This window comes from Danio aesculapii, chromosome 9, assembly GCF_903798145.1.
Source record: "Danio aesculapii chromosome 9, fDanAes4.1, whole genome shotgun sequence".
Taxonomy (NCBI): domain Eukaryota; kingdom Metazoa; phylum Chordata; class Actinopteri; order Cypriniformes; family Danionidae; genus Danio; species Danio aesculapii.
The window spans coordinates 3,349,255-3,493,433 of NC_079443.1; the positions used below are offsets into that span (position 1 = coordinate 3,349,255).

The window sequence follows — 144,179 nt, forward strand, 5'->3', positions numbered from 1 at the left end:
GTTGCTGTTTATTTATATTCAAAAGCAACACAGGCTTATTCTGAAAACATAACCCTGTATACATTTCTGGAGATTGCGAATTATGTAGCCAGAGGAACGTATGGCTGCATTTCGTCTTTCAAACGAACGCTAAGGAGCAGTTTGACGCCGTTCCTTTTCGTGCTTACCAGTTGACCGCTTACCTCCGTGTGGACGGCTTTTCTGCTGTTACCAGTTTGTCCAGTGGCTTGCTGCGTACGTCGGAAGACTTGTGATGTGGAATGGAGTTGACTGCGACAACGGGCTTCGCGTCCGGTGAAGTACGGTTCCAGAAAACAAAAACAAAAGCCAAAAAATAAAATAAAAATATCGGTCGGTGAGTCAGTCGACAGCGGCATCTGGTGGATTTACGCGAGAACAGCAGGCGTGAACAGCACTCGCAAGGGAAATATGACATCTCAAAAAGCATACACAGCGGTCTCTGGTGGATTCGCGAAAACAAAAACTGCAAAAAACGTAATTTCTGGCACTCTCCAGAAATGTATATAGGGGGACGTTTTCAGAATGAGCCTGGGTTGTTAAAAAAGCAAGTGAAACAAATAACAGAGTAGCAGGAAGAAGCAGTGAAAATAAAACTACCTATATGTTTACCTGCAGTAAACCTGCGGGAGTGGGACAAAACTTAAATACTCAGCCAGGAGCGGGAGAAAATAATACATATTATTACAGAAGCGGTAGAGAATCTTGCGAGAGCGTGACTGAAAAATCTATTTCACACCGGTCGTTATTTAGTATAGTATAGTATAGTATAGGTCTTTTTTTGTATGCTCCAAAATGTCCATACACATTGCTTATTACACACACAGGGGTGCACAGCAGCACGGAAATGTCTTTAAATCTAAATAAAACTTAAGATTAACATGTAAAAGATTGTTGTTGTTTACAAAAACGCTATCTCCTGCCATGCCTTCTTTACCTCATGGATCATTGGTGAATCTGGCTCGTTCTTTAGATGGTTTGCTTGCTTTAACCTCGCACATGAATGGATGCGTTTCCTTGCTAGAAAAGTGTTCAGTTTTTCTGCTTACAAAGCCCACGATGTAAATAGCGCCATGACGCAACCGTAACTCGCTCATAAAGGGAATGAGAGATGAGATTCTGATTGGTCTTATGCACTTTACGCCCAAAATAACTCATTAAGAGTTTAAGCACAACCCTTTGACACCATGTGTCGACTGTTTTTTTCGGTCCCTAAAATGGCAAAAGTGAATTTAGACATGCCCTAAGTACATCTGCACTGAGTGCTTTAGACCGTGCTGTTAGATTGCTAAAATAGAGCCCAATGTATCAATGCATTCTATGACACCTTTAAAATGAAAACAATAAAGATGTCTTCTTTGTGCTAAGCTGCACTCAGGGGTCAAACACACCTGTGCAAACAGTAAAATGTAGATGTGAGCAAAAGAGGCTGTTTAACAGGGACCAAAAACCCATTTACTATGCAAACAGTATTACACTTAAAACCTAAATAACACTGTCAACATGACAGACTCCTTTAAGCCAAAGGCTTTCGTCGAAAAACACTGTCAAAAGACAGATGCAAGCAATACTTCTGTAATTTCATGTGGGCATTTGTACTCAGTGTTTTGTTCATGTTTGCATTCTGGAACAACACAACACTTTTTGGTAAATAGCCTCATTTTACTGCTCATCTAGAGTTACACAGTTCAGTTTTATCATATTTTGACCCATTCGGCAGATCTCCAGGTCTGGCTGAAGCACTTTTAGCTTAGCTTAGCATAGATAATTGAATCTGATTAGACCGTTAGCATCTCACTCCAAAATTTCAGAAATGATAGATAGTATAAATATAGATAGTTCTGATTAATATAGATAGAAATATAGATAGTTTTCCTATTTAAAGCTTGCCTCTTCTGTACTCACATCGTGTACTAAGGCCCCGTTTACACTAATACGTTTTAGTTTTAAAATGCATAGGTTTTGCTATGGTTACGCCTTCCGTCCACACTACCATGGAGTTTTTGAGAACGTTTTGAAAACGCTTGAAAAGCCATTTTGGTTTTAAAACACTGCTACTCCATTTCAGTGTGGATGGGGGAAACGGAGACATCAGAAAATGGAGGCAGTAGTGCTGTCCGACGTATGCTGCTCTCACCTGGGGAGGTGTGCTCAAGGCAACCGCTGACTGCCAGGAGCTCAGACCTGCGCATACGCTGCAGCGCATGCCAGAGTGTGTGTGTGTTCACGTGATGTGCATTTTTAGCGATATAGTCTGGGGTCGCCGCAGCGGAATGAACCGCCAACTTATCCAGCATATGTTTTATGCAGCGGATGCCCTTCCAGCTGCAACCCATCACTGGAGAACACATATACACGCTCATTCACACACATACACTACGGACAATTTTAGCTTACCCAATTCACCTATGCTGCATGTCTTTAGACTGTGAGGGGAAACTGGAGCACCCGGAGGAAACCCACGCGAACGTGGGGAGAACATGCAAACTCCACACAGAAATGCCAACTGACGCTCAAACCAGGGACCTTCTTGCTGTGAGGCGACAGCACTACCCACTGCGCCACCGCGTGGCCCATAGGACAATCAACTCTTTCTTTTTTTTATTGTGATGCTAATGGTCTAACCCGATTCAATGATCTATGCTAAGCTAAGCTAAGCTAAGTTAAAAGTGCTCCCGCCAGACATGGAGATCGACTGAATGAACTCAAAAAATAGCCAAACTCAACAATTTAACTCAAGGAGAGTTGTAAAATTAGCTTCTTTACAAAAAAGGTTGAGTGTTCCTTTAAACTTTCAGCCTCAACAGTTTGAATTTATGACATTGATATAATTCAAACAGGAATCAATATGTTGTGATGGAAGTGGTAGGCCGAAACCACTGCAGTACAAATCAAACACAGCTCCAGTTGGGACATCTGGATGTTTCTGTAATGCATCCGTTGCTCCATCAAAACAATATCTGGAGATAAATCCAGGAATGGGGAGAGATTTGTGCCGCCACATTTTCACTCTGTCCATCTGTGCTAGATGTGTAAATATTGATCTACGGAGAGATGGAGCCACTGGTTGCAGGAAGAGCAGGTCGGAGCGCATTAGAGAGTGCCATAAACACATTAGGCACAAATCTCCGTCCACGTTTGATAAAGAGACTGCAATGTTTGTTAACTGCTCTATAATGTTGGATATATACTAGATGTGCTGTCTCTAGGCTATCATGGGCAGAGACTCAACGTACTGCTAGTATTTACAAAGTAAAAGTGTAAAATGCAGACTGGTAGCCAGGGGGGTTCGGGTGGTTCGAAAGACCCACCCTCTTACTAACAAGGGTCCAGAATTTGTCCCATACATCAGCTCATTTGTCCTATTGTGACTGCTATGCTATCGTAAATTGTGAAAATAACCCATAAAAGGCTTTAAGACCAAGTGGAATCTGACGTAAATGAAATCATCTTTCACTACGGGCCTACACTCACTGGCCACTTTATTAGGTACAGCCGTCCAACTGCTCGTTAACACAAATTTCTAATCAGCCAATCACATGGCAGCAACTCAATACATTTAGGCATGTAGACATGGTCAAGCCGATGGTCATGCTGATCTACTGGGATTTACAGAGAATGATCTGAAAAAGAGACAAATATTTTGAGGGCGCAAATGCCTTGCTGATGTCAGAGGTCAGAGGAGAATGGCCAGACTGGTTCCAGCTGATAGAACGGCAACAGTAACTCAAAAAAACACTCATTACAACCGAGGTCTGCAGAAGAGCATCTCTGAACACACAACACGCTACAGCAGCAGAAGACCACACTGGGTGCCACTCCTGTCAGCTAAGAACAGGAAACTGAGGCTACAATTCACACAGGCTCACCAAAACTGGACAATAGAACATTGGAGAAACCTTGCCTGGTCTGATGAGTCTCCAGTTAGGTCAGAATTTGTTGTCAGCAACATGAAAGCATGGATCCATCCTGGCTTGTATCAACGGTTCATGCTGGGGGTGGTGTAATGGTGTGGGGGATATTTTCTTGGCACACTTTGGGCCCATTAGTACCACTTGAGCATCGTGTCAACGCCACAGCCTATCTGAGTATTGTTGCTGACCATGTACATCCCTTTATGACCACATTGTACCCATCTTCTGATGGCGACTTCCAGCAGGATTACACACCATGTCATAAAGCGTGAATCATCTCAGACTGGTTTCTTGAACATGACAATGAGTTCACTGTACTCAAATGGCCTCCACAATCACCATATCTCAATCCAATAGAGAACCTTTGGGTTGTGGTAGAACAGGAATTTTGCATCATGGATGTGCAGCCGACAAATCTGCAGCAACTGCATGATGCTACCAAGTCAATATGAACCAAAATCTCTGAGGAATTTTCCAGTACCTTGTTAAATCTATGCCACGAAGGATTAAGGCAGTTCTGAAGGCAAAAGGGGGGCCAACCCGGTACAAGTAAGGTGTACCTAATAAAGTGGCCGGCCAGTGTATATTTGCACATTCTAACTTTCTCCTTAATAATATAATTTCAGAAAAGTATTCTTTGCTAATTCTATATAGGGAAGTCATATTAGCAGCCAATGAATATCAAAAAACAACATTGTTCGCAGTCAGTTAAAAAGTGCTAATGTTGTTTTTAGCCACACTTACATGCAATATTCAAAGTAGCATAAACAATAAGTGTCACTGTTTAAAAGTGAACAAATGTGCGAATATAAAACAAATTTTACCTTTGTGAGAAGTGAAAATTGAGTAATTCGTGACAGAATTTTCGCTTTTGAAGTGAACTATCCCTTTAAGTTTGGTCTCCGCTATAGTAAAGCCCTTGACAGCAGAAAGTGTCTGCAGTAACACAAGCACTGCAGCACTGGTGACCTCCTCCAGGTGACAAACAACCCTTTATAAACTACACACTGCTAATACTCACACAAATCCAACAGCTGAAGCAGAATACATATTATTGAATGCATGCATCACCAGAAACCTGTCGAGCTGACAATAAAAGCTGCGTCTGAACACAAACAGTCTCTCTGACAATCGCATATCTGACATACATGACATGAAACTTGTGCTTTATTCTTATATCTACCAACCAAATGCGCTGTTAATGTGTTTTCACCGATGTGTAGTCGGTATAACGACTCCCGAAGGTGGACAGCGTCATACAGTATGTGGAGGTGCAGAATGAAGTTTTTGAAGGGTGAATGGCGATGGTACCTCTTATCCAGACAGATGATCCAGTCAGCAGATGCAGACGGGTGGCTGGAGGTGTGTGCCGCGACCATCTTCGGTGAAATCATGGAGTTAATCACAGTTTAACATCGTCTGCAGCAGATCCTGAACAGATGTGAGTTCATTGAGAGAGAGCTGAGTTTGAGTCTGAGCTGCTGCCACACCGCGGACATGCGCATGAGAACTCTCGTTGGACAAATGTGGACCACAAAACCCAACACTTATGATTGAGGTAAAGTTTATGGGAAGCCGTGTTAACACTTGCGCGTACAAATATGGCTATATACGAAACATAGAGCGTCCTTACGTGGGACGAAATATACTAAGATATAGCCTATGTTTGCTGACGTATTTGTATCAAGCATATATAGCATCCTTAAATATGGTGTAGGAAAATTTGTTATGTGTAATAACAATGCAACGACACAAGGAGAAAGTATTGAACTACTCAAACGTATTTAATACTTTATATAAAATGTTTTTTTGGTGATGGCAGCCTAAAGACACCTCTCATATGGAGCACTGAGTTTTTCACAGACTTCAACAGAGTGTAATCTTTATGGTTCTGTGGGTTTCGTCAATCAGATCTGATCTTTATTTTGTATTCTCTATTGGATTCACATCAGGTGATTGGCTGGGCCATTCTACAGCTTGATTTTCTTTCTCTGAAAGCACTTGAGAGTTTCCTTGCCTGTGTTTTGGATCATTGTCTTGCTGAAATGTCCACCATCGTTTCATCATCCTCCTGCTAATGTAGATGTTGGACTGAAGCAGTTCATTTGCAATAATGAAGGGCAGATGGTTGCTGAAGAACTTCTAAAAGATTTCAGCTGCTGTCTGGGCTTTCACTGCCTTTCTACACCTCCCTTTCTTCGTGTGTTCAATATCTTTTCCCTGTGTCATTTCATTTTATTACACATAACTTAATTTGTAAAGTAATTTGTTTGTTTTTTTTTTGGGCTTATATGGATTGTCATCAACATCCGGTGAAAACTTCAAGTCAGCAGCACCTTTAGAAATGTTGTCTGAGAAAAATGGTGACATGTTCAATACTCATTTCCCCCACTGTAGTATTATGCCTAATAGGTTATAATTAGGCCTACTGTTGTTTAATATTGAATATTGTTCTTTATTATTGTTCTTTTTTAACTTTAACATCTGCTTGTGTAAACTTTGAAAAGAAGTACATCCATAAAAGTTCATATAATTAAACTTTACTGTTATATAGGCTACGAAGACATTAATACAATTACAAACAACATTACAAAAAGACAAAAATACTACATTTATGAATGCAATGTAAGAATATGAAATCTTTTTGTTTTTAAAGCGATGGAAGTTAACAGCATGCTGACCTTCGAAGATCTGTTTTAAAACAGAGCATGTGTGTAATGAATTACAGCGGGTCACTTCAGATGCACTTAATCAGCACACCCGCGTGTCAGAACAATTATAAAGGAAGACGCTTCAATCGCGGTTTGTGGACGTTAAATCAGGTTTATTTTGTACATTAATATAAGAGATATCCATACAGCAGTGGATTACCAGTATCATGTCACATATGCGTGCAAAACGAGTGCAACGGTGGGCGGGGAGGAGTAGCCTTAAAGGGCCAGTACATAACAGCACAAAACCTTTTTTCCAGCTATAATACAGACACTTCAAACAGCTCTAATAAATAATCTGATGGGTGTTTTGAGCTGAAACTTGACAGACACATTCTGGGGACACAAAAGACTTATATTAAATATGAAAAAAGGGGTAACCTATGTGCCCTTTAAAGATGCCATAGAGTGCATACATTTTAATAATAAATAACTTCAATAAGTTAAAATGTTCTCTGATATCTATACAGTAGGTATGTAGCTTAATATATTTAATAAACCAAAACAATCTGTAAATTAGCAGTTTTCATTTTGTGATTTATGTTTTTATTTTTCCCTGTTTATGCTTTTGAATCACATTATTTTCTGACAACTTTTGAGCTAAAAACGTTAAAAAAGTGACTTTAATGAACATTTTTAATAGTTTAAATGCTATATTGTCTGGGTTGACCATCCTTGGCTGGTTTAAGCTGGGGGTTTTTTCAGCTGAGACATTATAAAAAGACTATTTTAGGGATTTATGGTGTTCAAAACCTTAGTGGACATTCTGAAGCCCACAATGCACCTCAATAACGAGTGTACAACCCATGTACCCTTAACAGTTAAAGAACACCTAAAATGCACAGTAAAAGTTTTGCACGCCAAATTAATATCCACGCCTGACCACAAGAACTGATTACTGTTTGATTCAAATAACGTTATAACATTACAGAAATCTAAATGTATGTTTACGATTTATCATAGTTACAACATAAAAAGCAGCCCTTCAGTGCACTCGAGCTTATATAAATATATATACCTATGGTATATGTAACCCTGCCGGTCCTACACCACCCGACCCGCTCCAAGTTGGGATCGAACTGGCGACCTTCCGCGTGGGAGTCTGTTGCTCTAACAAGGAGGCTAAAGACCATGGCCTCTAGTGTCTGTTGCTAGAGCACCTTTAGAGGTCAGGGGAGTGAGGTTTACCTGCACAGCATTTACTAGCTGCGTTACATATAGGTAAGGCGATTTTGGATTACAGTGTATTGTTTTTATTTTGGGTGTAGCCTATCTCTTTATGAATAAGGAAAGCTTTTATTGAAAGTTGGTGTCGAAACTGCAGCCAAACAACAGGTTTTCCATAACCCAGATGAAGAGTTGACATTACACAGTGTAAAGCCGGCAGTAAGTGGGTGTAACTCTGTGAAAACGGGTGTTTCTCTGTTTTCTGCAGTCGGAAATTCCAGACACAAGCACACGAACGAGCTGTAGTATCATTATAAAGATGTCCAGTCAGCAGCTGAGAGGAAGCTGCCCTGCAGGGAGAGCAAACAGCGACACACTGAGCTACTGAGCAAAATATAGTCAAATAATAAACACATCAGTGCATTAACCAATAATATATACGATTTACAGCATGTGAGAGACGTTCCAGCTTATATATATGTACTGTCAGTGTTTCTATATGACAGAAGCAGTGATTTATTTACAGAAGCGTGTGTGTAAGAGGAGAAAAGATGAGCACATTCCTGTATCCTTGGAAACAGATGGACAACAGAAAACATTTGACTGAACAGGATCACATTATATTGGGTATGATTGGTAATAATTGTTGACATTTCCGTCTGTATCTTTGCAAAAGTTTAAGCAGTGTGTTCAAGATGTTATGGACACATTTTATTAGTTTATATACACCCACCGGCCACTTTATTAGGTACATGTTACTAGTACGGGGTTGGACCCCTTTTGCCTTAAAAACTGCCTTAATCCTCCGTGGCATAGATTCAAGAAGGCACTGGAAATATTCCTCAGAGAGTTCAATCCATATTAACATGATAGCATCACGCAGTTGCTGCAGATTTGTCTACTGCACATCCATGATGCGAATCTCCTGTTCCACAACATCGCAAAAGTGCTCTATTGGATTGAGATATGGTGACTGTGGAGGCCATTTGAATACAGTAGCCGCATTTCCACTATCGGGCCAGTGCGAACCAGGGCTTTAATCGGGCCAGGTCGGGCCAATAGCCCGGGAGGTTGAGAAATGAGGCTGAAATCATGTCGCGTTTCCACTGTCGGGCTAGTTGCTCGCAGCGCGTCACGCAAACACTGCCCCCAGAACGTCCCCCGAATCAAACGTCACACAACCCGTCACACAACCCGCCCACTTCAGCGGGAACAAAAAACTCAAATTTTAACCACAAACACAACCTGGCATCACTACGAGAGCTGGAAGATGGAGAACACCGAAGCGATTGCTTTTTTACTGTTTGTGGTCTGTTGGTGTAAGGCCAGACAGCAATCCCTGGATAAGGACATTCGAGTTCAGCGGCATTTACTTTGAACACAGATTTTGGCGCGATAGCAAAACAAATGTAAGGGAAGAAAGCATCTTGTCTCCTCTTTACCTGACAGGAAAACTCCGCCTTTGTACGTAACCACGCCCCGAAGCCCCAGTTGGCCCTCCTTGGCCCAAGGTATTCGGCGGGCCGAAAAAGGCCGGACGCTGGCCCCAAGGAAGCCCCGCTTTGGCCCGATTACGCCCCGGAAGTGATAGTGGAAACGCGACTGGCCTTGGCTCGCCCTGGCTCGCTCGCTTTAGGCGCGATAGTGGAAACGCGGCTAGTGAGAACAACTCATTCTCATGTTCAGGAAACCAGTCTGAGATGATTCACGCTTTATGACATGGCGTGTTATCCTGCTGGAAGTAGCCATCAGAAGATGGAGACACTGTGGTCATAAAGTGATGGACATGGTCAGCAACAATACTCAGGTTGGCTGTGGCGTTGACACGATGCTTAATTGGTACCAATGGACCCAAAGTGTGCCAAGAAAATATCCCCCACACCATTACACCACCACCATCAGCCTGAATCGTTGATACAAGGCAGATGGATCCATTCTTTCATGTTGTTGATGCCAAATTCTGACCCGACCATCCAAATGTTGCAGCAGAAATGGAGACTCATCAGACCAGGCAACGTTTCTCCAATCTTCTATTGTCCAGTTTTGGTGAGCCTGTGTGAATTGTAGCCTCAGTTTCCTGTTCTTAGCTAACAGGAGTGGCACCCGGTGTGGTCGTCTGCTGCTGTAGCCCATCCGCCTCAAGATAGGACGTGTTGTGTGTTCAGAGATGCTCTTCTGCAGACCTCGGTTGTAACGAGTGCTTATTTGAGTTACTGTTGCCTTTCTATCAGCTGGAACCAGTCTGGCCATTCTCCTCTGACCTCTGACATCAGCAAGGCATTTGCGCCCACAGAACTGCCACTCACTGGATATTTTCTCTTTTTCAACCATTCTCTTTAAACCCATAGAGAAAACTGTGCGTGAAAATCCCAGTAGATCAGCAGTTTCTGAAATACTCAGATCAGCTCGTCTGGGACCAACAACCATGCCACATTCAAAGTCAATTAAATCACCTTTCTTCTCCATTCTGATGCTCGGTTTGAACTGCAGCAGATCGTCTTGACCATGTCTACATGCCTAAATGCATTGAGTTGCTGCCAAGTGATTGGCTGATTAGAAATTTACATCAAGCAGTTAAACGGGTGTAATAAGCTGGCCTGTGGGTGTATTTACAGATGCTTTATTTTAAAAAAATGGATTGTACGTTTAAGTTTTTAAAATTTAATGTTTAATGTTTTTAATCATTTTAATTTCATATATATCGTCACCTTGGAATTATAAGGTTCTATCTGCGTTCTGAAAGATTTTGAGCTTCAAAGTTTTTGCAATCCATAGCAAACAGTATGTGTGAACATCTGTTTTTTAAATAAAAAGTCTTAACATGTAAACAACTTATAAAAAACATCCCATAATGTAAATAGGTTGTCATTTAATAGGAATGTCAGTAACTCAATTTTGACAAAAATGTCAGATAGAACCTTATAAATATAACTTATAATATTAATAATATAAGGTGACGATATGTATGTTATGGTTCTTGTGTAAAGCACTTTGAATTACAATTGTGTATAAAATGTGCTATATAAATAAACTTGCCTTACTAACAAGTATGATCAAAACTTGCAGCATTTATTAATAATCATATTCAGCATCTGCATTATTCAAATCCAACTTCAGGCTTAGTTAGCGGTAATCCACGTAAATTAACAATGAGTGTCTTTATATAAACATACAATACAATAAATGTATTGCTCCTCATTTGCTTATCTTTTATTAACTAACATAACCTAATCAAATTGATTCAAAATAGTTGCACGTAGACAATTTGCTATTAAATGTGAGTGACCCACATATGGTCTTTGCAGCACAAACGGAGAGGATGTAGTGTTACAATTTACAGATATCCCCAGTTTCCCTGTTAATGTTATGGTTGCTGTGCAATATTATTTTCATATCGAGTACTCGGCGGCACGTGGTTAGTGTGAAAGTAGGTGTGACGTCATTACGTCAATCGTCCACCAGGTGGCAACACCTCCATTTAGTTACGAGTGCTGAAATGATAGGCTTGGTTTTTACCTGCAAGTCGGTGTTTTACTGAAGAAACGAAAACCATGGTTTGTTGCTATTGTTTTGTTTTGAAAAACACAATGATTTCCAGACTTAATCAATAATTCTAACCCTATAAATCTATATTATAGATATGGAAACTTCTGAGGCACGATAAAAACTTTGCAGCCTTTTGAAGACAAACTACTACATGACTTCTGCCATCTGAGCGCCATTTTATACTTGTTTAGCAGGTAAGTATTTAAGGATAATTTTCAAAACTTTTTGGTTTACTTTATATATATATATATATATATATATATATATATATATATATATATATATATATATATATATATATATATATATATATATATATATATATATATATATAGTTATTTATCTTTATTTATTTAATAATTTTTTGTTGCTATGAAACGGTTTTATGAAGTTACAACTTTTACATTGGTAGTAATATTATAAACATGAACACTTACTGGACTAAATCAGAGTAGATGTAAGCCTAGAATATCATACTCAAAATAATACAGATATATTAATAGATAGATAGATTAATAGATATATATTAAAACTTCCATTTTAAAATTTGTTGAATTGCTCGATAAGTTTCATCAATGTTTAAAAAAAATTACAAGACAAGTAATATAAAAAAAGACTAAATTATGTGATATCACACAATGTACAAACCTAATATCACATTAATACAATATTGATAAAGAGAAGACCCCAGGTGATTATGATTATGGTCTTTTTCATATATATATATATATAAAATAAAATAAGTAATATATATATATATATATATATATATATATATATATATATATATATATATATATATATATATATATATATATATATATATATATATTCATCTAAAATATCTTGATTTGTGCTCTGAAAATGAACGAAGGTCTCAGGGGATAAGAATGACACCAGGATGAGTAATTAGTCATTTTTGGGTGAACTAACCCTTTAATACCCTCACCCTCTTATCAAACATCACTGATTTTGAGCTCATGTGTAAATCATGTTCTTCTATGTTCTTTAAAGGAAAACTCATCAAACTGTACTTTGACTCCTCCAGAATGCTGTGAGCATGTGTTGGAGAGACTCGTGTCAATGATCACATCAGCAGAACCTGACAGGGAAAATCAAAGGAGATAATGGTGTTAATATGGGAGTAAACACTCACGCCACACTATCATCAGAGCAATGTTGACACAGCACGCACACATGAACCAAATACTTCCTAGTAAATACTATAGTGTTTTCGAAGTATACTATAGTAAAGAACTTGAATTAATCTGTTGTGGTATTCCATAGTTGCAATGGTGATACGACAGCAATAGTAATGTAAACACTTTTTCTACAGCTATGTATTTTCTACAGCTATATATACACGGCAATTCGTAACTTTTTGACTTAGTGGCTAATGAGTTAATACAATTTAAATTAAGCATGTTTTTTTGATAGTTAAATTCTACTAACCTTTTTTGTCTCATTGTCTTCCATTTGTAAAAGCACAGTTTTACTACAATTACCATGGTAAAACTATAGTTAGATTTTCAAAATAGTCGACAATGGTAACACCAAACTAAACATGCTTTTGCATCATCAATTATAGTTTTACCGTAGAAATATACTGCTGTAAAGAACTTGAATTAATCTGTTGTGTTAATTCTATAGTTGCTTTGGTAACATGACAACAATAGTAATATAAACACTTTGTCTAAAGCTATATATTTTTCAATGCTATCTCACGGCAATTTGTAACTTTGAGATTTAGTAGCTAATTCGGATGAATTCGTATTTGACCAATTTAGGTTTAGGGGCGGGATTTGGTGCCACGCCTCCTTTTAAAAAATGTACATTTTCATACAATTGATCTTAAATTAGCTACTAAACTAACGAAATGAAGAAAAGGTTACGTTTCCTTATGACGGTTGGGTTTAGGGGCGGGGTTTGGTGCCACGCCTACTTTTAAAAATCGTACATTTTCGTACAACTGACTTCATATGAATTTGTATGAATTAGCCACTAAATCGACAAACGTATAATAGTTAAGTTTCCTCATGAACTACAAATTTTATATATATATATATACTATACACCACAGTTTACTTTTGTAAAAAGTAAACTACATTATTTATTGCAGTTTATCAGTTCACTATAGTTGATACTATGGTATGATGTAGCATTCATTAACAAAGATGTCTTGTTATTATTATAAAATACATTATAATACTCAACTATAGTACAGTTCGAAAACACTATAAATTACTGTAGTATTTTTTTACACTTATTATAAGTAGTTTACAGTTCCAACGAATGCTGGATAATTGTTACTGACTTAATATGTCCAACGCTATCTTGCGCCAATTCGTAACTTTCTGAATTAGTGGCTAATTCGAATGAATTTATACAGTCTTATTTGTACAATTTAGCATGATTTAGTTATTCCCCAATGAGGGTTGTGTTTTGGGGCGGGGTTTGGTGCCACGCCTCCTTTTAAAAATTGTACATTTTCATACGACTGAACTGAATTTGTACGAGTCAGCCACTAAACTGACAAAACGTAAGTAGTTAAGTTTCCACGTGAACTACAACTACATACAGGATATACTATACATCATTATACTGTAGTAAAAAGTACCACAATATTTATTGCAAAATTTATCAGTTCACTATAGTTAATACTAGTATGATGTAGAACTCATTAACAAAGACGTCTCATTAATATTATAAAATATATTATAATACTCTTAACTATAGTATGGTTCAAAAACACTATAAATTACTGTAGTACTTTTGTAGTTTACTCACTTAAAATGTCCAACACTATCTCACGACCATTCGTACCTTTTGAATTAGTGGCTAATTTGTATGAATTTATACAATCTCATTCATACGATTTAGCATGATTTGTTCATCCTCCAATGACGGTTGGGTTTAGGGGCGGGGTTTGGTGCCACGCCTCCTTTTGGAATTTTTACATTTTCCTACTGAACTGAATTTGTACGAATTAGTCACTAAACTGACAAAACGTAAAATAGTTTCCTCATGAACTACAACTATATATATATATAGAAGAACAGGAAACTGAGGCTACAATTCGCACAGGCCCATCAAAATTGGACAATAGAAGATTGGAAAAACGTTGCCTGGTCTGGTCACGATTGAGCATCGCGTCAACGGCATCATGTAAAGAACTCTGCTAGTAAGGTGTACCTAATAAAGTGGCCAGATATTACATAAGATGCTGAAGTAAACATGCAACAAATATTTCCGTAAATTTAAAATAGTTCGCAATACAGTCCTTAAAAACAAATCACTGGACCAATCACTGGAAATCGGCCATTAATTTGAAGTCACGGCTTGCAAATTGTTGTTTCTGTATCACAGATCAATTTTGTTCATGTAGGTTTCATTTTATATTGCTGTTAATTTGGGGTTATCATTGTCATCCCTGGTAGCCACTAATCAACCATAGTTTTGCTAATCCAACCATAGTTTTACCATGCTAATTGTAGTAAAACTGTAGTGACTGTACCAAAAAAAACATGGTTACTCCAATTTTACTATCAAAAAAACCATAATTACTTTCCATAATGGATTCTTTAGATGCTGTAAGCTGGAGTAATGTACTACATGCATTTGTTTTTTTGTGAAAAATGATAGAGCAGACTTTGAGTGTGATGAATGATCTAATCTGCGTTCATTCATAAACTAGCAGCGGCTGTAAACAGTCATTGTGTTGATCAGAGGAGGGTGGAGGACCTGATCTGATAACTTAGCCCAGGCCGAGAAGGAAATGCCAGTAATCCAACACACACACATCATTATTATTATCATCATCATCATCTCTGCGTTTATAAACAAACTCAAAGCCAGAAGCTCATCCACACGGCTCTTCAAAGCTCCTTAAATCACACACTGTACTGGAGAAACAAAACGTGCTTCTCTTAAAGGAACACTCTTATTTATTTTTTTTTTTTTTTGTAAATAGCCTCATTTTACTGCTCATCTAGAGTTAAACTGTTGAGTTTGACCATTTTATAATCCATTAAGCCAATCTGACTGGAGCACTTTTTAGCGTAGCTTAGCATAAATCACTGAATCGGATTAGACCATTAGCATCTCGCATAAAAAAACTTTAAGAGTTTTGATAATTCTTCTATTTAAAGCTTACTTCTGTAGTTTCATCATGTATTAAGATTAATGTAAAATGAAAAGTTGCTATTTTCTAGGTTGAAGCGGCTAGGAACTATACTCTCATTCTGGCATAATAATCCTGCTGTAGGTACCAATGGGGCAATAATATTATGCAGCGCCTGAAAAACAGTCCCCAGTTAACTATGTAACAGCGCTGCATAATATCTGATTCAATGATCTATGCTAAGCTAAGCTAAAAGTGCTCCAGTTAGACCTGAAAATCAACGAAATACACAAAAAAGATGTTTTTACGGGTGTTTTTGGTGCACAAAAGTGTTCTTGGAGCTTCGTATGATTACAATTGAACCACTGAAGACACATGAAAAGTTTTGACAATATTTTGGATTCCTTTTCTGAACATCTCGGGAGAGCTGCTGTCTATGGAGGATAAGAAAACTCTCAGATATTATTGAAAATATCATACATTGTTTTCCTAATGAAGGCATATCTAAGGGATTGGAATGACATGAGAGAGAAAAATGCAAAAATACACAGTTGAAGTCAGAATTATAAGCCCCCCTGTTTATTTTTTCCCCAATTTCTGTTTAATGGAGAGAAGATTTTCTCAACACATTTCTAATCATAATAGTTTTAATAACTCTAATAACTGATTTATTTTATCTTTGCCATGATGACAGTAAATAATATTAGACTAGATATTTTTCAAGACACTTCTATACAGCTTAAAGTGACATTTAAAGGCTTAGCTAGGTTAATTAGGCAGGTTAGGGTAATTAGGCAAGTTATTGTATAACTATGGTTTGTTCTGTAGACTATCGAAATAATATAGATTAAAGGGGCTAATAATTTTGACCTTAAAATGTTTTTTAAAAAATTAAAAACTGCTTTTATTCTAGCTGAAATAAAACAAATAAGACTTTCTCCAGAAGAAAAAATATTATCAGACATACTGTGAAAATTTCCTTGCTCTGTTAAACATCATTTGGGAAATATTTAACAAAGAAAAAGAATTTCAAAGGGAGACTAATAATTCTGACTTCAGCTGTATATATTTTTGGGTCAACTAACCCTTTAAGATGCTGATTCCACCCCAACACAATGCAATGTGACATGTATCAATATCCTGGTTCAGTGTTGGTGGACAAACTAAACAGTGCAAAGTAACTACAAATTAAAAATAATCCATTAAATGTTCATGCATGTAGTAAAAATATATCCAAAATATGTCAAAAATATGATTTGATATAACTGAATTTGATATAAATGATTTGATATAAAAATATGAAATAACTGATTTGATGTCAAAACCTTGACGTCTATTTGACATCCACACATTGATGCTTTTTTGAGCACCAAAATAATGACTCAAAACAAATTATAATATAAGAAAAGTTCAATTAAATAAATCTGAAAAATTCAATTAGCAAAAGATTTTTATGCTGTGTTCACACGAGAAGCGGTAGGCGCGGATAAATCACGATATTCATGCGTAAATAGACAAGTGAATATTTTGAGTTTACTCACTTCATTCACGCGTCAAGTTCACTGAGCAATAGATGAAGAGTTCAGATTTTCCAACTGAGCGATTCACGCGAATCGTGCGATACACATTAAACGCCAAACGCGCAAAACGCTTAACTCACATCACATATCACACGACTATCAGCCAATCAGATTGAAGAATCGTTGACATAACGAATTATACACTTTTTTCTTGGCTGCTCCATGGAGGGCGCCATAGCGACCAGCGTCTTCCGGTAGAATGCTAAGAACTTCCGTTCACAGCGTTTACAACCAGTAACTTGCGCTCCGAAAATGGGTTTCAATTGTGTTTTGAGTGGATTACGGAGTGTTTTTGTGACACACAACTTTGAAAGGTGTGTGTTAAAGCCGTTATAATCTGTCAGATGTGGTTCAAGCGCGAGAGAAAAACGTTCTCCTAGTTCACGTGTCTGCCGTTAGAAATACAGTGTGTGTGTGTGTGTTTCCCTAGCCTGTCAGCTGTTAGCTTAGCGTCTCTTCAATACACACACACACACACACACACACTCCACACACACAATACTTCACTGCAAACCAGATTACTGGCATGAAACTTAACAGGTATGTAAGTCATGCAATTTACAAAAATGACCAATAAAAGTCGTGACTGATACTCTGCTGGCTGATTTGCTGTTCATTTTAATCGTGAGCCGTTTATGTTTCATTTCGTGTGTTGTATTCACCACGTTTTGTGTTTTTCTGTCATTTCAAAATGTCCGTTTATTTTCATGTTGTAACAGTTATTAAGTCAGTGTGCTAGTGGGACAGTACAAGTGACGTTAGCGATGACGAGGCTTCATTAAAACTGCTGAAGATGCCGTCTGACAACGAGGGGAAAATGCCTCAGCAGTTGTTTTCCATCCTATACATCAGTGTTTCCCAACCCTGTTCCTGAAGGCACACCAACAGTACACATTTTCAACCTCTCCCTTCTAATAGAGACATCCAAAATATGTACTGTTGGTGTGCCTCCAGGAACAGGGTTGGGAAACACTGCTATAGATCACATTTTTAAAATGATCTGTCCATGAGGAGGCGCTGATCGACAACAGTATCTGTTTACAGATGATAAAAGCAGGTAAAACATGCCGACCAAAAGAGACTGTTCACACGCATCAGCTGCCGACCGGAAGTTCTTAGCGTTCTCCTTGCGCATACACGCAAAGCATAATGGGTAATTTTGTGTTCCAAGAAAAAGGTCTATAAATCATGGTCTGTGACAGTATATTGTTAATTTCCAACTCTAAATATACTCAAAAATACATCTTTTGATTAGTAATCTGCAGGACTTAATTTACACTGTTTTTCCCCGCAGTATTTAGATTTACCCAAAACAAACCGTGCATCATCGAAGTGAAGTTTAAAATTTTAACCTAATTTCGAGAGGAGCATATGCTCATGATTGACCCAGCTGGTCCACATTAGCTAATCATGATCCTCCAATCAAAGGATCCCAAGTCACTATATATATCCTCATTTCCTCTCTACAACTATCTTCGTCTGGAAGAATCCTCCTCCTCCCCTTCTTCCACCTTGATCCAGAATGGGCGGCACGGTGGCCCAGTGACTAGCACTGTTGCCTCACAGCAAGAATACCAATGGCGTTGGGTCTTCACTGGGCCATCTGGTGTTTCTGTGCAGAGTTTGCATGTTCTCCGCGTGAGTTTCCCCCGGGTTTCCTCCCACCATCCAAATGTGCTCTATATTATAGATAAAATAAGCCTAAATCTTTTTTCTAATGTCTTCCTCTCAGGAAGTTCACCTTGGCCTCAGCAGCGGGGGAGTTTCAGATCGACCTGAGCTCAGTCTCCCCTCGCCCTGTGAAAGGAGGGAGCCCTGGGCTCGAGGATCCCTTGAGCTCAGGGCTCTCTCCCGGGACAGCACGCCAAACAAGCTATGTATAAACCATGAGCTAAGTGTGAACTCTTGTAAAGCTTATTTATTCAGTTTTTCCTTCCAAAAATGTACACTTATGACTGGTCTTGTGGTCACGTATGGTCTTTACCTTTATGTCAGTTCAGTGTCCGTTTTTCATTGAATGCCACACAGCTTTTCTTCCCCTTTTCCTTTCATTATTTATTCTGAAACTGAAGCTGTTTGGTTAGCAGGGAACCGACTCCAGTGTCCAGACACAGCAGAGACAACACAGGCATCTGATACACTTCGTAGTGTCACTGGAAAACACACTTTTCTCTCGATATATTTAATTTAAGCTGCTACTGAATTAAAAAATTGGTTGATTTTGATGAATATGATTTGGCGTTTTATGTAATTGCATGTGTTTTCTTTAATTGCTTCTCGCTCGGCCACTGAATTTTATAATCTCAAACTCAACATGTCACTGTGGCTTTAAAGAGCCCCTATTATGCATTAAAAAAGGTCATATTTGGCTTTTAGGGGTCTCCAACGACAGGCTGATATGCGTGCAAGATCAAAAAACACTTTCATTGTCTTATAATATGCATTTATTTTTACCTAATTATCCCAGTGACGGGCGACGCAGGGGTGTAGTAGGTAGTGCTGTCGCCTCACAGCAAGAAAGTCGCTGGTTCGAGCCTTCTGTGTGGAGTTTGCATGTTCTCCCTGCGTTCGTGTGGGTTTCCTCCGGGTGCTCTGGTTTCCCCCACATTCCAAAGATATAGTGTATATGTGTGAATGAGTGTGTATGGGTGTTTCCCAGAGACTCCCTCCCCGACACGACCCCCCCCCCCCTATTATAGTCTATTGATGTTGACGCGTGCAGGCAAAACATCCGAACCCAACAGCATTCATTTATTCAACTCTAAGTCGACTATTTCATTAAAGAATCAATAGTTTTAAACAAGCACTTTCGGATTTAAACCTCAGCTGGATGTTTTCATTCACTCAGAGCTGTGTTACACACTACATGGAAGGTCATTTTCCAAAACCCATAATAGGGGCTCTTTAATGTTAGTTTGCTATGAGGGAAAGGTGTGCAAAAAAAAAAGCCCCGCCCCCCTACTCAATATTCAGGCTCAGTTGGAAGTACATCAAAATACTGATAAAACGCTTCACACACACACACACACACACTGCCAGAGAAGTGAACTGGAGGAAATATCATCCAGACACACAGCTGGGACATGAGACAGGGGTTTCCAACTGCCACATCACTGACACTGAAGTGAGATCAGGAGATGTGTGTTTATTTCAGCCCGAGTGGAGACACTGAATCACCGTGACATCAGCAAACACTCTGACCGCTGCTCTGACCCGGTCAACTTGTGCAATCACTGTAATAGACACACATATTCAGATGAGATGACAATCTATGGCAAGACTTTTACTCATTCTCAGGATTTGTATTCTTGATATCAACAATTCAGTTCTTGATATCAAAAAAGGTCATTGTTGATATCAATATTACATTTCAACTAGTAACAACGTTAATTCTTGATATCAGCAATGATGTCAGCATTCGCAGGAATACAATTGTTGATATCAAGAATTTATATCCTGTTATTAATAAAAGACAAAATGGCAATTCTGGCAAGCCGTTTTTACTTTTATTGATTAACCGGATATGAGTTGTTCATGTCAAGAATTAAATTGTTGATATCAAGAATCCGAAGTCTTGATATCAACAACTTAATTGTTAATTTACAGAATGTGAATTGTTGATATCAGGAATTGCATTTCCACTAGTACCAGTGTTATTCCTTGATATCAACAATTCAGTTTCACTAGTTAAAATGTTCATTCTTGATATCAAAAACTGAATTTCAACTAGTAAGAATTAGAGTTATTGATATCTGTAATTGTATTTCACTAGTTAAATGTCACCATAGACTGCCATTCAGATTTAATTGTTGATATCAAGAATTGATTTATTAGTTAAAAATTACATTTTACATATCAGAAGTACAATTCTCACTTGTAAAAGCTTTTATTTTTGATATCAGTTGTCATACGGATACTAGTGCAAATGTCTATTCTTGATATCAACAATTATATTGTTACTAGTAAAAATTCCTGATATCAAGAACTTAATTTCACTGGTTGAAATGTTAACTCCTGATATCTGCAATTATATTTCAACATGTTACATTTGTTATTTCTGATATCTAAAAATTTATTTCTGATATCAACAATTAGGGAGGTGATTTATGATATCTAAAATGACTAATCTCACTAGTAACAATTACATTCATGATATCAGAATTAACATTGTCACTAGTGACAAACCAATTGTTGATATCAAAAATGAACATCTTTACTAGTCGAAAAGTATTTCTTGATGTCAACAATTACATTTTTCATATCAACAATTAAATAATTGATATCAAGAATTGCATTTTAACTAGTAAGAAATCAATTCTTGATATCAACAATTCAATTTGAATGGCAGCCTATGGTGACATTTAACTAGTGAAAATTCATTTCTTGATATCAACAATGACCTTTTTGATATCTAGAACTGAATTGTTGATATCAGGAATACATATTCTGAGAATGAATAAAAGTCAAAATGGCTTGCCATACTATATGCATTTTTGATATCAACTATCTGCATTCCTGATATCAGAAACTAAACTGATGTTGTCAAAAATGATATTGTTACCAGTAAAAATGCCAATTCCTGATATCAAGAACTTAATTTCACTGGTTGAAATGTTAACTCCTGATATCTGCAATTATATTTCAACATGTTACATTTGTTATTTCTGATATCTAAAAATGTATTTCTGATATTACAATTAGGGAAGTCATTTATGATATCTAAAATGACTAATCTCACTAGTAACAATTACATTCATGATATCAGAATTAACATTGTCACAAGTGACAAACCAATTGTTGATATCAAAAATGAACATCTTTACTAGTCGAAAAGTATTTCTTGATGTCAACAATTACATTTTTCATATCAACAATTAAATAATTGATATCAAGAATTGCATTTTAACTAGTAAGAAATCAATTCTTGATATCAACAATTCAATTTGAATGGCAGTCTATGGTGACATTTAACTAGTGAAAATTCATTTCTTGATATCAACAATTACATTTATATCAAAAATTACCTTTTTGATATCAAGAACTGAATTTTTGATATCAAGAATACATATTCTGAGAATGAATAAAAGTCAAAACGGCTTGCCATACTATATATGCATTTTTGAAATCAACTATCTGCATTCCTGATATCAGAAACTAAACTGATGTTATTAAAAATTATATTGTTACTAGTAAAAATGCCAATTCCTGATATCAAGAACTTAATTTCACTGGTTGAAATGTTAATTCTTGATATCTGCAATTATATTTCAACATGTTACATTTGTTATTTCTGATATCTAAAAATGTATTTCTGATATCAACAATTAGGGAGGTAATTTATGATATCTAAAATGACTAATCTCACTAGTACCAATTACATTCATGATATCAGAATTAACATTGTCACTAGTGACAAACCAATTGTTGATATCAAAAATGAATACTGAAAATAAACTGTTTATGGCAAAAAATTATTTGAATATGAAGTAATGGTGGCGCAGTGGGTAGCACGTCCACCTCACTTGCAAGAAGGTCACTGGTTTGAGCCTCGGCTGGGCCAGTTGGCGTTTCTGTGAGGAGTTTGCATGTTCTCCCCGTGTTCAGCGTTGGTTTCCTCCGGGTGCTCAGGTGAATTGGGTAAATTGTCCGTAGTGAATAAGTGTGTAAGGGCGTTTCCCAGTGATGGGTTGCAGTTGGAAGGGCATCCGCTGCATAAAACATGTGCTGGATAACTTGGCGGTTCATTCCGCTGTGGCGACCCCAGATTAATAAAGAGACTAAGCCGAAAAGAAAATGAATGGATGAATATTAAGTAAAGATCAAGTTATATGAAGATATTTTGTACATTTCCTACCACAAATATGTCAAAACGTAATTTTTTGATAAGTAATGTGAATCGCTAAGATCTTAATTTGGATTAAAGGTCATTTTTCTCAATAATTTGATATATTTTTAAACCCACAGATTCCAGATTTTCCAGAGAACATGCAAACTCCACACAGAAATGCCAACAGACCCAGCCGAGGCTCGAACCAACGACCTTCTTGCTGTGAAGCGAAAGCGCTACCAACGTAACCAAACGCATCGCCTATAATATTATTACGTTATATGTATTTGGTATATTTTTAATCAGTCAAATGCAACACCTTGAGGAGCACATATGCCTACTTTTTGCAAAAACAGTAAGCTAATTTATTGTAGAATGACCTTAAATATAATAAGTTTATCAATATAATAGGTGAATAAGTTTAAGGAGTGTCATTGGCTAATGAATAAATATGTAGCTGCGAAAAAATATGAATAATAAATACAAAAAATAAAAAGCTCAAGGGAGATAAACCCTTAATAAGCTAAATTATAACTGAAACTTTTAATATAATTAAATATAATTTCATATAATAATAATATACATCTAAATATAATATAAATATAATTTAACATAATTTTATTTAAACTTTTATTAGTACAGTTAATTATTATAATATATTTTTATTAGTATAAACTTAATTCAAACAGTTAAATTAGTTATTTATTACGTCTTATTTTTACATATTTAACACAGGTTTGGCCAATGAATATTAATTAGGTCTTTTGTGACTGGACACTCCGTACAGGTTTGCAAGCAACGTCACTGCTGGCTAATTAATATTCATTAGCCAGAGCTTCGCTATAGTAGGATTAGCAAACTGAACTCGCAGTCGGGAAGGGGGTTGGGATTAATAGCAGCCCAGGAATGTGCTCGTGTGCTCGCTCCCGCCAGATAGAGCGGAGACGGGAGCGCGCAGCGGTGCGACAGGTCTGTGAAGTGTGTGTGAGTTCAAAAGGGAAGAGACGGCGGAGTTGCGTACGGGAGTTTGATTCATTTGGCGAATCGATTCGCTCGGACTGTTCGGTTTAGCGAGTCGCTTCTAATAACACAATTCAGCGGTTAATCGCTTTAAGCGCGCTCTTAAAGGGATAGTTCACGCAAAACGGAAAATTCTGTCGTCATTTAGGCTACTCACGCTTGTTACAAACCTGTTTGAGGACCACAAAATAAGGTATTTTTTGAAGACAATGGTAACTGGTTTCCAACTGTCTTCAAAAATACCTTAGGTAAATTTTGAGTTCAATTTCATCTTTTGGGGGTCTGTCTCACCCAAAAATTATTGTAGATTTTAAACAGGCCTAATATATGGTTAACTATATATAACTATTGTAAAAAGATTGTAATATATTCACAGTCCATGTTGTTTTGCGAAACATTACATATCTATCCCCAAAATAATATCTATTTGGTTGCCATTCTAAGATTCTAGTTCTTTATATATATAATAGTGATTATACATTTTGCTTAAAATATATAAAATTCAACTAAAGTTTTACTCCAAAGCAAAACTCTGCCTCTGCGAATCATTTAAACCGAGTCATTAAAGCGAACTGACTCAATTGAACGATTCGTTTGTGAGTCGGACAGGACTACGTTGGAGAACCATGGCGGTGCAACAAATGACATGGTTGAGGATCTAAATTACACACAGCAGAAGAACCGGCGCCCGTAGACAGCGAGATATCCGTGAAGGTAAGACAAGCCGAGGACTCGCTGGATGCAGAAGCTGTAGTAGTTTCTAACGCGATTTCCCAAACTTTATTTGGAGCATTTGTTGGGACCAATGCGGAGCTATTGTTCCACGACGAGTCCCACTGAAGCAGCTTTAGTGGTTTTGGTGGGCAGGTTTAACAGTGATCGCGCTGTTCCTTTATCATCCCAGACACATTTGTACATCTGTACAACTTATATCTCAAGTGTTTGAGCTCTGTCAGATATTCAGCCAAGGAGATCTTCCTGCAAATCACTGCTGGAAAGTTTTGATCTGAGTAAAGGAAAAGAGAGAAGCGTTTATTTGATCTTGCGAATGAATGTCGAATAGATTTTACCTCATACATGAAGGTTTTAGCGTGCTCGCGCTGTTAAATCGCGTTATAACGCAGGCGCTGGTTTCGGTGTAACATTGTTTTGTTTTTTTCTTTCCTCTCAGATGAGCGCGGGGACTCAATACAATGTATCAGGGAGACTCTGAAGGGCCATTGTCCGACTGAAGATACACGGACCTAAAAACATACAGTTTTAAAGTAGTACATTTTGAGAGTCATTGAAAATAAGATGATCAAAGCTGAGAGCAAGGGTGAACGCACCCTGCGGAGCGCGTCCCCGCATAGAAATGCCTACAAGTCGGACTTCCACGCCATTAAGTGCTCTTTTGATGGGACCAAATCCGACAGCGAGGCCAAATCGTATGCTAATGGGGCCAGCGACCCTAGGGAGGACTCCAGGGGGAGGCCGTTTGGCAACAGAGTGAACAAAATCAAGAATATCTTCCTGCAAATGGATGGCCAGCAACCTCAGGAGAGCCAGGATGCTTCTCCGGTATCCCCAGTATCTCCAGTGTCCAAGTTTGCAGTTAACACCAGCAAACCAAATAGTGCCAACAGCCAAGAATCGCAGAACACTGACAGAACTCCAAAAGCAGAGGAAGTGGAGATCGATAAAGTCGCCCTGGCGGAGAAATTCTCAGTGACCAGAAAGCTCTTTGAGAGAGGCATTAAAGATCAGCCTGCTACAGAAAGGCTGATCCCTGGAAGATCGTCGACACGACTGTCCCATGGGAAAGTTCCCGATGAGGGGGTTCGTGGGTCCAGGAGATCCTTTGGATCTTCAGAAAACATCAACACCAATAGTGCCATTAAAACCCCTCCAATATCACCTGTGAGGAGCGTCTCAGATGAAAAGGGCAATGACGAGTCCAAACAGGTCAACAGATTATCACTAAACGCCGGACCCATTTCCAGACGACTGGAGAACTTTATTGTGGATGGTGATAATAAAGAGTCAACGCAGGTGATCCCTGAGAAATCGAGCAGCCCTATAAGAGCAAGTTTCCAAAAAACAAGCTCACCTGCTACTGATTCAACACAGAAACCCCTGAACGCTGACTCTTCACCCAAACCATTCTCGCCTACATCCGACCCAATATCCAACATCAGCCCAGTTTCAGTCAAACTATCCTCCTCGTCCAGCACTGGTGAACTTAATTCGCCGTCCACCAATCATATCCCGTTTAAACGTTCATCATCATCATCTGGGAGTGATTTGGTTCAACCATCCACCACCAACGAATCCACAACAGATCCCAAATCACCTAGTAGTCCCTGTAAACCGTCCTGGAGTCCGGAGGAACCCAAAAGTGAGAACCACATAATTGGCAGTTCCTCTCGTGAGCAGTGTTTGGACCCTGCTGGAGCAGGAGTGGTGCGGGCTGAGCTGGTGGTGGTCCAGAATGAATCCTCAGAGAGCGAAGATGATGATGATGATTTATTGGAGGATGTTATGACTGAGGTGAAGCTACAAAGGGAACTTAAATCTGAGGCACCAGTAGATGATGTGAATCACACAGGAGACAAATCCCCGGAGAAAAGTGTGTGTTTATTAGAAGAGACCAAGAACAGGGAGTCGGATCAAGAAGAAGAGGTGGAGGAGAGCGTACAGAAGAGGAGGAGTAGCTGTCATGAAGATGATGATGATAATGATGAAGATGATAATGATGAAGATGAAGAAAGCGAACAGGAGGATCCTGATGAGTGTGGGAAAACGTCTCCGGTGTTTTATAGTTTTGAGAACGCAGCGTTTGTGGATGATAAGGAAGCGGAAGCGGTTGAGGATAAACAGAAGGATGAAGATGAGGAATATGATGAGGTTCCTGGTTTGTCAGAGGATGAGGAACGGCCTTCAAGAAGAACCATCAGATTCTCCACTAAGCCGATACGGGTGAGTGATGGCCGTTTTTCCTTATTCTGACATCACTGAAGGGAATTGAAACGCTCTGTGTGGGAAATGTTCTGTTATCCAGTAGGATTTTTTTGTTTGTTTTTATTTTCTGTTGTTGTTGTGATTAATTGCTTGATCAGCGTTGGGTGTAATTGGTTACAAAGTAACTAGTTGCTGTAATTAGATTACTTTTTTTGCAGTAAAGGGATTACTTTTCATTGTTATGTAATGTCATTTCAGTTACTGTGTTGGAAATGAAATTCTGCTCCTCCTTTTGATTGTTTTTAATTCATGAAGTAGGCTTCTGCTATCGTTTTTGTCGTGATTAGTTGCTGAATCTTTTAGCATGAGCAGTGTAGGGTGTAATTAGTTACAAAGTAACTAGTTACTCTAATTAAATTACTTTTCCTTAAAAAAAAAAAAAAAGTAAAGCGATTATTTTTCGTGTTTAGTTATTTACACTGACTGGCCACTTTATTAGGTACACATGTCCAACTGCTCGTTAACAGAAATTTATAATCAGCCAATCCCATGGCAGCAACTCAATGTATTGAGGCTTGTAGACATGGTCAAGACGATCTGCTGCAGTTCAAACCGAGCATCAGAATGAGGAAGAAAGGGGATTTAAGTGACTTTGAACGTGGCATGGTTGTTGGTGCCAGATGGGCTGGTCTGAGTATTTCAGAAACTGCTGATCTACTGGGATTTTCACACACAACCATCTCTAGGATTTACAGAGAATGGTCTGAAAAAAGTATTGATCCATCCTGCCTTGTATCAACAGTTCAGGCTGCTGTAATGGTGTGGGGGATATTTTCTTGGCACACTTTGGGCCCATTAGCACCAACTGAGCATTGTGTCAACCCCACAGCCTATCTGAGTATTGCTGCTGACCATGTCCATCCCTTTATGACCACAGTGTCTCCATCTTCTAGTGGCTACTTCCAGCAGGATAACACACCATGTCATAAAGCACAAATCATCTCAGACTGGTTTCTCAAAGATGACAATTAGTTCACTGAACCTAAATGTCCTCCACAGTCACCATATCTCAATCCAATAGAGCACCTTTGGGATGTGGTGGAACGGGAGATTTGCATCATGGATGTGCAGCTGACAAATCTGCAGCGACTGCGTGATGCTATCATGTCAATATGGAGCAAAATCTCTGAGGAATATTTCCAGTACCTTGTTGAATCTATGCCATAAAGGATTAAGGCAAAAGAGGGTCCAAGTCGGTACAAGTAAGGTATACCTAATAAAGTGGCCAGTGAGTGTATAATATAATTATCATGATCAGTGTTGGGTAGTAATTATTAGTGCCCTGCAAAGATTAATCGGGATTAATTGCATCCATATTAAAAGTTTGTTTGGGTATAATATATATGAGTATATGTAAGCAAGTGTTTTACACAACTTTAAAAATACTAAAAACTGTCTCTATTTGTGTTTTTTAACTATTATAATTGATTTACCAAAGTCACACTAATGGCTTATTCACATCTGTCACGTCCATAACGAAGCTTTTCCCTCATAAATGTCAAATAAAACCAAATCAGTCATTTTTGTTTAATAGTGAGCCAACTCTTAGTCTTTGATTAGTGTCGTTTCTTTTGAGTTGAGCAGTCTAATTCACAGAATTTCTACAAAGTATATTGTAGACCGTAAACTCATAACGCAGGCTTATTTTCCTAATTTAAAACATTAAAAAAAGTTTGCAGATTGATATTCTTCTGCTCGTATAACTCTTGGAATTGCTCATATATATATATATATATATGTATATATTTATGTATATATATGTATATATTTATGTATATATATGTATATATTTATGTATATATATGTATATATTTATGTATATATATGTATATATATGTGTATATATTTATGTATATATGTGTATATATTTATGTATATATGTGTATATATTTATGTGTGTATATATATATATATATATATATATATATATATATATATATATATATATATATATATATATATATATATATATATATATATATATATATATATATATATATATGTATATGTGTGTATATGTGTGTATATGTATATGTATGTATGTATATATATATATATATATATATATATATATATATATATATATATGTATATGTATATGTATGTATGTATATATATATATATATATATATATATATATATATATATATATATATGTATATGTATATATATATATATATATATATATATATATATATATATATATATGTATATGTGTATATATATATATATATATATATATATATATATATATATGTATGTATGTGTATATATTATATATATATATATATATATATATATATATATATATATATATTTATTTATTATTTATTTACATACAGTAGTCATCATTTGAAGTAGATATTCATGAAAGTTTTCCTAAAACTTTTGAACAGCAGTCCTGGGACAATTTTGATACACACAAATACATAGAAACAAACAATACAAAACAATTTTGTTATAAAATATATTTAAATCTAGCTATAATTTGTATCATATACACATATATTTCATATGCATTTTCACAAATATATGCCTGCATGTGTGTATTTACATATACATAATACATATACACAGCAGCTCACACACTTAAATTGTCAAAACAACCTTTTATTTTGGATGTTAGTCATTTTTGCTCAGCACTAATACTTATTCCTGGTATTATGAAGTACCCATGATATCATTATTGTGCATGTTCGTTATCACGATACGTTGAATAATTAAATATCATCAGCATATGTCTATTTATGAGCACCATGGTGGTTTTGGAAGGAGATTTCTGTCTGTGAGGCCTGAGGTCAAAGTTCTGACAACAGTTGGGCAACAGCAGGGCTCATTGCAGAACATTTGTTTGGGGGTTGAATATTTTTAGAAATGCTGTTTACATTGTGGTTCATCGAGAGACAGAGGGCTGTCCTGAAACGTGGAAGGTAAATATTCGAAAAGTATGTTGGCATAGATCCATGTTGTATCAGCGAAGGCTTCCTCTGAAGAAGTCATGTTGGGTGAGTCGTGATGCGGGTCTGGTAAATAAATAAATACAATGAAAGAAAGCTATGAAATGGGACTATTTAAAGGAACATTACAGGCTTATTTTACAACTTGAGTTGAAAAGTCTTGCTCTAGTAAAGGCCTACATGTGGTCTAATGTTTGATTAACATCTTTAGATCCTATTTATAAAAGGTCTTTTTATAGCATTGTAAATAAAGTAAGCTTTTTTCTATTAAGCACACTTTGTTTTCCATATTCGTTTATTCATTCATTTTCTTTCCGGCTTAGTCCCTTATTAATCAGGGGGTCGCCACAGCGGAATGAACCGCCAACTTATCCAGGACTTTGGGAGAGACTTGAGTACCCGGAGAAAACCCACAGGGAGAGAACACACAGAAACGCCAACTAACCCAGCCAGGGCTCAAACCAGTGACCTTCTTGCTGTGAGGCAATTGTGCTACCCACTGCGCCACCGTGACGCCCATATATGTTTAACCTGGTTTAAAGTAATTTGAGGTTTATTACAGTATTTACTTTCGTGTGAATTCTGAACCGTATCTATTTGAACAGGAATTTGTCACGCTGAGCAGTCGTGCATTTTCTCTGGGCGGGGAAATTAAATGATACATAAATATTTCAAATCGCAGCCCCTTGAGATTAGCTAATCGCATCGTTTCAAATCGCAATTGCAATTCAATTTCGATTAATCCAACAGTCCTACTGAAAGTTGACCAAAAGTGTAAATATATGATATTTATCATGGTTTTGCTTCTTCTTTTGAAAACAGAAGCTAGTTTGATAATGGAAGAATATTTTGAAAATAAAAGTCTTGTTTTGTTTGTCCATACAAATGGAAGTCGGTACTAATCAAAACTTTTTGATTTAATTAAAATACCTATATCTTTCATTTAGTTTTTAGAAATGGCTCAATTTTCCCCATGCAATATTTAAAGGTGTAGTTCACCCAAAAATTTTATCTTTCTTTGTGTGTTTTTTAATAATATTTTTTTTTTTGGGGTTTTCACCTTTATTTGGAAAGGACAGTGGAGGTTGCAGACAGGAAAGTATTGGGAGCAGTGAGAGGGGAAGGGTCGGCAAGGGACCTTGAGCCGGAAATCGAACTCAAGTCGCCGTGAGCACCATGGTGCTAAATGGCAGCGCACTTAACCACTAGGCTATTGGCGCTGACCCTCGTGTGGTTTTAAACCTTTGAGTTTTTTTTATTCTGTTGAACACACAAGAAGATATTTTGTAGAATGCTTACTTTTCGATACTCAAAAGTATCTAGTTCAGTACTGATTTTCTAAAAACATCCATTTGCCACTAACATTTGAGCGCTGTTGAGCATACTGGTCGTAGTATGTCATGTGACTACAGAAGAGTCAGGCTTTAAATAGGAAAATTATCAAAACTCTTAAATCTTTTTAGAGAGAGATGCTGATGGTCTAATCCGATTCAATGGTCTATGCTAAGCTAAAAGTGCTGAAATGGTCAAACTCAATTGTTAAACTCTGTAAAATGAGCCTGTTCCCCCCCAAAAAAGTGGAAGGTTTCTTCAAAATTGTGATTAAAACTGAAGGTTGACCAAAAATGTAAATATATGATAATTTATAGTTTTGCTTCTTCTCTTGAATACAGAAGTTAGTTTGAGAACGTAAGAAAAATGTTAAAATAAAAGCCTTTTTTTGTTTGTCTATACAAATGCAAGTCGGTACTAATCAAAACTTTTTGATTTCATTTAAATATCTTTATCTTTAAAACATTTCAATTAGTTGCCATAAATGGCTCAACTTGCCAACCATTTAAAGGGATAGTTCACCCAAAGCATTACCTCAACTAGGGCTGGGCGATTGTTTTGATTTATTTCGATTAATTCTAATTTACGTTTTAAGATGATTTCATTTCTTATTAAATCGAGGTATCGCGATTAAAAAAAAAAAAAAAGTATTTATTTATTTATTGATTTTTTTTATAAAAAAGATTAGACGCATTATAATCGTACCAAATGCGCTTTGGTCCACTCTCTGTATTATACTGCCTGACTGCCTGTTTCAGCCATGGTAGTAACGGACTGAACACGGAGACTGGACAGCCTAATTTAACCCAATGCATGAAGTTGTGGACGTGCATCACAGAGCTGGTGCAAATACAACAAATACAAGCATTTAAGTGTCTTAAGTTGTGTATTTTTCTTTTGTTAATACCTTTCGTTTGACGCGCTTTGGTCCACTCCCTCACTCTGCTCCAGCGCTGCCTGACGAGGATATTGACATACAGATTAATGCAACAATTAAAATTAAACATGACGTCACGCTTTACTAAGTCACGTCTGTGTGGATTGTCAAGACATATTCCCTTATTAAGTCGATAAACTCAAAACATGTATGAAGGATGTAAAAACCTGCCATGTGAAAAACCGTGCCAATCTTAGTTTGGTTTGAACACGAGCATTACGTCAGTAGCGGACCTGGTTGAAACCCTAGCAGTCAGGCAGCGTAATACAGAGAGTGGTGCAAAGCGCATCAAATGATCGCAACGAGCATCTCTAAAGACTGAAACGGTAGACAGCCTGGTCTTCCTCTCAAGAAACCTGTAAAGCCTAGTTCACACTACAGGATTATAAGCCTGATTTGAGCCCGATTTAGAAGCTCGCCGACAGATCGGGCTGTGATCGGGAAGAATTCTGCGGGTGCACGGCGCTCGCCAGTCTTTATGTGTGAACTACTGAACAACGCATCAAAGAGGCTCACTGAAGTGTCGCTGACACCTCGAAGATGGAAATCCAATATCTAGCATGCTGAATATTTCAGCGCAGTCTGCCGACTCGACCCCGCATGCGGTCAGATGTAGTGACGAGCTGCAGCCAATGAGAGCATATCAGCATAAGCTGAATGCCTGTGTGCTCAGGAGCTCAACAGAAACGTCTGTGATTGGCCAGAATGGGCATCGATGCACTCGCTTCATTCTGTGTTAACACGGACATGAGAGTCGGCTATATTAACAGGGGAACTAGAATTCTGTAACTATTAGAATTACCATACTGCTCATTCTGACCGTTCTCCTATAAAACGTCATTATGTCATATTTACATTCAATGCTTCTATTGACATATTAAAATTAAGCTCTGAATGTCTGTCATCATATTCGATGACACCATTACCCTAAAATATTATCCTTTTGGTAATACAGCCTATAAATATGTAGTTAAGATACTGGAACATGCTGTCTGGGGTTCGCTTTCATTTTCACTTTCAAACAGGAGCTATTTCGCTGCACACAATATGCTGATTTGAAAGATAAATCTGAAGTAATTTAATGTTTTTGCTATCAGAAAGTTATGGTTATGTTAGCAGGAAGTGCTAGGCATAAAATTCATGTATATTTAAAGTCACAGCACAAAGTAGCAGACATGCATGCAGTCATTTTGACCAATATGGTAATTAAAGGTAGAAATGCTAAATAAAGATAATGCTAAATAAAAAAAAATAACAATGTTAGAAAGAAATACACAGATATTTAGCAATCGTCAGGGTGTTTAGATATGTTAGTTTTATTTCAAAGAGTTATTAAATTACAAAAATTAAAAACTCTCAGACTGCCTTCGTAGTTCTAGTGTTAAAGCCACATCGATCCACTTGGACTTTGCAGATGAGTGATCGATCCGCTCAGCGGATTGACGATGTTTTTAAATGCTCCCTTGAAAGCTTGAAACACTGTGATGTCATCAGCACACAAGCAGCCAATAGTTTTCAACTGTTTCTGACGACTCCTCCCTCAACATTTCATTGGGTGTGGTTTGGTAGCTTGACTGAGCTGTTGTCAGGTCATGTAGCGTGTGGATCGTTTGCGTAGTGTCGCAGTAGTGTGAACACCACGACGATTAAAAGACACAAAATCAAGTCATGTAGTGTAAATGGCAGTGATCCGCCGATGTTTAAAGTCATGCAGTGTGAACTAGGCTTGAGTGGAATCGATAATAGTAAAATCGTTAAAACCATAACAAAACCCATCCCTAGATATCGCTGAAACACAGCTCTAACAGACACTACTGAGTGCTCAAAGTGCTGTCCTTGTATCTCACACACCAACACACTCTGGTCTGGTCCTGTGGCAGCCTGCCACGGGCATATGGTCCTGATCTGCTTTGCTGCGCTGCTCTTTTGTCCGATCAAGCCTTCGAGACATTTAACGTCTATTAATCTGTGTTCAAGTTAATAATTTCCCCCGACTGCATTCTTAAACCTCCGGAATGTCTTTCACACCTTTGCTGGTAATGATCAACGCAGTGTTTACCATTAAGACATGAGGAATAAACAGTGCTGCCATGGTGGTGGCAAGTTGCCATTGCAGCACCTGGGATGGACAGTCTCTGTACTGTCCCGCACTCAAAGCAGGTGTGCTGTAGTAGAGGACGTCAGTGAAAAACAGCATTCATTGTATCTTATCTTCATTTCGATCTCTTACAAGCTGTTTGAAGTTCTCTGCATGAAGTATTTCGCATGTTCGGTGAGATTTTAAAGGGATAGTTCACACAAAAACGTACATTCTGTTATCAATTCCTCAAATTTGCTTATTCCAAAGCTGTTTTGTCAATTTGGAAAATGTTCGAACCCTGTAACCATTGACATCCATAATATTTGCATTTTCCATTGGAGAAGTATGTTAAATGCACTGCAGAAACACAAATACACTTGTCCCAACATAAATTGATTACTTAATTGTTTTTTTTAAGTAGATTGAACATAATAAAATTAAGTTGTCCCCCACAAAGCTCAACAATTGTGTTGATTTGAGTCCCTTTAAAGGGTCACGAAACACCAAAACACCTTTATTGAGCTGCCGACAGTCATATATGTGTCTCACGCTGCTAAAAACACTATTAGGACACACATATTTCACAAAAAAAGTGAAAATTGGTTGTTTTTGCGTTACTTCGAGCAAATTCGATCTACCGGTTTGAAACTAATTTTTGAACCCGCATCACGGTAATTAAGATCCTTGCGTGAATTCCCAGCGTGGAGAGTGGACGTTTGTACCTGGGAGTGCATCGTGACGTCTCTGAGTGTGCAGCATTAATTCATGAGTAAGACTTGGTTCAAACCAATCAGCACGCTCTTATGAATGAGGTGCATCTTCATTAATATGCATGATCGCTTCGAAGACAGTTTTTACCTGAAACAGTGTTCAGACGGCAGAGAGACGCCACGTTGTGTTGCCAAAACAGTGCAGTAATTACAGCGCACGCGACACGCGGCCGAAATACGTTTGTACGGAACTTTTTTTTTTACCCGAGAGCTTTTCTCATCTGGAAATGGTGAAATCCTGATTTGCCGCTCGTCTCCTTTTAAAAAAAGACACGGCTCCAGTTGGTGTTGATTGTCCTGCCGCTATAGATTTGGTAAGTAAGCGATCAGTGGTCTTTGTTTGTTTATTCAGATGGCAAAGTTACAACCCAGGCTCATTCCGAAAACGTGCGACACCCTCTGAGTCTTTCCACGGGTGATTTTACAGGTGCGGATATATCTGCAGCAGCTCTGATACTCTACCCTTCAGTATTTTCTTGTTGCTAACTTGGTGTTTTTGTAATGGATGTTGTTTTTTCCTGTCTGATCCTGAAATTGGGTGGCACGGTGGCTCAGTGGTTAGCACCGTTGCCTCACAGCAGAAAGGTCACTGGTTCGAGTCCCGACTGGGCCAGGAGGCATTTCTGTGTGGAGTTTACATGTTCTCCCAGTGTTGGCGTGGCTTTCCCATGGGTGCTCCGGTTTGCACCTTGTGATATAGGTGAACTGAATAAACTAAGTTGTCTATAGTTTGTGAATGAGTTTGTATGGGTGTTTATCAATACTGTGTTGCGACCGGAAAGGCATCCGCTGCGTAAAACATAAGCTGGAATAGCTGGCGGTTCATTCCGCTGTGGCAACCTCTGAATTGGAAATAGAGACTAAGCCGAAGGAGAATGAATGAATGAATGGATAGCACTTTTCCTACATACACGCAACTCAAAACACTTAAGAAAAACAACAATATTAGGTAAAATATATAAAAAATAAAATAAAAATGAACAAAATAAACAACGAATATATGCACAGATAAATGTGTACAATTGTTGTGAAATTTGCACGTGGTCTAGGACTTTTCCCTTTTTTTCCCTTACCAATAAAGCTCTGGTTCAAAGGTTAATGTGAATTTTTTTTAATTTAATACAGTTACTTTTACAGCGTTGATGTTGTAATGTAATTCAAATATAATCAGTTAAATATTCTCCAGTTAAATATCCACCAGTAGCATCAGGCTAGCACAGAAACTCATTGAAAATAGTGTGTTAAGAGACATGGTGCGGAACAATGGTATTTAATGCAGTGCTTCTTGTACAGCCTTGAGACCCACTATATATTGTATATCAATCAGGCAGTGTAGATCATTGATTTTTCTAGGAAACAGACCTTAAATCCAGCCATTTTGTAATGGCATACAGTTCAATTGTAGTAAAAAAAATAAAATAAAATTGAACAAAATAAACAATGAATATATATACAGATAAATGTGTACATGTATAATAAAACAATTGTTGTGAAATTTGCACGTGGTCTAGGACTTTTATCCAGTGCATGCCATTGGCCTTTATCACGGACTGTCGAACGCACATCCGGTAGAGCGATAGTTGCGTATCCATACTTCCAGCTGGATCCAATGAAGTTGGATACGCTATAGTTTTCACTACCTCTTTACCATTTACAGCGGATGTTTATTGTCTTGTGGACTGACATTCTATCGCTCCACACTCTAAACTTAATAAAGGATATACGTTTTTCCACCAAAATTGCATTTTTAGTTACGAAGGGTGACAATCCATACGTTAGCATGGTTTAGGAGCGGCTATTTACATTTGTGCGAAATGTACCTTTATCATAGCGTATGCTCTTAGTTTTAAACTGTTAAGAGATATAAGGGAGCTAACGTAAATAATAATAAACGTTTAAATACATGTATAATATCTAAATGTATAATAAATATGCGATGTAATAAATATTTGATGAGAGGGAACCTGGAACTTTAGTATTTCTGTATGCACATGGATGAATATCTTAAGGGAGGGCAACAGGCTTCATTTGACTCATGCACTGTGTAAATGTATAACGTGTTAATGCTGCTGAAGTAAGTCAGTTTGGAATTGTTTGTACGTGTTTTTTATTCAATGTATTGTTTTATTATTCGTTTCCTAAATTACACGATATTCATTTGTTGTTCTGTATATACAATTCAATTGAATCGATGATCTGCTAGTTGGTATCTCTGAAACACACCACCTCATACTCTGCTCTCAGTTACCGTCTCTATTTCTCTGGGATTGTGAAATGAAGGTGTGTAAGTGTGTAAACAGGTCTTGTCCTGGCTTGAGGGAGGCATTTTTTTTCCACCATTGTGTTTCATCTTGGTCTTAACATGTCAAGTTGAAGACTGCTTGCATTGTTGCAGTGGATGTGGGTTCAGAACTGGGGGATTCAAGCCTTCACTATTGGTCTTTTGCTCTTTTCAATAGTTTGGAGATGTTGTGTAAATGAAACATGATAAAGTCGTGGCAGTCTGGATATCTTCCTGTCTTTACGTCAGAGCGAAAGAGGTTTAATCCTCTGGTTGTAGTCTGCGAGGCTCCTGTTGCGTGTTTTAGCATAGTATGTCAACTGTTATTACACAGGAAATCAGCAGTAAATGATTTATAGCTTTGGTTTAGGAGAACTCAACTGGTTTGCATGTTTCTACTGGTTGCTTGTCCAATGACGTTCCAAATCTGCCCAAAATATCATGCATCAACGCTGCGTACGCACAAAAACTTTGCGTATACGTCAGATTTCACGCTCGCGTTTGGATTTACTATCGATGAATGTGCGTTGGTCCAAAGCCAACTTCCTGTCTGGCGTACGTGTATTTGTTGTGCGTGTTTGTTTTATTTCCATTGGCGACTCGTAGTGGCAATCGTGTTAAATTGCACACTACAAAATATCTTTGAGCCTTGCAATGCTAGCTGTACGGTACGCGATCATCCGCATTTCTAGCTTTTGTTTTTCTAGTTTTTGACAGTAGACGACACTCTAGGCTAGTTTTTAACAGCAGACTGTGCTCTAGGCCAGTTTTGAACACCAAACATCGCTATAGGCTAGTTTTTGACAGCAGACTATGCTCTAGGCTAGTTTTGAACAGCAAACGACGCTCTAAGCTAGTTTTGAACAGCAGACTGCTCTCTAGGCTAGTTTTAAACAGCAAACATTGCTATAGGCTAGTTTTGAACAGTAGATTGTGCTCTAGGATAGTTTTGAACAGCAAACAGCGCTCTAGACTAGTTTTGAACAGCAGACGGCGCTCTAAGCTAGTTTTTGACAGTAGACTATGCTCTAGGCTAGTTTTGAACAGCAAACGACGCTATAGGCTAGTTTTGTACAGTAGATTGTGCTCTAGGATAGTTTTGAACAGCAAACGACGCTATAGGCTAGTTTTGAACAGCAGACGGCTCTCTAGGCTAGTTTTAAACAGCAAACATCGTTATATGCTAGTTTTGAACAGTAGATTGTGCTCTAGGATAGTTTTGAACAGCAAACAGCGCTCTAGGCTAGTTTTGAACAGCAGACGGCGCTCTAAGCTAGTTTTTGACAGTAGACTATGCTCTAGGCTAGTTTTGAACAGCAAACGACGCTATAGGCTAGTTTTGAACAGTAGATTGTGCTCTAGGATAGTTTTGAACAGCAAACGGCGCTCTAGGCTAGTTTTAAACAGCAAACGACGCTCTAAGCTAGTTTTGAACAGCAGACGGCTCTCTAGGCTAGTTTTAAACAGCAAACATTGCTATAGGCTAGTTTTGAACAGTAGATTGTGCTCTAGGATAGTTTTGAACAGCAAACAGCGCTCTAGGCTAGTTTTGAACAGCAGACGGCGCTCTAAGCTAGTTTTTGACAGTAGACTATGCTCTAGGCTAGTTTTGAACAGCAAACAACGCTATAGGCTAGTTTTGAACAGTAGATTGTGCTCTAGGATAGTTTTGAACAGCAAACGGCGCTCTAGACTAGTTTTGTTCAGTAGATTGTGCTCTAGGATAGTTTTGAACAGCAAACGGTGCTCTAGGCTAGTTTTGAACAGCAGACGGCTCTCTAGGCTAGTTTTGAACAGCAAATAGAGCTATAGGCTAGTTTTGAACAGTAGATTGTGCTCTAGGATAGTTTTGAACAGCAAACAGCGCTCTAGGCTAGTTTTGAACAGCAGACGGCGCTCTAAGCTAGTTTTTGACAGTAGACTATGCTCTAGGCTAGTTTTGAACAGCAAACAACGCTATAGGCTAGTTTTGAACAGTAGATTGTGCTCTAGGATAGTTTTGAACAGCAAACGGCGCTCTAGACTAGTTTTGTTCAGTAGATTGTGCTCTAGGATAGTTTTGAACAGCAAACGGTGCTCTAGGCTAGTTTTGAACAGCAGACGGCTCTCTAGGCTAGTTTTGAACAGCAAACAGAGCTATAGGCTAGTTTTGAACAGTAGATTGTGTTCTAGGCTAGTTTTGAACAGCAGACGGCGCTCTAGGCTAGTTTTGAACAGCAAACAGAGCTATAGGCTAGTTTTGAACTGTAGATTGTGCTCTAGGATAGTTTTGAACAGCAAACGGTGCTCTAGGCTAGTTTTGAACCGTAGATTGTGCTCTAGGATAGTTTTGAACAGCAAACGGCGCTCTAGGCTAGTTTTGAACAGCAGATGGCGCTCTAAGCTAGTTTTTAACACCAGATGACACCACATGATAGTTATTAACTGTACACTAATGCAAAGAAGTGTGCTTGTGTGATCGACATGCAAGTTAACTTGTAGGTCACAATATTAATATAAACACAACTTTATTAAAGATTATTTATGTAATATAATTTAAAGTGGTATATGTAAAGAATTGAATGCAAGCAGAGTACAGCTATATGCAAAGCAAACAGCACCATCTTTTAATTTTTAGACAGCTATCCTTTAAATGCTGGGACACTATCTTTCTATTTGGCTCGGTGTGCTTTTGGTCCAGATGTGAGAAAACAACACTGTTGGGCTTCATTGGTGCTAGTTGTGTGGCGTCAGATTGGTGTGTCCTAGCCTTAATAGTTAAACGCAGAGTAATCAGACATTACTGCAGCAGTTCACACGGTGCTGTGGAGCTCTGCAGCCAACATCAACACACAGCAGACGCTCTGGTCACCGCTCTTTCCACTGCTGGTAAAGTTCAGTCGTTTTTTTGGTAGGTGATCTTTTACAACCTCTGCCTTCAGATGAAGTTTGTAATGTAATTAAAATATAATCAGTTGAATATTCTCCAGTTAAATATCCACCAGTAGCATCAGGCTAGCACAGAAACTCATTGAAAATAGTGTGTTAAGAGACATGGTGCGGAACAATGGTATTTAATGCAGTGCTTCTTGTACAGTCTTGAGACCCACTATGTATTGTATATCAATCAGGCAGTGTAGATCATTGATTTTTATAGGAAACAGACCTTAAACCCAGCCATTTTGTAATGGCATACAGTTCAATTGAAGTGCTTTAACTGTGTTACTGTAACTTAAAGTCCTTCTGCATATACTCTATTAGGGCCACACAATATGACAATATATATCGTATAGGCAAAATAAAAAAGCCGTATTATTTCATGTTATGATAAAACAAAATAGTATTGGCCACTTTGTAAAAAGGGGAGTGGCTACTGTATGACCCGCCCTCTCTTCATGACATATTTTAACACTATTGTGTGTAAACCTAATTTAACCAACATCATATTAAAGGAGGCTTGAAGATTTCGTTGGGGAGGTCTAAAGAATCAAATATGCTCACATTGTGAGATTAAATGGGATAAGAGAGCAGTGTAATCTATTTCTTAGATTTAACTCATTCACTTTTTATTAGTTTTGCACTCTGTAGACCTTTTTGTGTGGTATATTAACTATTTTAGTCTCACATTTTGTCCAGATGTGACAAAACAAGTTTCATATTACCAGGAATTTTCCTGTGAACACCGATAGTGAAACTGGCAAATGACCAGATGTAATTATTAGGCCTTCTTATATTTCCAGCAGACTGAAGCACAGGATCCTGTCATAAATATGGTATTTACTACAGGGTTGGGCGACATGGCAAAACATTTATAATTATAATATTGTTTCTTTCAATAAATATTAATAATTATCATGATAAATGTCAAATCTCTCTTTCTTTAAAGTTTAAAAGAGCATTGTTGCATCTGAAAGTTGTAAAAACAAGACAGTTAATTTAAGATATTATTTTAATGTCAAAAGATTAATGAACCAAATGACCATTCCGCCAATCTGAGGTACAATATTTATAACGAAAGAAGATTAAAACTTGTATAGAGTAAATTTAAAACCTTTAATTTTGTAGTTCTTGCATGTTCTGAGTGACACCATGACACAAGTTTTTGTTCCCTGAAAGATATCAAGCCTCAGTCGGGTAAGAAAAAGTAACGCAAAAGTAACTCAAAAGTAACTAAACGGATTACTTACTATAAAAAGTAACTAAGTAACACAATTTTAAATGAAAAGTTACTTTTAAATGTAAGTTCTGACAGTGATCAAGCTTCAGCAAGGTATGAAAAAGTAACGCGAAAGTAACTTAAAAGTAACTTTATGGATTACTTGCAATAAAAAGTAACTTAAGTAGAACAACTAGTTACATTTTTAGAAGTAACCCAAGATTGTAATGCATTACTTTCAAAAATAACTTTCCCCAGCACTGTGTGTCAATGTAAGTAAAACAAAAACACCTCAAAAAAGTCATTAAATATTCTGACTTTATTTATTTATTTATTTATTTTTAAATGTCGGGTTATTTTAATCCAATGTTGCATCTTTACGAAATGATGTTTAACAGAGCAAAGAATTTTTCACAGTATTTCCTATATTTTCTTCTTCTGTAGAAAGTCTTATTTGTTTTATTTTAGCTAGAATAAAAGCAGTTTTTAATTTTTTAAAACCATTTTAAGTTCAATATTATTAGCTCCCTTAAGCTATTTTTTTCCGATTGTCTATAGAACAAACCATCGTTATACAATAACTTGCCCTAATTAACCTAGTTAAGCCTTTAAATGTCACTTTAAGCTGAAAACTAGTGTCTTGAAGAATATCTAGTCTAATATTATGTACTGTCATCATAACAAAGAGAAAATAAATCAGTTATTAGAGATGAGTTATTAAAACTATTATGTTTAGAAATGTGTTGAAGAAATCTTCTTTCTGTAACTCAGTAGGGCTAATAATTCTGACTTTAGCTATGCCTGTGCAGCTCAGAAGGTTTTGTGGTCCAGGGTAGGGGTGGGCGGTACACCGGTGTCATAGTCATCACCGGTGTGACATTGCGCCACGACATGGATTTTCTAATACCGTCAATACCATAAATCAATTATGCACCTTGAACAGCTGCATTTACATCAATAATAGCTAATTCTAAATAATAAGGCATTCAATTTTCTTCAAACGTTCAGTTGTGGTCTGAATACATGTCCTTATACTACAGGGCTCGAAATTGCAACCATTTTGGTCGCATGAGCGCCCGAAATTTAATCTATGCGCCCTCATAATATATTTGGGAGCATTTGTGTGTCTGAATATAATGGTTGTAGTGCAATCTGATTTGATTTTCTCTAAAAACTTGCTGAATCGCTCTACCCTGCTGCTGTATTGGTTCATATTAGCTGTCAGTCACTCAACGCTTCCCGCTGTCAGATAACAGGGAGCTTTTGTTACTGCAGGAAATGCAAACGGCTGAAGAGTGAAAAGTGCACAGGTTTGCAAACCTCACCTAAAGTTATAATAATAATAATGGCGCAGATGACAGCGATCATGACATGAGTTTAATGTTGATCCGCCAGCTGAGATCAATCGAGTGTTTTCGGAGAAGGTGCCTGAATCTTGATGCGTTGTATTCACCGCGTGTTCAGCGCAAATGTCCGCTAAATATAAAATCTAACACTGTACACATCATCGCCAAAGAAACTCACCTTTACTAAGTTTACACTGAAACTACGGCTCATAACAAAGAGCGGAATTGCGCTGGTGGTCATCGCGAGAATCCTGCTCTGTCTGCTCATAAATTGGTGCGGCTGACTCGCCTGCTTTATTCCACCAACACAGAGAAATGAAGATCAGCTCATAACGAGACTGAGCATTTACAATGACCCAAACCCAAACTTTTAAAGAGTGATAGAAGTGAGACTTTCTTTTGTCCGTTCTTCCTTGAGATGTATATTATTTTGCTATTGAAAGTAATACCATGATATTATACCGTCACCGTTCAAAAGATGAAAAATACCGTGATATTAATTTTAGGTCATAACGCCCACCCCTAGTCCAGGGTCACCATTTGGCTTTTATAAACATGATTTTGCACCGATGACAATTGACTTTATTTTCTACAGACATAGAAACCAACATCAGAGAAAACTCATTTCACAGTAGCAGCTGGCCAAGACAGGAACTCATTAATATGGAAAAGCGAGAGCTCGAATTATTGTTGCACACATGGTTAGGACATATTGTCAATCTCAAGACAGTGTGTTGCTTATTGGATAAAAATAGTTTTGACGGTCTGATCCTCCAGCTCTGACTGTCTTCCTGCTAGGGCTGCATGATATTACTAATATAAAACATTTCGATATCAACGCTGAACCCATATATATATTTTGCAGCACCACTTCCTGCAGTTTCCAGAAGTCTCTGCACTCCAGTGATCAGGCAGATTGAGTTTAGTTTGGTTTAGTTCTCGAGGCCGGACAGAGCAGCGGGTCTCACGGTAACCTGAGACCGTCCCGTGGAGGAACAGACACACTGTGAGAAAGAGAGACTCTTTGTTCAGCGTCTGCCTGTAGAGACGGAGCAGAAAAACTCCCTTGATCAGCGTCTCCTCTGTAGTCATTGTGATCTAGAAAGAGACACATTTTACACGCTTGTAGCATTGTTTTCTGTGAAGCCCACTTACACCCTCTTTTTGTTTTTTGGTAAGTGTTCTTAAGGTTGCTTTCACACCTGCGTTGTTTAGTTTGGTTTATACGTACTAGAAATCTTTGCGTTTTTGGTGTGTTCATTCAACTTACATCAAGCAAAATGACTATATGTTGAATTCATTTATTCATTCATTTTACTTCAGCGTAGTCCCTTTAGTCATCAGGGGTCGCCACAGTGGAATGAACCACCAACTGTTCCAGCATATGTTTTATATTAAATTAAACGTTGTATAACTTTTAGTTCAAATCTGATTATCTTACATGCGTTTAATAAACGTTTTTACAGTATAGAAAAATGTAGTCATATTAAAGATACAATATTTTGTTTTGGGATGTAGTAGGGATGCACGATATATCGGCGGCCATATCGTTATCGGCCGATAAATGCTTTTTTTTTATATATATATAATAATTTTTTAGGGGTTTTCACCTTTATTAACAGGACAGTGGAGATTTACAGACAGGAAAGTGTGGGGAGCAGAGAGAGGGGAAGGATCGGCAGAGGACCTCAAGTCGGGAATCGAACTCTGGTCGCCACGAGCACCTGTGTGCTATGTGTCGACGCACTAACCACTAGGCTATTGGCGCCGACGATAAATGCTATTTTTAATGTTATCGTTATCGGTCCGATATCAAAATTAGGCTGATATCTTTAAGCCGATATAGATTATGTAATTGTACAGAACTGTCTGCCTCGCGCATGCGTGGGTCGAACTTGTTGAGACTTGTCCAGTGCACTATAACAAAGCTTACCTCACATTATTCCTTTAAAGTCCATCCTTTGTTTGTGTGGTATTGCTCTGCGTTAAGTAACAATATTCCTTATCATTGTAGATATATTTGATAGTGTCATTGTGTATTTTGGTTTTTAAATATACAGGGGAGACGAGCGTCAGTCACTGAATCTAGCATAGAGATTGCCACATTCCTCCTTTATACTATGCTCTGTGTCTGTCATAAAGTCATCTGTGCTCAATGCTTAGTCAGATCTGAGTTTCAATAGTCATGTCAAAGCAGTTAGTAAATCAGCATACTATCATCTCAAAAACATTGCAAGAATTAGATGCTTTGTTTCCAGTGAGGACTTGTTCATGCTTTTATCAGCAGCAGGGTGGATTACTGTAACGGCCTCCTCACTGGCCTTCCCAAAAAGACATTCAAGACAGTTGCAGCTCATCCAGAACGCTTCGGGCAGAATTCTGACCAGAACCAGGAAATCAGAGCACATCACACCTGTCCTCAGGTCTTTACACTGGCTCCCAGTTACATTCAGAATAGATTTTAAAGTATTATTACTGGTCTATAAATCACTAAATGGCCTAGGACCTCAATACATTACAGATATGCTCACTGAATACAAACCCAACAGATCACTCAGATCATTAGGATCAAATAAACTAGAAATTCCAAGAGTTCAGTCAAAGCAGGGTGAATCGGCTTTCAGCTACTAACAGCGCCCCCTGCTGCTGGAATCAGCTTCCAGAAATGATCAGATGTGCTCCAACATTAGGCACATTCAAATCAAGACTGAAAACACATCTGTTTAGCTGTGCCTTTACTGAATGAGCACTGTGCTACATCCGACAGATCGCACTATTCTGTTTTTCTCTTCTTTTTCATTCTTTTATAACACATTTGATCTGTTTTTATGCTTATTTATTTTATTTTTTTAACCATTTTTATTATTTGTTTTTATTTTTCTTATACTTGTTTCTTTTATTCCTGTTTATGTAAAGCACTTTGAATTGCCACTGTGTATGAAATGTGCTATATAAATAAACCTGCCTTGCCTTTCATCAATCACTTTTTTCTGCAATTGACAACAAGAATGAACATAGAAGCGTCGTCTGACAGTTCCCTCCTCAAAATCCCTTCTCAAGCAAAGTGTGTTTCTAGCAGGTGTCTGGAGAGATCTGTGTCATCTGTCTATAATTCTAGGCCACAGTGAATAGCAGCCCGCAGCACACTGTTAGTAAGCAGGTGATGACACGTCACCGCAGTAATGACACACTGCTAGATTAGTGACTGGCTTTACTGAGCCTATGACTCTGCATAACTCATAACCGCTGGCATCTCAAATACTCACAGCACAAATAGCGCCGTGCATTCAATACGTGATGATGTTTAGACGTTTGTCGGTGGTGTGTGTATTTTTGTGATGCTGTGATTTCTGCCATGTTGACTGTGGAAGTCAGGGATCGTTTTTGTAGGCGTGTCCAATTAACGATATCTCGCGTCAATTCGTAACTTTTTGATTTGGTGACTAAATCGTATGAATTTGTACGATCTCTACATTTTAGTATGATTTGCTCGTCCCACAATTATGGTTGGGTTTAGGGGCGGGGTTTGATGCCACACCTCCTTTTAAAATTTTACTTTTTCTACGACTGAAAGTGAATAAATTTGTACGAATTGGCCAATAAACTGACAAAACTCCAAAAAGTTGCATTTCCTCTTGATTTCGGGCGTTCGTGTTTGTAATGGGTCTGAGTTTATTCTTAAAATCCTCATTTTCGCATGTAAAATTATTTTACCAATCTACAAAGTTATTATAAATCTATTTTCCAGATTAAAAAAGTTTTGTTTTTAGTGCCAGATTCAGGCAAAAATGTGTTCGAAAACAGCATTACAGGCCAGATTAAGTAATACACTCACCGGCCACTTTATTAGGTACACCTTCCAGCCTGAATTCCCAAGATGTAAATTGCCAAAGTAAATCAGCACTTTTTTTTTTTTTTTTTTGGTCGTTAATGCAAATTTCTAATCAGCCAATCACATGTCAGCAACTCAATGCATTTAGGTATGTAGACATGGTCAAGACGATCTGCTGCAGTTTAAACCGAGCATCAGAATGGGGAAGAAAGGGGATTTAGGTGACTTGGAAGGCTGCATGTTTGTTGGTGCCAGATAGGGTGGTCTGAGTATTTCAGAAACTGCTGATCTACTGGGATTTTCACGCACAACCATCTCTAGGGTTTACAGAGAATGGTCTGACGAAACAGGAAACCGAGGCTACAATTCACACAGGCTCACCAAAACTGGACATTAAAAGAATGGAAAACATTGTCTGGTCTGATGAGTCTTGATCTCTGCTGAGACATTTGGATCGTCGGGTCAGAATTTGGCGTCAATATCATGAAAGCATGGATACATCCTGCCTTGTATCAACGGTTCAGACTGCTGGTGGTGTAATGGTGTGGGGGATATTTTCTTGGCACTCTTTAGGCCCATTAGTACCAACTGAGCATCGTATCAACGCCACAGCCTACTTGAGTATTGTTGCTGACCATGTCCATCCGATTATGACCACAGTGTCTCCATCTTCTGATGGCTACTTCCAGCAGGATAACACACCATGTCATAAAGCGCGAATCATCTCAGACTGGTTTCTTGAACATGACAATGAGTTCACTGTACTCAAATGGCCTACACAGTCACCAGATTTCAATCCAATAGAGCACCTTTTGGATGTGGTGGAACGGGAGATTGGCATCATGGATGTGCAGCCGACAAATCTGCAGCGACTGCGTGATGCTATCATGTCAATATAGAGCAAAATCTCTGAGGAATATTTCCAGTACCTTGTTGAATCTATGCCACAAAGGATTAAGGCAGTTCTGAAGGCAAAAGGGGACAACCCGGTAGTAATAAGGTGTACCTGATAAAGTGTGTATATGTGTGTATTTCTGACTTTATACAAAATATATTCACCAAAGTTAAAACATATAAATTGGTCAATGTGTTATAAAATACAGCGTTGGTATTCTGTTAGTAGCGCAAACCTCTGCTGCCACATTGATATGTTTTAGTGTCGTTTCCAAAGTCACATATACACAACATATATTCTACACATTCTGCTCTCAGTAGAATAAAGGCACAAAAGCTGTCATTGGGGCAGTACACTGACACAAGGTACACTGTTGTACTTTATAACAAATGATTTTGGCTAGTTGCTATGCATTCGTTAGCTTGTTTTCGCTATGGAGATATGAGTAACTTGCTTTTTTAAAGGGACAACTCGTGTCAAAATGACAATCATTTACTCATTCACTTGTTTGACATTCTTTGTTCTAGTGTCGTCAAAACGTATCGACTTCGGTACCAATTCGCTAACATTTCAGCGCGTTCTGAAACACCCCTGATTGGCCATTGTGTTCACGTGCTCGACAGAAATGACTGTGATTGGCTGTGAAGACCATCGTTCACTCACTCCAAACGCAGATGCACAGACGCCTGAACATTTTTCAAAATATCTTCTTTTGTGTTCAACAGAAAAGAGAAGCGCATAAAGGTTTGTAACGAGTAATGAATGAGTAAATATTCTCTTTACGGTGAACTATACCTTTGAGGAGTAAATGCTTTTGATTTGGCGCTCGTGGTTTGGAACAGTCACAACAGGCCTCCATTAGAGATGTGAGTTATGGGACGGGTTGTGAGAAAATGCACCAGCACAACGTAGTATCTTGTAGTTGCCATGCACACCCTTCTGTTTGGCTCGTGTTCCTGCTCGCTCATAAGTCTCTCGGAATGGGTTTGTCCATTCAGGAGAACTCATGCGCTGCACTGAGAGCTCCCACACAGGGGATGTGGAGCGTGACAAAATAAGAGTCTTGAAAAATTAGTGATCACATGCGTTTGAAACAAGCGGCAACCTCCCGCTCTCCCTCGTGAAGCAAAAAACTCAAACTGTAATTCATGGAAATTACGCTAGTCCTGACTTCACAATAGAGCAAATTTCAATTGAGCCCACTGTTAGAATGGCCAACTTTACAGCAGAAAAAAAGGTGTTTACAACCTGGTACAAAGAACGATTTTGGTTCATATAGCTATTATTACCCTCCATGACAACTGTGAGGGGGTGAATTTTTTTATAACTCATCCGTTTCCTTTATATTAGGTTATATTAAATCTGCATAATTAAGGGCGTGGCCACTTGAGTGACAGCTAGGTCTCGCTGGTCGCCGTCACTTCAGCTGATTCCGGCTGATTAGCCGCTGAACTCAGCATATTCATCGTATTTTGGTTTTGTTTTATGTGGCTTTACACAGTCAGCTGGTTATTGGAATTATTTCCTCCAATTATCAGATGATATGGCATGCTGTGTGCACTTAATCGTGCTCACAAATCGTTCACCGGACCTCCATTTCCCAGATGAGTGAAATTATACACTTATAAATCATATACATGTATATGATATATAAGTGTATAATTTATATATCATATACATATACTATACATGTATTTGTTTTATTTAAGATCATTTATAATTATCTTCAGACCTGTAAAGCACTCCAGAATCTGACGGATCGATTAGCTGTAGACTCTAGAACAGTCATCTGAAGCGTTGTCATACAGTGTTATGCCTGGATTTCATCAATAGCCTTGCATTTACTAACTGATATGTAGCACACCGTCTATTAAACACACAGGCCAAGTTGTCGAAAAGGGGTAACAGATTTCATTCATTCATTCATTTTCTTTTCGGCTTATTAATCCGGGGTCGCCACAACGGAATGAACCTTATCCAGCACATGTTTTATGCAGCGGATGCCCTTCCAGCTGCAACCCATCTCTGGGAAACATCCATACACACTCATACACTACGGACAATTTAGCCAACGCAATTCACCTATGTGGGGGAAACCGGAGCACCCGGAGGAAACCCACGCGAACGCAGGGAGAACATGCAAACTCCACACAGAAACGCCAACTGACCCAGCCGAGGCTCGAACCAGCGACCTTCTTGATGTGAGGCGACAGATGTGAACAAAATAGTGACAGTTGGCCACGCCTACTTGTAGCTTTTTTTGCGTTCTTCAGAAGTCTATAGGTAGGCCCACACGGAATCTGCGCGTGCAGAATTCCGCAGATTTTTAGCCCATCATTGATTCTGTTTATTTACTTGTGTAAATGTGCGTAAATTCATATTTATTCAGTTTTTTTTTATTAATTACAGTAATATTATTGAATAATGTGAAAATATTTATATGATTTATTTACAATACAGTTCATATTTTCATTTAGTAGATATATTATATCAGAATCAGAATCAGAAAGAGCTTTATTGCCAGGTATGTTCACACATACTAGGAATTTGTTTTCGTGACAGAGCTTCTACAGTGCAACAGGATTACAGAGACAGGACAAAAAACAGATAATAAATATATTTAAAAAAAAAATAAAATAGAAGTAAGTAGTGAGTGCAAATATACAGATTGACAAGTGTATGTACATGTTTATTACTATATACAATGTTATATGTGCATTATATTATATGTGCACATTATGTTATATGTGCATTATATTATATATATTACATATGAGAGACTTGCTTTGTTTACCAAATTAAGTGGATCTAACTGCATTTGCATTGTAAACAATACAAAGGTATTACTTTTTAGTTCATATACTACGGTTTTAGTTATGATACTCCCAAAATCATTCCGCATAAATCCGCAGATTTTTATTTAATTTTATTATTATTTTTTTTTTAGGGGTTTTCACCTTTATTGCGATAGGACAGTTTTCATTTTCATTTTACAGACAGGAAAGTGTGGGGAGCAGTGTGGGGAACTCGGGTCGCCACGAGCACCTTGGTGCTATGTGACGACGCACTAACCACAAGGCTATTGGCGCCGACAAATCCGCAGATTTTTAACACAATTCTGCGCAGAAATAACAAAAAATGTCCGCAGATTCCGTCTGCCCTGCTTATGGGTGACGTCACGGACACTACGTCCATATATTTTACAGAGACTCGGCTCCTTAAATTCAATAAAATTGTAACTTAAGTAGTAAAAGTTGTGCAGTAAGAAAAAAAGGAAAAAATCATGCGTTTAACAAATAAAATTCAATTCACCTTGATTTGTATAGCGCTTTTACAATGTAGATCATGTTAAAGCAGCTTCACATTGAAGATCATAGTAAATTGAAACAGTGTAGTTCAGTTTTCAGTGTTTAGCTCAGTTCAGTTCAGTTTAGCTCAGTTCAGTGTGGTTTAATAATCACTACTGAGAGTCCAAACACTGAAGAGCAAATCCAACGATGCGCAGCATATATACATATATACATATATATATATATCCTTTTTGGCTTAGTCCCTTTATTAATCTGAATACATTTTCCTTTATTATACATATATATATATATATATATCATTCTCCTAGTAGTGAGATGTCACTGTATATCCACACTGGTGGGAGGCGTGCGTTGGCTCAAGTGTCCCAGCAGTGCTGATATACAACCATATTGCACTGCTACGAGTGAGCTATTGCATTTATACAACAGTTTGACGGCATGGTCATGTATATAAAAAAGAAAATCAAACATGGAGTGTCTCAAAAGTCTTTTTGTATGAGGAACTACTTTCTCCACCGCATCAACTCGTCTGTGTCTAACTGTTACCAGCAATATTCTTCATTCATTTGGCTTCTTTGGCAAAACACATCTGTAGGCGTGTGTGGTTGCATGTGTTACCGTCCCACAAGTTAACAAATATGTGCTGCACATTTATGCAGCCAAACTTTAAATAAATAACAATAATATTTATTTAATCGTTTAACTGATACCATTAGTCGGTTTAAAACGCACCCTTTTGGTTAACGGTAAATCAGTTATTATGAGCATCCCTAATATACAGTTGAAGTGAATTATTAGCCCCCCTGTTTATTTTTCCCCCAATTTCTGTTTAACCGAGAGAAGATTTTTCAATACATTTCTAAACATAATAGTTTTAATAACTCATCTCTAATAACTGACTTATTTTATCTTTGCCATGATGACAGTAAATAATATTAGACTAGATATTTTTCAAGACACTTCTATACAGCTTAAAGGGACATTTAAAGGCTTAACTAGGTTAATTAGGCAGGTTAGGGTAATTAGGTGAGTTATTGTATAACGATGGTTTGTTCTGTAGACTATCGGAAAAAAAAGAGCTTAAAGGGGCTAATAATACTGACCTTAAAATGGCTTTTAAAAAATTAAAAACTGCTTTTATTCTAGCCGAAATAAAACAAATAAGACTTTCTCCAGAAGAAAAAATATTATCAGACATACTGTGAAAATTTCCTGAATCTGTTAAACATCATTTGGGAAAAAAAGAAAAAATTATTCAAACGGAGGCTAATAATTCTGACTTCAACTGTATGTATGTATATATATATAAATATATGTGTGTATATATAATTTTTATTTTATTTTTGCTGCCAGTTTAGATGTCACTTCATCCTCTCCGAGTAGTTTTTCTGAGTCATTTAAATAAAAATAATAATAATAAAAACAGAGACCGTTTTTGTGGGGGGGAAATGCAACCCTGGCAACACTGTTTCTATATTAGTGTGTATTTATGAAGTGCACCTGCCGAGCTCCACCTCTCTCGCTCTCTCTATCTCTCTCTCTCTCTCTCTCTCTCCACTCCAGGAAGTTGATCAGCCTCTCCTCAAAGCTACACAAAAGTGAACAAACACACGGGTGTGGTGTCGACACGGGAATGCTCATGTTTCTGTGGCTCACATCAGACATCACCTGAGGAATTCTCTCTCTCTCTCTCTCTCTCTCTCTCTCTCTCTCTCTCTCTCTCTGTAGTCTGAACATGCTTTGAATGCATTCTGGGAAACACTAGTGTTAATCTTGGTTTTGGTTTTAAGCAATGGTAAAGTACTGAAGGCATTTTGGCAGAGTAATGTAAGTGGAATGGATATATCATTTTCTAGATTCGTTATTTGTACATGAAGATTAAACGAATACAGGACACAAAATTAAATTATAAGAGCTTGACGTCATCGGTTTGGTGTGTTTTCTAATTGTTATCTCAGCGCGGTTCATTTTGAAACTATTATATGGCTATTGTAAGTGCTTAGTCTTCGTTTTTTATAAACAATTCAATAAAATGGATCGTTATTGATTTTGCCAAAGTTAAAAACAATACAATCTCTTAGTTCTGAATGCTTTTAAACCCCTCACACAGTCACAGGCCTCAAAAACACGTGCAAAATAAGAATAAATTATAATCCAGACTCCACATTCCCAGTACTTGGTTGCAGCTGGAAGGGCATCCACTGTGTAAAACATAGATAAGTTGGCGGTTCATTCTGCTGTGGCGACCCCTGATTAATAAAAGGTCTAATCAGAAAAGAAAGTGAATGAATGAATCCAGATTCAACAATGCGTATATACTGTGCGATGTGACGATTGCGAATGATCACACTGCGATATCGGTGCTGAAATGATCATTTGTGCAGCCCTGGTATAAACAATATTATTGTGTGTAAACAACCGTCCTCCCCTTATGCTTTATATACTTGCCCTTGAAACGGTATTGCTGATTATAAATACCACCCCCCCCCCCATCTTATTAACGGAGACTAATAAACAGCCAATATTTTTCTGCTTAACCCAACAGAAATGTTCTATAAACAGCATTTCAAAACACTTCAAGGGATCTTTACATTTTAGAAGTATTGTTTTGTAGGGGATGTAAGATCACGGTTGATCCGTGATTCATACGAATTACATTCCACGGATCGTAATGACCCGCAGGTTATTACATTTTTTTAACTTGTAGATTAATCCTAAATTTGTAGACCGCCTCATGTCATTCAATAGTATAATGATGACTGAAGAAGTTGTGGTGGGTTATTCGGGATGTGGTGGGTTTCTTAGGTTATTAAAGGTCCATGCATTCAGTGTACGCTGCACGATTAAACACTAAAAGATCAGGATCTCAACACCCACACAACATACAGCAGATTATAAATGATGCTGATTTGCGTGTTTGTTAATCCTTCGAATCGCTGCATTCAAATCTGTGTTTGAAAACCGGAAAAGTCAAGAAAGAGATTGTCTTTAGATGTTTGAGTGAGTTATGAAGTTACAAACAGTGAAATAACACAGAAGTACTGGGAGAGCAGTTTATAATGTAGATAAAACCACAGATTTTTATGTTAAAGATTAAAATCACTGTCGAATGCGTTTAACTTTACGCTCAAAAATGAAAGTTGTAGGCTGAAATTACATTATTTAACCAATAGGTGGCGACAACCAGCCGTCAGAAATATGCCACTTAAAAATACCTCAAAAATGATCATCTAGCAATGAAACATGAAGTTTTATAAGTGAATCACTGAATCATTTATTGAAAATGAGACTAAAAATAAACATGGGTTGTACAAACGATAATGTTAGATTTCTACATTTAGCGTTAACGGCAACAGTAGTAGTAACAGTGAAATTTACAATTTATTTTTAATCAGCTGATTATTTCATGAAACCAAAAGTTTGTTGCGTTATGCCGAGTTCAGACTGCATGATTTTAGCCCCGATTTTGATTCGCCGGCAGGTTTTGAGAAATCGCCTACAAATGCCTGAAATCACTGGCAAATCGGTGCTCGTGCACGCGAGTAACAATCACACAATAGAAATTATCAAAGACACGATCTGAGAGAATCGCTGGTGAGTCACCGACGCCCGTGAGATTTTTGGCATGCTAAATATCTGGAGCTGTTGGCGATTTAAATCATGCCGTGTGAATGAGTTCTGATTTAAAATAACATCGGCGATCACCTACAGCCAATGAGACTCCCTGCGGGCCAGCGGGAGGCTGGGGGAGAAGTTAAAAGTGCTCATTATCAGTTTATTTGGAAACTAGTGGAAATTTGGCAGGAGCATTGTGTCTGTTTGACGTGTCATCTAAGCAATACCACAACCGGGTCGAAAAAGAAAAAAGTTGATTCCCTTTAACAGGTGAGCAAAATAAGTACATTTTCTGCCCTACTAAAGGCGTCTTTCACATTATGTAGTTGATAACAAAATATATACTATGTGACCTCGCGTTGTTTCCATGTCATTTCTCGCGTGTGTTTGGTTGTGAGACTTAGTTTGGACAGCGATTCTTCCTATTTTAAAGTCATGCAGTGTGAGACCTCCTGTTGCCGATCCGTCTCACAGTGTAAACACAGCACGACGGAACGCTAACCCAGATAGTCATTCATTCATTCATTCATTTTCAGCTTAATCCCTTTATTAATCTGGGGTCGTCACCGCGGAATGAACCGCCAACTTATCCAGCACACGTTTTACACAGCGGATGCCCTTCTAGCTGCAACGCATCTCTGGGAAACATCCATACACACGCATTCCCACTCATACACTACGGACAATTTAGCCTACCCAATTCACCTGTACCGCATGTCTTTGGACTGTGGGGGGAAACCGAAGCACCCTGAGGAAACATTCGTGACACGACTACTTTGAAAATCCTGCAGTCTGAACTCGGCATTACTGTTTTTGTAATAAATGGAAAGTAAATGACATTTGTCTCCTCCTCTTTCCCGGAGGAAACCCACGCCAACAAGAGGAGAACATGCAAACTCCACATAGAAATGCCAATTGACTTAGCGCGACTCGAAGCAGTTACCTTCTTGCTGTGAGGCGACAGTGCCAACTGTTGAGCCACCGTGTCACCCATATAAACAATATTGTTGCGTATAAACAACAAAAAAGTAGGACATGAGTGAGGAAGTGAGACAGGAAGGTGTGAACGGCGCAGCACAGATTCTCTCTCCGACTCTCAGCGATCGAGTTTCGCCAAAGAAAAGGAACATTGTTTGAATTGCTGCCGTCGTCCTTGGCGACAGCAGGGACGGAGGAGAGAGCGAAAGAAAGAGAAAGGAGGAAAAAGAGGCCAAGTGTAACCACAGAGCGGTGTGAGGTCAGCCGCTCGTCACACACTCGTTTATTCAGCACTTAATTAACACACAATCACTGCAGTATTTCACTCTCGCTCTGATATTTCTCTAAATGGCTTTTCAGTGTTTTTGCGGACTCATTCTGAAGTGGGTGTAGGTTATACAGCAAAAAAAAAGTCATTTTTAATTGGGATTTTCCTGGAAAAACTTGCATAAATGGATATAAAACAAGGCATTCACTTGAGAAATAAAATGAGATGAGATGAAATGTATATTAACCTGACTAGTATAAGTGCCGATTCTAACTGTTAACTAGTAGTGTATTATCTGCCTGTTAGTAAAATATTGGCTGTTTATTAGCACTTATGATGTTTACACTTAAATCTACACTCATAACTAGGCCCACGCGGAATCTGCGCGTGCACAATTCCGCAGATTTTTAGCCCATCATTAATTCTGTTTATTTACTCGTGTAAATGTGTGTAAATCTATATTTATTCAGTTTTTACATTAATTAAAGTAATATTATTGACTAATATGAACGTGTTCCTTTGATTTATTTACAATACAGTTTGTAAAGTCATATTTTCCGTCTTTTAGTAGAGATATTATAAGAGAGACTTGCTTTGTTTACCAAATAAAGTGAATCTAATTACATAATTTGCATTTTAAACATTAAATACAAGTTAAAAAGATATTATTTTTTATTTCAAATATTAAGGTTTTAGTTATGGTACTCCCAAAATAATTCCGCAGAAATCCACAGATTTTTAATTTTTAAAAAAATAGTTTTCACCTTTATTGTGATAGGACAGTAGAGATTTAGAGACGGGAAAGTATTGGGAGCAGAGATTGGCAAAGGACCTCGAGCCGGGAATCGAACTCGGTCGCCGTGAACACCTAGGTGCCATGTGTCGACGCACTAACCACAAGGCTATTGGTGCTGACAAATCCGCAGATTTTTAGCAAAATTTTTTGCAGAAATAGCAAAAAATGTCAGCAGATTCCGTCTGGCCCTTCTCATAACTATTAATAAGTAACAAGGTAGGAGTTTGAGACACAAGCATAGACTATAAAATATAGATGTAGTATCCGTGATGTCACTCATAGGTTTCTGAGAAGCACAAATGAATGGTTGTTGCTAGATCATATACGTTTGCGGTCGGAGGTTAACGAGACTAATTTGTATTATTTATTAAATTTCAGATTTATTGTATTTTATTAACGTCTACCCCAATCCTACACCCAACCGTCACATGTTAATAGCGAGAATTGTACCTTAAAATAAAAAATATAAAATGAAGTGTGGCTGAATGTTTCTTTCTCTGATTTTTAGGGTTACAATTATTTAAAGATTAAAATAAAGACAACTCAAAAGAGTCATTAGAGTGAGAATGTGAAGTTTGAGCTCAAAAATATATATAACTAGTTTTATAACTGGCGGTTCATTCCGCTGTGGCGACCCCGGATTAATAAAGGGACTAAGCCGAAAAGAAAATGAATGAATGAATGGTTTTATAACTCTCTGAAGCTGCCCCTTTTATACCTTGATCCTAATCGTGCCATTTCAGTGCCTGTCGCTTTAAATTCAAATGAGATTGAGCTGTTTTCAAAAGAGGGCGGAGCTACAATTGTGTCAGCATATAGGCAGATTCAAAAACAAGACTAACATCCTATGCTAATCGGGGAGAAATGGTCACTAGTGGGCGGGGCTTTCTCCCACTGATGACACGTACAAAGAGAATGTCAATCAAAGTGTTTCTGCAGACTGTTGATCAAATGTGATTATACTGTAAATAATACATTTTTACCTTTCAAAGCTGGTTATATTCCCACACTGCTGCCACACAACTGTGTTGAAACCCCTTATAAAAGTGATTTTTGCATAATAGCTCTCCTTTAAATAAACCTAGGCTGATATATGTATATAGGTCGTTGACTTGACGTTGCGTTTTCACTGTCACACATGGCAAAAAATGAATATAATCTCTATTTACATCAGTTTCTAGTACCAAAGGTATTGATTTAGATTTTTGTTCTCCGTTGTAACAAGCTTCTTTAATCCAGCAGACAGAGAGAGAGAGAGTCAGTGGGTGATCTGCTTTCTGTTCATTCACTTCTGTGAGGATCCATGCTGAGCTTTTCTATATATTGTGCCGACGTTGACTGTTGTTTAGATTAAATCCTGAGAGGAGTCTGGAGGAATGTGTGTGTGAGACAGTGTTTCCTGCACCGCCATGACAGAAGAAATCCTATTTTACTCCAGTCTTGTGCATGCAGTCTCAATTAAATGGAAAGAAAGATGCCGGTCTAAAAGCGTTTGAATGTACTAGATAGTGCTTAAGTTTTATTTATATCAGTCATTTAAGTTAGAGTTGAAGCCCTTGTGAAATCAAAACAAAGTTTTTTAGATGTTAATATAAGTATATAAGACTGATATGAATACAAGGTACTAGTGTTGTCATGATAATGGAATTCGGTACCAATCGATACTGAAAATGTAAAAACGTCCATTTCCCGCTAACGTTTCATTGCAGCTGAGCGCGTTCTTAGACAGCGCTGATTTGCCATTGTGTTCACGTGTTCAACAGAAATGACTATGATTGGCTGTGAAGGTCATCAGTTCACCAAACTCACCGATGTTTACTGAGTGTAACCACAGATACAGGGAGACTGGAGAGTTTTAAAGCCAAGATTCATCAGCGAATCGCTCGTAAGTCAGCTTATAAACAGACTAGCTGATCTTCATGGCTTTAAAACACTCCAGTGTCCCTGGATCTGTGGTTACACTCAGTGAACAGCCGTGAGTTTGGTTAACCGATGACCTTCACAGCCAATCACAGTCATTTCTGTTGAGCATGTGAACACAATGGCAAATCAGCGCTGTTTAAGAACGAGATCAACTGCGCTGAAATGTTAGCGGGAAATGGACGATTTTAACATTTCAGTATCGATTGGTATCGAATTCCAGTATCGTGACGACCCTAAACTGCACTTTAGACTGGGTTTCGGGCGATTGAGAACTATACCAAAGTTGGCGACTGGGTGGTGTTACAGACTGTACCAAAAAGCTGAGGACCGGGGTGGGAAGGTGGAATCACGGGAGTTTTCTGGAATAACAAAACGGGAGGGTGGCGGGTGATGATTCTGAATGACTCTCAGGAAAAACGGGAGTTTTGACAGGTATGTGTCCCAGTCTGTTGTGGTTGGTAGAATGTGAACAAAACGTATAAAGATCCGAATTCATGGCGAATCGTTCAAACTGCTTTTTTTTTCTATTTAACAATAGTTTTACCTCAGCTAGATGCTTTCGTTCATTTAGAGCTGTGTTAAACACTGCATGGACGGTCATTTTCTTTAACATTGAGATCTAATAAAGCATCAACACTTGAAACCTAACGTAGATTTTTAGATAATAAACATTGCTTGCATAGGCCTAACATTTGTTGACAGTGGGATGCGACAAAAAGGTAAAGCTACACAGATCATAAAACGTATCATTTCATAATGTGTATATTCAGTATTCATACAGAACTTTAGGAATACCGTAGTGGTGGATCTCAAGTATGAAAGCTGGTCTGTGCTTCAACCAGCAGTTTTTATGTACTGTCAGTTTTAATATTTATGAGTCTTTGTGTTATTTTGGGGTGTTAAAATGTCAAACTGTAAATTAAGTCTAGTAAAATGGTCTTGTATTCCTCTTAAGTCGTTGTATTAGTCCCGTTATGTCTTAAATTTCATGCGAATGTGCAGATACACTGCATTAAAACATGGGACAACGGCGGTATGGTTTTGTTTAGCTCGTTGCTGAGACCAGTTATTATTGGTTAGGAAAGTTAGTCCATGTGGTTGAGAGAGAGAGAGAGAGAGAGAGAGAGAGAGTGTTGTGTGTGTGTGTGTGTGTGTGTGTGTAGACAGAGAGCCGTCTAGTCGTGTGGATTGGAGATTATTTCCAAGGTCAGAAAGCTGAACAGATTTTTTCCAGTTTTTGCAGTGCATCAGTTTTATACACCTTTTCCTTTCCAACCCTGAAGCTAAAACAGAGAGACAGATGCTGTTTTTTTAAAGATCTCACGTTTATTCATGAGATTTGTAGTAATTTATACTTCTGTATTTAATTTATTAACAAATACTCAATAGTTCTTATTGACTTCCCATCAGCACACACTAGCAAGAGAAGGGATTATGATTAAAAATGTCATTTTCACCACTAAAACTCTATTAGCATGAACACACAGCACACGCTCTGTCTCACTAGGTTAAAGTTGCTTATTTCTTTGGATCTAAACATTTTTTTTTAGAAATTTGGGAATAATGCAAGTACATAAATCAGCAATGTGTATAGCACTGTTCTGTGGACATTTCTATAAAAAGACACATTGTATCTTTAAGTGAGAAGTGACTGATGTATAAGTGTGACACTTAATAATAATATCTTGGTTTGTGACATCTAGGCATTGGACGATAACCGGTTTCAAGGTTTACTGCAGTTTGGAAGGTTTTAATCGCTAAAATGTTCTGTTATACCATTCCCAAGGTATATATAAGGCTTTTTTTACTGTATTTTTTATGTGTTGTAAAGAAATCTGTGTTCTTGAAACTAATGAAGACAGCAGGAGCCAATGATTTATTTTAACTGTTTAGCCTGACATGTTTATTGTTGTTTTTTACCCAGACATTTAAAAATAATACATTTAAGAGCAGTAACCACAATACCGTGATACTGGTGTTTTCATCCAAGGTTATCACACCATGAGAAACTTATACCGGCCCATGCCTAATGACATCATAATCATGTTGATTTCCTGAATTAGAGACTCTTATTTCCAAGGTGTTCAAGTAAACAATGTAGGGCTGGGCGATGTCATTTGTATCACGCTTTGCCATATGTATTCAAGCTTTACCACGTAATCATCAAAGTAACTTAAGGTAACTGTTACTTCTAGGCAATTTAAAATACAATTCAATATAATCTACATACATTTACTTGTTAATTTGTCGTATTTATTTTCAGCCAATAATGTCAATATCACGCAATAATTGAATGTCTTCAAAGACATCGACATTCTCATTAGGCAAGACAAAAGTCTTGTCGTCTGTCCCAGTTGAAAGAACAAGACTTCTAGTTGATCATTTGGAAAAGTGGCAGAAGGTCGATTTTTCCAAATGAATCATCTGTTGATCTGCATCCCAATCATCACAGATACTGCAGAAGACCTACTGGAACCTGCATGGACCCAAGATTCTCATAGAAATCAGTCAAGTTTGGTGAAGGAAAAATCATGGTTTGGGGTTACAATCAGTATGGGGACGTGTGAGAGATCTGCAGAGTGTATGGCAACATCAACAGCCTGAGGTATCAAGACATTTGTGCAGCCCATTACATTACAAACCATAGGAGAGGGCAAATTCTTCAGCAGGATAGCGCTCCTTCTCATTCTTCAGCCTCCACATCAAAGCTCCTGAAAGCAAAGAAGGTCAAGTTGCTCCAGGATTGGCCAGCCCAGTCACCAGACATAAACATTATTGAGCATGTCTGGGGTAAGATGAAGGAGGAGGTGTTGAAGATGAATCCAAAGAATCTTGATGAACTCTGAGAGTCCTGCAAGAGCACTTTCTTTGCCATTCCAGATGACTTTATTAATCAGTGATTTGAGTCATTGCAGAGATGTATGGATGCAGTCCTCCAAGCTCATGATGGAGTCAGACACAATATTCATTCTGTTTCCACTGCAGCATGACCACATATTCTATACTGGACATTATTTCTGATCAGTGACAAGACTTTAGTCTAAGCAAAGTCAGACCTTACTTTCCTAATGAAATCATTCAAAATTAAGGCATGATCATATTTTATTGTGGTCAAATAAGCGTAATTTAGAGGCCTTTGCCTTTCATATAAGCCACTTCTGATACCAAATGATCAACTAGAAGTCCAGTTATTGTTTGTTGTTCCTAAAACTTGATGTATATATATAAATACATTGTTGTAACATTGTCTTATTACATTGAAATGACTGAAAAGATCAACAGACATCCACAATATGACTTGGTTTTTTGAAAAACAAAATGACATCTGCTCTAAAGTGCAAAATATTCACAAAAGATCAAATGCTTTCAAAAGCATATTGAGACATTTTTCTCAAATTTCCGCCAGAGTTGTAATGGAAACCAACAAATCTGTGTCTGTCCCTCTGTTAACTTGGTGTCTTTCAGATATGTTTTGATGCATTGCGTCACATCAGATCCCAGCAGTTTTGCCTTGAGTTCCAGTTGAGTGCTGCTTTCTGTGCAATGCTGTAGATGGTTTCCAGTAATAAACTTCTTCCTTTTCTGCTCCTAATTTTTGAGTTGGCATCTTTAATTCGAAACACAACCCTCAATGATATAAAGCCAAATTACCAAATACTTTAGGCGCCTCAGAAATGTTGTGTTCCTTCCTAAAACTACAGATCTGTAGTCAGAGAAGCCTCCATACAAATAGCGGTTATGATGATGATTGCATAGGTCTGTCCTTTTCAGTAGAGGTTTGTGCTTTTTAGCTGGGGTTTATTGTACATTTCCGGCGTGTCATCGGAGTATGATGCTCCTCTGATGCTTTTTCCTTCTCAAGTTCTGACATTCTTCAGGTAGTACACACACTGGATATATTTACTAGGTTAAATCACACACTCTAGATCAGTGGACTGATCTCATTCCCTCTCCTGCACTAATGATTTTCATTTAAAGAGACTACAGTTTTGGGGCGTAATGCATTATAAGTTATGCACGTTTCATAATATTGTTTTACTGAAGTTACAAGTAAAGTAATGCATTACTTTACAAACATTAAGTAATAATATTTGAGTTACTTTGTAGTTAATTAGTCTTTAAAAATCAAATTGCTAAATTTAAAATGACCATAGTCATATTGAATCACGCACTCAATGAGAGAGTGTACAGTAGGCATGGGCCTAAGAGGTATAAGGTATAAGATTCTAACGGTATTATAACCTTGGATGAAAATATGATGGTTTCACAGTATCACGGTATTGTGATTACTGCTCTAAAATATATAATTTTTTAAATGTCTGGGTAATAAACAAAAATTTTGGAGCAGTAAACACATCAGGCTAAATAATAAAAATGAATCATTGACTTTTGTTGTCTTGATTTGTTTCACACACACATTTCTTTATGATTTAATACAGCATTTTTGGATATTTTTTTCCTGCTGGAGATACTGTTGTCCTAAAAAAATGTAAAAAAAAAATCTTACACATACCTTAGGAACAGTATAACAGTAAATTTAGATTTTAAAACCTTGACTTTTCCAAACTGCGGTATACCTTGAAAACGGTTATCATCCCATGCCTAGTGTACAGACAGTCGGAAACAAAAATGGCTGACGGAGACTTCTATTTCTGCAATGGAATTATTCTCATTATTTTAGAGCTCATCAAAGAAAAGGGAATTGTTGTTAAGTGTAGATTATGTGTATGTGGAAAAAACTCGCCAACTGCAAGAAAAGCAACATTAAATTTAGCAAAAGTAATTCAAAAGTAATGTAAAGGATTACTTTCCATAAAAAGTAACTAAGTAACTTTCCATAAATTAACTTAGCAGCTTTTTGGGGAGTAACTCGATATTGTAGTGCATTACTTTGCATAAACAGTAACTAAGTAACTTTTCATAAAGTAACTTAGTGGCTTTTTGGGGAGTAACTCGATATTGTAATGCATTACTTTCCATAAACGATAACCAAGTAACTTTTCAAAAAGTAACTGAGTGACTTTTTGGGGAGTAACTCGATATTGTAATGCATTACTTTCCATAAACAATAACCAAATAACTTTTCATAAAGTAACTTAGTGACTTTTTGGGGGAGTAACTCGATATTGTAGTGCATTACTTTGCATAAAGGGTAACCAAGTAACTTTTCATAAAGTAACTTAGCGACTTTTTGGGGAGTAACTCGATATTGCAATGCATTACTTTTCATAAACGGTAACTTTTCAAAAAGTAACTTAGTTACATTTTAGGGAGTAACTCGATATTGCAATGCATTACTTTCCATAAACAGTAACTAAGTAACTTTTCATAAAGTAACTTAGTGGCTTTTTTGGGAATAACTCGATATTGTAATGCATTACTTTCCATAAACAATAACCAAGTAACTTTTCATAAAGTAACTTAGTGGCTTTTTGGGGAGTAACTCGATATTGTATTGCATTACTTTCCATAAACGGTAACTTTTCATAAAGTAACTTAGTTACATTTTAGGGAGTAACTTGATATTGCAATGCATTACTTTCCATAAACAGTAACTTTTCATAAAGTAACTTAGTTACATTTTAGGGAGTAACTCGATATTGCAAAGCATTACTTTCCATAAACGGTAACTTTTCAAAAAGTAACTTAGTTACATTTTAGGGAGTAACTCGATATTGTAATGCATTACTTTCCATAAACAGTAACTAAGTACCTTTTCATAAAGTAACTTAGTGGCTTTTTGGGGAGTAACTCGATATTGTAATGCATTACTTTCTATAAACGGTAACTAAGTAACTTTCCATAAAGTAATTTAGTTTCATTTTGGGGAGTAACTCAATATACTCGATATAGTAATGCATTACTTATTTTTAGAAGTAACTTTCCTCAACACTGGTACACTGGTGGTGTATATGCCTGTGTATGCTTGCCGTGTGTTTGGTATATTTGTGTGTGTGTGAGTGTGCCTACTCTGTGTGTGTGAGTTTTTGTGCTTCACCTTAATGCTTTCAAATGTTCAGCTCAGTCTGCGAGTCTCTCAACGAAATGATAGTTAATTTGGGTCAGTTTCAGTCTGTCTACAGTTGGATTCATTTTATAATGAGTTTCCCCTCAAATGTCTACTCTCAGACTGATAAAATATAATTAGCCGAGCCCAGTGAGATCATTTTACTCAAACCCAATGTTTTATTGTTCCTCTCTCACAGTGCTCCGGCCTAATCTGTTTTTGCTCTGTCCTGTTTCACAAACACACACACACACACACACACACACACACACACACACATACATTTAACTCTTCAATAATCTAGACAAGATCTCAAATTCTGTTGGATTGGGCAGTTCAGCCACAAAAAAATGATTAGCAATGATTTACTCACTCTTTTGAAAATTCCTTAGCTGCGTTATTGGCTTTCTCTTGTGGAAGACAAAATAAGAATTACTCTGCATTGTCTAGATCAGTGGTCCCCAATCCCCAGGCTGTGGACCGGTACCGGGCCGTACAAGAAGTCATTAATTATTTCTGTTTTATTTGTTATCTGAATCTGAACAATCTTTTATTTTGTAAAATGACCATATTCTCTCAGTTACATCTCGGTCATTTGAGTTCCAATTTAACCCACAAGCAGCAAAATGAGTGAGAAACAGACGTCTTCGGAAAGTTTCTTTGGAAAGGCCCAATGAAGGACCCACAGACTGTCAAGGAATAGATCCGCAACCCATTTGTCATTAAATCAGGTGAATCCAGCAAGAAGATCAACAGCTAGAGATCGCAAATGATGGCGGCCGTTCACATATCGCATCTTTTCCACACGCAACTTTGTTATTTCCAATGGAGGCTCGCATATTTGGGGCGACACGCATGCGGCACCCAGTTAAAAACATCTCAAGTTGCTAACGCCAATACATTATTCAGTAACAACGAGTAATCAAATGAATTACTGTTTCCTGTTACTGACAATAAAATGCGTGTTACTATAATCTAATGAAGCACCTCACGTCGCCACATGCTGCCACAAAATTAGTGGGTGATAACCTGAGCTCTTCTACCTATAGTCGAGGACATGCTGCCGTTGTCTCTCACATGTATATTAGTCTACAATGTTTTATGTGAAGTTTATTTATAAACTAATTTCGAGAGGATCACGTGCTTATGATGTAATTGGCATTATCCAATTTACAATGCACCAATCAGACGATTCCTAAGCTACTATAAATACCCTATGTTACAAATCACAGCCATCTTCGTTTTGAAGAATCCCTCCTTCCGCCCTTACTCCTCCTTCCTAGATGGGTGGCATGGTGGCCCAGTGCTTAGCACTGTTGCCTCACAGCAAGAACATCTCTGGTTCTAGTCTTTACCAAGCCAGCCGACGTTTCTATGTGGAGTTTTCACATTCTCCCCGTGCTCACGCGGGTTTCCCTCTCACCGTCCAAAAACATGCAACTTAAGTTTATCGACTAACCCAAATCAACACCATAGACATGCTCCTACCAAGTACTTATCTCTTTTTAAGAGCAATCACTATCTGCTCTTCAGCCACTATGACAGGGGAGTTCTCGAGATCTACCTGAGCTCAAACTCCCCTCTCGCCTTGCAACAGGAGGGAGCCCCGTCCTCGAGGATCTTATGAACTCAGGGCTCTCTCCCAGGACAGCATGCTAAACATGCTTTATAATCAATTATCAGCTAAGTGTGAACTCTGGAAATTTATTTTATAATCATTTGACGTTCGATTTTTTTTTTTTTTTTTTTTGAAGTAAAGCAATAGTTACTTTCCCTGGTAATTAGTTACTTTTATACTCAGTTACTTACTCAGTTACTATTTGTGAGCAGTAACTATATCTAATTACTCTTTTAAAAAAGCATGCCCATCGCTGCATGTTAGATACTGTCTACACATTTTACTATCTTCGCATGTCGAGATGTACGTATGAGTATTGGCTGCAGCTTTGAAATGAAAGACCATCGGTGTTGTACTGAACTCTAACTCACCGTTTGGAAACGTGAGTGCATTCCGAACGTTCTGAAGCAATCAGACCCCCTTAAGTTTTTCACTCTGTTATATTGCAGGGATTTATTTTTCTCATTAATGTACACACAGCACCCCATATTGACAGAAAAACACAGAATTGTTGACGTTTTTGAAGATTTAATAAACAAGAAAAACTGAAATATCACATGGTCCTAAGTATTCAGACCCTTTGCTCAGTATTAAGCAGAAGCCCCCATTTTAATCTAATACAGCCAGGAGTCTATTTGGGAAAGTTTTTTCACACATGGATTTGAGGATCCTCTGCCATTCGTCCTTGCAGATCCTCTCTGGTTCTGTCAGGTTGAATAGTAAACGTTGGTGGACAGCCATTTTTTGGTCTCTCCAGAAATGCTCAATTGGGTTTAAGTCAGGGCTCTGGCTGGGCCATTCAAGAACAGTTACAGGGAGAAACGATTTTAGCAAATGGCTGCAATATAACAAAGAGTGAAAAATGTACTTTCCGTATCCACTGTGTGCGCTCATATGTGCTTCTCCATTCAAACAGAGCAGAATTTCGGGAATTTACAAGTAATGTTGCTCCTTCTCATTCCAGAGCATAGCCAGAACAAATTTACTTGTGTTTTTCGATAAGGGTTTGTTTGCGCTTGATCTCTTTTTTTGTATGTGTATAAGGGCCTCATGACAAAAACATAAATGAAGCAATGTAAAACCAAGGTAAATCTACATCGGCGCAGTGCACTTTTCTCTCACTTTTGATTTTGAAAACACTATTGGTTGGGTTCGGGGAAGGCTTTACGTTAGTGGTTCTCTAGCTGATCTGTATGATAAGTGGACGAACAGCGAAACATACCGTAAGTAACGTATTTAAGATTTTCAAAGATGTAGACAGCACCCTCTAGTGGTCATCTGAAACAAGCAACGAAATATACCCAGAGCAGTGTATTTTTGAAAACACTATTGGTTGGGTTTGGGGAAGGCTTTACGTTAGTGGTTAGCTAGCTGATCTGTACGATAAGTGGACGAACAGCGAAACATACCGTAAGTAACGTATTTAAGATTTTCAAAGATGTAGACAGCACCCTCTAGTGGTCATCTGAAACAAGCAACGAAATATACCCAGAGCAGTGTATTTTCAGGTATAGCAAGACAAGTATTATCAATCACGTTTTCAGTTACTCGACTGGACAAGTGCTTCTTTCACGGAGATGTTATTGTTGACGAAAGGAAGCCGTGTATTGGCAGGACTGTAGAGAAACTGATTACAGCTTTGATGCTTTGGTTTGAGTGTTCTTCATGGTTTTGCAATAATCTCATCTTAATGAAGCACATAATAAGCAGTTTTAAAGATTTTCAAAGTAAATGTGTAGTTCTTGTGTGTTATTATTATCGGTCATTGATCTTAACCAGTCGTGTGTTGTGTTTGGGGTCTCTCAGGTGTACAGGACCTTCTCTAATGAAGACTATGACCGCAGGAATGATGATGTGGATCCCGTGGCGGCGTCTGCGGAGTACGAGCTGGAGAAGCGGGTGGAGAAGATGGATGTGTTTCCTGTGGAGATTGAGAAAGGTGAAGCCTTGAACCACACTGAACAACTTAAACTCCTGTTAAATAGAATCCTGGGGTTTTACTTTAGCCAAGCTTAAAGGGTTAGTTCACCCAAATGAAAATTCTGTTATTGATTACTTATTACTTACTTATTAATTACTTGATTACTACTTTATTATTTTTTGTAAAGTTGATGTTCTTTTATAAATAATTACAACCATAAACCGTTAATAAACATTTATTTCAGTGAATGTTTTGTTTGAACTAGGAGTGTGTTGGAGTATGTTTGTAAAAATAATTTATATGTACATGTATTCATGTATGCATTTATTCCAAGTAGTACTCTTGCTTCACCTCAGAATCAAACCCAGGACCTTGGTCTTGCAATTGCCAGGATTCACTGTTTGAGCCTTAGCAAAATATTTTTATCAAAACTGTGAAATGTAATTGTAACATGTAATTGATTCTCTGTGTGTAGGTGATAAAGGGCTGGGGATCAGCATAATTGGGATGGGTGTTGGTGCAGACCAGGGTCTGGAGAAACTGGGCATCTTCGTCAAAACCATCACAGAGGACGGAGCTGCAGAGAGAGATAGCAGGTGAGATCTTTAGAGGATTATCACATAGATTATTACAGTACAGTTGAATTTCACATTAGGTTTGATCCGTACAGTAATTATTGATCTATAGTTATATTATATATATTATGGCGTATATATAGTATAGTATATATATATATTATATATATTATGTTATTATAGTGATATTCAATTGTTACATAAAAAAGTAACATTACATTAAAAACAAATGATCATATTAGAAAAAAAATATTCTGACAGTAACAGAGTTGACAACAACAGAGTTGACAGTAACAGACACTGACAGAGCTGACAGTAACACACTAACAGTTAACAATAACTGAGTTGAAAGTAACAGACAGTGACAGGGTTGATGGTAACAAAGTTGACTTAACATAAACTGACAGAGTTGACAGTAACAGACACTGAGTTGACACTAACAGAGTTGAAAGTAACAGAGTTGACAGTAGCAGAGTTGGCAGTAGCAGACAGTAACAGGGTCGACCATAGCAGACAGTAGCAGACAGTAACAGAGTTGACCGTAGCAGACAGTAGCAGAGTTGACCGTAGCAGACAGTAGCAGAGTTGACAGTAGCAGACAGTAACAGGGTTGACCGTAGCAGACAGTAACAGAGTTGACAGTAACAGAGTTGACAGTAACAGAGTTGACCATAGCAGACAGTAGCAGACAGTAACAGAATTGACCGTAGCAGACAGTAGCAGACAGTAACAGAGTTGACCGTAGCAGACAGTAGCAGAGTTGACCGTAGCAGACAGTAACAGAATTGACCGTAGCAGACAGTAACAGACACTAACAGAGTTGACCATAGCAGACAGTAACAGAGTTGACCGTAGCAGACAGTAGCAGAGTTGACCGTAGCAGACAGTAACAGAGTTGACCGTAGCAGACAGTAACAGAGTTGACAGTAACAGACAGTAACAGAGTTGACCGTAGCAGACAGTAACAGAGTTGACAGTAACAGACAGTAACAGAGTTGACCGTAGCAGACAGTAACAGAGTTGACAGTAACAGAGTTGACCGTAGCAGACAGTAACAGAGTTGACCGTAGCAGACAGTAACAGAGTTGACTGTAACAGACACTAACAGAGTTGACCATAGCAGACAGTAACAGAGTTGACAGTAACAGACACTAACAGAGTTGACCATAGCAGACAGTAACAGAGTTGACCGTAGCAGACAGTAGCACAGTTAACAGTAGCAGACAGTAACAGAGTTGACCGTAGCAGAGTTAACAGTAGCAGACAGTAACAGAGTTGACAGTAACAGAGTTGACAGTAACAGACACTAACAGAGTTGACCATAGCAGACAGTAGCAGAGTTGACAGTAACAGACAGTAACAGAGTTGACCGTAGCAGACAGTAGCAGAGTTGACAGTAGCAGACAGTAACAGGGTTGACCGTAGCAGACAGTAACAGAGTTGACAGTAACAGAGTTGACCATAACAGACAGTAGCAGACAGTAACAGAGTTGACCGTAGCAGACAGTAGCAGAGTTAACAGTAGCAGACAGTAACAGGGTTGACCGTAGCAGACAGTAACAGAGTTGACAGTAACAGAGTTGACCATAACAGACAGTAGCAGACAGTAACAGAGTTGACAGTAACAGAGTTGACCATAACAGACAGTAGCAGACAGTAACAGAGTTGACCGTAGCCGACAGTAGCAGAGTTAACAGTAGCAGACAGTAACAGAGTTGACAGTAACAGAGTTGACAGTAACAGACACTAACAGAGTTGACCATAGCAGACAGTAACAGAGTTGACAGTAACAGAGTTGACAGTAACAGACACTAACAGAGTTGACCATAGCAGACAGTAACAGAGTTGACCATAGCAGACAGTAACAGAGTTGACCATAGCAGACAGTAACAGAGTTGACCATAGCAGACAGTAACAGAGTTGACCATAGCAGACAGTAACAGAGTTGACCATAGCAGACACTAACAGAGTTGACCATAGCAGACAGTAACAGAGTTGACCATAGCAGACAGTAACAGAGTTGACCATAGCAGACAGTAACAGAGTTGACCATAGCAGACAGTAACAGAGTTGACCATAGCAGACAGTAACAGAGTTTCCACTATTTTGCACTTTAGTTTAAGATGCTAACCTCAACCTAAACACCACATGGCGTGTCTAAAACACAATTTAATTTATTTTCATAATATTATTGTTTTTAAAAACTGAAGAGAACTATTTACTAAAATGTCACAGTAACAGAGTTGACACACTATTAATCTGCTGTTGGTGTATCCTAAACATTTTGTACAAATTAATGACAGAATGCATGTATATTTCTATGATCTTAATTCCCTGCAGTGTGAGCTTTGACCCTAAAACACTGTAGTTGTCTCTGAGACTGGAAGAGTATTGTTCTGATTAGTCAAGTCAAGAACACACTTTTTTTCTCATTATAAATAAATACAAATACTCTTTCTATTCTCTTTTTTTAAAGCATGAGGATGTAGGCTTAAATACATACAGCTTTAGTGAACATAAGTGACATAAGTGTATATATATGTATATATATGTATATATATATATATAAATATATATATATGTGTGTGTGTGTGTATATATATATGTATATGTATATATATATATGTATATATATATATATATATATATATATATATATATATATATATATATATATATATATATATATATATATATATATATATATATATATATATATATGCTAGTGAGTTGTGTTTGGGGTCATGTAGCAGCTGCAGTAGAGGTGGACATGTCTTCATGTCTTCTTCCTGAGGGCCATATGTTTGATCTCTCTGATGGGCTGTTGAACATCGCCTGTCCAAATACACTGCATTTCAATGTCGCTGTATGGAAAACACCCACTTCCTTTGCCCTGTGAATCTCAGCACTCTCTGCCAGCTGCTGAAGGCCTTGCTTTCCTTTTTCCAAAGCCTAATCTGTTTGAAACACTCTCTGCTGTTTGGAAAAGCAGCCCAGCTGGGGTTCAGGCCTCCGAGGTGTCAGTCATAAACAGGTTATGATGTAGTTTTGGGTGGTGGGTTTAGATTAGGTTTGAGAAGTGCTGGAAGTCTGTGTGTGATTACTTATTCACAGTGTCATGAACATGTGTTTCTCATGTAATCCACATGTCACAGGCCGCATTTAGCAGGCCATTTACAACAGTGTGTGGGGCATGGAATGAATATGTGGAGCCAGATCAGTCTCAAAAATAATACACTTACAAAATGAAATTCATACATGCAACACAACAATTCACATGCACATAATCCATTTTTTTTTTATTCAAAACGCGATTCAGAAATACACACACAATTTGTGAATTCACAAAGGAATTAAATTTGTGTAATTTTGAATGGTGTTTTGAGTTTACGAACTGGATTTTGTGTATTTACGAATCGTGTTTTGAGTTTACGAACTGGATTTATGTGATTACGAATCGGGTTTTGAGTTTACGAATTAGATTTGTGTATTTTTGAATCGTGTTTTGAGTTTACGAACTGGATTTGTGTGATTACGAATCGGGTTTTGAGTTTTCGATTTAGATTTGTGTATTTTTGAATCGTGTTTTGAGTTACGAATTGGATTTTGTGTATTTACGAATAGTGTGGTTTGAGTTTAAAAACTGGATTTGTGTATTTTTTAATCGTGTTTTGAGTTTACGAATTGGATTTGTGTATTTTTGAATCGTGTTTTGAGTTTACGAATTAGATTTGTGTATTTTTGAATCGTGTTTTGAGTTTACGAATTGGATTTGTGTATTTTTGAATCGTGTTTTGAGTTTACGAATTAGATTTGTGTATTTTTTAATCGTGTTTTGAGTTTACGAATTGGATTTGTGTATTTTTGAATCGTGTTTTGAGTTTACGAATTAGATTTGTGTATTTTTGAATCGTGTTTTGAGTTTACGAATTGGATTTTGTGTATTTGCGAATCGTGTTTTGAGTTTACGAATTAGATTTGTGTATTTTTGAATCGTGCTTTGAGTTTACGAATTAGATTTGTGTATTTTTGAATCGTGTTTTGAGTTTACGAATTGGATTTTGTGTATTTACGAATAGTGTGGTTTGAGTTTAAAAATTGGATTTGTCTATTTACGAATCGTATTTTGAGTTTATGAATTGGATTTTGTGTATTTATGAATCGTGTTTTGAGTTTACAAATTGGATTTATGTGATTACAAATCGGGTTTTGAGTTTACGAATTAGATTTGTGTATTTTTGAATCGTGTTTTGAGTTTACGAACTGGATTTGTGTGATTACGAATCGGGTTTTGAGTTTTCGATTTAGATTTGTGTATTTTTGAATCGTGTTTTGAGTTACGAATTGGATTTTGTGTATTTACGAATAGTGTGGTTTGAGTTTAAAAACTGGATTTGTGTATTTTTTAATCGTGTTTTGAGTTTACGAATTGGATTTGTGTATTTTTGAATCGTGTTTTGAGTTTACGAATTAGATTTGTGTATTTTTGAATCGTGTTTTGAGTTTACGAATTGGATTTGTGTATTTTTGAATCGTGTTTTGAGTTTACGAATTAGATTTGTGTATTTTTTAATCGTGTTTTGAGTTTACGAATTGGATTTGTGTATTTTTGAATCGTGTTTTGAGTTTACGAATTAGATTTGTGTATTTTTGAATCGTGTTTTGAGTTTACGAATTAGATTTGTGTATTTTTGAATCGTGTTTTGAGTTTACGAATTGGATTTTGTGTATTTGCGAATCGTGTTTTGAGTTTACGAATTAGATTTGTGTATTTTTGAATCGTGCTTTGAGTTTACGAATTAGATTTGTGTATTTTTGAATCGTGTTTTGAGTTTACGAATTGGATTTTGTGTATTTACGAATAGTGTGGTTTGAGTTTAAAAATTGGATTTGTCTATTTACGAATCGTATTTTGAGTTTATGAATTGGATTTTGTGTATTTATGAATCGTGTTTTGAGTTTACAAATTGGATTTATGTGATTACGAATCGGGTTTTGAGTTTACGAATTAGATTTGTGTATTTTTGAATCGTGTTTTGAGTTTACGAACTGGATTTGTGTGATTACGAATCGGGTTTTGAGTTTTCGATTTAGATTTGTGTATTTTTGAATCGTGTTTTGAGTTACGAATTGGATTTTGTGTATTTACGAATAGTGTGGTTTGAGTTTAAAAACTGGATTTGTGTATTTTTTAATCGTGTTTTGAGTTTACGAATTGGATTTGTGTATTTTTGAATCGTGTTTTGAGTTTACGAATTAGATTTGTGTATTTTTGAATCGTGTTTTGAGTTTACGAATTGGATTTGTGTATTTTTGAATCGTGTTTTGAGTTTACGAATTGGATTTTGTGTATTTACGAATCGTGTTTTGGGTTTACGAATTAGATTTGTGTATTTTTGAATTGTGTTTTGAGTTTACGAATTAGATTTTGTGTATTTACGAATCGTGTTTTGAGTTTACGAATTAGATTTGTGTATTTTTGAATCGTGCTTTGAGTTTACGAATTAGATTTGTGTATTTTTGAATCGTGTTTTGAGTTTACGAATTGGATTTTGTGTATTTACGAATAGTGTGGTTTGAGTTTAAAAATTGGATTTGTCTATTTACGAATCGTATTTTGAGTTTATGAATTGGATTTTGTGTATTTATGAATCGTGTTTTGAGTTTACAAATTGGATTTGCGTATTTTTAATCATGTTTTGAGGAATAGTTTTAAAAAAGTGCCTTCATTATGTTGCTATCAAATAAAACCGTCATACCAACATGCTACTGTAAACAGAAGCTTGCAATGCTTGCCCTGCCTCCGAGTTCTTCTGATTGGTCCAACTCCGGTCCTTTTAATAACACAATTAGTTTTATAACTTCAGCCAAGTGTTTGAAACAAATCCTTTTAAGATAAGATTCTTGAGTCGTGGGATTTATAAGTCACACTTATTCAATTAAGTATGTAAATCTTCTGTTTATAATGTAACACTATGGGGATTTCCACTTCTATGTGGGTGTTTGTATTTTCTGTGTGCGAGAGCATCCTCTAGCTTTCAGAGAAGATTTACTACTGATCACACAACTGTGTTTCCCACATAAACTGTGAAACATGTGAAGAGACTGACTTGGTTTGTTTCGAATCTAAATTATTCCAAAATGTGGATCATATGGTGTGTTTGATTGCAAGTTCTACATTGATGCAGTGATTATTCCAGCATATGCAACAGGACCTTGTATTTCCAATTGAGTTTTTTTTAATTAATGCAGATCCAAAGAAAAGGTCTTCCAACACATTAAGCAAAATTGTTGATATTGATATGTCTGTTGATATTGAATGTCATATAAAACAGCAGGAATGCTTACAATGTTAGTTTTGCCAGTGCACATTGTTATTCTTTGTGTAAACAATTGATCCTGGCAAGTTAATCTACTGAAAAAAAAAAACGTTTTGGGTAATCTGAAGTCGTTAGGAGTGGCTCATTCTCTGTTGATGTCTGTTTGATGGCTTCAGACACAATATTCTTACTATATATAACTATAACTATGTAAAGCCTCTTACTGCTTGTTTGCTATGAGGGAATGATGCGGAAAAAGTCTCCCACTCAATATTCCATTTCAGTTAGAAGTACATCAGAATACTGAAATACATGTCTTTCAGGTCAGGCAGATTTTAGACACTAGTTTGAGGTGTTTGTAAGTATACTCCAATGGTGGCTATATGCAATATTTTTTCATCTCCTTGTTGTGCTGCAGGATCCAGGTGAACGATCAGATTGTGGAGGTGGACGGCATCAGTCTGGTTGGTGTGACGCAACTCTTTGCTGCGACCGTCCTCAAGAACACCAAGGGATCTGTCAGGTTGGTCTTCTCAAGTCAATTCAAGTCAAGTTGAGCTTTATTGTCATTTTATTGGAACAAAATGTCATGTCTTGCACGACCACAGTGCAACATTCATAAACATAATCATAAATATGAACACAACACTGGATGTAAGATGTATATATATATATATATATATATATATATATATATATATATATATATATATATATATATATATATATATATATATATGGATATATATAAATGTATATATATGGATATATATAAATGTATATATATGGATATATATATATATATATATATATATATATATATATATATATATATATATATATATATATATATATATATATATATATATATATATATATACACAGTTGAAGTCAGAATTATTAGCCCCCCTGTTATTTTTTTCCCCTAATTTCTGTTTGGGGAGAAAAAAAATAAGCAGGGGGGCTAATACTTCTGACTTCAACTGTGTATATATATATATATATATATATATATATATATATATATATATATATATATATATGTGTGTAAATATGTATAAATAAATATATATAAATAACTCTTACTTTGCTGTAGGCTGTGGACTGAAGGCGTTGAGTTCACCATATGCAAATAAACAATGTGCACACGCACACATACACACAGTCTCCGTTGTTTCTTCTCCACCTGATCAGTATAAGTTATGAGTGTCATCATGCACTTGTCAATCAACCGTGTGCAGGTTTCTGATTGGCCGAGAGAAGCCAGGGACTCAGAGTGAAGTGGCTCGGCTGATAAGCGAGACCCTTGAGCAGGAGCGACAGCAGCAACAGGGGGACGACACGTACGAGCAGTCTACTGAAGAGGTCAGACACACACATACACACACACACACACACACACACACACATCACAAACCTTATATACGGTCCGTAGTCCTGTCAGTATCACTGCAAACTTGTAAATCGTGTAAGCACTCTTTTATAAACGTGTGAAGCATTTAGAGTTAGTTTGTAGGTTAATATATGGACACTTTTGTATGTTCCTGTTCATTTATAATTAAGGATTGAAGACTATTTGAATTTTATTTGCATTTATTATGAACTCTTAATTAGAATGTATAATAATTAGCTTGCTTTAAGTCATATTTCCGATATCACAAGTAGTTATGGTTATCAAGTTATTGCATCTAATGCTGTGTAGTAATTGATTAAATGTCATTTGAGGGCATTATCGTAGTTCAATAATTAAATATTGTAATTATTTTACAATATAAAATGGTAGTGATTGCAGTTATTTTTGGATAATTTACATGATTAAATATTATTCCATAAATAGAGGCATAATTTGTTGATTATACCTAACTTTTACATTTTTATCATGCTAAAAACTGGTACTGTAACTCTTTCAATTACACTTTGGCTATATTCAGAATATGAATTGACCATGTGTAAATACATTTCTGTGAATTTGTGGATTTTACACTTAATTATTTAATTAAGTATTTGATTTGTACATAATAAGAGTAGTTTTAGAAACCATGGCATAATTAGAATTTAATACATTTCATAATAGTGATAACAAATTGAGTATATTTCCTATTTTCTTATTTTTGCATATCAGTGTGGTACACATAAATCCCATTCACATCTGTAATAAATGAGTTACGTCATAAGTACTGTAAAAGTAGACGTCATACATTAATAAATAAGTAATAATCTACTAAATTGATACAAATAATCATTTTTGTCAGGTCATTTTGATTCATTATCAGACTGAAGTATTTCAGTAACTAACAAGGACTGAATGACTGGTTAACTGTAGAATGGCAGCTTCCGGTTTCGTCATGTGGTGGAGAGATGCATGGTGTCAGCGCTCTGAGGCAATTTTCATTACTGTACGAATATACCACCTTTTTTGGCAATTATTTTCTCTTTAACATTTCACTTTTGTTCAATCATCTTGTTCCAATGAGCAAAGGAACCCGTGCCGGTGGTAAACATAACTCTCAGACCAAAGTTTGCCATCTTGGCCTCGATGGCAGCAACATGGCGAATGTCACATCCCTGCTAATGTATGACAAACTCGTCAGCGAGCTGGATAAATTGAGAAAAAACATTCCTGGTGAACTTGGTGCACTGTTGAATTCATCTTTGAAGGCTCTTAGTTTGTCGATTGCCTCTATTGAGTCCATGTTGGCGGCACAAGCATCCACCATCACTGTCATGGAGTGACGATCACAGTGACAGGATATCCCCTTATAACCAAGACGTCACAAATATTCAGTCGAAGTTGACGTCGGTAGCGGAGGAGAATGACGCTTTAAGAGCCAATGTGGAGGATCTTGTTTTATGGTCGAAACCAAATTTTGACAACATAAAATAGACATACCATGTTTTTATTTACGCTTATATATCAATATATATATATATATATATATATATATATATATATATATATATATATATATATATATATATATATATATATATATATATATATATATTAGGGGTCACACCGACTAGACTTTAATGCTCTGCTGTGACACTTTTTGATTGACGTCGACTAGTCGTGCTGCGTAGATCACGTGTTTTTGACCTCTGCTACATGGCAGCTTTACATACGAAGGTGGTTCGCTAAATGAAACTGCCCTCAGATTATTAAAAGTCATTTTTTAAACGTTATTTTTCTTATGTCCGCGTCAAAGATTCACGTGAACTTTGAGTGAACTTTAAATCGTCAAACAGAAGCCAGTTAGGTTTCCATGGGCAAATACCCTAGAGCATATGCTAACCAATCATGTTAACACAACCCTGGAAAAGTTATTGGCTGTTGCCCGTTGCGAAGCGTAGACACGGACATATTTTGTAAATTAATCGTGAAGCACGCAGAAACCGGGAAGACTGAAGTCAACGTCAACTCAACCTCGATAACAAAACAGTCAACTTCCAAAAAATCTAAAGTCGTTAAACCCCTAATATATATATATATATATATATATATATATATATATATATATATATATATATATATATATATATATATATATATATGGTGCACTCAGGTTAATCTTTAAGAAATCCAGTCATTTCATCTGCTTTGCTTCATGAAACACTGCAATATTGAAAGTACACAATGTAGATCAGTGTAATCAATCAAACTTCCTATAATTTTACTAGATTAATCACACATTTAGACTCAAATACTGCAGTTGCAGAAGCATCTTCAGACATTTTCAACCATACATTAAGTTCTCCAGAGCTGCTTTGTGTTCAATGTTCACAAGTATGCAAAACTATGCAAAAATCCACCATGTTGTATGAGGAAACAGATTTGTGAGTCTATTCAGAACACAAATAGGCTTGTTTAGAGCTGCGCTCGAAACACTGCGTTTGTGCTACCTGGCCGAGCAGGTACGCTTAACTCCTAAATACTGAATGGTTAATGTATTACCAGTACAACAAGAGGAAGATGAATCATGGTTTCGGTTATTTATGTTAATTCATAACTTATTTCTCAACTTTGCTCTATTTTTAGACTGATTGTATTCGGTTGTGTCATTGTGTCTTCATAGGACGAGCACTACGAGGACGAGGAGGAAGGGGGCGAGGATGGCATCCTGGGTTCCAGCTTCTGCAGGAGGAATGTGGAAGTGTACGATCTGCCCGAAAGTGAGGACATGTTCCTGCCGTCCAACATGGACACCACGCAGCTAACGTTCAGGTTTAAAGAGGTACCAGATCATCTGTGTTTTTCACAATTTCAATAAGGATTAGGGCTAATATATTGTTATTATTTACGGCGGGGTAAATAAGTATTACTCAGGTCACCATTAATCTCAGGAAACATATTTCTAAAGATGCCGTTGACTTTAAATGTTCACCGGATGTTGGTAACAACCAAAGAAATCCATATATGCACAGAAAACAAATCGAATTAGTTTACAAACTACGTTATGCATGATAAAATGAAATGATGCAGGGAAAAAGTATTGAACACATGAAGAAAGGGAGGTCATGGAAAGCACAGACAGCAGCTGAAATCTCTCAGTAGTTCTTCAGCAACCCTCTGCCCTTCCTTAGTGTAAATGAATATCAGCTGCTTCAGTCCAACATCTACATTATCAGGAGGATGAAGATGAAACCAGGGTGGACATTTCAGCAAGACAATGATCCAAAACACAGCCAAGAAAACTCTCAAATGCTTTCAGAGAAAGAAAATCAAGCTGTAGAATGGCCCAGCCAATCACCTGACTTAAACCCAATATAAAATTCAAATTAAAGCTCAGATTTGATAGACGAGACCCACAGAACCATCATGATAATAGTATATGCAATATACATATCATAGAGATGATTACTTGTATTTGCTAACGCATGTGAACTACTTTTAGATTACTTTTGACGTAACTCACTTATTACACATGTGAATGGGATTTTTTGTGTACCACACTGACTACGTTTACATAGACACCAATAATTCGAATTTAATGCGATTAAAACAATACTCTGATTAAGAGCAGACCATGTAAATAGCAATTTTAGATTAATTTAATCCTATTAAGGTCATAATCGAACTAAAGAGAAATCGAATTAAGACGTGTGGAGTATACCGATTTTAGTCGCATTATTATGCAAACACCTTAATCGAACTATTACCGTCATGTAAGGCTTTTCGCCGCGTTTTGCGACAGGATAGTCACACACAAACACACACACACAGCTGTTTGACACTCTTTGCACCTACCGAGTCAGTGCAGACCACAGACACCTGCATCGTGAAATGCGGAGGCTTTTTCTTCCATTCAGCATGCGGTATGAACTTCCAGTAAATCAACACTCTCCCAGCAGTTCATAGATGCATCCAATATCTCGTTTGTCATGGGGGGCATGCCTGAATGAAAGTGAAAGTGTCAAACCGCAGTTAAAGTCGACAAATTAATAATGAAACACCTGAAATTACATGAAACTCCGGAGGAAATGCGGATAGCGCGGTGACACAATGACGTTAATCTAATTTTGCGCTATAGCATGTAAAACGGGATCATGAAAGAAAGCAACTCCTGTAAACGCCTTAATCTTATTATTGTCTTAATTAGATTAAGGCAAATAATTACTGATGTCCATGTAAACGTAGTCAATGTTATAAAAAGAGAAAGAAACTATATTATATAAAGTATCGTTATCGCGATAGTAGTATATGCAATGTACATATTGTAGAGATTATTACTTGTATTTGGTAATGCATGTGGAGTACTTTTAGATTACTTGTGGATTACTTTTGATGTAACTCATTTATTACAGATAAATATAAATATATATATACATATATGTATTTATATCGCGGTATATATAAAAGTATCGTTATTGCTATTATAATTTATGGTTATTTTTACATGCAATATACATATCGTAAACATATGCAGTAAATTAAGTTAAGTTTATGTGCCAAACATTTGTGTGTCCTGTTATCCCAATCTGTCCAACCAGATAGAGCCTTTAAAGTCTAAATATTTGCAGATTGTTAGATTTAATTAGCTTAGGGAATTATCTACTACCTTTTTATTTTAGTATGATCATTATTAATGATTTTTTAAAATTGCTGATAAAATAGCGTTTTTAATGATAGTAATATCATAGGAAATATAATTGTTGCAATCATCAACATCGCATGTTGCAACCGCTTTGAATCGAGCTTAACATTTCACTTACTGTTACCATATTTTCATTAGTTTTGTAATTCTGTCTATATTGTGCTTCATTTTCAGCTACATTTCACTTAATTTTACCATATTTTCATTAGGTTTTGAAATTTGGTGTGTATGGTGCTTTAATTTCAGCTACATTTCACTTAATTTCACATGTTTTCATTCGTTTTTTAATTCTGTGTATATTGTGCTTTACAGCTCCAGATAAAGCACACCATCGCAGAAGCTGAAGTGGATGAACTGAAAGAGAGAGTATGAACCTGTAAACCATTTACATTTGAAATCAGAATTATTAGCCCTCCTGAATTATAAGGACCCTGTATATTTCTCCTCAATTTTTAACTGAAAGAAGATTTCTTCAACACATTTCTAAACATAATAGTTTTAATAACTCATCTCTAATAACTGATTTCTTTTATCTTTGTCATGATGACAGTAAGTAATATTTGACTAGATATTTTTCAAGACACTAGTATTCAGCTTAAAGTGACATTTAAAGGCTTAACTAGATGAACTGGCTTAAAGTTAGGGTAATTAGGCAAGTCACTGTATAACAATGGTTTGTTCAGTAGACCAGGGTGTCCACGAGGTCCTAAAAAGTCTTAGATTCACTGAAATAGTGTCTTGTAGGCCTTGAATCATTTTAAACGGGTCTTAATTTTTTCGTGTTTATGTAAACCTTCCCAATCGATCCAGCACACATCCAATCACCAATACATTTCAATAAAACTCTATTTATAACTAAAATTACACTTAGTCTAAGGTTTAAAGTTGTATGTATACAATTGTAAAATTGTATGTATACAACTAGGGTCTGCTTGTTTTGATACGTCATTTAAAATATGTGGCTAAGAAATAACTAATTACAATTAGTCTTTTGATGGGGTAGGTTTTTTTGCTAGGTCATTAAAAACAATCCATTAGCATTTAGTCCTATATAAGTCTGATATTTTATTCTTGACGGTCTTGAAAATGTCTTAATGTCTTAAACTTGACTTGGTGAAACCTGCATAAACCCTGGTAGACAATGGAAAAAAATTGCTTAAGACAGGGGTTCCCAAACTTTTCAGCCCGTGACCCCCAAAATTATAATTCCAGTGACTCACGACCCCCAATATTTTCTGAGGTGGTTATAAATATATGAACCTTATACACTGGCACACACATATACCAATAGGCTCAAGTCTATTCACCATTTAATTTTGAATTTAATTTCGCCACTCGGAGACCATCCTCCATGTTCAGTCGTGGCCTGCATTTATTTTTAGTACATGAGTGCTGTAAAGGTGTCAAAAAGTTTAACTTGGTGCCATAAGATCAATGTGCTGTGGCTTTAATATAATGTAATCACCCCAGGGGTTGCAAAAAATCGAAAGGCTAATGGCTTTTTATTTGCATGTTGTTGTTTTTAAAGTAACTACTATTTTTATCTTCTATAGGTTACAGATAAATTATGGTTATTTTAGTAGTTTAATAAAGTGAAGTAGATTTTTGGAGAACACCAAGTGACCCCCTCCCCCTTCTCATTGTCCCGCAGCCCGTTGTTCCCCCACTTTGGGAACCACTGGCTTAAGGGGGCTAATAATATTGACCTTAAAATAGCTTTAAAAAACTAAAAACTGCTTTTATCCTAGCCAAAATAAAACAAATCAGACTTTCTCCAAAAGAAATACATGTTATAGGAAATACTGTGTAAAATTCCTCACTCTGTTAAACATAATTTGGGAAATATTTAAGAAAGACACTAAAAATCACACGAGGGCGAATCATTTTGACTTCAACTGTATATCATCCAGTTATATCAATCATATGGCAGTCTCCAGTGTGTTGTAATGGATGAAGTGTGTTTGCTGTTGTAGTTGCGGGAGTCCTCAGAGGAGCGTGCGGCGTGGGAGGCCAGAGAAGCTCAGTTAGAGAGGAGCGTTCAGGAGAACTCGGAGAGAATCGCTCAGATGGAGAAGAACTGGCTGGAAGCTCAGGCCCTCTGCAAAAGCATCAACGAACAGCTCAATGACACGCAGAGCCAGTATGAAGCGCTGGATAAAAAATACAGCAAAGCCAAGAAACTGCTCAAGGACTATCAGCAGAAGTGAGTCATGAAGTCAACACTCGATCAGTAATCGAATTATTTGCCCTAATCTGAATAAGACAATAATATGATTAAAGTGTTTACATGAGTTGTTTTTTAATGTTCCTTTCTTACATGTTATAGTACACTACCTGATAAAAGTCTTGTCTTGATCTCAGTTGTTAGAGCAACAAATAATAACATGACTTCTAGTTGAACCATTTGGGAAAGTGTCAGAAGGTCGATTTTTCCCATGAATCATCTGTTGATCTGCATCCTAATCATCACAAATATTGGAGAAAACCTACTGGGACCCACATGGACCCAAGATTCTCACAGAAATCAATCAAGTTTGGTGAAGGAAAAATCATGGTTTGGGGTTACTTTGGCATGCAAGAGATCTGCAACATCAACAGTCTGAGGTATCAAGACATTTGTGCTGCTCATTACATTACAAACCACAGGAGAGGGCAAGTTCTTCAGCAGGATAGCGCTCCTTCTTATACTTCAGCCTCCACATCAAAGTTCCTGAAAGCAAAGAAGGTCAAGGTGCTCCAGGATTGGCCAGCCCAGTCACCAGACATGAACATTATTGAGCATGTCTGGGGTAAGATGAAGGAGGAGGCATTGAAGATGAATCCAAAGACTCTTGATGAACTCTGGGAGTCCTGCAGGAACGCTTTCTTTGGCATTCCAGATGACTTTATTAATCAGTGATTTGAGTCATTGCAGAGATGTATGGATGCAGTCCTCCAAGCTCATGATGGAGTCAGACACAATATTCATTCTGTTTCCACTGCAGCATGACCACATATTCTATACTGGACATTATTGAAGGTTCAGTGACAAGACTTTTGTCTAAGCAGAGTCAGACCTTACTGTCCTAATGAAATCATTCAAAATCAAGGCATGATCCTATTTTATTTTGGTCAAATAAGCGTCATCTAGAGTCCTTTGCTTTTCATATAAGCCACTTCTGATACCAAATGATCAACTAGAAGTCAAGTTATTATTAGTTGTTCCTAAAACTTGGATAGGCGACAAGACTTTTGTCAGGTAGTGTTCATAGTTCGATTAACGTCATTACATCACCATTCCGTGCTAGTTTCCTATGGTAATTGCTTTTGCAAGTCACTATAACTACGAGGTATTCCAGGAATATACCATTAATACGTGTGGTTTTTGACTACACTGAGGTCTTATGAAATTAAATGATCAAGAAATTGAATTTTAATCGCAAATTAGACCATGTCCACCATAAATACACGGGTATTTTTATAAACAGAATTTTCCGCTTTCGTTTTTTTTAAAAGAATCTCCATCGACATGACAAAGCTAAAGCGCACTGTGAGTGCAACGTATGTTAAGTGCACTCCGAACCAACAGGTGGCGATAATGACACTGACAATGCTGGGTTAACACCAAACAGAGAATTAGGTAGAAATTGCATACAAGTTAATAGAAACGTGAGAAGGCGGATTACCATCACCCAGTGCAAACGACATGGAATACGCTAGGTGTTTGTGACAAATGTGCAAAATTCACATCATTTTGCGTCTACCACGTTTGGTGCAAACCCAATAGTGTTGGCCAATCAGTTTATACAAGTCTATAAAAAGTGTAGCATTTTAACAGGCATGCTTATTCAATTGTTTTGAGTTTTTTTATTATATGTTTAAGAATGTAGTATCGAGTTAGGGTTAAGCGTATTGAATTTTGATTTGAATTATTACACTCTTAATACACTTAAATTAAAAGTACAGTACGTTTTGAAAATGATTTAAAGGGCACCTATGGTAAAAAATCTACTTTTCAAGTTGTTTGGACAGACATATGTGCATGTATGGTGTATAGACTGTCATATTGGGGTGATATAAGCACACCCAGTGCTTTTTTTTTTCAATTTAACAACATAAAATACGGTGGACCAATTGGAGCGGTTTTCAAACCGACCGCAACTTTACGTAGGAGAGCGGTCCCCCTCAGTTTGTTGATTCACGTCCGCCATTTTCAGCATGAGTCGAAGCGATATCACTAAAGGAACACCCTAGCTTTATTTTTAGATGCAAGGCTCATTGGGCTCAACACAAGAGCAATATTCTCCACATTATCGCTCTAATCGGAATTATTGGTTGTATCTTTAGGTAGGTTTGCAAACATGTGTACTTCTCATTGAGTCTACCTTATACTTCAGCCGTTTGCATTTCTCGCGATCCCAGAAGCTCCCTGTGATCTTAACTAGGTGCTGCTACACCTGACGCTGTGCCATGCGCTTTAGAATTCTAAACATAGGTTTCTATCAGGATACACACAACAGCGCGATGATTCGGGACACTTCATGTTTCTGCCGCGCCACAGAGAATGTCTGGTGTGCCGTGTCGCGGCGCATCCGGTGCCTCAGTCAAAGTTAATTCAGTGTGCGTGGTTATTAGTCTCGGTGTACAAGCTCAGTACTTGAAACTAGCACACAGTTGGCTGTAAAACTGTACAAAGACACAAATGATTTTGTACTCTCTGCTTGGTCTGTGTCCGAGTCGTATACGTACGACTGATTGCTGATCCTCTCACTCCTGCTCCTTCTCTCAGTCTGCCTGTCTCTGTTGCAAACGCTGAGCGGGTGAGCTCATGGCTCCGCCCCCTTGTTACGTTGGGCGGTAAGCCGAAACTAATTTACATGTGAAGCAACACACCCCTAAATCAGCAAACTGTGGACACGCCCCCAACATGACACTTTTTAACACATTATAATAAAACAATCTGAACTGTGTTTTAAACTGAACCTAAACTGGCACACTCAGAAGAACCATAATATTAATATCACATCATAAAAAAGAGGTAAACTATGGGCCCTTTAAAATCTCTAGATGGAATAATCATCTAAAAAATATACTCTATTTCTGTGAAATCTGTTGACTCAAAACGTGTAGACTTTCAGGAAACTAGCTTCAAATCCTTCAGACGGCAGATAGGGGGAATATTTGTTGAAGTATATTTCCACTAATAATTGATAAGTGTGGAGTTTAGTACAACATTTCTGATTGGCTGGATGTGTTTTTGTCTGCTGTAGAGAGGCGGAGTTTGAGCAGAGGGAGGAGGAGTTGAAGAGGACTCTGGATGAAAAAGAGAGCACATATAAAACTCAGATTGAGGATCTGCAGCGGAGGGTGAGAACAGGCATCATACAGACAAAATAACTCACTAATGAAGCGACTAAGTGTTCTGATACCCATCTCTCTATTTGTCTGTATAGCTGGCGAAGCTTGAATCTGGCCGTGGTCATAATGAGTCTTCGTTGTCGGGCAGCAAGTCTGCAGATTCACTTCTGCTGGGTGAGTTAAAGCTCTCGTTGATTTTTAATGTCTGTTTAAATTAATTTTGTCAATGTAAATGAGTATTTAATTCATTAATAAGCTTTAGTTTTAATTTGTCATTTGTTTTCCATTTATTACAAAAACAGTACGCAAGACACTTTTGGTTTCATAAAATAAAATAAAGAAATAATCAGCTGAATGAAAATAAATTGTAAAATATTCAGTGAAAATTTCTCTGTTACTACTACTGTTGCTGTTAACGCTAAATGTAGAAATCTAACATTATCGTTTGTACAACCCATGTTTACTTTTAGTCTCATTTTCAATAAATGTTTGAGTTATTCACTCATAAAACTTCATGTTTGATTGCTAGATGATCATTTTTGAAGAATTATTCAGTGGCATATTTCTGACGGCTGGTTGTCGCCACCTATTGGTTAAATAATAAATTGCTGCCTACAACTTTCATTTTTGAGCATATGATAATCTTTACTATAAACATCATTAGTTTTATCTACATTATAAACTGTTATGCCAGTACTTCTGTGTTATTTGACTGTTTGTAACTTCATTACTCACTCAAAAGTCATAGGACTCGATCTCTTTCTTGATTTTTGCATTTTCAGATTTGAATGCAGTGATTGGAAAGATTAATAAACATATACAAATCAGTATCATTCATATTTATGTTGCGTGGGTGTTGAGATCCTGATCTTTTAATGATTAATCGTACAGCTTACTCTGAATGCATTAATACAGGCTAAACAATAGTGACAGAAAACCCCTTTAATAACCTAAGAAACCTACTACATCCCGAATAACCTACCACAACTTTCGTTCATTTTCTTGTCGGCGTAGTACCTTTATTAATTTGGGGTCGCCACAGCGTAATGAACCGCCAACTCATCCAGCATATGTTTTACATAGCAGATTCCCTTCCAGCTGCAACCCATCACTGGGAAAAATCCATACACACATTCTCACACGTACACTACGGACAATTTAGCTTACCCAATTCACCTGTACCGCATGTCTTTGGAACCAGAGCACCCGGAGGAAACCCACGCCAGCACAAGGAGAAACCTACCACAACTTCTTCCTTCATAATTATATTTTACAGAAAAGCCTAAATGATTTCATACACATGATTTGAATGACGCGAGAGGCGATCTCTCTGCGATCGTTACAAATTTATGATTGATCTACAAGTAAAAAAAATGTACTAATCTGCGAGTCTCGTGCTCCGAACCATGGGTTATGATCCGTATGAATCACAGATCAACCTTGATCCGTTAAACCCCTAATATATAGAAAACCCCTTTAATAACCTAAGAAACCCACTACATCCCGAATAACCTACTTTCATTCATTTTCTTGTCGGCTTAGTACCTTTATTAATCTGGGGTCGCCACAGCGTAATGAAACGCCAACTCATCCAGCATATGTTTTACATAGCAGATTCCCTTCCAGCTGCAACCCATCACTGGGAAAAATCCATACACACATTCACACACGTACACTACGGACAATTTAGCTACCACAACCTACCACAACGTCTTCCTTCATAATTATATTTTTCAGAAAAGCCTAAATGAATTCATACACGTGATTTGAATGACGCAAGAGGCAACCTCTCTGCGATCGTTACAAATTTATGATTGATCTATAAGTTTAAAAAAATTTAATAATCTGCGAGTGATGTGCTCCGAACCATGGGTTATGATCCATATAAATCGCAGATCAACCATGATTCGTTACACTCCTAATATATATATATATATATATATATATATATATATATATATATATATATATAAAATACTTTTTCAGTTATTGTTAGTTGACTATAATAATCCTACAGACAAGCTACAAAGCACGCGATTATTCAAAACAAGCATTTAATATATAATTTTTTTTGGCTGTTCTTAAAACATTTACCACCATAACATAGTTTGTCACTATGTGCACCTCCCCCAAATTCCTCATTCTTGCCGAATGCAATGCAAGTGTTTTATATTTGCTAGTTTCTGCCCAGTGCATCAGAGCATATGCTTTTGCACCCATTTGTGTGCTGGTGTGTTAAGGTGCATTGTTGACACTTTGCTATTTTGATGAAACTGAAATTGCCATTGACCAGCTAAAAGCTGGTCTAAAGTTAATAGCGCGATTTTGTTGTTTTTGTTTAGTTATTTAAAGAGAACTTCAGTAATATGCGGGTCCAAAAACGCATGTACATGTTCCTTATTGCACACACAGGGATGTGCAGCAGCTCACAACTATCGTTAAATAGGAAAATTAAAGAATTCAAAATTAAACTATTATAAATGTCTAAATAAATACAAAAACTGCTAGTTCTCTCCACACATTCTTCACCTGAGGGGGCTTTGGTGAATCTGGCCCATTCTGTAGATGCTCTGATCTGTTTCCTCGCTAGCATTCTTTCCATTCACAAAGTCCACCATGTAAATAGTGAATGCGCAGCTCACTCTTAAAGGGAATGTGAGATGGGGCTTTGATTGATTTAATGCACATTATGCCCAAAATAAGAACAAGGTCAACTCTTTGAGACCACGCACGCTTTGGGTACGCACACAGTTTTTTCTGTCCTTAAAATACCAAACGTGGATTCAAATACAACCTACACTGTGCGCTTTAGACTAAGCACTTTGATTGTTAAAGTCCACATGAGCTGAAAGCTGCAACCTTTCTTGTATTGTGACTTCTTCCTAGAATCTTCCTAGAAAAAAAACGAAATATTAAATGAGAAAACAGTGGGCGTGGCTTGTTTTTTCTACTGCAAGCTGATTGGATGTAGTAAAGTAGGCATTTCATTCAGAAGGATTGGGAAAAAGGGTTTGGGGAGAGTTATAACAACCTAACAGACTCCTCCTCTTCACCATTTCTGTTTGTTGTCAAAGCGCTGACAGCTGGAAGGGCGTGGTTAAGTATATTAGGCACGCCCAATACCTCAGACAGACGTAATCTGAGAATTTAACTCAAAACAAACAGGAAGTGAATTTTCAGACGTCAATTTTAGATTACAAGGGCTATTGTTTTTTTTGTAATGACATGCACAGATGAATTGTTCACCACACAACTGGCAATGTGAGCTAACAAAATCAGTGGTTAGTTCTGATTTCATTTGTACTTGGTATTAGTATTTCACCCAGATTTAAAAGTCATCATATCCTGTGGTAAAAAAAAGTCAGTAATCCTTGGTTAACCAGACCAACTTGCGCAAAACTGAGCATCTAATGTTCAGCCCATACGGCACTGTTAAGTAAAGGGAATTAATGAGTAATTGGAAAAAAAAAAGGAGATCTCTGTTGCTGATATGAGTTGATATACATTATTCAGCAGGAGCAGACTGGAGTGAGATGGTTCCCGAGACAGAGCGTTTAGACACCAGCGCTCACCGTGCAAGGGCCCAGCTGGCCCAGAGATCCAAACGACAGCCTCCATCACGCAGTAAACTCAAGGAGACCCTCAGCTCCCCTGGCGGACATCCACAGGTCACAGAGAGCTTGCTAGATTACTATAAAAGCCTTGCATTTATTATTTTGGACCGCAACATTAACTTTGGATGCACTTGTGTTTTTCAGGGTGATGATGAGAGCGAGTCATTGAGTCCCGAGTCTCCACTGCTTCGCAGGAGATCCTTCCAGGAGAGTTTGTCCCTCCCGGTGGTCATTTCTTCCTCTACAAACCAACTCAAGAATGAAGGATCTGCCTTGAGCAGCAGCCAATCAGGGCAGAGGGATCCACAGAGCCCCGCCCTCTCTTCCCCAAAAGACTCCTCCCCCTCGAGCTTCGCACGCAACGTAAAGAAGAGAGAGTCCAAAGGGAAAGGCAAAGAGGTCAAAGGTAAAAAAAAAGCCCAGCAGAATAAACTTGTAGGGCTTTATTCTGTGAGAACGATCGGCTAGATGGACATTATACCTTACTTATTACACTCTGGAATACTTGATTCTGATTAGTCAGTAACACCTTTCCAAGGTATGTAACTAATAACACCTGCTCATCCAGGTACTTGGAATCATCTTGACTGTCAGTGAATACGTTCACATCCCTATGCTTATCTGTAACGCTGCTGTTTTTAACTGTTTGGCGCCATCTTGTGACTAAATAATGCATAGGTTAGTGTTGGCTGCATTTAGCTGTTTATTTTTCTGTCAGCTTTGTTTAATTCAAGTGATAGTAAGTTATTACAGCTTGGATCAATGCTTTGTGTCTAATTGTTTAGTTTTGTGGCAAGTAGTCGTGTAATAAGCTTGATAACGTACATCCAACAAGTTGTTTTCGCAGAATAAAGCACTTTAGCCTTATACTACAGCTGCTGATAAACTTGTAAGGCTTTATTCTGTGAGAAGAACCGGCTAGATGTACATTATATCTTATTTATTACACTCTGGAATATTTGATTCTGATCAGTCACAACACTCCAAAGTATGTTATTCCTAGATAACAACTGCCGAAACTGATGACACTCATCCGGGTAATTGGAATCATCTTGATTGTCAATGAATACGTTCACACCCCAATGCTTATCTGTAACACCACCGTTTTTGACTGTTTGGATATCACTGAATATCATTGCACCTGCTTTAGCCGTAGTACGGCAACAAAATTCATTGATTATTATGCCAGAATGAGACATAGACCCTATCAGCCTAGATCATAACAACTTTTCATTTTCTGTCAGTCTTAGTATACGTAACGAAGGATCGAGCTTTAAATAGGATAATTATCTAAAGTAATTTTTTACATTTTTGAGTGAGATGCTAATGGTCTAATCTGATTCAATGGTCTATGCTAAGCTAAGCTAAAAGTGCTACTGTTTGACCTGAAAATCAGCTGAATGGATTTAAAAATGGCAAAACTCAACTGTTTAACTCTATTTTTAGGTTTCAGTAATATTCAGGTGTTTATTCAAAGAAGAGCAACCATTTAAGTGAATTTGCTCTAAAGAGTTTTTCTAAGAAACATTGCTGCACAAAATGCTAATCGATCCATGTTAGCATCGCTAATACAGAATTTGTTTTTCTGTATTCTACATCCCTGATACAGTGGTGTTATTTCTTTCAGATGAATCTAATGACGCAGCTGGAAAAACCAAAAGAAGATTCCCTGATTTTGGGTAGGTGCACAAAATCGTCCTCAAAAACAGCTTACGCAGTCTTACAATAAGATCTGTTTATAAATTGATTGTGTTTATATTGCGTGTTTCTGATTGTGTTGTTTTTGACAGTGGTTTGAGAAAATCTGGAGGAAAGGGGAAGAAACTAAACAAAGAATCAACAAGAGCATCACTGGACAGCAGGTAAACACACATATCACATGCTTATACACTCACCGGCCACTTTATTAGGTACACCTTACTAATCCCGGGTTGGACTCCATTTTGCCTTCAGAACTGCGTTAATCCTTTTGTCACCTGCACATCCATGATATGAATCTCCCATTCCATCACATCCCAGAGGTGCTCTATTGAATTGAAATCTGGTGACTGTGGAGGCCATTTGAGTGCAGTGAACTCATTGTCATGTTCAAGAAACCAGTCTGAGATGATTCACGCTTTATGACATGGTGTGTTATCCTGCTGGAAGTAGCCATCAGAAGACTGTGGTCATAAAGGGATGGACATGGTCAGCAACAATATTTAGGTTCAGAGATGCTCTTCTTCAGACCTCGGTTGTAACAAGTGGTTATTTGAGCTACTGTTGCCCTTCTATCAGCTGGAACCAGTCTGGCCATTCTCCTCTGACCTCTGGCATCAACAAGGCATTTGCGCCCACAGAACTGCCGCTCACTGGAAATTTTCTCTTTTTCAGACCATTCTCTGTAAACCCTAGAGATGGTTGTGCGTGAAAATCCCAGTAGATCAGCTGTTTCTGAAATACTCAGACCAGCCCGTCTGGCACCAACAACTATGCCACGTTCAAAGTCACTTAAATCCCCTTTCTTCTCCATTCTGATGCTCTGTTTGAACTGCAGCAGATTGTCTTGACCATGTCTACATGCCTAAATGCATTGAGTTGCTGCCATGTGATTGGCTGATTAGAAATTTGCGTTAACGAGCAGTTGGACAGGTGTACCTAATAAAGTGGCCGGTGAGTACATTTATAGTGGATTCAATTTAATTTAATGTTCTTCATGTGAAAGCTATTTCCTAAAAATGGGCTCTTCTGTTTGGAAGCACATTAGTTGTGTTTATATGTACTCCAGTGTACTTTTTCTCCGCTTTTGTAAGCATAGATTATGATAGATCAGACGGCCACATCAGAACGTCTAGGTTAAAAAACGAACGGTTCCAAAACACCTAAATGTAAATTATTTACTTGATGTAAATGATTTCGGCTCAGATTATAACTTTGTTCGTTGCACCCATTAGTACACAGATCTTGTTTTTTGTAGGGGTTCTGCAGAGTTACTGGAGGAGTCGGGGGTCCGTGTTTCCCCCTCAGAGTCCATGACTTCCATCCCCACCTGCATGCCCTTCAGCTGGTTTGGAGAGAAGGATAAAGAGCGGGATAGAGAGCCATCATCCTCGTCCAGCAGTCTACCGTACGCCACTGCAGACGCCAGCATTGAACACAACTCCAAAAACAAGGTGACCGTTTAATCTCACACATCCCTCCCCGGCTTTAAATAGTTCTCAGAACTATCATACAGTTGAAGTCAGAATTATTAGCCCCCCTGTAAATTCTTCCCCAAATTCTCAACACATTTCTAAACATAATAGTTTTAATAACTCATTTCTAATAACTGATTTCTTTTATCTGTCATGGTGACAGCACAGAATATTTGACTGGATATTTTTCAAGACACTAGTATTCAGCTTAAAGTCACATTTAAAGGCTTAACTAGGTTAAAGTTAGGGTAATTAGGCAAGCCATTGTATAACAGTGGTTAGTTCAGTAGACAATTGAAAACAAATATAGCTTAAAGCTGTAATGATCTGAGTGGGGATCGAACCCGGGTCTACGGTGTGGTTAGCAGTAGTTCTAACTACATGAGCTAAGTCAGCAACTGGTGGCCTAAGAGCAGAGGAGAAACAAAGTTAGTCCACAACGTATGAATTCCAAATAAAGATACAGTCTTTACTAAAGAGAACTTTACAAAAAGGAGAGACAATATATCTCTCTAGAGCCAAGGTTGAAAAAGTACAACAAAAATAGGAAAGCCGAGCTTCCTAAAATACATACAAAATAAAATAGACACGAGGGTCTCAGAACAATCAAACAGGAATATAGCAAGCAAACAGACTTGAGAATAGCTTAACTGGACGAGGCAGCAAGAGATAGAGTTCAGGACTGAACACAGAGCAGGATATGAAGCGGTCTTATATAGAGCAAAGAACAGGTGGTGGTGATTAGGCTGATTACAGGGGAGTTTAGAGGAACAAGAGTCACTACCGCCATCTAATGTGGAGGAGAATAGGGCAATATCTGCGCCCCCTTGTGGGTTGGAGGACGTGATAAAGTGCTGAGATATGACAAAAGGGGCTAATAATATTGACCCTAAAATGGGTTTAAAAATTTAAAAACTGCTTTTATTCTAGCCGAAGAAAAACAAATAAGACTTTCTCCGGAAGAAAAAAATATTATAGGAAATACTGTGAAAAATTCCTTGCACTGTTAAACAACATTTGGGAAATATGATAAGTATTGACTTCAACTGTTTATCTTTAATGTGAATTTGATTTGTGTGTGTTTAATTTGTCCAGTTTTTCTTTGAAAATAGGCTCATTTTACAGTCATTTTTAGCTGATTTGCGAGTCTTGCGTAATCACTTTTAGCTTAGCTTAGCATAGATCATTGAATTTGATTAGACCATTAGCATCTTGATAAAAATGACCAGAGTTTTAATTATTTTCCAGTTTAAAGCTCGACTCTTCTGTAGTCACATTATGCACTAAAACAGACGGAAAGTTAAAAGTTGTATTTTCTAGGCTGATATGACCAGGAACTATAGTCTCAATCTGGCGTAATAATCAAGGAACTTTGCTGCCGTACTATTGGCTGCAGCAAACGCAATGATATTATGCAGTGTTTCTGGCCAATGCTTCCTGTGTAAGCAGATAGTCATGCTGAAAGGTAACTAGCTGGGGACTACTTTCAGGTGCTGTGTAATATCATATCAATATCATGCAGTCAATGGTAAGGCAGCAAAGTTCCTTGATTATTACGCAGATTGGGAATATAGTTCCTAGCTATATAGGCCTAGAAAATAGAAGCTTTCATTTTTGTGTCGGCCTTAGTACATGAGGAAACTACAAAAGAGTCAAGCTTTGAACAGGAAAATTATGAAAACTCTATTTTAGCAAGATGCTAATGGTCTAATCCGTTTCCATTAACTATGCTAAGCTAAGCTTAAGGTGCTCCTACCAGACTAGGATTCAAAAATAGTCAAACTCAACTGTTTAAGTCTAGAGGAGTTGTAAAATAAGCCTATTTACAAATAAACTGGAGTCTTTCTTTAGTACACAACACCTTTATTTGTAGAGCAGTTTTCATAGTAGAATAAAAAAGTCTAGAAATGTCAAAGTAGAAGTTTTGTGCTTTAGTGTTTGAATGCAAAAACAGCAGTATTAACGTTTAGCAATGAAATTCAGTCTGGTGAGTTACTTCAAACACAACATGTTTGTCTTAGGCACTGCTGGTGTGTATGTGGCACTTTCTACAAACAGAACAAAATGGTTAAATGAGCTATAATTTGTTTATTTAACTTAATAAATCAAGTTAAAATGTGTTTCGAACTGTTATTCACTCAGTTTATATGTTGGGTAATTCTTTACCCAATATTTTTAATGCTTATAAAGAACAAACAAAACAATCTTTTGTGCATTTGTGCTTAAAAAGAGAAGCCAAAGTTTACAGTTTTGTTAAAAATGCCCACGTAAAATACCTCTCAAAACTTTAAGATTAATAATTTTATTTGATATTATATGTATTAAAAAAAGACAGTAACAGCAGTATTGTGAATATTTTATATGCCTATATACACGCATACAACGGGGAAATTAAGAATTGAACGCCATTTTTTTGCTCAGAAAACATATTTCTGCTTGAGATGTTGTTAACAACCAAAGATATCCAAATATGCAAAGAAAACACATCTAATTAGTTTACAAATTAAGTTATGCGTAATCAAATGAAATGACACTAAAGTTTTAAACACATGAAGAGAGGGAGGTGCAGAAAGACAGTGAAAGCCCAGACAGCAGCTGGAATCTCTCAGTAGTTCTTCAGCAACACTCTGCTCTTCCTCAGTGTAAATGAGCTGCTTCAGTCCAACATCTACATTATCAGGAGGATGTAGATGAAACCAGGGTGGACATTTCAGCAAGACAATAGCCGCATTTCCACTATCGGGCCAGTGCGAGCCAGGGCTTTAATCGGGCCAGGCCGGGCCAATAGCCCGGGAGGTTGAGAAATGAGGCTGAAATCATGTCGCGTTTCCACTGTCGGGCTAGTTGCTCGCAGCGCGTCACGCAAACACCGCCCCCAGAACGTCCCTCGAATCAAATGTCACACAACCCGCCCACTTCAGCGGGAACAAAAAACTCAAATTATAACCACAAACACAACCTGGCATCACTACGAGAGCTGGAAGATGGAGAACACCGAAGCGATTGCTTATTTACTGTTTGTGGTCTGTTGGTGTAAGGCCAGACAGCGATCCCTGGATAAGGACATTCGAGTTCGGCGGCATTTATTTTTTCTTCTTCTTAGTGAGTTGATCAAGCGTGATAGCAAAACAAATGTAAGGGAAGAAAGCATCTTGTCTCCTCTTTACCTGACAGGAAAACTCCGCCTTTGTACGTAACCCCGCCCTGAAGCCCCAGTTGGCCCTCCTTGGCCCAAGGTATTCGGCGGGCCGAAAAAGGCTGGACACTGGCCCCAAGGAAGCCCCGCTTTGGCCCGATTACGCCCCGGAAGTGACTGGCCTTGGCTCGCCCTGGCTCGCTCGCTTTAGGCGCGATAGTGGAAACGCGGCTAATGATCCAAAACACAGCCGAGGAAACTCTCAAATGCTTTCAGAGAAAGAAAATCAAGCTGTAGAATGGCCTAGCCAATCACCTGACATGAATCCAATAGAGAATACTAAATAAAAATCTGATTTGATAAATGAGACCCACAGAACCATTAAGATTTTGACACTCTGTTAATGTCTGTGAGAAACTCACACCTGAGCAATGCATGTGACTCCATTCTCCATATGAGAGGCATCTTCAAGCTGCCGTCACCAAAAAAGCCATTTATATAAAGTATAGAATACATTTCAGTAGTTCAGCACTTTCTCCTTGTGTCATTACAGTGTTATTACACACAACTTCTATTTTAGATTTTATTGGTGTTGTTGTGTTTTTAGGTTTGATATGTTGGGATTTTGACCAAAATCTGGTTTAATTCCATGTCAACAGCTCCCTTAGAAATATTATGCGCATATTATTCCCAAATATTAGTCATTCATTTATTAATTTAATGAGTGCTTACTAAAAAAGAAAAAGTTGTTTGAAATATCTTACCAGTCTGAAACGTTTAGAACAGTACTGTTTTGTCAGCTCAAAGTCAGATAGGAGAACCAATCGGCTGAACACACGACAAAACTAAACAACAGTCTGCCCTCCAGCTGGACTCAGTTTATTTGTGCCAGTGAGTTGCTAAGGAAGTCTGCAGACGTGTAGATGTGAGCATTAATCAGACACATGCGTCCAGCAGATGTGTGTTTGGGATGGTCATATCACATTATTACCCCTCTCCCCAAACAGACAAACCTCTCCTGGTCCTCTCTGTTCAGTCGCTCCTTAGATTTGGTACAGTATATTCTCTCTTACAAACACTCCCATTTAACGTAGTCAAATTCTAGCTGAATATCAGACCTAATTTGTCTAGTGCTGATGTATGTAGAATGATATTAGATGCATGATGCTGCTGCCGCTTCTGATTCAGAAATATGGTATATAATCAATCTTTATCGTCTCTTAATTTTGTTTTAGCCTCCAAATATTGGCAAATCAGTGTTGCTTGTCCATGTGTTATTACACCGCTTATCTAGTATAGTCTGCTTGTTGTGTTGTAGAGTAGTTTGAGTTGGTTAAAGGAACACTCAACGTTTTTCTTTTGTAAATATTCTTGTTTCACCAGCTTAGCTTAGCATAAGTCATTGAATCGGATTAGACCGTTAGCATCTTTCTAAAAAACAAAAATAAATAAAAAGAGTTTTGATAATATTCCTATTTAAAGTGTAAGTATTCTGTGATGTACTAAGTGTACCCTAAGACTGACTGAACAGCTGCTATTGCTAGGTTGATATGGCTAGGAACTATGCTAGCAACTATAGCAGCTCCTCATATTCTGTCAGTATTAGTACACGATTTAACCACAAAAAAGTTAAGTTAATATTATCAAAACTCTAGTCATTTTCGGGCGAGATGCTTACGGTCTAATCTGATTCAATGATTTATGCTAAGCTAAGCTAAAAGTGCTCCTGCAAGACCCACAGATTTGTCTGAATGGATTTAAAAATGGTAAAACTCAATTGTTTAACACTAGGGCGGGTGTAAAATAAGAGTATTTTCGAGTCTTGCAGAAGCACTTTTAGCTTAGCTTAGCATAGATCATGGAATCAGATTAGACCATTAGCATCTTGATAAATGATCAAACAGTTTCAATAACTTTTCTATTTAAAGTTCGACTCTTCTGTAGTCACATTATGCACTAAAACAGACGAAAAGTTAAAAGTTGTATTTTCTAGGCTGATATGACCAGGAACTATAGTCTTAATCTGGAGTAATAATCAAGGAACTTTGCTGCCGTACCATTGTCTGCAGCAAACGCAATGATATGCAGTGTTTCTGGCAAATGCTTCCTGTGCAATAGTCATGCTGAAAGTTAACTAGCTGGGGACTGTTTCCGGTGCTGAGTAATATCATCGCTAGGTTGATATGGTTAGGAACTATGCTAGCAACTATAGCGGCTCTTCATTTTCCGTCAGTATCAGTACACGATTTACTACAAAATAGTTAAGTTGGTATTATCAATACTCTTTGGTCGTTTTCGAGTGAGATGCTAATGGTCTAATCTGATTCAATGATCTATGCTAAGATAAGCTAAGCTAAGCTAAAAGTGCTCCCACACGACCCAGAGATGTCATGCAGAATGGATTTAAACATGATAAAACTCAATTGTTTTAACACTAGGGCAGTAAAATGAAAATATTTCCCCCAAAAAGTGGAGTGTTCCTTTAACGTGTGACTGACTGATATGAAATATAATGGCCGATATAATCTAGTATTGATTATTCAGTTTGAATCAATCAGATATTAATATCAAGATGATATTACTGATTCACTCTTTAAATCTTAAGATGTATTCTTGTTGGCATGTGAACCAAACTTTCTGAATCCATTCAAAATCCGTATACTTTCCACATTTTTGTGCATTCTGGGTGTTTTTGGACAAAAATAATGATTTTATAAAGCAGCCATAATATTTTTCAGTTATCTCAATTACCTAAGTAATTAGAGAGTGTAAAAACATCACGCAGATTTGCATGTTAACATGACTTTACCCTGCTCATTAGTGATGGTCTCTCCCTCATTAGCATAGAGAGCCCTGAGTGAGCAGCAGTCGTCCATCATTAAAGCTTTCATCTGCTGAAGATAATGTCAGCGACTAAGAGGATTATAAATGTGGAGTTTTAGGATGCACAAATGAACACTGTAGACATTCTGTTCAGATAATGTCTTGTTTTTTGATCTGCCACTATGTTGTAGCTCCGCCCTCTTTTGAAAAGATCTCATTTGAATTTAAAGCAACAGTCACCAAAACAATTTGGATTAAAGTCTAAAAGGGGCAGTTTCAGAGTTATAAAACATCATATGTGTGGTATTTTGAGCCGAATTGTCACACTCTCTAGAAATTTTACATCTTTTAAAAAGGGCCATAATAGGTCCCCTTTAAATTGAATACGAGTTATCAATATATTTTAAATGTTAAATGTTTATTGTCCATTATGACATTTCAAGGCAAAGTTAATGATAATATATAGTGTTTCATTCACATTACAGTTCCACGATTAATTCCATTATTAATTATTTACACTTTAAAAAATGCTGGGTTGTTTAAAGGCAACATTGAGTCAAATACTGGGGAGCAGAGAGCCAGGAATCGAACTCGGGTCACCGCTATGTCTCGACGCACTAACCACTAGGCTTACGACAACCCAGCATTTGTTTAAGCATATAATATTGTTTCTTAATTCCCTTCATACAGATGTGTAAATGTGCTGCACATGTGTTCACAATCAACAGCGCCAGCGTTTGTTTGATTTACAGTGTTTAATTAATGATAGGGCTGCACCATACTGGAAAAACATCCAATATTGTTGTTGAGTATTGCGATCTTTCTTACAATGTAACATTTCCCCTAGAAACATGCTATTTTATTTACTCTGATTTGAAATCATTCACTTAATTATTATTAAAAAAACAAGTAAAAGATTATTTTCAGATAAAAAGGTGTCGAGGTGTAAACATTTAGTCGTTAAAACACTAGGTATGAGTGAAAACCTGCGCAAATATTCTGACTCTGATTGGCTGTTGTCATTTCTTGTCTCGACTCCGCCCATTAGTGTTTATTTTCAGCGCTGGGTTCACCTTTCAGCCAATAACAGAACAGCAACTACTTGGGAGGTGGGGCTAATGATAACAAGGCCCCATCTGATTGGTCGAATTTAGATAAACATCCAGTGTATAAAATAAATAATTAATCACACACGTCTCCGATACTGCATGTACCATTATCGCGATACTTCTGCGATATATTGTGCAGCCCTAATTAATGACGGGAGAAAATGAGGCTCATGGCGGGAAAAGCTGAAACTCCTCCAGTCTGTGTCTGGGTTAACCAAATGCCGCTTTGTGATGGTCTTGCAGAGTTTGTCAGTTCTAGACGACTCGAACCCCAGCAGTCCTGCGTCCGAGTTTTCGGGGCTGGTGGTGGAACCCAACCTGTCAGGCCGCTCTCATACGCTAACCTTCTCGTCCAGCGAGGTGAGTGCAGGTCAGACGGGACGCTCTCTCCGCCGTTCACATGTCATGCATGAGTTTCCTGTGTCTGGAAGGTCAAGTATCACCCCGCGCCGTGTAGTTCCTGTGGTCTAGATGTTTTTAGTGTGAAGCCCTGCATGCGTGTCACTCTGTCTGTTTGTTTTGCATGAACGAGAGGATCAAACGCATGACCTTCACTGCATCCACCATGCATGTTGTGCACAAAGTGTTGATTTTTATTTCATTAATGACGTTATTATAGTAGCTTTTGTTTTGTTGTTGGTTTTTAAGGGTCATTATATTTATTCAAAATGTTTTTTTCTTTCATATAGGAATGGTTTTTAAAAAAACTTAAAGAAACTACACTTTTTAAGCTCATTTTACAGCTCCCCTAGAGGTAAACAGTTGAGTTTTACCATTTACGAATCCATTCAGCTGATCTCCTGGTCTGGTGTGAGCACTTTTAGCTTAGCTTAGCATAGATCATTGAATCAGATTAGACCATTAGCATCTCACAAAAAAAGTGTTTAGATCATTTTCCTAAACTTTGACTCTTCTTTCCCAATTCTGTTGTGTGCAGCGCTGTTAGTTGGTTACATAGCTGGGGATTATTTTCAGGTGCTGTGTGATATCATTGCGCCTGCTGCAGCCAATGGTACGGCAGCAAAGTTCCTTGATTATTACACCAGATTGAGACTATAGTTCCTTGTCATATCAGCCTAGAAAATAGTAACATTTCATTTTCCATCGGTCTTAATATACGATGTAATGCTGCGTTCATACCAGACGTGGATGAAGCGTTAAGCACGAGTGATTTACATGTTAAGTCAATGCAAAGATGTCCTGCGGCGCAATTCGCAGGAATGAGGCGGATTACGTGATGAGTGTTAGACTGCACCAGTTGATCATTTTGCGCATTTGACGCACAAACTCCAAAAATCGCTCAAGTTGGAAAATCTGAACTTCAGCAGACATTCGCCGCGTTAACCAATCAGGAGCTTGCTCTTGTAGGGGCGTGATTATGATGTAGTGCCTGTTGTTGGTGTCCCAGGGGAAATCCTCTCGCCGACTCTGACAACAGCTAATCAAACTGGGCTCGGCTCAGTCAGAAGCACTGATGAAAGCCCCCATCATCCAGGTATTGTTTCTGGAGGACTTGATGAACTCACAGAGCTGGGTGCGCCTCTGAAATCAGAATCTAGTGGACTCTGACATGGCGCCGAATGAATATACGCTGTTTTTCAGCCTTCCTAAAGTACATAAAGGACAGCTACTATCTCAATAAAATTCATGTTAGCCATTTAGCAATGAAGCTAGAGTCACCGGGCAGACAGAACACCTGCCCATGACGTGAATCCATGTTTATTGTGTAGTGAATTTGACGTGCGAATGACGCAATTTTGATGTGCGAATGAAGCTAGTAAATTTAAAATGTTCACAGGTCTATTTACGCTTGAATACCGCAATATATTCATGCGTTCAGCATCTGCTGTGAACACAGCATAACAGCAGAAGACTTTGCTAATACTAAGAGATGCTAATGGTCTAATCTGATTCAATGATTTATGCTAAGCTAAGCTAAAAGTGCTCCCGCCAGACCTGGAGATCAGCTAAATGGATACAAAAACTGTAGTGGACATGTAAAATGAGTCTATTGGAGTGTTCCTTTAAAGTAAAATATAGGGTCAACTTTAAATCATTTGTTTACCTTGGATTGGTTATTTTTGAGTTCTGCCCACTTATAAATATATGACTATTTACTAATACAACAGTTTTCAATGGGATTCACCTGGGGTCTGTGTGTGTGTGTCTGCATTAGATGTTGGATGAGGAGTCGTGTTCTGGAGGGAAGGATTATCATTGGCAGAACCGTCCGGTCTCTGATTGGACATCCCAGCAGGTCTGTCATTGGCTGATGGGGATGAACATGGATCAGTACACACCTGAGTTCAGCACACAGGCTATTGATGGACAGCAGCTCCTCAACCTGGACAGCGACAGGCTCAAGGTGACCAATCTTTTTTTTTCCCCCGAAGGTTTAGTTCACTTCCAGATAAACAAATCCTGCAGACTCCTGGAAAGGGGGAGGCCACAATATAGCGACAAAATTGAGTAATTGCATGGACATGGTTACTATTATGGTAGGCTTGTAGCAAACTTGAATTCAAGTGACTTACACTTTTGTCTTGCACAGTAAGCCTGGCTGGAAAATTTCCTTCTTCAAATGGACCATCAAATCTGATTTTTAGGTGTTACGTCCTTGTGAGCCACGGGGTGTAAAATCAGTTTATTCAAATCCAGCCTTTGGGTTTCCTCACAATACATCATCAGCAGTAATTTGCAAAACATGTTCAAAAGAAAAAGAAATCTGAAACAAATATTTTCAATAACTAAGTGACCCATTTCATACGAAATTCCATTACAATCCCGGACGAGCCCCCATTTTTAACATCCCATGACTGTCAAAGAAGAGGGACACCAAAGAAAGGCAAAATCATATAACAAAATGTTATTAAAGAAACAGTTTTAAACTATTTAAAGCAAAAATATGTAAATATAGCAGTGGGGATTCAGAGGGGTTTCCAATGTAGGCGCATGCATGAATATGTAATGTAGTGTAGCAATGTTGGATGTACAGAATAATTAAATATAGCAAAATCAATCAAAAAGTCCAGTCCAAAGCAGCAGCCTCCTCAAAATGCAAGCTATAAGATTTTTTTAAAGGGTCCAGAGAAGCCAATAGCAGTGATGCGAATCTCCAGTTCCACCACATCCCAAAGGTGCTCTATTGGATTGAAGTCTGGTGACTGTGGAGGCCATTTGAGTACAGTGAACTCCATGTCATGTTCAAGACACCAGTCTGAGATGATTTGTGCTTTATGACATGGTGCGTTATCCTGCTGGAAGTAGCCATCAGAAGATGGGTACACTGTGGTTATAAAGGGATGGTCAGCAAGTACTGGGCCCAAAGTGTGCCAAGAAAATATCCCCCACACCATTAAACCACCACCACCAGCCTGAACCGTTAATACAAGGCAGGATGGATTCATGCTTTTGTGTTGTTGATGCCAAATTCTGAGCCGACTATCCGTATGTGGCAGCAGAAATGGAGACTCATCAGACCGGGCAACGTTTCTCCAATGTTCTATTGTCCAGTTTTGGTGAGCCTGTGTGAATTGTAGCCTCAGTTTCCTGTTCTTAGTTGACAGGAGTGGCACCCGGTGTGGTCTTCTGCTGCTGTAGCTTATCCGCCTCAAGGTTGCACGTGTTGTGCTTTCAGAGATGCTCTTCTGCAGACCCTAGAGATGGTTGTGCGTGAAAATCCCAGTAGATCAGCAGTTTCTGAAATACTCAGAGCAGCCCCTCTGGCACCAACAACCATGCCACGTTCAAAGTCACTTAAATCCCCTTTCTTCCCCATTCTGATGGTTTGAACTGCAGCAGATCGTCTTGACCATGTCTACATGCCTCGTAAACGAACAGTTGGACAGGTGTACCTAATAAAGTGGCCGGTGAGTGTAGTTCCTAGTCATATCAGCCTAGAAAATAGCAACTTTAAACTTTTTGTTGTTCTTAGTGCATAGTGTAGAAGAGTCAAGCTTTAAAGTAGGAAAATTATGGAAACACTTTGGATTCAATGATCTAAAAGTGCTGAAATGGTATAACCCGAATTTTAATCTCTGTATAATGAGCCTCAAAAAAAGAGGAACGGTCCTTCAAAATCATAATTAAAACTGAAGATTGACCAAACATGTAAATATATGATGGTTTATGCCTTTGCTGCTTCCTTTGAACACAGAAATTCGTTTGAGAACGTCAGAATATTTAGAAAAAAAGCCTTGTTTTGTTTGTCCATACCAACATTTTGATTCCGTTGAATTATCTTTGTCAAAATATTAATTTAGTCTCCATACAAAACGACTCCACTTTCCTCATGCAACATTTAAAGGGATAGTTCACCCAAAAATTCCCTCAGCATTCAATCTCCCTCGCGTGGTTCTAAACCTTTGGGTATTTGTATTCTGTAGAATGCTGATTGTCAGAACCGGTTCTCACCTGTTACTTTCCGATACTCAAAAGAGCCAAGTTCGGTACTAATCAGACATTAACAATGTCCATTTCTCAATAATGTTTGGTGGAGATATTTTAGTCATTAGTGGAACTCGTCACCTCCGTCATTGCTAATTCTACATCATTGATTAATTGTATATCCTACATCTTGTGTGATGTGAAACGCAGGCTCTGGGCGTGTGCAGTCAAACCGACCGAGCCACCATCAAGAAGAAATTGAAGGAGATGAAGAAAGCCCAGGAGAAGATGGAGAAACAGAGGGAGAAGCGGGAGAAAGAGGCCAGACGCAGCGGACGCCTTCCAGCCAGCACCGACTCCGTGTGCTGATCAAACATTTCCTCACATTAATGCTCGACACACACTCCAAACTGTTCCCACTTCCTCAGAACACACACACACACACACACACACACACACACACACACACACACACACACACACACACACACATAAACACACACACCAGCCAGTCTACAGGAGATACTAGAAACAAACATGGTCAGTAACTCATTAATAACACTATCGAAGCTGCTTATGAGATCTACTTTACACCGATATGAGCTGAATATTGAATTTATGTTAAAAGAAACACTCATTTTACAGTTAAATAGTTGAGATTAAACATCTTTAAATCTGTTCAGCCAATTTCTGCATCTGACAGGAGCACTTCTAGCTTAGCTTAGCATAGATCATTGAATCGGATTAGACCACTAGCATCTGGCTCCCTAACTATTGAGGAGTCAAGCTTTAAATAACAAAATTATCAAAACTTTTTTGAAATTTCAAGCGAGATGCTAACGGTCTAATCTGATTCAATAATCTATGCTAAGCTAAGTTAAAAGTGCTCCCGCCAGAGCCGAAGATCAGATGAATGAATTCAAAAGCGGTCATATTGAAAGGAAGACTCCACTTTTTGGGAAATAGGCTCATTTTACAGTTAGTTTAGATTTTGAAGTCTGTTCAGCCAATTTCTGCATCTGACAGGAGCACTTTTAGCTTAGCTTAGCATAGATCATTGAATCGGTTTAGACTATTAGCATCTCGCTTGCTAATTAGACTTCAAGCTTTAAATAACAAAATTATCAAAACTTTTTTTAAATTGTTGAGTGAGATGCTAATGGTCTAATCTGATTCAATGATTTATGCTAAGCTAAGCTAAAAGTGCTCCAGTTAGACCCAAAGATTGGCTGAATGGATTAAATAATGGTCAAAAATGGTCCTATTTAAAGGAACACTCCACTTTTTTGGAAATAGGTTCGTTTAACAGTTAAATAGTTAAGATTTTGAAATTTGTTCAGCCAATTTCTGCATCTGACAGGAGCACTTTTAGCTTAGCATAGATCGTTGAATCCGATTAGACCATTAGCATCTTGCACGCTAACTACTGAGGAGTCAAGCTTTAAATAACAAAATTATCACAACTTTTTTTTACTATTTTGAGCGAGATGCTAACGGTCTAATTTGATTCAATGATTTATGCTAAGATAAGCTAAAAGTGCTCCAGTTAGACTCAGAGATCGGCTGAATGGATTCAAAAATGGTCATATTTAAAGGAACACTCCACTTTTTTGGAAATAGGCTCATTTGACTTAAAAAGTGGAGATTTAACATTTTTTAATCTGTTCTGTCAGTTTCTGATGGATGGGAGCACTTTTAGCTTAGCGTAGCATAGATCATTGAATCGGATTAGACCATTAGCATCTTGCTTGCTAACTACAGAGGAGACAAGCTTTAAAAAGAGAAATTATTAAAACTTTTTTGAAATTTTTGAGTGAGGTGCTAATGGTCTAATCCGATTCAATCATTTATGCTAAGCTAAGCTAATAGTGCTCCTGTCAGACCCGGAGATCAGCTGAATGGATTCAAAAATGGTCATATTGAAAGGAACAATCTACCAGAGGAGGAGTCAAGCTTTAAATGATCAAAACTTCTTTTGAAATTTCGAGCGAGATGCTAATGGTCTAATCCGATTCAATGCTCTATGCTAAGCTAAGCTAAAAGTGCTCCTGTCAGACCCAGAAATCGACTGAATGGATTCAAAAATGGTAAAACTCAACAGTTTAACTCTGTTGGAGATGTAAAATGAACCCTTTTCCCCAAAAAAGAAGTGGAGTATTTCTTTAAGAAGAGCGTTTACACACAAAACTATATATTTTAATCAGTATTTTGTCTGTTGTTTGTTTTTAAAAGAAATGTAGACATCCTAAAAACTGAGAATGTTATAAGACATGCCTTAAACATCAGTATAACATTAATATATTAGCATTTTCCAGTGTAATAAGCACAGCTAATTCATATAATCATTCATTAGTGCTTCCAAAATCGTCATTTCAAGAATGATTCGAATGTAAAACGTGACGAAATACTGATTGAGAAATCTATATTTTTTGTTTGATTGTGTTGGAATATCATCAAAGATGATGAATACGGCTGTTCATATCGCAGACCAAAATTTGATTTGTTTTAAATGTATTTTATGACCACTGTAGGGGCTCGAATTGCTAAGGGATATATAAATATTTAGATGCCTATAACGTTTGCCGCTAATGTGGCACGAATAGTGCTTTTAAAAAGATTTCATATTCTATTTTTAAGAGTACTCGTAATGCGAAACGGGTCGTTTTGCTGGAACTTTGTACAGTCCGAGTGATATTGAGCACTATATATTTTTACCGGAAAAAAGGGGGAGCGTGGTTTATAAATGTACAAATGAAATATTTTATACACAACTATTAGCGTAGCTTTAAGGGAAAAAGAAGTATGTTAACTTTTGTACACGTTTTCTACTAAGTAGAATAGCTTGTTGGTTAAAACCATTTTGCTAATTCTGTAAACCCGAGAGTGAAACTCAGTGTTTGATTTTGATCAGTACGTTCTGTTGCTTGTTTTATATTGGAGCGTTACGGCTTTCAAGCGCTGGATGTGGCACAGAAATACAGAATTGTTACAAGCTGAGGCGTAGTTTTATTGTTACTACATTGAGTTTGACTAGCGGAGGGTGTAATGAATACTGGATTCTCATCTGACTGTCAAAATGCCACCTGTGATCACGTCATCATCTGTCTGTGTCCTGTGGGAATATTTTTCTGTGTCGTAATATAGATGATTTTGAACAGAAAGAGTGTAAGACAAAAAAAAAATCAAGCTTTCTATCTGGTACAAAGTGCATAAGCTGCATAAATAAATGCTTCCACCTCTTGTAGATGTTTTTGCTTTGCGTATTAGGTATCTTACTGTTTTCAAGTAGTTAGGTTTAGGAAACCTGTCTGATAACAGCTGTTACTTATTAAATGTAGCTGGAAATCCATAGTATAGCAATTTTTTTTCTTGCTATTGAAGGGTGAGCATTCTTCAAAATATCTTCTTTTGTGCTCAGAAGACAGCAACTCATAAAAACCACACGATGGAGAGTAAATGATGAGGTAACTTAAATTTTTTGGGTGAACTAACCCTTTAAGCTAGGCAAAAAACAATTAAACCAAACTATTTTGTTGTTGCTGTTGAAATTGTAAGATGAACTTGATGGATTTCGGGAAACTTGTCAATTATGGCAAGCCATTTTATCACTCGCTTCCTAAAATATTCAATTATCTGTCGCATTTAATTTGTAAAACACACTAGTGCCTAATTGCCCATGCTACAGCTAATTTCTTTTAGATATTAGCATATTTTCCCACTCCTAGTACTTCTTCGTTGGCTACTAGTTTTGAGTGTGTGTGTGTTTATTATATGACTGTTTTCAATTAGTTAGGTTTAGGAAACCTGTCCGATAACAGCTGTTACTTATTAAATGTAGCTGGAAATCCATAGTATAGTAATTTTTTTTCTTGCTATTGAAGTTAAGTGTGAGCATTCTTCAAAATATCTTCTTTTGTGCTCAACAGAAGAAAGAAACTCATAAAAACCACATGATGGAGAGTAAATGATGAGGTAATTTTAATTTTTTGGGAGAATCAACCCTGTAAGCTAGGCAAAAAACAATTAAACCAAACTATTTTGTTGTTGCTGTTGAAATTGTAAGATGAACTTGATGGATTTCGGGAAACTTGTCAATTATGGCAAGCCATTTTGTCATTCGCTTCCTAAAATATTCAATTATCTGTCGCATTTAATCTGTAAAACACACTAGTGCCTAATTGCCCATGCTACAGCTAATTTCTTTTAGATATTAGCATATTTTCCCACTCCTAGTACTTCTTCGTTGGCTACTAGTTTTGAGTGTGTGTTTATTATATGACTGTTTTCAATTAGTTAGGTTTAGGAAACCTGTCCGATAACAGCTGTTACTTATTAAATGTAGCTGGAAATCCATAGTATAGTAATTTTTTTTCTATTGAAGTTAAGGAATTGAAGTTTACTTATTAAGTATAGCAGGAAATTCAGATTCAAAGACCTAAAAAGTAAGATGACACTTTAAGGGATAGATTACTAAAAATAAAAATTTAAAATTCTGTGAATATTAAATGCAAAAGAAGATATTTTGAAGAATGTTGAAATATATTACAACAAATGTTGACTTTCATAACCATTTTTTTTTCTGCTATGGAAGTCGATGAGGGCTCAGCATTCTTCATAATATCTTCTTTTGCATTCAACAGTGAGAAATTCATACCCAAACCAAACTATTTTGTTGTTGTTGAAATTGTAAACTGTAATCGTGATTGATCATGGGAAACTTGAGTCAATTATGGCAAGCCATTTTATTATTTGATCCCTGAAATATTCAATTATCTAGCTCATTTAATCTTTAAAACATACTAGTGCCTAGTTTTCATGCTAGGGTTAGTTATTTTCTAGATACTAGCATATTTTCCCACTAGTACTTCTGTATTAACTACTAGTTTTGTGTGTGTGTGTTTATTATATGACTGTTTTCAATTAGTTAGATTTAGGAAACCTGTCCGATAACAGTTCTGTTACCTATTAAATATAGCAGGGAATTCAGATTCAACAACCTGAAAGGTTTGTTGACGCTTAGAGATAGTTCACCAAAGAATTTTTAGATTCTGTTGTCATTGAACACAAAAGAAGATGTTTTGAAGGATGTTGTAGGATATTACAACAAATGTTAACTTTCATAGCCATTTTTGTCGATGAGTGCCAGCATTCTTCAAATTATCTTCTTTTGCATTCAACAGAAGAAAGAAACCCATAAAAACCACATGACGGAGAGTAAATGAAGAGGTAATTTTCTTTTTTGGGTGAACTAACTCTTTAAGCTTGGCAAAAAACACCCAAAAGCCAAACTGTTTTGTTGTTGAAATTGTAAGATGAACTGTAATTGTGATGGATCTCAGGTAAGTTGAGTCAATTATGGCAAGCCATTTTATCAATTAATATTCAATCCTCACATTAAATCTATGAAACATACTAGCGTCTGATTGCCATACTACAGGTAATTTATTTTTTAGATATTTGCATATTTTCCCACTGCTAGTACTTCTTCATTAACTACTAGTTTTGAGTGTATGTGTGTTCAGTATATGAGTTTTCAATTAGTTAGGTTTAGGAAACCTGTCAGATAACAGTTCTGTTACTTGTTAAATATGGCAGAAAATTCAGATTCAACTATCTGACAAGTATGACGACACTTAAAGGGATAGTTCACCAAAAAATGTCAAATTCCATCGAACAAATTTATTGAACACAAAAGAAGATATTATAAAGAATATTGGACCTATTGACCTCCATAGTCATTTTTTCCCTGCTATTGCAGTTGATGTGTGAGCACTTCTAAAAATAAAATGCAAGAAATTCATAAAAACCACATGATGGAGCGTAAATGATGAGGGAATTTTTTTATTTGGGCACCCAAACCTAAATATATTGTGGGTATTAATGTATATTGTTTGTTGTTAAAAATTTGTATTTATTCATTAGCTACTAGTGCTTATTAGGACCTTTTTTGTAGCTGAAAATAAGTTTTTTTTTGTCCAGAACCAGCACATAAAGTATGTTGTATTGATTATATGCGATAGATAAGGAATCGAATGATAGTTTCCCAAGATGCATCACAAATAAATCATCTTACATTTCAACAAAAACAGATTCGGGCGTTTGAAAACCACTTCCGTTGCCGGAAAAAAACATTACTATGGAAGTTGATGGGTACAACATTCTTCAAAATATCTTCTTTTGTTCCTTTTTTTGTTTTGTTTTGGCTTTGATCGAGAAGTTTTTATATTGGTGCATCACTACTTAAATTTTAAGAAAATATAACCAGTAAAATACTAGCACCTACTAAAAATGAGTAAATAATAATAATCTGTTCAGAATATTAGTAATTATTCATTAAATACTAGTAGTTTCCTTTTTTAAACACATTTACTCAAATTTAACTCCAGCTATGTCGACTTTGACTAGCTATAACAGCGTTTTATTTACATTATTTGTTTAAAGCAGGTGTGACCAGCACGATCGAAATTGCAGCTAGAAAAACAAAATACTACTAGTTTCTCTTATTCAGTCAAATGAATAAGAACTAGTATCTAATAAACAATATCTAGTCAAATAAACTAGTGTGTCGTTATATTTTGTGAAAGATGTATTCAATTTCTAATATCTAAAAGAGCTAGCGGCTAATGAAGGACCAAGTCTATAAAATAATGACATCTGTCCATAGAAGCCTGTAATAAAGGATTAAATGTTCAAATGGTTTGCCATATTAACCTGACTTCACACATTCACCACATGTTGTCGAAGTACGGTATTAAATTATGTACTTACGGGAGAAGTTGAAAAGCGTTATGCTGCACAGTCATATTGTAGTTATGAGGCTGTAGTTACAGCCTGTCTCCAGTAGAGGACACTGACGTTAAACTCACACACTCGGTGCTTTATTGAAACATGAGTTTCAAGACAAACACAAAATTCACACACATTTGTTCATTTGTGTTTAAAGGTCACCCCCCACCCCAACCAAAAGAAAGTAATTCTGTCATTTGCACACCTTCATCTTGATTCTAACGTGTGACATTTTATAAATATACAGCAGTCGACATTTGAAGTGGATCAAAACAGTTCACAAAAGCAAAATGTAATAATTAAACATATTCATATTTGTACAATGTACACTAACATTGTTTATACGCTTATTATTTTTTTCATGCGTGTTGAAATATATCATATATTTTTTACAAAATATGCATTGAAATGTAGAAATAATGATAGTGTATGTTGTAAAAATATAATTATACATTTCATATTTATTATATTCGTTTTGTGTGTTGAAATATATGAATATTTTCACTGAATGTGTATTGAAATGTTTTATTTTACAATATATTTATACATTTATTCGATATATTATTTTTGTGTGTTGAAATATATTCATATTTTACCAAATATGCACGGAAATGTATAAATAATGATAGCGCATGCTGTAAAAATATTAATTATATTAATATATTAATTATAAATATTAATTATAAATATTAATATTATATTAAATATTTGTTATTTATTATATATTAGTTGTGTGTTGAAATATTCATTTTTTACATTAATATAGTTTAATATATTAATATTTTTACAAAATTTGTATTGCAATAAATTAATATTTGTACAATATACACAATTTGTGCAATATATAATTATTTATACTTTCCTTTATTATTTATATGTGTTGAAATATATTAATATTTTACAAAACATGAATTGAAATGTAGAAATAATGAGTGTATGTTTAAAAACTTTATATTTTTATTTATTATATTAGTTGTGTTGAAATATTCATATTTTTACAATATTGATGCATTGAAATATATTATTTTTACAATATACACTATATTTCTGCATTTATTATGTTATTTTGGCATATTGAAATATATTAATATTTTACAAAATATGCATTGAAATGTATAAATAATGTAATGTAATGTAAAAATATTAATAAATTTCTTATATTAGTTATGTGTGTTTAATATTCATATTTTTACAAAATATGTATTGAAATATATTAATATTTGTACAATATACACCATCATTATTTACACTTTTTATGATATTATTTATCAATTATACAATAACAATATTTTAATCCACTTCAAACGTTGACTACTGTATTGGTAATTTTTGAGTTCCCTCAACTTACATTGGCTTTGTTTCTTCCATCAATTAAAGTCAACAGGAACTAAACAGTTCTCAATGTTCTACGAATTAAGTTCCATAAATAAAATGTTTGATTGGAGGTAAACATGAGGTTAAAATACACGACAGAACTGTGATCTGGAAGAGTGTGAAATATGTTCATAAGCTGAATGTTTTCTAGTGGTGTGAGGTGTTTAACACCCAAAATGTTTCACACACAAAACTTTCTTTCATCTTTACACTGGCTCTAAAAAGTAACTCATGGGACTGTACAGGGAATGTGGAGTCCCGTTTATGCTGGTAAAACACACAAGCATAATTTCACGAAGCAAAAATAAATCAATAATTCAGTCTTTCTCACGACTCGTGACCGAAAACAATAAATACATACTGGCTTTGCTCATACTGGAAGCAAAACACTCAAAACACACCAGAACAGCGAGTGTTTAAGGGTTAGTTCACCTAAAAATGAAGATTTCCTGGTCATTTACTCACCCAGAGGAGAGTAAAACATGACCTGTGGGTGAGTAGATTAACAGGAAATGTTCATTTTTGGTTGAACTAACCCTCTTGTGGTCTGCGGAGTGTGATGATGGCACTAACAACACCTTGTTTTTGTTTACTAATACTAGTACCACCAGGTTAAAGTTGAACAATGTTTACTTAAGACTATATTCAGGTTGTGTTTGCTCATACTGATGAATGTAAAGTCTCAACGCTCCTCTTCTGCTGATCGGAGGAGTGTTCTGGGACCTGTACCGCTAATCTGAATTAGCTTGTTAGCTTGTTACGTTTCAGTGTAGTTTGCTCAAATTCTGGGTTTTAAGCTCAATTAGCTTGCTAGCTTGGTAAGTTTCAGTTTAATTTCCTCAAATTATGGGTTGTTTAGCTGGGCTGTTTAATAATAACATGGCAACAAAGAGTTATTAAAGTCGAGCTGCCGTCATGTTAGCTAAAACCAAGATTTGGCGCAAACTAGACTGAAACTAATACTAGTACCACCAGGTTAAAGTTCAACAATGCTTACCTAAGACTATATTCAGGTTGTGTTTGCTCATACTGATGAATGTAAAGTCTCAACGCTCCTCTTCTGCTGAAGTTTGATCTGCTGAAGGTGAGGAGTGTTCTGGGACCTGTACCGCTAATCTGAATTAGTTTGTTAGCTAGTTACGTTTCAGTGTAGTTTGCTCAAATTCTGGGTTTTAAGCCGAATTAGCTTGCTAGCTTGGTAAGTTTCAGTTTAGTTTCCTCAAATTATGGGTTGTTTAGTTGGGCTGTTTAATAATAACATGGCAACAAAGAGTTATTAAAGTCGAGCTGCCGTCATGTTAGCTAAAACCAAGATTTAGCGCAAACTAAACTGAAACATCACAGCAACATTGTTAAAGGGTTAGTTCACCTAAAAATGAAGATTTCCTGGTCATTTACTCACCCAGAGGAGAGTAAAACATGACCTGTGAGTGAGTAGATTAGGAGGAAATGTTAATTTTTGGGTGAACTAACCCTCTTATGGTCTGCGGAGTGTGATGATGGCACTGACAACACCTTGTTTTTGTTTACTAATACTAGTATCACCAGGTTAAAGTTGAACAATGTTTACTTAAGACTATATTCAGGTTGTGTTTGCTCATACTGATGAATGTAAAGTCTCAACGCTCATCTTCTGCTGAAGTTTGATCTGCTGAAGGTGAGGAATGTTCTGGGACCTGTACCGCTAATCTGAATTAGTTTGTTAGCTAGTTACGTTTCAGTGTAGTTTGCTCAAATTCTGGGTTTTAAGCCGAATTAGCTTGCTAGCTTGGTAAGTTTCAGTTTAGTTTCCTCAAATTATGGGTTGTTTAGTTGGGCTGTTTAATAATAACATGGCAACAAAGAGTTATTAAAGTCGAGCTGCCGTCATGTTAGCTAAAACCAAGATTTAGCGCAAACTAAACTGAAACATCACAGCAACATTGTTAAAGGGTTAGTTCACCTAAAAATGAAGATTTCCTGGTCATTTACTCACCCAGAGGAGAGTAAAACATGACCTGTGAGTGAGTAGATTAGGAGGAAATGTTAATTTTTGGGTGAACTAACCCTCTTATGGTCTGCGGAGTGTGATGATGGCACTGACAACACCTTGTTTTTGTTTACTAATACTAGTATCACCAGGTTAAAGTTGAACAATGTTTACTTAAGACTATATTCAGGTTGTGTTTGCACATACTGATGAATGTAAAGTCTCAACGCTCCTCTTCTGCTGAAGTTTGATCTGCTGAAGGTGAGGAGTGTTCTGGGACCTGTACTGCTAATCTGAATTAGCTTGTTAGCTAGTTACGTTTCAGTGTAGTTTGCTCAAATTCTGGGTTTTAAGCTCAATTAGCTCGCCAGCTTGGTAGGTTTCAGTTTAGTTTCCTCAAATTATGGGTTGTTTAGCTGGGCTGTTTAATAATAACATGGCAACAAAGAGTTATTAAAGTCGAGCTGCCGTCATGTTAGCTAAAACCAAGATTTGGCGCAAACTAGACTGAAACTAATACTAGTACCACCAGGTTAAAGTTCAACAATGTTTACTTAAGACTAAATTCAGGTTGTGTTTGCTCATACTGATGAATGTAAAGTCTCAACGCTCCTCTTCTGCTGAAGTTTGATCTGCTGAAGGTGAGGAGTGTTCTGGGACCTGTACCGTGAAGCCCGATTAGCTTGTTAGCTAGTTACGTTTCAGTTTAGTTTGCACAAATTCTGGGTATTAGGTATCATAAAGGTAGCTCAGCTGCTAAATAATACTACGATTAAAGTCGAGCTGCCGTCATGTTAGCCAAAATCCTGGATTTGGCGCAAACTAAACCGCTAACTTAACTGGCTAACGAGCTAATCCAGCTTTGTGGTACAGGCCCAAAGGAGAGTCTAGAAGCTGCGGAAGGTGGTCATGTCTTTGGGCTCTTTGCTGGGCACACACCAGTCGTCAGCCTCGTGGATGGTCTTATAATGTTTCCAGGCTGATTTGTTGTAAACCGGAAGCCTCTCGATGGAGTCGGTGGACAAAGCCTTCAGGGATAAAAAAGAAATAACGTTTGCTACTATGGATTGTTTGGTTGTTTATTTATTATTAGGCTTAATAATTGGACTAATTAACACTGCTGACTCTAAACAGGAAGCAGCTGGTTTGTCACTTTTTGCAGTCCACGACACACACACACACACACACAAATAATAATTTTATTCAAGTTACACTAAGAGGTACTCACTCGGATGTAAATGACGGCATCTGTGCCGAATCCCTCCATCGAATAAAGTTTCAGGTCACCCTGGAAATATCTGGCATAAAGTCTGGAGATGGGCAGCCCATAACCATAACCAGCCTGACAAACACACAACACACCAAAATAAACAATGAAGATGACCACCACAACTCCACATCTCTAACACGTTTCCAGACATTTGTAAACAACGAATGCGTGTTGAACTGACCAGCGGAGTGGCTCGAGAGGTGTCCATCTGAGGACGAGGAGCAGTGGAGTAGGTGTACGTAAACAACCTGTCAATCTTCCTCAGCGGGACTCCGCCTCCTCGATCGCTGACCTGTGACAGGACAACCGGAGCTGGGCATGATCACTCAACTACTCAATGGTTCAAATCTGCTGTACCATTCAAAAGCTTGGGGATGGACGAAAACAAATCCATCAATCCTAAATGAACTGAAAGCAGTAATTTGGTGAAACACTCACTCTGCCACTCTATTGGATAAACCTATTCAATTGCTCATTAATTACCACACACAACTGCTCACACTGCGATTTCAGCCACGATTTGGTCTTATAAGACAAATTCTGGAAATTCTCAAAGATTCCAGCAATCTAAAACCTGCGGTCTTTGTTTATTGGCTTGACATGTTCACTGACAGCCGTTTAATGGCCGTTGCGATCAACTTTTCCATCCGATGAAGTTCTGGCAGAGTCAGAAGATCTAAATCAAAATTATTAACCCCTTTCAGCTTTTTGTTTCAATTGGCAACAGATTAAACCTCTATTGTCCAATTTACCCAGTTAGATCTTTAAATTACACTATGAAAATAATATGCATATGAAATCCTAGGCTAAAATCTGCAGTCTTGGTTTGACATCTTCACCGACAGTCGATTAATAGTGATTGTGATCACTATTATTCACTATTGAGTATCACTATTATCAGTCAGAAGCTCTGATAATCTCAAACAGGGTTCTTGTTTGCATGAGATGTTTTTGGATTTGTATGAAAAGGGTTAATGCAAAGATGGAAACATGGAGATATTGGAAATTACACCTACAGAACCAATCAGTTGTCTACATCAGTGTTTCCCAACCCTGTTCCTGAAGGCACACCAACAGTACACATTTTCAACCTCTCCCTAATCAAACACACCTGAATCAACTTATAACATCAGAAGAGACTCCAACACCTGAAGTTAATGGGTCAGAAAAGAGAGACATCCAAAATATGTACTGTTGGTGTGCTTCCAGGAACAGGGTTGGGAAACACTGGTCTACATTATGCATTGATTGTATTGTTGATTACGAGATTACCAATACTATAGTCAGCCACTTGATGGAACAACTTGATGGAAAGTAAAAATCGCACCTAATTAACATTTAAGATTTTGATACTGAAAAAATTTACTTTAGAGTGGAAATCCAGCTAATGTCAATGTCATGTCAATATGGAGCACTTGTTGAATCAGAATCAGAAAGAGCTTTATTGCCAGGTATGTTCACACATACGAGGAATTTGTTTTGGTGACAGAGCTTCTACAGTGCAACAGGATTACAGAGACAGGACAAAAAACAGATAATAAATATATTTAAAAAAATAGAAGTAAGTAGTGAGTGCAAATATACAAATTGACAAGTGTATGTACATGTTTATTACTATATACAACGTTATATGTGCAGCTGTTATGTGCAAATTGGCATGTAAAGTGTGTTGTTAAATGTGTATAAAAGTGTATAGCAAGTAGTGATGTTGGTTTCGCAATTATTATCATCAAGTGTTCATGAGATGGATTGCCTGAGGGAAGAAACTGTTTCTGTGTCGGGCTGTTCTGGTGCGCAGTGCTCTGTAGCGTCGACCAGAAGGTAAAAGTTCAAAGAGGCAGTGTGCTGGGTGTGAGGGGTCCAGAGTGATTTTGGCAGCCCTTTTGCTCGCTCTGGATAAGTACAGTTCTTGGGGAGTAGGAAGGGTTGTACCAGTGATTCGCTCAGCAGTCCGAACTATTCAACGTAGTCTTTGGAGGTCGTATTTAGTAGCTGAGCTAAACCAGACAGTTATTCTATGCCACAAAGAATTAATGCAGTTCTAAAGATAAAAATGGTTTCCAATCTGGTACTAGCAAGGTTTACCAACTGTAGTGGCCTGTGAGTGTAATATACAGGGTTCTTACAGGTCAAGGAATTTCTAGAACATCGCAGAATCTTAAAAACTCTATTTAAGACATTGAAAGTCGGGGAATGTCATATGTAGAATATTTAAGCCACAAAATATCAGGGATTTTTGTTTGTCATTTTAAAATTTGCTTTCCATTTATCAAAATGCCATTTCTATACTGTGCGTGTTGTATTGTGCTGTTTTCACATCATTGTATTCCTTTCCTACTTGTCAATCACTTAAGTCTGACGCAGTCCCTAGGCTGTAAACAATGTAAAATACTGCATTGTTTTGTGTAGTTTTGTATGAATGATAATTAATGAAAGGCTTCGTCCGAAATCGCATGCTTCCATACGGTATAGTAGGCTAAAAATAGTGTGCGTGCTGAGTAGCATGTCCAAAATTATAGTATTTGAAAATAAGTATGCGGGCGACGCAGTAGGTAGTGAAAGTCGCTGTACTGTATAACGATGATTCGTTCTGTAGACAGTCGGAAAATATAGCTTAAAGGGGCTAATAATTTTGACCTTAAAATGAATTAAAAACATTAAAAACTGCTTTTATTCTAGCCAAAATAAAACAAATAAGGCTTTCTCTAGAAGAGAAAATATTATCAGACATACTGTGAACATTTCCTTGCTCTGTTTAACATCATTTGGGAAATATTTAAAAAAGATAAATAAAATAAAAATCAAAAGGGGGCGAATAATTCTGACTTCAACTGTAAACAGCATGAAAAAAAAAGCCTTGAACAAAAAAAGAATGTTCATGGAGCTATGTTGGTTTTTAAGTACTTTCCTGGCCTTAAATCCATACGTCTGAAATTGAAGTACATTTAAGTACTTTCAAGAAGCGTGAAAACCCTGTATACGATTGAAAATATTTTGAAAAGTAATTCATTCCTGTGGGGTCAAAGCTGAATTTTCAGCAGTCATTGCTCCAATCTTCATGTTGCACTGAAAACATTTGCATTTCTGATTCTCTTAAGAATAAAGATCAGTAAAGAGAAGCCTGTGTTTGTATATGAATAAATCTGCTGAATGATCATTTGAAAAAATCCAGGAAGTCAGTGAAGTGTTGCCATCTCTAATTGCCTGTCTGCAACATAATTAATATGAAAACAACTGGATTTTCAGCATCAATAACTAAGCTGATGTACCACAGATATTCCCACACCCATCCTGTAGTACCTTCACAGTCAAGTCTTCATGGCCGAGGACGATCTGCACATGCACTGGGGGATACTCCATGGCATCTTCATAAAGCTCCATGGTAGCGCGCATGGCATTCTGCAGGGGTCACACAACATATTTATAGTACAGCACAGGTCTAAAAGAGCAAAGCCATAAACTGAGCATCATGTGACCAAAATAAAATCAGATATACAATAAATAAGCTCAATAAAAAATGTTCTACAAATAAGCATATACACTACCTGACAAAAGTCTTGATCCCAGTTGTAAAAGAAACAAATAACAACTCGACTTCTAGTTGATCATTTGGAAAAGTGGCAGAATGAATTATCTGTTGAACTGCATTACAATCATCACAAATACTGCAGAAGACCTACTGGAACCTGCATGGACCCTAGATTCTCACAGAAATCAGTCAAGTTTGGTGAAGGAAAAATCATGGTTTGGGGTTACATTCAGTATGGGGGCGTGTAAGAGATCTGCAACATCAACAGCCTGAGGTATCAAGACATTTGTGCTGCCCATTACATTACAATCCACATGAGAGGGCAAATTCTTCAGCAGGATAGCGCTCCTTCTCATACTTCAGCCTCCACATTAAAGTTCCTGAAAGCCAAGAAGGTCAAGTTGCTCCAGGATTGGCCAACCCAGTCACCAAATATGATCATTATTGAGCATGTCTGGGGTAAGATGGAGGAGGCATTGAAGATGAATCTTAAGAATCTTGATGAACTCTGGGAGTTCTGCAAGAACGCTTTCTTTGCCATTCCAGATGACTTTATTAATCAGTGATTTGAGTCATTGCAGAGATGTATGGATGCAGTCCTCCAAGCTCATGATGGAGTCAGACACAATATTCATTCTGTTTCCACTGCAGCATGACTTTATATTCTATACTGGACATTATTTCTGTTCAGTGACAAGACTTTTGTCTAAGCAGAGTCAGACCTTGCTGTCCTAATGAAATCATTCAAAATCAAGGCATGATCATATTTTATTGTGGTCAAATAAGCCTAATCTAGAGGCCTTTGCCTTTCACATGAGCCACTTCTGATACCAAATGATCAACCAGAAGTCAAGTTATTATTTGCCGTTCCTAAAACGTGGATAAGCGACAAGCCTTTTGTCAGGCAAAGGGTTGACAATACCTTAAAGAGCTCAAACACCATGTGGTAGAGATGAGATGGTACATAAACCACAGTAACGGGTTTTTCTGGTCCTTTAACTGTGGAAAAAAAACACACAAAAAGCCGCAGTTTTACTTCTGAATAATCCATGTGCAATACTGACGGGTTTACTTATCACTGATGTTTTACGTACATATATATATATAGATGCATCGATGGATTTACTCTTCAGTGTTTGGACTCTCAGTAGTGATTATTAAACCACACCGAACTGAGCTAAACTGAACTGAGTTTAAACACTGAAAACTGAACTGACTCAATTTACTATGACCTTCAATGTGAAGCTGCTTTGACACAATCTACATTGTAAAAGCGCTATACAAATAAAGGTGAATTGAATATATATATATATATATATATATATATATATATATATATATATATATATATATAAATAAAAGTATGCATTTTCCAGACACTTATGCATTTTCCAAAACAACTTTGCTTATGATCTGTTGTGAATGTGCAGCAGGAAGTTACCATTAAATTCCTCCAACACTAGCTCAGGCGAGTTCATATAATACCGGTCACACAGGTTTCGGGCATTTTCATAAGCATCTGGGAAAAAAAATAACAGGAAACAGTTTGAAAATTCTTTAAAGGGGACCTATTATGCCATTTTTACAAGATGTAAAAAGGTCTCTGATGTGCCTAGAGTGTGTGCGTGTGCGTGTGTGTGTGTGTGTGTGTGTGTGTGTGTGTGTGCGTGCGTGTGTGTGAAGTGTCAGCTCAAAGTAACTCACAAATAATGTTTTATGATTTGATCAAAATTGTGCTGGTTTTGATGACTGTTGCTTTAAATTTAAATGAGATCAAAAAAGGGAGGAGCTATAAATGCCTATGTGTCAGCATAGCGACAGATTTAAAACTCTAATAGCAGACAGCTGCTTCTCTCTTAGGGCTTTTTATTCTAATAAGGGAGAGATCATCACTAGTGGGCGGGGCTTTCCCCCTTTGATGACACGTACAAAGGGAGAATGTCAATCAAAGTGTTTTTGCAGACTGTTTCTATTAAGTCTGATTATACAAAATATAATTAATTAATTTTTACCATTAAAGGCTCGCTATATTCACACACTGTTACCACACAACCATGTTTAAACCCCCCCAAAAATAGATTTTTGCACAATAGGTATGCTTTAACTACTGTTGCGTTTAAGAATGAAAGGTCATGGTCACCTTTTACCACATCGATGACACGACAGCTGGGGTCAATGCTGCCAATCTGTTTGGGATGAGCAGGATTGTCCCGCACCTTTCCTCCAAACAGAAGAGCTGAAAGTACACAAACATCACATCATTGACCAACAATCCTCTCGCTGGTGGTGGAACAATACAGCTCATTGTTTAACGGGTGACAGATCAATCAATGACAGTTTCCGAAATCTGGGGCACTGTTGGTTATGAAACCTGTAAACATGCCAGCCGGAGCTGCTGGACCAAACTATGAGTGAAGATTCTAGAAACCCCATTTAAACCATTGACATTTGAGCTGGACCTTGTTATAAATCATTATAGAGCACCCTAAATGTGCAAGCGTGCATGCAGTTTGCAATCCTTACATTGTAAGGACCACATGTCCCCACAAGTATATCAATACCAGTAAATTTTGACCTTTTTTTGACCTGAGAATTTTTATTTTTGGTCCCCATGAGGAAAACAGCTCATAAATCACACAGAATGAAGCATTTTAAAAAAAGTACAAATGCAGATTGTTTCATGTGAGGGTTGGGTTTAGGGGTACATAATAATAACTCTGTAAAGTAGAAACATCATTATATCTATGGGAAGTCCCCATAAAGATAGCTGTACAAGAGTGTGTTTACATAGGTGTACGTGGTTTACGAGAATACAAAAGCGTATAATGACATGGGTATAACCTTGTACTCTATCATGGTGGTTTATGAGGACATGCCTTGTGTTGTTGTAATTCAAATAGCTTAAACATCCTTCTTAACGGGTCTTCTGACATTCAAATTTAGCCTCAGGTTTGCTGTGAGGGTTGGGTTTAGAGGTAGAAGTGGGGTAAGGCCATATAATATGCGCGTTTTAACATTGTAAAATAGATTATGCCTAGCGAGAGTCTTCATAAACCACTAATAACAATATATGTGTGTGTTGGTTTTGTTGGTTTACAATTACCATTATGGTGGTTTATGAGGGCATGCCTGGTGTCCTTGTAAGTTAAAACCCTTTAAAATCATACTTTACAAGGTTTTTTGAAACTTTAATTTTGCCACAGGTTTCCTGTGAGGGTTAGGTTTAGAATTGGGTTTATTGCTAGTGAGATGAAGCCATATAATAAGGATGCTTTTACATTTTAAAATGCATTATGCTTATTGAGAGTCCTCATAAACCACCAATATGAAGACGTGTGCGTGTGTGTGTGTGTGTGTTTGTTTTTGCTGGTTTACAATAACAGTTTTTTGTACAATGACATATTTGTGCTTCATTATAGTGGTTTACGAGGACATGACTGAGGTCCTTGTAATTCAAAACGCTTCAAAATCATACTTAACAGGATTTTTTTGACATTCAAATTGCCACAGGTTTCCTGTGAGTGTTAGATTTAGGGGTAGGGTTGGGTTTAGGGCTAGCTATTAAGTGTTTTTTACAGTATAAAACGCATTATGCTTATGGAGAGTCCCTGTAAACCACCAACACCAACATATGTGCGTGTGAGTGTCTCACTGTGCTGGTTCAGGAGCATTCGGATTGAAATCCTGCTCATGTAGAAACGGTCCAGAAAGTACTGCATATTCTGACTGGTGATGGGGTCGGTGCCGTAGGTCTCCTTATATTCCACCACTCCTTGAGCCATGGTGGGCACCACATCGTTGTGGCGGTTTCTGATCTTAATCACAGCTTCTGTGAAGCTAAAACAACAGGGGTGTGTGTTAGTGTGTATTTGTAAGCAGAGATAGGTCTTCAGGGCCCCGCTGAAAACTGAAATTTAATAAGGTGCTTGGCAAGGTTATTATAGTTTTGAATATTTTGATACTATTTTAAAATTTGCTCGACATTTTAGTTCAGTTTTAATTTGTTTCCTTGAAGTTTTTTGTTAAGTTTCTGTTTTGTGAACACAATTATTATGAGTCTTTAAATATTTGGTTTAAATTTGAGTAATTTTAGTTCAACAACATGTCCAGTGTCAACCAAAGCTAAGTTTAGTGTTTGTTCAGCTTACATTAACTCTTAGTAACAAAAGTAAAATGATTATTTCAACAGACACTGAACCCAAAACCACACAAATGCTACTTCAACAAATAAAAAAAATTAAGATTATTTTTGATAATCATTGTGATTATTTTTTAGTAAACAAACTTGTATTTAGACTAATAGTTTGAACTAAAAAGGTCCAAAAAGTGCCTGAGATATAGTGTTGTTCAGCCACAGAGAAAATAGGGTTTTAGTGGATTTTCCCCCTCCATTTTCAGAGATTTACAACTAAACACACAACCATATGTTCCTGACAAGATGTACATGAGAAACGCAGGTATGATCAATCACATTTGAAATTTTATTTGACTAGTCGAGCTCTATTATATATATATATATATATATATATATATATATATATATATATATATATATATATATATATATATATATATATATATATATATATATATATATATATATATATATATATATATAACAGTGCAAGAAAATTTTCACAGTATGTCTGATAATATTTTTTCTTGTTGAGAAAGTCTTGTTTTATTTCGGCTAGAATAAAAGCAGTTTTTAATTTTAAAAACATTTTAAGGTCAATATTATTAAGCTAATTTTTCCCCAATGGTCTACAGAACAAACCATCGTTATACAATAATTTGCCTAATTACCCTAACTTGCCTAATTAACCTAGTTAAGGCTTTAAATGTCACTTTAAGCTGTATAGAAGTGTCTTGAAAAATATCTAGTCTAATATTATTTACTGTCATCATGACAAAGATAAAATAAATCAGTTATTAGAGATGAGTTATTAAAACTATTATGATTAGAAATGTGTTGACAAAATCTGCTTTCCGTTAAACAGAAAAATAAACGAGGGCTAATAATTCAGGGGGGCTAAATATTCTGACTTCAACTGTATATGTGACACAAAATCAAAAAGCATTAAGATATACCTTAAATCATAAAATGGGTCAGTTTGAGAGGTAATCAACGATTTCATTTATTTATTATATTTCACAGTTTTGTTTTGTTTTATTCAGGATCATGGTTGTACATACAAAGTCTCAAATTGAAATATGTTGAGTTTGGGTATTCCTAATTTTCATTACGTGTCATGTTAGAAATGTAAAACTGACCTAATAACATATGGTATAAGTGCGTGGACTGAACTAATCAAATTAAATTAAATTAGGGTTTTTAAATTGACCCTTTATTAACAGAATTCATGCAGATGGAAATTTTGCAAGAAAACAAAATATTATTTTAATGTTGTAGTGTGCTACATTTATTTTAACTACAGAAAAGCAAACATAAGCCACTTTCTGGCCCCTTGTTCTTAGTGAGTTTTTGTGATTTCTACTGAATCCAGTATGGGTAAAGTTGACCTACAACCTAAAAAACTGCACATACATTTTGAAAACAATACATAGGTGAAGATCTTTCTATGAAAAACGAAAGTAGAAAGTAGCACCTCTGATTGAGATGCAACATGAAGAGTATACGTGGATTATGTACCTGAAACTGTTCAGTCAAGCAGAAAAAAACAATGCATCGTTGCCATTGGCTGTTAAAAAACAATGTAAAGGCAACCGATGACAAACTAATAAACTAAATTCTCAACGAACCTTGTGAAACCCCATTGAAAATGTTTTGAATTCATAAAATAGAGGCTACATTATCTGGAAAATGTTATATTCTTCTGTAAAATTGCAGAATTTTCCATTATGCACTTTGTGTTTGTTCAAAAAGTCATTTTGTTTGGGTTTAGATCAACTTCATGGTGTTTGCTGTACATAATCTCTTACTCGTGATTGACTGTTTCATCGTCAGCATCCTTGTCCTTGAACTCCAGTATATCCTGAAAACTTTGCATGTACCTACAGAGACGCAACACAAACAAACAATGAGCTGACTTATGCACGTATATTAGAACAATAAGACTACACACAAGAATTCCCACCGACCAGCTCTGCACCAGCCGCACTGAGGGAGTTCTCAGAAGGTTGTCAGGCAGTAAATCGATTTCTTTCATTATATTCGCCAGCCTGACGGGCAGCTCCTGTCTTAAAAACGTGAATGACGTTTTCTCGCATGCATTCTCCGAACCTGCAGAGAAAAGTTTAATAATAATTATTAATTATAATAATATAATAATTATTAATAATAATAATTTAATTTACGATGTTCCCCCACAAAAAATCCTCAGCGTTGAAGGTTATTAATCTTATTTTAAACTTTTTAATATATACCTTTAGAATATTTCTTTTAAGATTTCATTGTTGTATTCACCACACCAATACCTCAATACCTCATGTTGTGTTTTTAAACACAATCACAATTATATCTTAATCTGGCCAACCACATTGATCACTAAATATTAATACTTTTTATAGAAAAATATGGTTAAAAATGACCTGATCGAAACAGCTCATTTGTAGATGGTTCCTCACATAAACAACGACGTCGACCCTTCTACAGAGATAAGCTTGTTTATCAGCTGTTTTAAAAACATATGTTGGGGTCATAACAGTATCTCATAATAATATATCCGTGTTATTCTTATAAAATTCGGCTTTACTATTTTTATCGAACGTCCAAATGTCCATAAGAGCAAATATGAAACCAATTTTACCACAATCTGAGATATTTACCGACAATGTTCTACTCTTTATAGACCTGTTGTTTATTTACACTACAGTGAGGCTTCATTTGGTAATGTTAGTTAATTATACTAAACTTAACAAAGGAAAAAGGCTAGTAAAGCATTATTTTCTTAGTTGATGTTTAATAAATTATTAAAAAGCATTTTTTACATTACTTCAATGACAAATTCAAAAAATTTAGAATATTTTATGCAATTCGATTTAATTGGTTTACTCTGAATATTTATATACAATATAGCAATAAATACACAAATATTTAGTGTTTTTTACTATCCATGATAAAGAACCCTTTTTTGCAGCTCATGTTAGTATATATATATATATATATATATATATATATATATATATATATATATAAGCACCCCTTTGATTTTTATTTTTCAAATATTTCCCAAATAATGTTTATTTGGAGCAAGGAAATTTTCACAGTGTGTCTGATAATATTTTTTTTTCTGGAGAAAGTCTTATTTGCTTTATTTTGGCTAGAATAAAAGCAGTTTTTAATTTTAAAGCCAAAATTATTAGCTCCTTTAAGCTATGTTTTTTTTAGAAAGTCTACAAAACAAACCACTGTTATACAATAACTTGCCAAATTACCATAACCTGCCTAGTTAACCTAATTACCCTAGTTAAGCCTTTAAATGTCACTAAGGTATATAGAAGTGTCTTGAAGAATATCTAGTCTAAATATTAAATAAATATTATTAACTGTCATCATGGAAAAGAGAAAATAAATCTTATTAGAGATGATTATTAGTTATTAGAGATGAGTTATTAAAACTATTATGATTAGAAATGTGTAAAAAAAAAATATCTCCGTTAAACAGAAATTTGGGGAAAAAAATAAACAGAGGGATTAATAATTTTCAGACTTCAACTGCGTATATACATTTAACACATTCAAGCCTGAAATTATTACCCTAACCCCTAGCAAATTCTGACTTTGTTAGTTTTATTTACTTTTTTCTCTTTTTTTTTTACCAGAAATCACACGGGCTTCTCCAAAAAGACAATAAGACGGTGTACAAGAGGCATTGTGTGGGGAAAAAAAAATTATATATATATATATATATATATATATATATATTAGCTTTTATTTACATTTGAACAAAAAGATTTAGTCAGAAGGGTAACATTTTCATCTATTCTAATTTCTTAATTGATGAGTTATGACATTCTGATGATTTATTGGATATATTCTACATTACGAACAGATCTTTTATTTTTATATCACTTATAATAACCTCACTGTATTCTATTATATGTGGTTATATGTAATTAAATTATGTATATGTAATTATATAATATATATGTAATTTTTCAAACCCTTATTTCATGTTCAACTCTAGTACTGAATTGTAGAGATGTGAATGCAGTCTTACCAAAATCTATGAACTGCTTCATAGACAGAGGAGAAGGAGAGAATCTGGAGTAGAAGTCGATTTGCTTGGACGCTGCGTTCAGTAAAGTCCTGAAGATCCTCATGTTGGCGTCTTTTTGCGGTTTAATTCTTTAGAAAATCCAGTTATAAGAGTTCTGTAGTCTTTCTGAGCACATTTTCTTGTCCGGATATTAAAACAGCAGAGAATCGTGTACGTTAGACGTTTCTCGTAGCATAAAGTTGACTGTCAGTCATGTCCTCATAGGGAGATTTTCAATCTTCTTCGTCACCCAATAAAGCCACTGCAGTCATGACATTAATAATATAACCTTTAAGACACGCGGGTAATCCTGCAGTGAAGAGTGTGTGTGTATATGTGTGTGTATGAACTCATGTGAACCGCAGGAGCATCAATGTACACTGGGCCGCGTTCACATAAACACTGCCCTGAAGCCTCTAAATAACACTTGCTGAACCCCGAGGACACTAAACACTGCAGAAAGCCGTAATCTCCGAGCTGTTTCCTCGCTTGATTATCTGTCTGGTCCGTCAGACTGCTGTAAACAAGCTGACTCGTGTTAATACTGCGCTGAATACTGGCTGCCAAGACGTCTCTGTACACAATAGCGCGTCCACTCTGTTTACTTCCGCCTTGCGTGCGTAGTAGAATCACGTGACTTGCAGAGAGCGCGTTAAAACGATTTAACCCTCTGGTTTTAAGCCATTCAGACCCATTCATTCATAGTTCACTCAAAGATCACTATTTACTCACCCTCAAGAAGAGGTTCCAAACTTAGTTTTTTCTCTCTCGAGGTTTCCAGCTTACTTTAAAAGATTCTCTTTTGTGTTTAACAGAAGAAAGAAACTCATCAAGGCTTGAAACAAGTAAAGAGTATTTCTCTGTGAACTATATGTAGGCAATACCTTTTTGACAATCTTCTCATATTTTAACGGAGTCGCTTTAGACAAAAGCAGCTAGATGACTAAATGTAAATGTACATCGTTATCTAGTGGATGATAAACCGTACAACAGTACAACAAGGAGTTATATTATGATGGCCGACCTACCTAAACGCCATCTAACATTTGTATATAACATTCAAATATTTCTGAAAGTTTACAAGTAAGAAATTCCATATATTTGATATTATTTATGTATTTTATTTATCTGGGTTATTTGAAAATACCAAAGCTGCTAATCATCGTAGGCTACTTCACACCAATGTCAGGTTCATGTGTTAGCATGTTAGGCTAAATTATTAACGCTTTAGTTGGTGTTTGTAAACAGTCCTAGTTGACAAGTAGACAACACACGGGTCCAAGGTTGCAAAAAGAGACAGGTTGCAATAGCAAACATGTTGTGTTGTGCGGTAGAACGCAAAATTCGAAAAAACTTTTAACCGTACACCACACCGCTTTTAATGCCAACCGCAGATGTCTTTGTCTAAAAGGGAGCTGAATGAGTGATGACCTAATTAAATATGCTCGACTGCAGATGTCATTTCATATCAGGTAAGTTCTCGCAACGCTGAATCATGCACACGTTTTTGATTGCAGCAATGACTTCAGCAAAAACAGTTAAATATGGTGAATTAAACTGCGGACACTGAATGCTTAGAATGAAATGTAAACATGTAAGTTCACATATCCTTCCGTACAGGTGCAGTTCACTGTCAGAATGCAGTTGCTTTGCTTGTGGATGATTACCCAGAGTCTTTCCTTGTCTCTGGCCAGGCAGAACCTCAGTTTTTAGCACTACAAAGTTTTGAATCTGGTAATCCTGGAGCATTATTTCTTGCACATGACCACACAGAACAATATTGTTTGCATCCAAAGACTTGTAGGCCTTTAACTCTCTTGTAAAATCACTTGGAGTTTAATGATTGTATATTTGGGGCTGGATGCTTGGTCATTTCGTCTTATCCAATATCCATTGGGAGAGTGCTATCGCAAATGGACCTGTCAGATGAACGCCGCTCACTTTATCGTTAATTTTGCCAAATCACTGTGTTTATCAGGGGCGTAGGAAACGGGGAGGGGGGTGAGTGGAACTGCAGGTCCTGATGACTGGAAACAACTGTTTCTATTGTTATTGCTCTGTATTAAAACTGTCAATAGTGATTTTGCTGTTTTTACTTTTTAATTATGTGTAAAGTGATTTCCTTTTTATGTAAGATAGACGTTGTATAGTAAGAATATAGCAGCCTGAATGCTGATTGTACCAGTTTTGAACCAGTTTGATAAGACAGCTAAGAGTACAAAGAAACAAGCGTGTGTTTTTCGAATAGATTGTTCTCTTGCGTGTGTATATGCATCCGAGGCGTCAGCTCTACAAGTCTGGGATCAGCCCTAAATTTGGTCGACCTGACCTAAGAACTCTGTCTCCATCTCTATCTAGACTCAGATGCAACGCATTGACCTATTTAGAATTGTCTATCTTGCTTTAAACCAATCGAAACCTTTTACCTGAGTGGTCACCATTTGTAGTTTTGTGGAAAGAGAGTAATTGTTGTGTTGTTGTACTGTAAGTCAGAAGATCGGCCAGTAAGCTTTGCATGAGTGTGAAGCACTTCTGCAATAAAACTGCAAACTATCTTCAGTAAATTTTCTTCATTTTTATCGAATCTCCAACTCTGAGTCCTCTCACTGACACACCAAGTGCTTTATTTTAACTGTTAATCTTCATCCCCAACAAGTGCAATCCAAAAAACTTTTCTGACACCTGTAAGGATAGCTAAACATCTCCATAATATTACACCCTAAGAACTGGAAGTTACCTTTCTCCATCAGATCATTCAGATTCACATAAAATGTCCAAGCTTTTAATATGGCGTATCTTGTAGCCCTATATTCATGTTTGGTAACATTTTAAATGTCTCTGTATGATTGGTAAAATGGTCTTAGTTTCACTGGAATATTTCACTTGTATTTGCTGATTTGGTTTTTGGCTTTGATCAATTCTTTGCCTGATGCTCAACCCCATAGAGATGGTTAACACATCAAATTCACCAAGCAAGTGTGATGCTTTTATTATATTGAATTTATGGCTGTGTAATAAAAAGTAACTAGTTGTGTTATTTAGTTACTTTTTGTTGTAAGTAATCCATTAAGTTACTTTTAAGTTACTTTTTTCTTACATGACTTGATCTCTTTTAGAATTTACAATAAAAAGTAACTAGTTGTGTTATTTAGTTACTTTTTGTTGTAAGTAATCCATTAAGTTACTTTTAAGTTACTTTTTTCTTACATGACTTGATCTCTTTAAGAACTTACAATAAAAAGTAACTAGTTGTGTTACTTAGTTACTTTTTATTGTAAGTAATCCATTAAGTTACTTTTTAGTTATTTTCATGTTACTTTTTCTTACCTTGCTGAGGCTTGATCTCTTTCAGAACTTATGATAAAAAGTAACTAGTTGTCTTACTTAGTTACTTTTTGTTGTAAGTAATTCGTTAAGTTACGTTTGAGTTACTTTTGTGTTACTTTTCTTACATGACTGAGGCTCGATGACTTTCAGGAACAAAAACTTTGTTCATGGTTTGATGTCACTCAGAACATGCAAGAACTACAAAATTAAAGGTTTTAATTTTACTCTATACAAATTTTAATCTTCTTTGGTTATAAATATTGTACCTCAGATTGGAAGAATAGTCATTTGGTTCATTAATCTTTTGACATTCAAATAATATCTTAACAAATTAACTGTCTTGTTTCTACAACTTTCAGATGCAACAATGCTCTTTTAAACTTTAAAGAAAGAGAGATTTGACATCTAGCATGATAATTATTGATATATATTGAAAGAAGCAATATTATAATTATAAATACCATTTTTATGACATAATCCTGTGCTTCAGTCTGCTGGAAATATAAGAAGGCCTAATAGTTACATCTAGTCATATGCCATATGCTCTGTAGCAGCAAATGAGTTTCAGAGATTTATATGCTACAATGTATTTTATACATTTATAACTCTTGGATTTATCTTTGAGTAATTGATGTTGTACATTTCTGAATTGGCTTCTTATTCTTTGATTCTGTAAATTGATAAACTTTCATCTTGAAAATAAAGTGTTAAGTTTTGATTCATTCTGAATTCTCCTGAAACCTTTTATATATCCAGTAGTCTGGGCTACCATTAAGATGCGACATGATTAGATTTTCGGTTCCAAAGACACATTTGATTATACGGAGCCATTTTGGCATGACAGCATGGAGATCTTGTAGTCATCTAATCGCTGATTTTAGCAATTAGTATGGAAGTGGCTAAATCATCTACTTTATAGGATGAGTGAGCAGTTGGGGGGTGTGCGTTGGATGGCGGAGGGGCGTCGTGGATGAAGGGCTAAAGTGAAGAGCGGAAGGGGGGGGGAGGGATGGGCTGCGGTCCAGGAGTCGCGCAAGAAAGTGAAAGTGAACAGCGAACGGAAGAGGAGGGCAGTTGAGGAGGGGGATGGGTAAAATCAGGTGATCAAATTTCAGAGGTGCTGGATTCTGGCGTGTTCCGGCACAAATTAAGCCCTGGGCAGGGGTATCAAACTCAGTAGCTGGAGGACCGCAGCCCAGCAAAGTTTAGTTCCAACCCTGCCCAACACACTTACCTGTAGGTGTCAAACAAGCCTGAAGGACTCAATTAGTTTGATAAGGTGTGTTTCTTTAGGGTTGGAAATAAACTGTGCAGAGCTGCGGCCCTCTGAGTATGGATTAGGACATAGGGATGAGCCCTTGCGAATGAAACATTGAGAAAGAGACTGAAATATTTGCAATGTAGTTTGATCCTTGTTTTTGTCACACTGACATCTAGTGGAAGATCTGTGACTCTGCAGTAAATAGGACTCCCCCCAATCACAGGACCAGGAAGTGGTTTCAGCTGTTTAGAGAAAGTGAAACTTGTTGTTTGCTGTCATGTTTGTCTCTTGATCTAGGTGTAAACACAGCGAAATGGCAGAAGTTGGTGTTTCTCAGGACCAGTTCATCTGTCCAGTGTGTCTGGATCTACTGAAGGATCCGGTGGCCATTCCATGTGGACACAGTTACTGTATGAGCTGTATTACAGATTGCTGGAATCAGGAGGATGAGAAGGGTGTCTACAGCTGCCCTCAATGCAGACAAACATTCAACCCAAGACCTGCTTTAAATAAAAACACCATTCTTGCTGGATTAGTGGAGCAATTCCAGAAGACCAAACTCCAAGCTTCTGTTCCTGCTGGACTTGGAGATGTGGAGTGTGACGTTTGCTCTGGAAGAAAACAAAAAGCTCTCAAGTCCTGCCTGGTGTGTCTGAACTCTTACTGTCAAAATCACCTCCAGCAACATGAGAATTTCTTCAAAGGTAAGAGGCACAATCTGATAGATGCTACAGGACGACTCGAGGAGACGATCTGCCCAAAACACAATAAAGCACTGGAAATCTTCTGTCACACGGATGAAGAGTGCATTTGTTACCTGTGTATGATGGACGATCACAAAAACCATGATACTGTAGTAGCTGTAGCAGAGAGGACAACGAAACAGGTATGAACTTAAAATGGATCTGTGACCCTGAAGCACAAAACCAGTCATAAGTGTCAGTTTTTGGAAATATGTATGTGTCATCTAAACAATAAATAAATAAGGTTTCTATTTATGCATGTGTGTTGGGTTAGGACAATATTTGGCTAAAATCTGAGGTCTCAAAAACTCTATTGCACCCCTGAGCTAGAAGGTGTATCCCAAATCGCATACTTGTGCACTATTCTACGCCATTTTGTAAGTAATGCACACTGAAAACTCTAAAAAGAATAAGTCCACTTTAAATACGCAGATGATGCACTTGTTCAATCGCTAAAAACAAGTGTGGAATGATGGACACTTCACGCACTCAACAGCAACTGCTGATTGTGGATTTCTTTAAAGCTTAAAAATCTCACGTCATGGGAAATGTGTCACAGCTCTAGTACAAATATTCGATTTCCCTACAGGTGGTTTTGGAAGAAAGAAGGATTAAGTTCCAGCAGAGAATACATCTGAGAGAAAAACACCTTGAGGAGCTCAGACAGGCTGTAGAGTCTCATAAGGTGAGGTTGTCTTGAGATTTAGTCTGGATTCTCCTCTGGTGTTACTGAAGTCTGCGTTGATTCTCAGGTTGTAGGAGTCATGACTGAGTAAGAACTGATTGTAATGTTTGTTGTAACAGCTCTCTGCACAGAAAACAGTGCAGAACAGTGAGAGGATTTTCAATGAACTCATCCTATTCATTAAGAAAAGGCGCTCTGAGGTGACGCAACTGATCAGAAATCAGGAAGAGGCTGCAGTAGGTCGAGCTGAGGGATTCATGAAGGAAATGGAGCTGGAGATTAATGATCTGAAGAGGAAAGATGCTGAACTGGAGCATCTTTCACACACTGATGATCACATCTGTTTCCTAAAGGTAACATCTTAAATACTGATGGGTAGGGCAAGGTGAAATTGCTGGTTCTTCTGGGTGTGGGGACCCCTGATAATGCAGGGAATAAGCCGAAGGACTGTGAGTTAGTGAGTGTTGTGTTATCAGTTGTACCAGAAGCCTAATTCGAGATGAAATGTAACATTTTGGAAAACCAATCATGAAGGTGTTGATGGCCAAAAGAGGAGTTTTGTAGGATTGACATTGGAAGTAGAAGTATCCATATAGTAGATGGATCCATATAGTAAAAACTAAAACATATGGTTACCTCAAATATCCAAAGTTAATACTACAAAATAGATTTACATAAAAAAATACATGTGTTTGGTTATTTATTTTAAACTGTTCTGCTCAAGTCAATAGTCAACAATCAGTTAAAACCAGTCAAGTGAAACAACAAATTTCACATTCAGGAGCACACAGACCACACCATACTGTCACCTACTGGTAAACTGAGAACTTTGAACACCAATCCTTCATGTAGAGCCAAATCCCTTGAAGCAGGGCTGTGTAACTCAGGTATTGGAGGGCTACAGCCCTGCACAGTTTAGTTTCAACCCTGCTTCAACACACTGAAGCTGCGGTCACACTGGGCTTTGTGTGTGAAATTCTGTCGTACGCCGCTGCGAAAAGGGGCGGGATTAAACAAGATGTTTAGACATTAAAAAAGCCAGCGATTTGCTCCATGTTTTAAATTTCTGTCCAGAGAGGTCCTGTTTTGGTCCTCGATTGGTCTCACGCAGTCAAGTGATGCGATTTCGCAGGTCAGAGTTCACCAAGCTTGAACTTTGCACCGCAGCGAACTGCGAAACTTAACGCATGACCCTGCGTTTCCGGTCTGACGCATTCGCGTGCGTATGAATGGAAGTCTATGGGAGGAAAAGCCCAGTGGGACCGCAGCTTTACCTTTAGATTTCAAACAAGCCTGAAGGACTCAATTAGTTTGATCAGGTGTGTTTAATTTAGGTTGGCACTAAACAGTGCAGAGTTGCAGCCCTCAAGGAACTGAGTTTGACACCTGTGCCTTAAAGCATTGGTTCAATAGGTAAAATTGTTCTCTGAGTCTGATATCTACATAGTAAGTATGTGGCTTTGGTAAGTAAAAAAATCTCCAGAAATTATTTTATATGGTCATTTATAACTCCATAAAATACTCCTAGAATCAGAAGGTCCATACTGACCATATTTGAATCGGTATGTGTGGCGAGTGAGGTGGGACCGAAAGCCGTGAGGGCATACAAGGTGGGTGGCGTGAGTGAGATAATCAAAGACACCTCGATGCATCACCTGCCTCGAGTCTCACGGAGGAGCCCTGAAAGCTAAAAGGAGGAGAGACGCCAGTGCTAGACAAGAGAAGACCGGGCACGGACATATTATGTGACTTGCTTTCAGTTTGATGGCAGTCTCCGTGAGGAACTGCCATCCATTTGTTTTGTTAAATTTGTTATTAAATTATTGTACAGTGCGTCGGTTCTCCGCCTCCTTCTTCCTGGCAGCCAGGTGGCCGTTAACTTTATTACAGTCTGATTCTGTCAAGATGGTTGATAATTACATTAATAATTACTGATTGCTCATTACAGTGTACAGTGGATATTATATTTCAAGACAAATTGAATTAAAAATGTTTTTGATTTAATTTATATATTTATATACTCTTCTCATAGAGTTTCCAGTCTCTTTCTGAACCTCCTGAATCTACAGATGTGCCCAACTTCAGTGTCAGCTCTCTGCAGTCTTTTGATGGTATTGGAAGGTCTGTGTTTCAAATGAAAGAAAAACTAGAGGGTTTCTGTAGAGAAGAAATAGACAAGATGTCTGGCAGAGGTAAAGAATCAGACAGATATTGTTTCTTATAAATGCATCTTGCATCAATGCACATACAGCCATGGAAAAGTTTAAGAGAAATTTTCTTTAAATGTGCTGGATTTACTGTTGCTTGAATATTTGTATTATTTTACAAAGGTTTGTTTCAACTGAAAAACTGTTTATTCATTGAAATATTAATTTCTTACATCTTCTAAAGCAGTGGTTACTAACCTTTTTAGCACTGTGGGCCACTCAACACTTGTCAACTTTACTGTGAACCACGGTTGTTGGGGAAAATTAGGTTGCTGTTGTAAGTGGTGTTAGTGAGGCCAGCAGGGGGTGCTCACCCTGTGGTCTGTGTGAGTCCTAATGCCCCAGTCTAGTGAAGAGAACACTGCTGTCAGTGACTGCTGTCTTTAGAATAAGACTGTGGTCATTGCACTTCTCATAAAAAGTAGGTATATAACCCATAGACTGTAAAATATATGGACGTAGCATCCGGGACGTCACCCATAGGTTTCTGAACACTGCAAAAGAAGCTACAAGTAGGCGCGGCCAACCGTCGCCATTTTGTTCGCGCATCATCACACCCACGGCGGGATACCAAACAAGGCAAAGAGGTGGAGAGTGAGCGGAGCTACAGACACCTGCTGACAGACTTTACTTTCGGAGAAACACTTGATAATTTATTACCTGGGACTCGTTTGTGTTCTGACCACATGTGCTTGGCTGTACACTATATCAGTAAAGTGTTTAGACTTTAAAAAACACTGTAGTAATACATTGAGCCACTAAGCATTGTTCTTATGACGTTTTTCTATAGGAGGAAAACGCGAAATACGTACAAACACTTCAAATATAGTGTGTGTTAGTAAATGCAAGACTTTTGATGAACTCCAGGCATAACACTGTATAATAACGCTTCAGATGACTGTTCTAGAGCCTACAGCTAATCAATCTGTCACATTCTGGAGTGCTTTACGGGTCTAAAGAAAAATATTAATGATAAATGATCTTAAATAAAACACACACATTTATAGAGATGGTATACAAGTATATAACTTTACTCACATGGGAAACGGAGGCCACATGAATGGTTTGTGAGCACAATTAAGTGCACACAGCATCCCATATCATCTGATAATTGTAAGAAATAATCCCAAAAGGCAGCTGACTGTAAAGACCACATAAAACAACACAAAAATACGATGAATATGCCGAGATCAGTGGCTAATTTGCCAGATTCAGCTGAGGTGAAGTGACGGCGACCAGCGAGACCTAGCTGTCACTCAAGTGGCCACGCCCTTAATTATGCAAACTTAATATAACCTAATATAAAGGAAACGGATGAGTTATAAAAAAATTCACCCCCCCTCACAGTTGTCATGGAGGGTAATAATAGCTATATGAACCAAAATCGTTCTTGTACCAGGCTGTAAACACCTTTTTTTCTGCTGTAAAGTTGGCCATTCTAACAGTGGGCTCAATTGCAATTTGCTCTATTATGGAGCCAGGACTAGCGGAATTTTGATGAATTGCAGTTTCAGTTACTTCGTTAGTTACTTAGTTACTTAGTTTTAGTACTAGTTACCAAATTCCCTCCATTGACCCTTACCTATCATTGCCTCCCAATCATCCCCATCCTCCGAATTGGGTGTATGGCATTCCACAATAAAAGCGCTATATAAATGTACATTCCAGCTGAAGACTTGCTGTTGGTATATCCTGCTCATCCTCCCCTGGTGTGCTGTGTGTGTGATTGTGCATGCATTCTGTGTTTCTCTGGGGTTCTAAGCGTGTGTATTCCTGCAGATAAGAACTTAACCTTGTCAAATATGGGCACATCTGTGTTTGTAGGGGCTCCGTCACAAACTAAAAAGGCACACAATAATGGAGAGAAGAAGAGAAGTGATGATGAAGCTCCTGACAGTAATGAGGTAGATTTTTGACCTCATCCTTCCTCTGCCAGAAGTAGAGGATTGTTGATTATCGAAGATTATTGTTACACATCCCTAGCCAGAGGTGCTGATGTTGCTGAGCTCTGAGATGCTGTCACTGGCCCACAGGTGGAGGTGCATCCTAGTGAGGAGGACGAGGAGATCCTGTTTAAGGAGAGGATCAAGTTGTACCGTTGGGATGACCAGCTCAACCAGTGGAAGGAACGTGGCTTTGGGAACATCAAGATCTTCTTCCACCCACTGAAGAAACGATACCACGTGCTGATGAGGCACGAGCAGTCGCTGGAGGTGTGTGCCAACCATAGCATCAGCCGAGGTATCCAGCTCACCGCTATGAACACCTCTGCCAACTCCCTTACCTGGAAAGCCATTGACTGCTCCGGTAACATATACATACATTCACGCTTCTGTACACACACATTACCACCTCACACACGCTACACACACAATGACCACCACACATGCTACACACACCATCATCCGACTTGTCTTGTTATGCTACAAACACACACCACCACAGACTTCTCTAGTGACACACACATTTACACCAGACAAACACGCACACAACCACCACATACATGCTACATGCACAATCACCCAACTCTTGTTATGCTACTGAACCCCACCGGTCCTACGCCACCCAACCCGCTCTGAGCTAGTATCGAACCGACGACCTTCCGCATGGGAGTCGGTTGCTCTACCAAGGAGGCTAAAGACCATGGCCTCTAGCGTCAGTCGTTAGAGCACCTTTTAGAGGTCAGAGGAGTGAGGTTTTACCTGCACAGCACTTACTAGCTGGCCTCCGTTACACTCACCCCCTAAACCCATCCGGGTCACGGCACCAATGTAACCCCGCTGGTCCTACGCCACCTAACCCGCTCTGAGCTGGTATCGAACCGACGACCTTCCGCATGGGAGTTGGTTGCTCTACCAAGGAGGCTAAAGACCATGGCCTCTAGCGTCTGTCGCTAGAGTACCTTTTAGAGGTCAGAGGAGTGAGGTTTACCTGCACAGCGCTTACTAGCTGGCCTCTGTTACACTACAAACACACACCACCACCGACTTCCCTAGTGACACAGACATTTACACTACACACGTTACACAAACACCACCACCAACTTAACTAGTAACTCACAGATTCACACCACCACACACACTACACTACAAAATCTCTACAACCATGCAACAGACATACAACAAGCACTGGAGTCACCTACTCTAGATGTGTTTTCTCTTACACACACACGTACGGGATGGAAACAATTTAAATACGAACTCAGCTGAGGCAGGTATGTTTTATCCAATGAGGTGATCTGTAAATAAACTGATGGAAACATTTTATGAATAATACCCTCGTGCTAGTTCAGTGGACCAATCACAGAATCTCAGGTGTAGTTTATGGGTTTTAGAATGCCTGAGCTGATGATCACATGATTGTGTGTATGTCTCCTCACTCAGAGGGTGCTGGGAAGACAGAGCAGCTGGCAGTGAAGTTTAGGACTGCTGATCAGATGAAGAGCTTCAAACAGGTGTTCATGGACTGCCAGAGCCACGTGTTGCTGTTAGAGACACTGTCACGAGACTCCAACCCTGTGGTGTTCTTCAGCATGTCTGTGGACGGAGAGAATGCTGGGAGGATCATTATGGAGCTGTTCGCTCACATTGTGCCCAAGACAGCAGAGAACTTCCGCGCTTTGTGTACAGGAGAGAAGGGTTTGGGCTACAAGGCTCCATCTTCCACAGGATCGTCCCTGACTTCATGTGTCAGGTGAGCACATAGACGTACACACACAAATCCTCACTCATTCACTCACTCACTTTTCTTTGTGGCTTATCATTGTCGGAATCAGTACCGTCGCCAGGCTAACTGGCACACAACAATCATGTGGCCCTCACGATGTTCATGCCGCCCTTTCGCAGATGAAAGCGATGAGTGGGGCATGGGGGGTTTATGGGAAAATCAACCCTGTGGGGGGGGGGGGGGGTTGTAGGGGTTAATGGATGGTTGGGGTTTTATGGTGTCATGGACCGGATGAACGTGAAGACCCAGGGGGATGATGGGGGTGGGGGTTGGGCGGCAGTTGGTGGGATAGGGATTTCCATGCCGCCCCTACCAAGATCCCTACCTGGACGATCGCTCATATTGCTTATGCCTAAATCCGCCACTGGTCGAAATGAATCACCAATTGCTCTGGCAATTGTTTTACACTCTTCCAGCTGCAACTAAGCACTGACAGTACCAAAGTCCCTTTAAGACAAGTCATTTCACTTGGCAGGCATCTTTAAAATGCCTCTCTGGCAGTTTGCTCGGGCATTCTGTCTGAATTGGGAAACATTAAATTCATCAAAACGGTTACCCAATCTTACGATTACATTACATATTTGGAGTCGTCAGTAAAATTAAACAACAATTGTCTCATAAGTTTCATTTAAACATTTGAATCAAAGAAAATCGGCAATTCTTCAAGTTTTCCAAGCTAATATGCACTCGAAAGGAACGAGATCACGACACCAACCTCATTTATGACTGGATAATGCTTCGTCTAATCGCGCTGGTCTTCTGAAGTAATTGACAACTTGGTCTTGGTGGCGAATCTCCTCCAGAAATGACAGCGACTCTTTGTTTACAAGTTTGTGGCCGTTTTTTTAGTAGTTGCTGTCATGTGATGTGCATTGACAGGATGGACTGTACCTCATGTTCGTTTGATAGAGGTTTAAAACAAAGCTTTATGTGGATATATTTATCTCTGTGAAGCAATTATTCGCTGAGATATCGTAAAAATGTGTTGTAAAAGCACAGGTCTTGTCCGAGCCTCTTCCCCAGAGAAACATCAGTCTATAGCGATCAATGATTGGCTTCTGTAATAGTAGGCGGGGCTTCATTCCCCATACTAACCGTTACACTTTTCTCCATTCAAAACTATGCTAGTGACATGTCTTGTGTATTCTAGAGTCATTGGAGAGTACAACAAGTGTGCGAATTATACGTTGACAAAAATAAATAGCTTTTGTAGTAATGTTAGTTTGTGATATACATGCATCAGTGAATCAGATGTATGTGTTCATTTAATTTACATCTAATTTATTAATAAAATATATTTACGTTTTCAGTGTTTTGTGGAATAGGCTATTTAGTGTATTACTATATAGTGTATTACTATATAGTGAATACCTATTTCGGCTTACTTTAGGAAAAACTATACAAACAATGCACCTAATTTAACATTACTTTTAGGCTTTATGTAGAACCAAACACCTATTTTATGAGGAAACGACTTGTGAACTCTTACGATGTCTATCGGTGCTCTAAATCTGCTGGCTACTTTTTTCTTGCGTGGACTGATTGGTGTAATTATGCATACACAATGGTATGAACCGTTATAGGGGTGGACAAATGGATATCTATTATTTTAATTATTAACATATAATTATTATTTAAAAAAACAGATCAGAGTGAGCTTATGTCTCAGTTTGAAAGGACTGATCCCCTCACACATCTTGTTTTGACGTCCTTCTGGGGGGGGATCAAGCCTTAATTAGGAGGGTCAATCCCCCCCCCCCCCCATACCCCCCTGTAATTTGCACCCAGAGTACAACCCTCTGTGCTGGAAAACACCCACCCACTCTTCCATTTTCACATTACAGCCAATTAGGTTTATCCACTTTTACTATACTACATGTCTTTGGACTGTTGGGGAAGCCTTAGCATCCAGAGGAAATCCTTGCAGACATGGGGACAACATGCAAACTCCTCTCAGAAGTGTGTGTGTGTGTGTGTGTGTGTGTTTGTAGAGAGAAAGAGAGAGTGAGAATATGTATTTCTTTATGTGTGAGAGAAAGTGTGTGAGAGTGTATGTTTGTGTGAGTAAGAGTGTGAGAGAGTGTGTATTTCTGTGTGAAAGGGATTGTGTATTTTTGTGTGTGTGATAGTGTGTGTCTGTGCATTTATATGTTGTCTGTTTGTGTGTATGTAGAAGAGAGAGAGAGAGAGCTGTGTATGGGGTAGTTTCTGTCACAGCAGAAGGGATGTTGGGGTGTTGTTGCATGTGTGTGTTTTTATAGACAGAGTTGTGAATAATCCCTGCAGGCACAGGACGTCATACTGACAATGTATCCCAACGTCATGGGGACGTTGGAATTTGTTTGGAAATGCATATCGGATTGATGCCAGAACTCAATGTCAAGCTGACGTCAGTGTCTGATGTCCAACCTAAAATCAACCAAATATCAACGTATAATCATGTTACACCTTTACGTTGTGTGGATGTTACCACTATGAGGTCTATCAGACGTTGGATTTTGGTTACTTTCCAACACAACCTAAAATCAACCAAATATCAATGTAATTTGACGTTGTTATTGGATGTCAAAATAACTTTAGACTCTGGCTAGAAGTTGAATTTTGGTCACCTGACGTCACAACCTAAATCTAACCTAATATTAACATCTTATGATGTTGTGTGCCTGCTGGGATGTGTTCTGCTCCTCAGTTTCTGACTCTGATGATGTGTTTGCGTGTCTCAGGGTGGTGACATCACCCATCAGAATGGCAGTGGCGGGCGCTCCATCTATGGGGATTACTTCGAGGACGAGAGCTTTGAGGTGCGGCACACAGGGCCAGGCATGCTGGCCATGGCCAATCGTGGCAAAGATACCAACAGCTCACAGTTCTTCCTCACACTGAAGAAATCTGAGCACCTGAACTTCATTCATGTGGCGTTCGGCTTCGTCAGGGAGGGCATGAAGGTGCTCAGGAGGATTGGTGAGATGGGCAGTAAAGAGGGCAAACCCACACACCGCGTTGTCATCCAGGACTGCGGACAGCTATGAGCCTAGGTGCACGCACAGACACACCTGTACATGTGTAATGGACTGGAGGACATTGATCATGATGGTCTACATTAGCGGTGCTCAACTATGTTCCTGGAGATCTACCTTTCCTGTAGATTTTAGCTTCAATCTTTATCAAACACAATTAAACCATCTAAGTAAGATCTGAAGGAGCACTTGGTAATTAAAGACGGGTGTGTTTGATCAAGGTTGCAGCTGAACTCTGCAGAAAGCTACATCTCCAGGAACTGGATTGAGCACCACTGGAGTACATAGTGCTGTTGGCCTGATCGGCCTCTTTCTGTGTGTTTGGGTTAGTTTTACTCTGGTGTATTAATATTATTATTATTTTCTCTGATTGCCACAAGGCTTTAATTCTGTCTCCTACTACTTTCCTTCAACCTGCAGTCACTACTTTATTTTTTGGTGTCTATGGGGATTAGAAAATTCAGTCCTGTGATTTCTGTGCAATCAAATCGCACATAGAAGTGAAGAGGTAAATCGCATCATAATGAACTACCTCAAGACATGGGTGATCTATAATTGCAGCAAGCTGTTTGGAAGCATTAAAAGTGTCCAAGAAGATGTCTAATGTCTTTACACGCAATGACCCAGAGAATGTTTAGATGAATGTCATTGATGAGAAAATGATGGATGTTTACTTTATGAAGTCTGAAATGGCCTTAAACACCCAGCAGGCACAAGATGTCAACATGACGTCAGACTGAAGTTGTACCCCAACGTCATGGGGACATTGCATTTTGTTTGGAAATATCATTGATTCCTTCGACTTAGTCACTTTATTAATCTGGGGTTGCCACAGCAGAATGAACCGCCAACTTATCCAGCATATGTTGGCAGCATATGCCCTTCCAGCTGCAACCCATCACTGGGAAACATCCATACACACTCATTTACACACATACACAATTTAGCCTACACAATTCATCTATAGTACATGTCTTTGGACCCGGAGGAAACCCACGCCAACATGGGGAGAACTTTTCATACTGTCATTCTGTGGTATTTATTTATTTTATAATTTTTTTTTATTGTCATCAGATATTAAAAATAAATTACAATATATAAAAATAAAAACACAATAAAATATTAATAGAAATACAAAAATAAAATGAAAGAGAAAAAAGAGACATCATATTGCTTAAATGATTCACATATAAACCTAGTGTGTTTTTCTTTACTATTTTTCAAGTAACAACTCAATGTAATGTATCATATATGTTTCTTAATAACAAAAGATTGACTTTTCCTTGAGCCTATTTCCGTTTGTGTATATGCTACTCTCGCATTCTGTCGCGTTTTTGACGTTCGCTTTATTTATTTTTTGATCCTCCCGGCATCCGTCGGAGTCGCGCCTCCATATCCGCGCACCCGGAAACTGAGCACGGCAACAAAAGCAGCGCTTTCTGCAGGGAACAAACATCCTCAGGTCTGCTTATAACATGCTTTAAAATAAGAGAAAACGTTTCAATAATGTGTTTATGACACTAGTCAACTTTTATCCTCCGCGTTGACACTTTTATGTGTTGGGTGTAGTCTAGCAGTAGCTATTTACCAGGA

General features: G+C 37.5%; 5 protein-coding genes across 9 annotated transcripts in view; 3 read left to right on the forward strand and 2 right to left on the reverse strand.

The window, feature by feature from the left end:
- The window catches only part of rapgef4a (Rap guanine nucleotide exchange factor 4a), a 104,713-nt gene extending 99,362 nt beyond the window's left edge, over window positions 1-5,351 (reverse strand). Inside the window, exon 1 of the mRNA XM_056464672.1 lies at window positions 5,244-5,351. Within this exon, the coding sequence (XP_056320647.1) occupies window positions 5,244-5,326 (83 nt within the window). The 5' untranslated portion in view covers window positions 5,327-5,351. The remainder of the gene's footprint in view (window positions 1-5,243) is intronic.
- A 19,135-nt stretch (window positions 5,352-24,486) lies between these two features.
- On the forward strand, window positions 24,487-107,714 carry ppp1r9ala (protein phosphatase 1 regulatory subunit 9A-like A). 4 transcript variants are annotated; one of them, XM_056464673.1, is made up of 20 exons: window positions 24,487-24,617; window positions 25,075-26,861; window positions 67,791-67,923; window positions 68,381-68,501; window positions 75,219-75,323; window positions 76,042-76,165; window positions 78,874-79,032; window positions 81,205-81,258; window positions 82,866-83,095; window positions 86,142-86,238; window positions 86,325-86,403; window positions 89,743-89,897; window positions 89,988-90,249; window positions 91,471-91,522; window positions 91,634-91,705; window positions 92,800-92,995; window positions 97,160-97,204; window positions 100,328-100,444; window positions 102,261-102,449; window positions 104,681-107,714. In XM_056464673.1, the coding sequence occupies exons 2-20, from the start codon at window positions 25,200-25,202 to the stop codon at window positions 104,837-104,839; spliced, it is 4,011 nt and encodes a 1,336-aa protein (XP_056320648.1). In that variant the 5' UTR covers window positions 24,487-24,617; window positions 25,075-25,199; the 3' UTR covers window positions 104,840-107,714. The 4 variants fall into 4 exon arrangements, with proteins under 4 accessions (XP_056320648.1, XP_056320650.1, XP_056320651.1 ...); XM_056464675.1 differs by having other exon boundaries at window positions 89,746-89,897; XM_056464676.1 differs by lacking the exon at window positions 97,160-97,204 and having other exon boundaries at window positions 24,488-24,617.
- A 5,107-nt stretch (window positions 107,715-112,821) lies between these two features.
- On the reverse strand, window positions 112,822-128,205 carry pdk1 (pyruvate dehydrogenase kinase, isozyme 1). The gene is made up of 11 exons (XM_056464788.1): window positions 127,582-128,205; window positions 125,501-125,642; window positions 125,342-125,413; window positions 123,051-123,235; window positions 121,539-121,634; window positions 120,840-120,917; window positions 120,321-120,397; window positions 119,170-119,268; window positions 116,051-116,161; window positions 115,828-115,941; window positions 112,822-115,627 (listed from the first exon to the last, which is right to left on the reverse strand). The coding sequence occupies exons 1-11, from the start codon at window positions 127,682-127,684 to the stop codon at window positions 115,487-115,489; spliced, it is 1,218 nt and encodes a 405-aa protein (XP_056320763.1). The 5' UTR covers window positions 127,685-128,205; the 3' UTR covers window positions 112,822-115,486.
- A 4,221-nt stretch (window positions 128,206-132,426) lies between these two features.
- Window positions 132,427-143,664, forward strand: LOC130234981 (E3 SUMO-protein ligase RanBP2-like). The gene is given in 9 exon segments (XM_056465341.1): window positions 132,427-133,094; window positions 133,541-133,636; window positions 133,756-133,989; window positions 135,669-135,828; window positions 137,668-137,747; window positions 137,877-138,150; window positions 139,227-139,493; window positions 139,496-139,536; window positions 142,293-143,664. Coding segments are annotated over 9 exon segments (2,031 nt in total). The 5' UTR covers window positions 132,427-132,521; the 3' UTR covers window positions 142,599-143,664.
- Window positions 143,665-143,943: 279 nt separating this feature from the next.
- dync1i2a (dynein, cytoplasmic 1, intermediate chain 2a) overlaps window positions 143,944-144,179 on the forward strand; it is a 61,925-nt gene continuing 61,689 nt past the window's right edge. For both annotated transcript variants that reach the window (XM_056464678.1, XM_056464679.1), the window contains exon 1: window positions 143,944-144,048. The gene's annotated coding sequence lies outside the window, so the exon portion shown is untranslated. The remainder of the gene's footprint in view (window positions 144,049-144,179) is intronic.

Coding starts and splice junctions, on each gene's coding strand:
- ppp1r9ala (XM_056464673.1), top strand. CDS start 25,200: ATGATCAAAGCTGAGAGCAAGGGTGAACGCACCCTGCGGAGCGCGTCC. Junction 86,404..89,742: donor TGCAGATTCACTTCTGCTGG/GTGAGTTAAAGC, acceptor TACATTATTCAG/CAGGAGCAGACTGGAGTGAG. Junction 92,996..97,159: donor AACACAACTCCAAAAACAAG/GTGACCGTTTAA, acceptor CTCCCCAAACAG/ACAAACCTCTCCTGGTCCTC.
- pdk1 (XM_056464788.1), bottom strand. CDS start 127,684: ATGAGGATCTTCAGGACTTTACTGAACGCAGCGTCCAAGCAAATCGAC. Junction 115,942..116,050: donor CCTCTCGAGCCACTCCGCTG/GTCAGTTCAACA, acceptor TGTGTTTGTCAG/GCTGGTTATGGTTATGGGCT. Junction 115,628..115,827: donor ATGCCGTCATTTACATCCGA/GTGAGTACCTCT, acceptor TTATCCCTGAAG/GCTTTGTCCACCGACTCCAT.